Below are 144179 nucleotides of genomic sequence, written 5' to 3'. Positions count from 1 at the left end.
GATAAAATTGTTCAAAACCAATAATAAAGAGAAAATCATAAAAACAGTTAGAGATAAAAGACATGTTACAGAGAGAGGAACCAAAGAAGAAAACAGAATATTTTTTGGCAGAAATTCCAAACAAGAAGACAGTAAAGCAACATCTTTTAAATACTGAAACCTAGATTTTATATTTCTTGAAAACATATTTCGAAATAAAGACTTTTTCAGCCACAGAAAAGTTGAAAGAATTAATTTCCACAAGATACATATTATAAGAGACATTAAAGGAAGTAATTCAGGCAGAAGGAAAATGATGCCATATGGAAATATGGACCAGCACAAAGCAATTAAGGGCACCAGAAATGGTAACTACATGGGTTAGAAAAGTAAAACTAGAATCATAAAAAATGAAAATTAAACCTTGATATCTGACTATATTCTCTTAGGAGTCGTACCCAGAATGGAAAATGTCTTTTCCATTTTTATAATTCTCCTTACATATACAGTATGGCCCTCACAGGGACATTTATCCTGATTTTCTTAATTTGGGAAGATTCTTGACTTCAAAAATCTATGTACTTCTTGTTTAGCTCTCATTGATTTAGCTCTGATAGCCACTTCTGTTTCTAAAATGGGTATTGACTTTTTCTCTGGAAGGAGAAACATATCACATAGTGGGTGCGAAGTCCACATCTTTTCTTTTTGGCCCTTGGGATGTTCAAGTATGTCTTTCTCACTCCCATGGCTTATAATGACATAATGTGGCTATTGGCTTTAGGGCACCCACCCTTTGTGAGTCATCAGGTCTTCCAACAACTGGCAGTAGGGTCTTCAATTGGAGGATAACTATCTTCCTTGGCCCATACTATCTACACTTTGCATTTCCCCATCTGTAAAGCTAAGGTAATTAACCTCTTACTCTGTGAGGTCCAAGTTCTTCTAAAGTTCTCCTATGAGAACCCTAATATATATGAGATGGTTTCATTGGTCCCAGGTATTATTATTACTGTTCATCCTGCCTATTGTCATTCTGACCTCCCCCTGTGTGCTTATCTTTCTTACTGTCCTACACATGAAGTCTCAGAAAAAGAGATGCAAGACTTTGGCCACATATTCCTCTTACCTGAATGTGGTGGTATTCTAGTGTGGCTGGGACACTTCATCTTTATGACTCCCAGTTCTTCTGAACCCCAGAACAAGGACAGATCATCTCCGTGTTTGACATCCTATTTTATACCCATGCTGAGGTTCCTGATAAACATTATGAAGAATGTAGTAGTGGCAGTACTTTTTTTTTTTTTAAGATTTTTTTATTTGAGAGAGAGAATGAGAGAGAGAGAGAGCAGGAGAGGGGGAAGGTCAGAGGGAGAAGCAGACTCCCCGCTGAGCAGGGAGCCCAATGCAGGACTGGATCCCAGGACACCAGGATCATGACCTGAGCCGAAGGCAGTCGCTTAACCAACTGAGCCACCCAGGCGCCCTGTAGTGGCAGTTCTGAGCAAGGTTTTGTATAAGTAAACTCTGGAAGTTAAATACCAGATTGCTGTAACTTTGAAAACAAACGTGTACCAGAACCGAGTGCTTTTCCAAGCATTACAAAACCCTAATTATAATTTTCACACAGCACTGGCAAACTGAGAATTGGGCAAAATAATTAAATATTTGTACATATTGTAATCCTTAATTATGAATACTTGGCCTGAACAATTCCCTCTCTATGAGAGAAAAAAAAATCAAACACATTTTAAATGTTACACAGAAATTTTTAAAAATATAATTTCCAAAATGATATTCCATGAAGACGGTATTTGAGAAATATTAGCAATACTTCAACAACTTTTTAGTCACTGGGTTTGCTTTGGGACAAAAGAACCATGTCTAATATTCAGGGACTGAATTGTTTCACAGTTATTGAAACTATTTTGAGTCTATAAGCTATAGCTTACCTTGTTAATATAATGATTAATATTTAAGGCTATAGTTTATCTTGTTAGTGTAATGATTAATATTTACCATATTGTGGTAACTAAAAGGTGGATGCAGATTCTTTGATATCCCTTCCATGGAGAGATAGGGTCTATTTTTCTCCCTTTGAATTACACTGGCCTGCAACTGCTTTGACCAATAGAGTATGGCACATGTGCCAGGCTTAGAGAACAATCAACTTCCATCTTGGTCTCTGGGAGACCTGAGCTGCCATATAACTAATTCCACCCTCACACACCCTGCTAGAGAGTGCACATGAAAAGGACACATGGCGAGAGAAAGGAAGATCCAGCTAATCCAGGCAGGCATAATTCTTAATACAATTATCTTGAATCCTCCACAGAGTAGCACAGCTACCAGCTGAGTACCATCAAATAACCCCAGTTAATGCCACATGAAACAGACAAAATTACCCAGCTAAGCTCTTCCCAGATTCCTAACACAAAATTGAAGTATATAATAAAATATTTGCTCTTTTAAGGCAAAAAATTTAAAAATAGAAAGGAAGAAAGGATAAGAGAAAAAGGGGGGAGGGACTATCATCAGCTCAAGATTATCTCATCATTTCTATACCATTGAGTAAAATTATCTAGAAAGACTATTTCCTGTGATACCATTGTCTAACAAACCTGTCTTAGAAACGTATGATGCTCCAGAGAGAGGTAGCTTTTACATACCATATTCTAATGGCCAGGACCCAGGCTCTATAATATTAAATTATAAAAGATTAATAGATTAGAGATTACTTCTGTGTGACAGAGATGCAGGTAAATTCTGTCCAGCAGAAAAGATAATCCTGAAGATTATTGTTTTATTGGACTGTAGACAGTTTTATGTTTAACTGAGCAATCTTATTTCAGCATTCTTTTTCTTATTGATTCAATGTGTTAGTTTCTTTTTCCTTGGAAGTAGCATTATCATTGTCTTTAAGTTAAATTCATCTTTGAGAAGTAAACATATTGAAACTTTAAGTATAAATTATCCTCTCAGTCTCCTAAAACTGGCCCCTCCAACCTCTCCCTCCTTGACTACCATACAAAGCATGGATGCTATTATTGTGTTTTATTATTTTCCAAAACAAAAACAGATTTTGTATTCATTCATGTATAAATTCAAAGTATAAGAGGTTTCAAAATTTCTCCAACTCTACCACTCAGTGTAAAATGTAAAACATATTTTAAAGAACTTTCTAGGTATCGTTCTATAAAACACTATTATAAATGTTGCCATGAGATGTTTTATTCACTCACATTTTGACTTTTATTCTATGTAAATGAACATATATATACATCATTCATTTTTTTTTAAATGTCTTCATAGGATGTTGTTAATATATGTTATATTAGACTCTTCTTTTGTGGCTGAACCTTTAGTTTGTGTCCAAGTTTTGTTTTATAAATACTAGACATACTTGTGATGCATTCTTATAGATTAATGATCTTCTAGGGATAATTGTTTAGAATTAAAATATTCTGGATCCAAATTTTGATACATATTAGGAAACTGTTATCCAGCTATATTTTACTAATTGATACATTCTCACAAATAAGATATAAAAATGCTTATTTCTCCAACATTGTAGTTACTAAAATTAATGTAGTCATTTCCAGTAAATAGATTTAATTATTTTTGAGTGACTCTGAATAACAGTGATTTTGATTCTTCTTTTAAAATGTTTTATTGGGTGGTTGCTTGGGTAGGTCAGTCAGTTAAGCCTCTGACTCTTGATTTCAGCTCAGGTTATGATCTCAGGGTTCTGAGATTGAGCCCTGCATTGGGATTTGCGCTTAGCATGGAGTTGGCTTGGGATTCTTTCTCACCCTTTCCCTCTGCCTTTCTCCCCTGATTGCTCTCCCTCTCTCTCTCTAGATAAATAAATGTATAAAAAATTTTATTGGGCATTCATATTTCTTCTGCAGAGAGATGTTTAGTATATGTGCTACCGAAGTGAGCACTGCAGAGAGATGTTTAAAACATGTGTTTCTCTTTGGATATGTGGGTATTACGGGCTCTAATTAACTATGTGTCTTATATATATCTACATCTATATATATCTGTAGTTGTATATCATCTATCTCTATATTTCATCTTTTTCTGCCCTCACCCCCAACAATTTGTTATGTGACTTTTAACCCTGATTCTGATATTTTTTGGCTAAATAAAGTCATTTTGTTTAGTTTGGCTTTTAATATTCATGGTCTCAAATCTGTTACCTTTTCCTTTGTGATTTTGGGAACTGATATCAGGTTTAGAAAGGTCTCCACAGCTTGAAATTTTTTTTAAATATCATTTTACTAATTATATATTTAATTTTTTTAATATGAAAAGAGAAAAAATGATGCAAGAATACAACTTCATGTTTTCCAGATATTCATCTTTAGGAATTAGTTTTGTAATCATTTATTTATAATGCCATTTTTATCATATTTTCAATTCCCATCTATACTTCATTGTACTGTGATTTTAAAATGAGTATTACTAATTAAAACTACCAATTTTTGCATGATTCATATATATTGTAGCAAACTATTTTACTGAATCTTTAATTTTTTCCAATAGGGAATTAGCTAAAATTTTTAATAAGAATTTACTTCATTTCCAATATTTACACCTTACATTACTTATCTTTGAGCATTTAAAGATAATATTCAATGATACTAGTGTTAGTGGGTAAACTGTCTTGTTCCTGCAAATATAAATATGAAATTTAAAAAAATTAATTCCAGTATAGTTAACATATAATGTTATATTAGTTTCAGGTGTACAATATAATGAGTCACCAATTCTCTACATCACTCAGTGGTCATCATAAGTGTACTCTTTTTTTTAAATTTTTTTATTGTTATGTTAATCACCATATATTACATAATTTGTTTTGGTGTACTGTTCCATGATTCATTGTTTGTTCATAACACCCAGTGCTCCATGCAGAACGTGCCCTCCTCAATACCCACCACCAGGCTAACCCATCCCCCCACCCTCCTCCCCTCCAGAAACCTCAGTTTGTTTTTCAGAGTCCATCATCTCTCCTGGTTCGTCTCCCCCTCTGACTTACTCCCCTTCATTCTTCCTCTCCTGCTATCTTCTTCTTTTTCTTTTTTCTTAACATATGTTGCGTTGTTTCAGAAGTACAGATCTGTGATTCAACAGTCTTACACAATTCACAGCGCTCACCGTAGCACATATCTTCCCCAATGTCCATCACCCAGCCACCCCATCCCTCCCACCCCCGACCACTCCAGCAACTCTCAGTTTGTTCCTGAGATTAAGAATTCCTCATATCAGTGAGATCATATGATACATGTCTTTCTCTGCTTGACTTATTTCACTTAGCATAATCTCCTCCAGTCTCATCCATGTTGCTGTAAAAGTTGGGTATTCATCCTTTCTGATGGCTGAGTAATATTCCATTGTATATATGGACCACATCTTCTTTAGCCATTCCTCTGTTGAAGGGCATCTCGGCTCTTTCCACAGTTTGGCTATTGTGGACATTGCTGCTATGAACATTGGGGTGCATATGGCCCTCCTTTTCACTACATCTGTGTCTTTGGGGTAAATACCCAGGAGTGCAATTGCTGGGTCATAGGGTAGCTCTATTTTTAAATTTTTGAGGAACCTCCACACTGTTTTCCAAAGTGGCTGTACCAACTTGCATTCCCACCAACAGTGTAAGAGGGTTCGCCTTTCTCCACAACCTCTCCAACATTTGTTGTTTCTTTCCCTGTCCATTTTTGCCATTCTAACTGGTGTAAGGTGGTATCTCAATGTGGTTTTGATTTGAATTTCCCTGATGGCTAATGATGATGAACATTTTTTCATGTGTCTGTTAGCCATTTGTATGTCTTCTTCAGAGAAGTGTCTTTTCATATCTTCTGCCCATTTTTTGGTGCAGATTTGATTATTTGTTTTTTCGGTGTTGAGTTTGAGAAGTTCTTTATAGATCTTGGATACCAGCCCTTTATCTGTAGTGTCATTTGCAAATATCTTCTCTCATTCTGTGGGTTGCCTCTTTGTTTTGTTGACTGTTTCCTTTGCTGTGCAGAAGATTTTATCTTGATGAAGTCCTAAAAGTTCATTTTTGCTTTTGTTTCACTTGCCTTTGGAGACGTATCTTGAAAGAAGTTGCTGTGGCCAATGTCAAAGAATTTACTACCTATGTTCTCCTCTAGGATTTTGATGGATTCCTGTCTCACATTGAGGCCTTTTGGTCTTGTTTTTTATCCATTCTGTTACCTCATGTCTTTTGATTGGAACATTTGGTCCGTTTATATTCAAAGTAATTATCGATAGGTATTCTTATTGCCATTTTCTTGTTTTATGGTTGTTTTTATACTTCTTCTCTGTTCTTCTCTTGTTCTCTACTCTCACAGTTTACAGGCCTTCTTTAGTTATATCCATGGATTTATTTTCTTTATTCTTTAGTGATATCCATGGATTTCTTTTCTTTTTTTTTTTTTTGCATATCTATTACCAGTTTTTTGTTTTTTGGTTACCATTAGACTTATATATAACATCTGGTTCATATCAGTCTATATTAAGTTGATAGTCACTTAAGTTTGAACCCATTCTAAAGGCACTAAATTTTTATTCCTCTTCCTCTTACATATTAGGTATATGGTGTCATATTTTGTATCTTTTTATTTTGTGAATCACTGCACTGAATTTTATAGATATATTTAATTTTACTACTTTTTTTGCTTCTTACTTTTCTTACTCCTGCTTATGGTATTTCCTTTCCTCTCAAGTCTCCTTTTTTTCTTGTAGGGCTGGTTTAGTGTATCATAAATTCCTTTTACTTCTGGTTTTCTGGAAAACTTTCTATCTCTCCTTGTATTCTGAGTGATGGCCCTGATGAATAGAGTATTCTTCGTCGTGGGTCGTTTTTTTCTTTAACATTTTGAATATATCATGCCACTCTCTTCTGGCCTGCAAAGTTTGTGCTGAAAAATTAGCTAATAGCTTTATGGGGTTTCCCTTATATTTAACTTAAAATTCTTTCTTATCACTAAATTTTTCCATTTTAATTACAACATATCTCAGTGTAGACCTCCTTGGGTTGATTTTGTTTCGGGTTCTCTGTACCTCCTCGATCTGGTTTTCTGTTTTCTTCCCCAGATTTGGGAAGTTTTCAGCTTTTTTTTTTCCAGATAAATTTTCTGCCCCCTCTTCTCTCTCCTTTTGAGAGCCCTGTAATGAGAATGTTATTATGCTTGTTGGTGTTACTGAGTCCATTAGTCTGTTTTCAATTTTTTATTTTTTTCTCTCCTGTTCAACTTGATTACTCTGTCCTCTAGGTGGCTGATCCTTTCTTCTGCTTCCACTAATCCAGTATTTTTTCTCTCTAGTGCATTTTTAGTTTTAGTTATTGAGTTCTCCATCTCTGAGTGGTTCTTTTTTATATTTTCTATCTCTTTGTTTAAGGGTCTCACTGAGATCCTCCACTTTTTTTTCTCAAATGCAGTGAGTATCTTTATGACCATTACTTTAAATTTGTTATTAGTCATATTACTTATCTCCATTTTGTTTAGCTCCTTCACTGTGATTTTTGTCCTGTTCTTTCATTTAGGACATATTCCTCTGTGTTCTGACTTGATCTGTCTGTTTCTGTGTGTTGAGAGTCATGTACATTTCCAGCTCTTGGGAGTAGTGGCCTTATGCAGAGAAGGCTCTGTAGTGCCCTGCAATACAATGTCTCTTATTTACCAGAAACTGGTGCTTCAGGAGTGTCTCCTATGTGTGTTGCATGTACCCTATGGTTGTGGCTGATCCACTTTTTGCCTTCAGTCCAGTCATCTGCAAGGGCTGTCTTTGCCCTTATGGATGGGGTTTGATCCTTATGTTGTTAGTGGGCTAGTTCAGGGCCATGTTTGCCAGAGATCAGTAACACCAAATGCGGGGTGATTTCCCTGTGTTGTCCCCTGAGAAGCTTTTGTTTACGGGTAGGGCCTATAGTCAGAACAGATGTGTGCCCCCAGTCCACTGCTGAGGCTGCAGTTGGACTGGTGTGTGTTACTATCTTTTTCTCTCCACAGGGTGGGAGTGATTTTGGAGTGGTGCTGCCCCTGCTGGGCCTGCTTGCATACTGCCAGGCTTGTGACACCACTTTGGATGGGCTCTGGTCAGAGGTGAATCAAGGCAGCAGGTCTGCAGGAGAATTTGTGGTGGGGCATGGGGTTTTAGCAAGATTTGTGCAGATCTGCTGAGGGAGGGGACCTATAGGGGTCTGGGAAAATTCCTGCCAGGTTGCAGGTTGGAGGGAATGGATCCATAGAAGCACACAGGCTAGGGTGTGTTGTTAGCAAGCGAGGTGGAGAGTGTTACACTTTGCTGATTCCTGCAAGTGAGGGATATCTATGCTGAGGGGCAGAGAAGGGATGGTACCTGCCAGCTCTTTTGTTCTTGGAGAAGTCTGTCAAAGATCCCTGCTCCTCCAGCACATCCTCCAAGATTAGTAAATAAATCTCACTGTATATCTCAGGCATTTTTCAAACTGCTGCATCTCTGCTGTATCTTAGTGGGGCTGTTTGTTTTGTGCTATCTTCTGGCTCTCCCAGAGCTAAGCCTGTTGACTTTTAAATTTCCAGGTGTTAAGCTCCATTGATTATTAGTCCCCTCTGGTTTTCAAAGCTAAATGATATGGGGATGCGCCTTCTCCATCCTGGTCCCCTGTGTCTGGGGTGCCTGGCATGCACATCTGCTCCTCTCCCCTCTCTGCACCCACACATTCCTCCTCCCTGTTGCAGACAGTTGCATGGTTCCTTTAGGTTCAGATTTGTTTTCTGCCCTTCCTACCCTCTTCAATATGGCCTCTTCTCCACATTTATCTGTGGAGAGTCTGTTCTGTCAGTCTTTGGGTGGTTTTTTGGGTTACTTACACTGATGTGGGTATTAACTAGTTGTATCTATGGGCCAACATGAGTTTAAGATCAGATATTATTTTTTTTGAAGTCTTGCTGAGTTCAACTGTGTTTGACATTTTATGTTTTATTTGTAGGTGATTAAATCAAATCAATATTACCAAACATCTTAGTTAATGAAATTAATATTATTACTCTATGAATAATATTAATTCAGTAGCCAGATATAATGCTACATATATCATATGCTCATGAATTAATGTTTTAATAAATGAGGAGTTGCATTGTAAACTGTATTCAAATTTTTAGATAAGAACATGTAGATGGGTAGATTTCTCATGTCAACTATTTTAAGGACTTGTGTGTCATACTCAGAAATTTTCCTAAAATTCACAAATTAGGGGTTATTAATAATCTTTATTATAAACTGAGTCCAGGTTTGGTATAAGTAAAAATATATAATATTTCATTCATTCATTTATTTATTCATCCCAATGTGTACTTTATACTGTAGCCAAGAATATATTTTATTCTGGGCAGTGTTTAATACTTCTGGAATCCTGCATTGGTGCCCTGCTCAAATGCAGTTGTCCAATTCCAACAGGATCAGTTTCACAGCATGGGTCAAATAAGCTCCCAGCTGCATAATATAATGGTATATTTGAAAGTCATTTTATTAAAAACAAAACAAAATGTGTTCAAATAAAGCAGAAGCAATTCCTTGTATACCTCTAGGATTTATAAAGAATCAACTGCAGGCTGTGTTATTGCTTTATATATGTATTTTGATAACTTTATAGATATAATTGTACTGTAAAAAGCTGTATAGTCAAATGATCAATCAGATTAAGTCAGAATTAAATTCTTAATGCACAAGAGTGGTGACATTTGGGGAATAGTGAAGGAAGCAGATGTGAACAACAACAACAACAAAAACTTAGGACACATAGTTCTAATAAAGCTGTTTGGAGAGAAAGCTGTATACACCTGCACACACTTGACACATATTCAGAAAAAAATATATTTGTGATCCAGAACATCTAGTTTTTATAAGATGAACTGAGAGATATATAGATTTGTAAGTATAGTGCTTTTATTTTTTTAATTGAAAAAGAAGCCTAAATATTTTTCTTATAGTTCTACCATTTGAAATCACAAGACTGGCTTTCCACCATTATAATTACCCCATTTTCATGTTATTCCTCTTTACTTTTTATCTCTAAGACTTGCTCCACATCTGAATGTAACAGCTCAGACCAAGGCTTTGGAAACTTCCCACAGAAAAAGTATCATCTATTCCCATCCTCCCTGGGTAATATGACAGGTTTATCCCTCACTACATCCACTATTATTTTTCAGTTCTCATTATTATACATTTAATTCTATCTTACCCATTTATTTCTAGTTCTTTACAATTTCTCTTCCCAGTTACAAACTATCATCTTCCTTTTATTATGATTTTTCCCCTCATCATCTTCTATTATCTTTTATTTTAGTACTTGGCGCTCCCTCTTTGATGTCTTTTAGTTTGAACTTCAGGTAATTTGACCCCTTTTGTTATTTCTTTGATTTATCATAGATCTATTATCTATTCTTTTTTTCCATCTTTCATCTCTTTTCTATATATTGAAATTCATACAATTGTATGGTTTAGCTGCAGTGGGCAGGGTGATGAGCTGTGGAGAGCTGTCAGAAGGTGAACAAACAGGCTTTTATGATAAAAGGTAGAAGTAGAGCACACATGAGGGGAAAAAAAATCTATTATAGGATTTAGAGAATTGAATGTGCCTGACATGATTCCAAAAAAAGGAGGAAAAAAATACATTGAGTAGGTAATGACATCATGACATTGTGTTTCCCAAGAGGAAAGCACTATTTATCTCATCAAAGCTTAGTGAACTTGAATGCTAAATCACATAAAGCATGTGTTTCAAAATAGTTTATAGAAGGTTAAATCAGAAAATCAACACTTGAAGTCTGTATGCATAGGCCAGAATAACTAGTTATTGGAAATAGCACTGACCTGGGAGGCAGATTTTACCACTTGTTTAAACTTTTTCTCTTAACTTTTATATTTTTCCTCTATAAAATGGAATTAATAGACTTTATTGTAATAATTATAGATCCCAGATTCATGGATTCTTGTCATATGTGGCAAAGTCTGAAAGAAAGGTTAAAAACTTACTATTCATATGTTCTTGAATTTAGGGAGATTCAGATGCAAATCTGGTACTCCTCACAGCTATCCTCAACTGCCTCAATTTTTTATGTTTAAAAAAAAAGACTTGACTATACACACTTATGCATTTAACCAAAACTCATGGGATATAAAATGAAAAATTATTTTGGAAAAAATAACTCCTATTAAGAATCTAAATGTATACTTTCCTTGGCTCAGGATTTCTGCTTATAGAGATATATACAGAGAAAAACCCAAAATATGAGGGAACATTTTTAACACAAAGATGTTCAATGCAGTGTTTCCTTAAAATAAGGACATTTTTTGAAGTAACTATCCAGTAGAAGATGGTTAAATAAATTGATATAAACACATATGATTGCCATGAAGCATGTTTAAGAAGAGTTTTACCATAAAAAATAGTTTACTGTATTTTTAAGTAGAAATCAAGTTTCAACATTATGTAAATAATGGATCTTTTTTTTTAAAGATTTTATTTATTTGACAGAGACACAGCAAGAGAGGGAACACAAATAGGGGGAGTGGGAGAGGGAGAGGGAGAAGCAGGCTTCTGGCCGAGCAGAGATCCCGATGGGGCGCTCTATCCCAGAACCCTGGGATCATGACCTGAGCCAAAGGCAGTCACTTAACCAACCGAGCCCTGCAAATAATGGATCTTAACTGTTAAAATGCTTAGGGGAAAAAAAAAATGGAAAAATATGAATAGAAATATTTGTTTTGAAGATCTGGATTGTTTCTATTTGTGTTCCATAAATTTTCTATCATAAAATTATTAATTTTTAATGGAGTAAAGAGTAGCATATTCTTTTGATAAATCTAGTACTAACTTGTTAGCAAATTCCCTGTATTCTTTCTTTGTGACAGAATTTTATTTCTGAGAACTAAATGATATGCCATAAGGGATGTTGGGAGCTATAAATATGAAATCCAAACTAAACCAAACCAAATCTCAAAAAAGTTGTACTTCACCTATTTAAGGAATTATACTTATTGTCCTGACTATTTTGTAGCATCTTATTGCTTATTGCATGTTATAAGGAACAGTGAAGTAGTTGGCTTTTAGTTATCTGGAATTTTATTTCCTCATTATGTGCCTGCTCTGGAGCCTGAAATTTAGCAGCCAGCTCTTGGATTTTTCCCTTTTATTTTTCATGATATTTTGCTATCCGCACTTCTCAGCTAAGCAAATTGTTTATTTACTGAAGCACTTTTGTAGGTAGAAGGTTGTCTTTCTTGGACCTGTTCCCTACCTGTTGTCTACCCAGGTTGAATGATTCTGGATGTTTCTTGTTTGTAACAAATCATTAAATTCAGTGATTGGAGAAAAACCAGTTGGAGGATGAGAGAGGAAGGAGAAAGACTGCATTACTATTATTCCGAATGACATGGTAACACAGAAAATGAAATTTCAGGGGTTTTTGTTTTTGTTGTTGTTCTTAATTACTTGATACTAATGAAAGTTATTGTTACCTTTACAACCTTCTAAGGTACTGAGCATCTATGTAGGTAGGGAACAAAGGAATTACTTCCCCCTCTTGCACTCTGCCATAGGGTCAGGGAAAATTAAGTCATGTTAAGTATAGCTCACATTCTCCATGCTTTTTGTAACTGGTTCTAGAATGATATAATTTTTTTGTCACATCATCTTCTCAGGTCATTATTTTTTTTTCTTAAATGGTATAACAAGTAGAAAGAAGCAACCACATTAGAAGAAGGAGAGGTTTTCATAAGAGCAAAGTAGAAAGCACAAATTAATTGACATGATATTAGAAGCATTCCTATCTCTTCATTGTATTAAAAAATCCCTTGGAGGAGTTTCCTCATCCCGTTTTTGTTTTTAACTCCCTGAATTCTGGGAATGGGGGAATTCACAGGATAGTAGAAACAGCTAGGATTTTCTTATCACCCTACTATGAATTTGAATATTCTACAGAGTTGTGAGATGTTAGTCGAGACACTACACCTTCTCAGCTGACATCTACTCATGTGAAGTGAAGGTGCTATCACAGATTGTGGAGAACCTTGCTGCTGAGTGTAGTCTGAGGATCACAAGCACTACATAGGAGCTTATTAAGAAAAGCGGTGAGTGCACAGGCCACCTTCACCCCAACTCATGTTATCTCATATTCCTCAGGACTTCTGAATCCTAATCCGCATTGTATCCAGGTTCTCTGGGTGGTTTGAGATGCACAGTATAATTTAAGATGCATTGGTGGAGTCCTAACACCATGTCTTGGCTCATGGCAGATACTCAAAAACTAACCACTCCTGTTCTCCTTGAATTTAACACTCCTTTACTCTTACTTCAAAACAGACAGGCCCTATTTTTAAGACTACATTCAAAATCTAGATGACCATCCTTTAACAACCTTGGTCATTGTGGATTTTTCACAGGGTTTATGTTCCATTTTTTCTGTGCAGTTGGACACTTTAACCTAGTATCAAACCTAAAATATGCTCTGTTGGTAAAGTTTTATGAATCATTATCTAATCCAAATGCTTAGCTTTTGGAGGTATTTATAACACATTATATTCCAATCTAAACACTGGAAGCTAAAGATAACATATTTATGCTAAAATCACAATTAAATATTTGAAAAGTAAGTTGAAAAATGATGTTTTTGGGTAAATTCCAAATTTTTGCAAAGTCTGGAATGTTCAAGGGCTTTGGAATCACATTTCAATCCTGTCTTTTACCCTCTCTAGCCAGTAACTTGTTACCATTTAAAGAAAAAAAGTGACAGAAATAATATTAATTAGCTAATCCATAGTCAGTGAGAATAGTTGTATTTGTCTCTCTGTTATGTTTACATGGACTGGTGTCTGCATGGACCCACAAACAAATATACAAAAAGTCCTTCAATACATAAAAAATTCAATAATCGATCATTCTTCACCTCTCATTATAAAATTTAGGAAAATGTTTGAATTGTTGAATAAATAAATGGGGAAGATTATTATTTCCAAGTGTATGCAGTAATTCAAATAAATCATTAACAAAGTGTTCCCAAGTAGAGATCCTCAGAGAGTAGCTTTAATGAAAACTGAAAAATGCCTCTGTAATTAGCAAATCATGCATTAAAAATTTATTTTCTTAAACAGTTTAAATATGCTTTCTGCCAAGCTTGTTTCATCTTTGTGATAGGAGGATGCTTTCTCACCTGGTTACTACTGGTGACATTCTATCATCTCCCTCTTCTACCAGCTCACTGTGCAGCAGTATCATCCACACTGAAAGATATTGGTAGATACTGAAATCCCCACACAAAAAAGATAAGCCTATATCCAAGTTGTACGGACCTCAGCCATCTTTTTTTCCCCTTCTCCTTTAAGGTGCCCCACTAAATTAGAAAAGTTTCAAGTGCAAACTTTAAGACAAGAAAGATTTTCTCACATTCCAAATTAATACATCACAAATTGACAAACTTGTAAGTTAGAAAACTTGGCAGTCACTTTCTTCACCAAGGAATTACAAATATAATTATATAGTATAGACCCTTGAGCATTTCTTTCCTTGGCAAAAAATGTGAGTTGAGTCAGGTGGTACAGATTCTAGCTCTGGTCCCCCGAGTCTTATCGACTTGAGTGGGGCACTTAGGCACTTTCAACCTGTATTCCAGGGAGCAGGGACTCTGTCCTGTTCATTGCATCTCAGTGGCTAGGAGGGTAACTATCCTAAGTATTTGTTGACTAAACAAATCTATAAAACCTGCTCTGTCCGTTTCTCTACAAGGAGAGCTGAGAGCAAAGCTTCCCAGCTGGAGTGGCCTGTCCCACTGCTAGCCCCAATTGATTATAGGTCTCCTGAAAGTTTCCCCTTAGCTCTGGGGACCAGTAGGGCAGAGCCTGGGGCAGCTGCAAGCCTGGGGGTAATCTCTTAGTGACGTCTTCCATTAGTTTAGTGGTTACACTGATTAAGTTACTATCCTTTTTCATGTGTGCCATGGCATGAAAAACACTGGAAAACCCTTCTTTAGAGCAAGAATGATAAGCATTATCATAAGATATGCTTATCTATAAGATAAAATGTCTACAGGGACCAGACTGGCAATTTGAGTGAATTGAGCCTCCTATCAGCCTGCATCAGAAATGACTGTAGAGTGTAGAAAAATGAATAGCTTCATGGAATTAGTGTGTATTTGTGATTTGAGTTGCACAAATATTCACCTTAAAAACTTAAAGAATTAGAATGCCATACTTTTCTGCCTATTGATTTTTTTATCTCTTGATCTTTACCCTTTTGAGCCTTTTTGCCATGCTCACTTCACCTTTTCTGTTACCATTTAGTTCATTTCTCTCACTTGATTTTCAAGCTTGCAGATGTAAATGCCCACTCAGATTTGTGTCATAATTTTGCAGATGTAAATGCCCACTCAGATTTGTGTCGTAATTTTTTTTTAAAGATTTTATGTATTTATTTGAGAGAGAGAATGAGATAGAGAGAGAGAGAGAGAGAGCATGAGGGGGGGAGGGTCCAAGGGAGAAGCAGACTCCCTGCTGAGCAGGGAGTGGGATGCGGGACTCGATCCAGGGACTTTGGGATCATGACCTGAGCCGAAGGCAGTCGCTTAACCAACTGAGCCACCCAGCGCCCTTGTGTCATAATTTTTATTTTGTAGCTTCATATGTGTTTTTAGTTCATGGTAACATCTTTTCTCTCATCTTCTATGAAAGTATCTGTAAAGCACCAAACATTATACTAAAGTCTAGGGGAAAAGATTAATATGATATAATCTCTGTCTTAAAAAGCCCACATTCTAATAGAAGGAGACCTTATAGTACACCTATAATTAAAAGAATAATTAACTTTTATTTAGCACTAACTGTGTACTAGGAATTATTCCAAGCAATTTTGCATTTATTATCTCATTTGATCCTCAGGAAATATATGTTTAGTCCCTATATGCTCATCTAAATTTTCTGAAATATACCATAGGGATGCTAAACTTTTAAGACAGTAAATTCCAAGATGCTGAATAGTCTTGATACATTTTCATGATAGTTTCTTACTATATGCACTCAGCCACCTTTCCCCTCCCAGTCTCTTTTACATTTCAAACCCACAGGTACTTAAATACCCATGACCTGTGCATATCTAAGGGTTTATTGTGGTTTGGGTATGGCATGATTCCATATTTCCAATATGTCAGAGAATCTCAGGATATACATATGTGTGTGCATGTATATGTATACACATAAACTCTAATTTATTAAGAGCTACCTATGAACAAGGAATTCTTTGTAGGCTGTTTCCACTACTAACAATAGTCCTGCAAGATAAGAATAATAATTTCCATTTCAAAAGAAGGCTAAGAAGGAAAAAAGCAATTTGTCCAAGGTCACATAGAGTGCCAAAAGTTAGATTCATACTCACTCGTGACTATAAAATTTAGGTTTTTGGGGGCACCTGGGTGGCTCATTCAGTTAAGCGTCTCCCTTCGGCTCAGGTCATGATCTCAGGGTCCTGGGATTGAACCCTGCCTTGGGCTCCTTGCTCAGCAGGGAGTCTGCTTCTCCCTCTGCCTCTGCCTCTCCCCCTGCTTGTGCTCTCTCTCTCTCAAATGAATGAATAAAAAAATTCTTAAAAAAATAATAAAATCTAGGCTTTTGGCCATCGTTCCTCTCTCACTTAAAATAATTTAGTCCAGCGGTTCATCTGATACTCAAAACCCATCTGTAACTTCCCCAGCAAATGGTATATCAAACCTTTTATGCCTTCAAAATGGAAGTGACAAGATTCCTATTTCATCCAGAGACATGTTGTACTGCTTTGAGTTTTGAAAATTAAAATATTATAAAGTTGAAACCTTTTTAAAAGGTATATCTTTTTTCTCAGTTAAGATGGTTCAAATTCTATCCCTTGAATCATGGACTTACTCGTTTTTCTCTTTCCTAGCAATCCTCTTGTCTTCTCTGAGCTTTGCTTTTTCAGAATATCTGTCTCTGGTTCTTCATCTGGTCTTCATAGTGCAGGCTTTCAGTTCTCAGCCTTTTCCCTATTACTCTCTGAACATGTTTAAAGTTAACGTATTGAGTATGATGTGTTCAGACAGTTCTTCCATTCTCTGTTTTCTAGTAATGAATTCTATATTCCACACTCTGCAGCCACTGGTGATAGGAATGATCATATGACAAAATCATGGCCAACCATATTTCCCCATCTCCATGACAACAGTGAATGGAACAAGGGTTTTCATATGACTACAGCAGGGCAAGTTAGAATTCTCCTCAGGGATTGATATATGGGTGTTGGGCCAAAAGAACTTACTCTTTCAGATGAACAGCTAACCTAAGCCTCTTGGTCATTGCCTCCTTGTCAGTGGTGAAGGCCTTTATGAAATAGGAGAGCATGAGACCAATGGGCAAAATGAAGCAGTGATAAGCAGAGATGAGAGACTGAAAGCCCAGAGATCTGATGGCTCTGGGAACCTATTTTCCATTCCTGAAGTCTAGGTTTTAGCAGTTCTTTCTTCAGGACTGTAGGTTACCTGAGAATTCTGCTCAGCTATATAAGCCAAAAGATCCCTTTTTTGCATAAAGAGTTACTGTCATTAACAAAGGGAAAGAATCCTGATAGATGGGTCCCATAATAAGATACAGAGTTTGGAACTGAAAATACTGAAAAAGCAAGCAGGCCACCTCCCTTTCTTCAGATAGTTTTATCCTGCAATATGACCCGAAAATCTGTTGATTTTCTTCGCTGCCATGCCAACACTACTGACTCCCTGGGCATTTAACGAATAAAATATCTGTGAATTTTATATTTAATCTGACATACTAATAAATTTATTGATTCTATAATCTAACATATTTATTCTTTTTCTAGCTTCATGTAATTTGCAAATTTGAGATTAAACTTCCTTTCTATATATACATAAGACTTGGTGACCTTGGGCAAATCTTTCAATTTCGGTGATGTAAAGTTTGAAGAGTATCTATCCAGTTGGTCATTGTGAAGATAAAATTCATGTCAAGGGATTAGCACAATGCTTACACACAGTAGGTGCTCAAATGTGGCAGCTATTTTTAAAAAGAAGAGACAACTCAAAAAAACAATAGAAAACTGCGCCCTAAGATTTAATCCATTAATTAAGATCTTTGATATGGTTGTTTAGGCATTTATGGATCTATTTCTCCTGTACATTTATTCAGGTTATGTTTCTGTCATGACTGTGACAAATGCCTTGCTAAATCTGTATAAATATAATCTACCTCTTTAGAATTCTTTTCCAAAGGAGAACGAAGCTAGTCTGACCTGACTCATTCTTTGTTAACTCATCCTTTTCTGGCTGAAATCTACTTCCATTTTTAATTGTTCACAAACTATTTACTTTTATTTTTCTTTTCTTCCCTTCCTTCCTTTACTGGCTTCCCCTTCCCCCCTTCCTGCCTCTTATATTTCAATTTGAATGTAGTGTACTTTATTGATGGTGTATGACAAGATAGGGCTCCCTAAGACCCTCCCCTTCTTCAGGGAGTGTGGGGTGGAAACTGTTGAGGATGGAAAATTCTCAGTGTGTTGGGGGATGGAGTTGAGGCAAGGAGTCCCTAGCTGGTGAGGGCCCCTTTCTTCCTTTTCATGCTTTCACTGAGGCTGCTGGTCCAGGGGGCTCTTACTCCTTGGAGGCCATGTGGACCATTAGGTCCATGACCCTGTTGTTTTAATCAAATTTGTTGTCATACCAGGAAATGAACCTGACAAAGTGGTTGTTAAGAGGGCAGTGTCAGTCCCAGCATCTAAGGTGGAAGAGTGACACTATTAAAGTTGCAGGAGACAGTCTGGACATCGCAGTATAGACCTCCTTTGGGGGTCCTCCAATGTATGCTTCACCACATTTTTGATGTTGTCATATTTCCCATCTTTCTCTAGATGGCAGATCAGATCTATAGTGTGACACATTGGGGCTGGGACCCAGGAGATCATGCTAGTGGAGCTTCCTATTCTGCTCAGTGGTGACCTTGCCCACAGCTTTGGTAGCACCAGGAGAAGCAGGGATGATGTTCTAGGAAGCCCTCCTATCATGATATCAAACTTCCCAGAAGGCCATTTGGCATCACCCCATTTGATGTTGGCAGGGTCTCATTCTTGGAGGATGTTGATAGGCCTTCCATTGATGACAAGCTTCACATTCTCAGCCTTGACTGTGCCATTGAACTTGCCATGGGTGGAATGATACTGAAACATGTAAAAGATAAGGTCAATGAAGGGGTCATGGATGGTGACAATATCTACCTTAACAGAATTAAAAGCAACTCTGCTGACCAGGTGCCCAAATCCATTCATGCTGACCTTTATCATAGTGTCTTAGGGATTTGGGGGAATGCTATACAAGATGTGGCTGGCTGTCAAACAGGGAGAAACAGAGTACCATTTCTTTAATAATTATCAAAATATGCTTAAGATTCACTTTGAGCCTAGCAGTCTAAAGTCTTTGTGTAGCTAATCACTGTCCTTTTAAAAATGTAATAGTTACCGCTATTTACAGCCTTGTAGCAACAAACTCATTTCTCTATGGTGATTCAAGACCACTGAAAACATTGCAGTAATTTCACATACAAGTTTTTAGTAGCCTGAAATGTAGTCTTGTTTAACTCAGAAGGTGCTTTCTTATAATTAATCCAACTACCCATAATGGGAAATCCTTACTGATAAGGTTCATATCTTTAAGTCTGAAGATATTTCTCAACACCTAAAAATCATGAGTATGTACACATATATAAATTTTAAATATAAATATGTATATATAATTTTATTAGTTGATAAAAGATATCATTTCATGTCAAAATCTCATTTACTTTATTACCCATGCTCTGAAAATTGGTGTATATGCATCTGTTATTATAAATGTTTTTCCCTGTTTGTACCCAATTAGTTTCATAAGTGAATCACTGGGCACCACCTACACTTGCTCTCATATCAGACGTGCAGTCTTCCATAATAACAATCAGTACCACAGGTTTATCTGTGTATTTTTTTATTTTCTTTCCACATCCAATTTGATCATTTGTTTTGCCAGATAGCATTTAGACAAATATATCCATTCCTGCACTTATGAAAGTCACTTTAACTTAGCCTGTTGATGCTCTACCTTAAAGACACCTATACTCATACGAAGGAATATATGGTACTAAATCTCTATCCATTAACATTTCCAAATTTATTTAGTGCTCTTTACTTTTTTTTTTTTCAAATTTTGTCAGGTTTTTTTTTTTTTTTTTTTTTAAGCTGAATCACAAATTTTCCTTTCAGGTAACTTTAATTCAACAAGCCTTATTAAATTGGGGTGGGGGGACATTGTCAGTCTCTCTCTGTCCAAGCTAGGTGCCACAGACATTTCAGTAGTAGGAGCATTTAATTGTACAGAATATTTTGTTTATTAAGCTAAATACACATTAGATAATTGGGAAAAATAGAATTATAACCCAAGGAAGGCATTTAATAAAGTTTTCATAAGGAAGTATTTTGATGACTTTCTCATGCACATGAGACTGTTTCTCTCTTTTTTTTTTCCTTTGTGTTTTCAGATGTTATGGAGTTAAGGGTCATTGCTATTATATCTCATTATTATGTTCTTTGTGTTTTGTAATCTCTTTCACCTTTCTGCTTTCTTCACCCTCCCCATAGATTCCAGGTGGGTACAGGTATAATGCCTCTCATTGCCATTGCTTATGGGTTTGGAATATGACTGTCCTCTTCAAAGTTTTGATACCATTCAACTTGAAGTATCAAATACAAAACACAAAGTATCACCATGTAGTACTTATCTACAAGCTGGTTTGAAAGAAAAGGAAAAAAAGAAATGTTATGGAGGCATATTTCTCCCTATCTAAAAATCTGGATCTAGTTTTTTGAGTGAAAGTGAATGAAGAGTCAATACTAGGAAAGAAATTACTTAATTTTCTTTCCAAATATCCTTTCTGAATTCAGATTGAATTCTTTTATTCTTACCTTTGCTTTTTACTTATTTTTGTGTGTGTGCCTGGCTTTATTTCACTTAGCACAAATATTCTTTTAGTCACATTTTCTGGTTATACCACCCTGACTTCCCTTTGAGAAAGTGTTGTCACTTTCCCAATTTCTCAGTCTATGGGATTTGGATGAACATTGAACACAGAAATGGCTTCCTTCTGGCTATAGAGATTGTTATGTAGCACTTGACCCAAATTGGTCCATTTAGAGCTAATACTGAGAGCTTCTGGGAAAAAGCAAAACAAAACAAAAACAGAAAAGAGATATTCTTTCTCATACAGTCACTGAAAGAATATAGGCAGGTTTGGAGCCTTACTTAACATCTATTAACATCTATTTTGCCAGCAAGCAGCCATCTAAGGAAGGTTCTCACTGGGCGAAGCTTAGCCAAGAGAAAAAAGAACAAGTCTTAGTCTTGATAAAGACTTTTGAGCACCTGGATTCAGCTACTCCTGAAGCCATTGATCCCTAAGAATTTTTAGCTACGTAATACACTAAAGTCCTGCTTTGGTTTAAACCTGTGAATATGGGAAGTTTCTTCTCTAGTACAAATGAAGAGTCCTACCTGATACACCATTTTTCTCCAAAATCATCTCTTCATTTTACTGGGCTCCACAAAGCATATAATTTATCTGCTATTATTTGTTCCTCTTTAAAGAAAGTATACTTTCAACCTATTTGTCTCTATTGCCTCTTCTCATTAGCATCATTCTCATATCACATGCATTTTGTTTTGAAAATTTACCACTATATTCCCTGTGCCCTGAAAAGTGATTGGCGCAATGGTAAGTTCTCTTCCACATTTCTGTATTTCCTATATTGGAACTTTCTACTCATAGAGCCTTTAGCTAGCTCTGTACCTTCTGCAAGTTTGTTTTTTGAACTGAGTTACATAACCTTTCATAGGTGTTTGTGAAATCTTGTCATTTTACTTTTATGTTTATATGTAATGTAAAGATAAAGGGCCCTGTAGGTTAAGAAGGAAAATAAAATCAATGTCTATTATGAGTGAGAGGGACTTGAGAAGCTGTGTCGTAAATATCAAGAATTGGCTTCCACACCTGCTAAGTCTTTAGCATCAGTGTGTAATTTGTAGTTTATTCAAAGTAAAATTTTAGCATACTAGAAGTACCACAGTTTGTTTTTGTATTTTTAAATTTATACCGTATTTATTCAGTTATTTATTATTTATCCAGTTATTTATTATTATTAAAAGTATAAAAGGGTCTTTATTTAAAAAAGATAAACTCTTTTATGAGGCAGAAATTCCAGATACTTCTAGTCACACTTCCTTTGGGATATGTTCTTTCCCTCCACTTCCTCTTCTATCTAATAAGAGGTCTTTCCTCCAAAGAGCTATCCTTCAATTTGTGCTGTAACACATTTCTTTTACAAACTGATGGTAAGACAGCAGTATTTTTCTTATTCATTTCTTTTAGTTGTCCATAATTTGCGTCTCAGTGAGCTGTTATCATATATAAACAGCTTGGACCCCTGTTATGTTCTGGAACAAAGATAATTTATACACATTGTGATTATTAATAGAGAATTCGGTGTACAACCCTGGTTCTTTACAACACAGTGAAGGTAATTACAGTTGGAGACACAAAATAAAACCTGCTTCAGCTAGGAAATTGTTCATAGACGCATGTTACTTTTATGGGTCTCAGTGGGAAGGGGCAGACCATGTCAATAGTTTACATTTGATACTAAAATATCAAATAACCAAATGACATCAACCTTCAGGGAAACATGTTTATCTACCTATTCAAATTACATTTTAAACATTTCCCTCTTAAGTGAGAATGTATCATTTTTAATATCTTGAGGCAGTTTATAAAGTTGGTTAAAGGGTGAGGAGATACTAAGAATTAATACTTTAAAGGGATAATCTCTGCATTGTATGTAATTCATAATAGCAAACAAAGTCTGAAGAAAATATACTTAGGAAGAATAAGAGAAAAAAAAATAGTTGAGATGAACAGGGAGGAGAATTCAGTGAAAGAGTGGCAAAGGTTGTCCTTTTTTTTAATTGTGGGAAATGTAGTCCCTTGTGGGAAGAACCAACTGGGATAGGAATCCAGAGAGAAGAAAACATGGAAACATATTGTCTTTTTATCAATCTGTGTAAGAGATACTGTGGTGAGCCACCCGGATCTGATCCCTTTTCAAGACTGAAGGAATTAATGCCTCCAGCTCCTGGGAGTATTAATCCTGACCACTCTTTCTGTGAACCCTCTCCAGAAATTGGGCTGGAGAGAGCTGCCTCCTGGTAAGAATAGCCTGTATTTAGTGACTGGTTGATCTCCGAGGCTGGATCCAGGCCCAGATTATTTGATGCAACTATGGAGGGTTATTCTAGCTTCCCTGTGGGGACAGCTGCAGTGTCTGCTGAGTGGATCAACTTTTCTCTCTGCCCAATTGTGCTTCCCTCCTGTCACTTTCTTCCATGGGTTCTGTTCCCGACAGTGCCTCCAAATAAACTTGCTGCATGTTAACCTTCACCTCAGAGACTACTTCCCAGGAAACCCAACCTGGTATAACCTATAAAATTATTTGTCTTGTTGCTAATGTTTATTGAGCAAATTTATGTGTTAGGTACCATGTATGCATTTTACAAAGATTATTTAGTTTTATCCTCACAGTTTGTAAGGGAGATACCATTATCATCCACAATTTTCAGCTAAGAAAACAGAGATGAAGTGAGGTTCAGTAATTGTTTTGGTTTCACTTGTGAAACAGGGTTGAATTCCAGAGCTAGAATCTAGCATACTCTCTCTGGAGAGAGAGAAATTTCCCAGCAAGGAACTGATGAGAAAGCTTCAGGAATATTGGGTCTAGAGTAGAATTAAAAGTCAACATTCAGGAGGAGATTTAGAGTCCAACTTAAGTAGGTAATTGTAACTCTCTTAGAATTAGAATAATAAAGGATTTTTTTCTTGTTTCTTTTCAGTTTTATTGAGATACCACTGATAAAACACTGTATAAGTTTAAGGTGTACAGCATAATGACCTGATTTTCACATATATTGTGAAATGATTACCACAGTAAGTTTAGTTAACGTCCATCATCTCATACACGTACCAAAAAAAGAAGAAAAACTCCTTTTGATGAAAATTTTTCAGATATATTAGCAACTTTCAAATATACCATACAGCAGTGTTAACATAGCCATCATGTTGCACATTACATTGCCAGTATTTATATATCCTATACCTGGAAATTTGTACCTTTTGACTACATTTATTCACCCACCTCCACCTCTTGCCACTGGTAACCACAAATCTGATTTCTCTTTTTATAATGAGGCTTGTTTGTTTTGCTTTGTTTTTGTTTTTAGATTACACATATAATTGAGATCATACAGTATTTGTCTTTGTCTCTCTGACTTATTCCACTTGTCATAATACTCTCTAGGTCAATCCATATAGTTGCAAATGGAAAGATTCATTCTTTTTTATGGCTGAATAATATTTCTGTGTGTGTGTGTGTGTGTGTGTGTGTGTGTGTGTGTGTGTACCACTTATTGTTACTCATCTATCAGTAGACACTTGGATTGCTTCCATATCTTGACTTGTAAATAATGCTGCAGTAAGTGTGCATACGTCTTTTTGAATTAGTGTTTTCATTTTCTTTGGTTAAATACCCAGTAGTGGAATTACCGGATCATATTTCTATTTCTATTTTTAATTTTTTGAGAAACCTTCATACTGTTTTCCAGAGTGATGTGTTAGGTAGAAGCTAGACCTGAGAAGTGGAAGGAATGTACCTAGAGAGAGTCCCAAGTCCTTGAAGGGGAATGATATAGACATGAGCTGGAGGCAAGGACATTGATAAATGAACTACATCGTTTTTTTTTAATATATTATGTTAGTTACCATACAGTTCATCATTAGTTTTTGATGTAGTGTTCCATGATTCATTGTTTTTGTATGACACCCAGTGCTCATCACAACATGTGCCCTCCTTAATACCTATTACCCTCTTACTCTAACACCCAACCCCCCTCCCCTCTACAGTACCATACTGTTTCTCAGAGTCCATAGTCTCTTATGGTTTGTCTCCCCCTCCAAATTCCCCCCTTCATTTTTCCCTTCCTTCTCCTAATGTCCTCCATGCTATTCTTTGTGTTCCATAAATAAGTGAAACAATATGATAATTGACTTTCTCTGCTTGACTTATTTCACTTAATCTCCTCCAGTCCCATCCATGTTGATGCAAACATTGGATGTTTATTGTTTCTGATGGCTGGGTAGTATTCCATTGTGTATATGGACCACATCTTCTTTATCCATTCATCTGTTGAAGGACATCTCAGCTCTTTCCACGGTTTGGCTATTGCAGACATTGCTGCTATGAACATTGGGGTGAATATGGCTCTTCTTTTCACTACACCTGTGTCTTTGGGGTAAATACCCAGTAGTGCAATTGCTGGGTCAGAGGTAGCTCTATGTTTAATTTTTTGAGGAACCTCCACACTTTCCAAAGTGGCTGTACCAACTTTCATTCCCACCAACAGTGTAAGAGGGTTCCCCTTTCACCACAACCTCTTCAACATCTGTTTTTTCTTGCCTTGTCAACTTTTGTCATTCTAACTGGTGTAAGGTGGTACCTCAATGTGGTTTTGATTTGAATTTCCCTGATGGCTAATGATGATGAACATTTTTTCATGTGTCTGTCAGCCATCTGTATGTCTTCTTTGGAGAAGTGTCTTTTCATATCTTCTGCCCATTTTTTGACTTGATTATTTGTTTTTTGAGTGTTGACTCTGAGAAGTTCTGTATAGATCTTGGAAATCAGCCCTTTGTCTGTAATGTCACTTGCAAAAATCTCTCCCATTCTGTGGGTTGCCACTTTGTTTTGTTGACTGTTTGCTGTACAGAAGCTTTTTATCTTGATGAAGTTCCAAATTTAATTTTTGCTTTCGTTTCACTTGCCTTTGGAGACGTGCCTTGAAAGAAGTTGCTGTGGCCAATGTCGAAGAGGTTACTGCCTATGTTTTCCTCTAGGATTTTGATGAAATCCTGTCTCACATTGAGGTCTTTCATCCATTTTGAGTTTATCTTTGTGTATGGTTTTAGAGAATGGTCGAGTTTCATTCTTCGGTATATAGCTGTCCAATTTTCCCAGCACCAAATGAACTACATCTTAAAAGCCTAGGGGCACAACATCCTCATGTTGTGGCTTCAAGACCTTGGGGCTGACAGGTCAAGAGCCACAGGTAGAGCATGCACTCTCCTCTTCTACCTCTACACCAGGGTAACCCCTGGACTCTTTATGATGCATTTGCACCGTAGATACAACACCCCCCCCCCCATGGAGAAATGGAGAAAGGCTGCCATGATGGTTCTGGTACAAACCTTGTAGGGTAAAAAACTACCCCTCCCAACCTGTAGGAGGGGTTCCCCAAATGGCTGGAGGCAGCCTCCATTAGTGACAATGGCACTGTGCATCACAGCTCCTCCCTGCCCAGAGAGATGCCACAAATATCCAGTCCAAAAACAAACCTAGGGCTGTCTCAACTCACAGAACCTGTCCACTCTCCCACCTTGAGTGTATTTTCACTTTAATAAACTACTTTGTCCTTGCTACTTTCCTTCTGGCTGTCTTTATTCAATTGCAGATCCCCACCTAAATCTTCTTGTGGGGAATTCAAGGACCAAGACCCTCTTTTCACATAAGGAAGACTCTCCCACCAGTAACGGTTGAGCCATTTTACATTTCCACCAACAGTGCATGAGGGTTTCCTTTTCTCCACATCATCACCAACACTTGTTATTTCTTTTTTTTTTTGATACTAGCTATTCTGACTAGTGTCAAGTTATATCTCATTGTGGTTTTGATTTGCATTTCCTTGATAATTAGTGATGTTGAGCATCTTTTCACATGTGTCTGTTGGCCATCTGTATGTCTTATTCAGAAAAGGTTCTCTGTCCATTTTTAATCAGATTTTTTTTCTGTGTTGACTTGTGTGAGCTCTTTATATATTTTGGATAGTAACTTTATATGAGACATATTATTTGCAAATATCTTCTCCTGTTCAGTCAGTTGCCTTTTTTGTTTTATTGATAGTTTCCTTTGCTATGCTTTTTATTTTGGTGTAGTCCTCATAGTTTCTTTTTACTTTTGTTTCCCTTGCCTGAGGAGACATATCCATAAATATGTTGCTAAGACTGATGTCCAAAAGGTCAAGCCTATGGTTTCTTTTGGGAGTTTTATAGTTCCAGGTATTACATTTAGGTCTCAAACCATTTTTAGGTTATTTTTGTGCATGGTGTAAGAAAGTGATCCAGTTTCATTCCTTTCATGAAGCTGTCCAGTTTTCCAAAGCATCATTTATTAAAAAATCTTTTCCCCATTGTATGTTGTTGCCTTCTTTGTTATAGATTGACACATAAAGATGGGTTTAATTCTAGGTTCTCTACCCTATTCCAGGAATCTTTGTGTCCATTTTTCTTTTTTCTGTCAGTACCATACTGTTTCATTACTATAGTTTTATTACTATAAGTTTGAAATCTGGAATTGTGATACCTCCAGCTTTGTTCTTCTTTCTCAAGATTGCTTTGCTATTTGAGGTATTTTGTAGTTCCATGCAAACACATACAGCCTTCCAAAACTGAATCAGAGAAACAGTAGAAACTAGAAAAAACAGAAAATTTGAACATACCAATTACTAATAAAAATAACTGAATCAGTAATCAAAAAAACTTCTGACAAACAAAAGTTCAGGACCAGATAGCTTCATAGGTGAATTCTACCAAATACTTAAAGAAGAGTTAATACCTACTCTTCTTAAACTAGTCCAAAAAGTAGAAGAGCAAGGAAGGCTTCCAAATTCATTCTACAAGGCCAGCATTACCCCAATATCCAAACCACACTCCAATAAAGGAAAACTATAGGCTAACATCCCTAATGAATGGGATGTTTTATATCCCTCAGATATAAAAATCCTCAACAAAATATTAGCAAAACACATTCAACGGTACATTAAAAAGATCATTTACCACAATCAAGTGGGATTAGTTCCAGGAATGCATAAATGGTTCAATATTCATAAATCAGTGTGATACACCACATTAACAAGAGGAAGGTTAAAAGACCATATGATCATCTCAATAGATGCAAGAAAAAAATTTTGACAAAATACAACATTTATGACAAAAATTTTCAACAAAGTGGGTTCAGAGGGAACATACTTCAACATAATAAGGCCATATATGAAAAACCCACAGGTAATATTATAATGGTGAAAAACTGAAAACTTTTCCTCTAAGATCAGGAACAAGACCAGGATGTCTACTTTTACCATTTGTAGTCAATGTAGTACTGGAAATCCTAAGTTGTAGTGGTCAGACAAGAAAAAGAAATAAAAGGCATCTAAATTGATAAGGAAGAAGTAAAACTTTCACTACTTGCAGATGACATAGTATACATAGAACACCCTAAAGACTCCGCCAAAAAAACTATTAGAACTAATAAATGAATTCACTAAAGTTGCAGGATATAAAATTAACATGCAGAAATCTGTTGCGTTTCTATATACTAATAACAAAGTAGCAGAAAGAGGAATTTAAGAAAACAATATCAATTTTACAATTGCATTGAAAAGAATAAAATAGGAATAAATTTAAGGAGGTAAGAAAACAATAAAACATTAATTGAAAGAACTTGAAGATGACACAGAAAAATGGAAAGATATACCATAATCATGGATTGAAAGAATTAATTTTGTTAAAAAGTCCATACTTCTCAAAATAATCTGCAGATTCAATGCAATCCCTGAATGCATTTTGATGATAGCCATTCTAACAGGTGTGAAGTGCTATTTCCTTGTGATCTTGACTCACATTTCTTTAATGATTGGTGGTGTTGAACATATGTTGGCTATTTGAAATTTTCAGGGATAAAGTTGAAAAATAATAAATACAAATATCTGATTATACCCCTAAATTTGGAGCTTTAAAGTACAATCATCATTCAGTCTTGAAATGTAGTTCTTTTCTGAGAGTGCTGCAGATAACTTTTTATGGAAATATTAACTTCTTAGATGAAAGTGTAGAATTTTTATTATAAAGTATTAAGTAACTTTTGAAATAATACTTCATCAAAGAAAATTTAGAAATTGTACCATTCTGATTAAATCAGTGTTAGTGTGTATGAGAGGAGAAAGGAATCCCTTTAAAAAAATAAATTTGTTTACCCTTCTAAATATAGTACGTAATCATGATTAATAAGAGATGGAAATATAGAATCATAGAAAATAGTTTTGGTATGTTTCTTAATATTTGTTTTTTAAGCATGTGACTATGCTAGCAGCTTTATATTTTTAAACTTAATATGATAGTTATTTTTCATTTTTATGGGGACTTCATATATATTTTAATGTTTGCATAATGTCCTACTGGGCAGATACATAATTTTAGCTTGAATGATAAATGGGACTCTGAAGCTAACAGTCACTTAGGGAATGTCAGCTGGCCCTGCAGACCCAGTCTACCCAAGACAGTATTTGATTTGATCACTGTGTCAAAATGACAAGAATTAAATAGAAATTGGAGAACACATTAATTACTTTACAATGAAAAATGTACATGGGAGGGCAAAGTGTGACTAGTGAGTGTGGATTCTGAGCCATGGGGATTAGCTATGTGATGGTAGTGGTGGTTTCATGGCCCTTACCTTTAAGAATATGGCTGCTAGAGGGGAGGGGTGTGGGGGTTGGGTTAGCCAGGTGATGGGTATTAAAGAGGGCACCTACTGAATGGAGCACTGGGTGTTATACGCAAACAATGAATCATGGAACACTACATCAAAAACTAATGATGTAATGTATGATGATTAACATAACATAATAAAAAAAAGAATATGCCTGTACAACAACAGACCAGATTTGTGTCTATGTCAACCAAGGACACTGTTGGTATCATTCCCTTTCTTAAAACACTTTAGTGGCTTTCCATTACTGTTAGATTAAAATGTGTCTGTTTTGATAATGTTGTTCCTAACCATCTCTTGTGTCTCATTTCCTACCATTCCCACCTTGCTGCATACAATCTATATACAATGTATTTTTTTTTCAGTTTCCTGAACTCACCAAACCCCTTGCAACATCATGCCCTTTGAAGATGCCACTCTCTTGACCAAGAATGACCTTTTCCCTAATTTCTCCCCTCATCTATCAATTCAACTTCCATTTATCATTCATGATTTCTATGGAATGCCCTTTCCTCAGAAAATCTCTGAAATACAGATTAAATTTGACACACACACACTCACACACACACACACAAACACACACACACACTTTTTCTTAGCACCCAGGCCTCCTTTGGGACACTTGTCTCATTGTAATTGAACAATTACGTGCACAGTCTTCTATGGAGCAAGTATATATGTAAAGCAAAAGTTAATGTGATAAAATCATATGCAGTGAGTTACTTGAGGTCAAGGACCATATCTCTCTTTTTTACCACTGTGACTTCAGTACTGAGCTCTGGAGTTGGCATATATTAAATATGTATTGAAATGACAAATTCCTTTCTCTGTCTTTTCCTTTCTCTGCTTGCATTTTTAACCAAAACATTTTCTTCCCTTCCCTTGTTAAGATAAACACACGTACACACAGGCGCATGCGTGCACACACACACGTGTGCGCACGTACACACACGTCTGTGTGTAACTGTGTCTGTATGGGTGTTTCTATAAAAACTCCAAATTCAGGTTAAAATTGACTTTTTGTCTGAGAGTAAACAGTCTGTTTAAATTGACTTTATATATTTCTGCTTCAATTTGAAAATAGAGACTCTATTTCTAAGTTTTCAGGATGTCTTACAGTTTCTTCTAGTTACATAAGTACTTGGCCATTTCTAAAATCTTTGGAAAATTAGGCTTAATTATTTTTTTCTTCTATACATAATGCTGTAATGAGCTTACACCTATGGAGCAAACACTTTTTTTTTTTTTTTTTGTATTCTGTAGCTGATTTGTTTCCTAAGATAGATCAAAGAAATGCTTGTAAGATGAGTAAGCCCCTCCTGGGATAAAATTTAAAAATAAATTAAAGTTGTGTGATAATGGATTTCTAGTTTTTTCTTAAATTTTGACTTTTCTGAGTTCTCAATTTATTACAAAGACACTTGTACAAGTAAAAACATTACCAAACTAGCAAATGAACGTGGCTAGCTGGGTTTGGTTTCTTTCAGTCTTTCAGGAAATGACAAAATGTTCAACCTTTTGAGAGAACTTACCTTTATGTTCCTGTATTCAATGCTGACACTGCTAAGGATGAATCATTAAATGTGAGAGGAAGGCTAAAAGGAAAAATGTTTAACCAACTGTCCTTTCCCAGTGCTACATTTAGAAAAACTATTTTTTGAATATACAGAATATATTTCAATGGCTAGGATACAATAGGACCAAAAAAAGATATTTGTTAGTTGTTGGAATTTATTTATGAAGGCATTTTGCGTACTTACAGAATCAAATTCTGGAGTCTGGAATAAAATGTACAGGGGGTAGGAAGGAGAGTTTCTTTATTAGCTAATAAGATGAGAAATTTCTTGTAAAGTGAAATAATAGAGCTCATTACATACCTCAACAAGAGGAATTGAATTCAACATGAAAGGAAGAAATTACTTCATCCCTCTTGTAAATTCATGAGCTTCAATTGCATGAAGTAATAACCTTAATCACAGAGAATTAAAAGGGGCATTCAACTAGTCGGATTTGTTCCTAGAGTTCCACTTTGGAAAAAAATAAAGGACTCAAAGACCAGCTGATTAATACATATATGGTTCATATTGTTAACTAATAGCTTAATACTGAGGTAATGGTCTACACTACTAAATGCATATTTATCTATTTTATACTCGACTATGAGGAATTATAATGGGATGATTTATTTTTTTGAAGAAATACTTTTGAGTGCCTAAAATGTGTCAAGTGTTGGGATAAACACTTTGGATTAAATGGTAAACCAAAATAGATATTATCTCTGTCCTCTTAGAGTAAGAATCTAGTGAAGGACATAGATATAGAAAACAAATTTTCGTTTTTTTTAAAAATAGGTAAATTAAAGCTCAGATAAGCGCTGCATGAAAAGTGCCATAATGCTTTAAGAGTGTGTAATAGAACCATTTGACCTAATTAGGAAGGTAAGAGAAAGTTTTCCTAACAAAGGAGTGATTGGATAGTGAGATAAAGAATGATTCAATTACTAGTTTAAGAAAGGAGGGAAGAATTTCTGAGAGCTAGACTTTAAAGATCGTTTTTCGTATTGCCCTCTATATGAAAAATACATTTGATTGGAAGAATGAGAACTTTTTTTTTAACTGAGGTACAATTGACATATTAATTTCAGGTGTACAACACAATGATTCTTTATTGGCGTATATTGCAAAATGATTACCACAGTAAGTCTAGTCAGCATCTGTTACCACACATAGTTACAAGTTTTTGTCTTCTACTGATGAAAACTTTTAAGATTTACTCTTAGAAACTTTCAAATGTGCAATAAAGTATTATTAACTATAGTCACCATGCTGTACATTACATCCCCTCAATTTCCTCTATAGCTGAAAATTTGTACCTTTGACCCTCTTTTACGCATTTTGCTTATTCCCTACCCCTCATCTCTGGCAACTACTAATCTACTTCTCTATCTATAAACTTGTTTTCTTTTTTCTTTCTCTGTCTGACTTATCTCACTTAGCATAAGCCCTCAGGGTCCATCATATTGTCACAAATGGCAAGGTATTCTTTTTTATGACTGAAAAATTTTCTTGTCTCTGTGTATATGTATGTGTATGTACCTCAATTTCTTTATCCATTCATCCATTAGTAGACACTTAGGTTGTTTCCATGTCTTGTCTTTTGTAAATAATACATGATTTCATCATTAGTTTAAGAAAGAAGAATTTCAGAAAACATGAGCTTAAAAATTTATTCTTTGATATTGCCCTCTATATGAAAAATACATATGACTGGAAGCATGATAACTTTTAAAGTAGTAAAAAATACTCCCATTTAAAGAGTTTCAGTTCATTATTCTTTCAACAAATTATTAATTGTCTAGTTGTAAGAAATCATCTTGATTGTGGAAATGTGGTAATAAACAAGAAAAAGTCTCTTACCTTGTGGAGCTTAACTCTGGTAACCCAAGGTAACCAATTATATAACTTTATTAATAAGTGCTGTATAGAAAATAAACCTAGATAAGCTATCAGATCCAGAGAGTGTGACAGAAGGGTTTTTTTTTCTAAGTATGTGTATGTGTTTGGGGTGTGTGTACAGTAATACACTGGCCAGGATATGTAGAACTTAAAGGAGAGACCTGAAAATTGAGAAAGATTTGTGAAAAAATATTACCATAGGGAGGTTCATATGGAGGATTAACAAGAGTTGAATGATAATTGTAATGACCTTGCACCAGACATTTCATTCTTAAAGGCCAGGGTACTTGGAACATAGTGAATATAAGAGAGAATGCTAGATGGTGAGGATCTTGGTGTCATGGGAAGAAGTAGATTGCCCAAGGCCTTGTTGGCTATGCTACAAAGTTTGGGTTGTATTACAGTGTTTGGAAGGTTTTAAGCAAGAAAAAAAAAATAACTGGCTCTAGCAGTAATTTGGCTGTGAACTGCTGGTGGCATCAACAACAGTGGTAGTGAGAGAAATATAAAGTGGTGAGATTTGGGATATATTATGAATAGAAACTTACTGATGGATTGGACTTTAGAGGGGAGGAAAAAAGAATAATTCAGTAGAACTCCTAGATTTTTAGCTTGGCCAGCAGAGTTGATCATGGTGCCATTACCAAGGTGACACTATCCCTAGTGACATCCTCACATGCCTTCTGCTTAACACTTGCTCAACCCATCTATCCATTCTTTTATTCCAATATTGAGTGCTTACTTTGGCCTTGCTAGAAGAACTGTCCTGCAGGTGCTTTCATCAAAGATGAAAAAGACTGGATCCCTTCCTTACTGAAACTTCCATTTTAAATAGGGGCAGATAGGCTGGTAAGCAAAAAAAAAATAAAATAAAATCTTACAGATTGTGATAAGTGGGATGAAGGAAAGAAATAAAACAGCTCCTGTGATAGTAAATTGTGGCACCTAAGTTAACCAGAATGGTCAATGAAGGATTCTTTGAGATGGTATCAAAACCAGTATCTGTAGAACTTTATGACTACTTATGGAGTCAGGAATATAAAGAACCTGGGGAAGGCCTTTAAATCAGCCTTAAGTTTGTTGTTGTTGTTTTTTAATTATATTTCATTTTTTATTTACCAAATGAAATGTCCTAACTCTGGTAAGACTAGGAGTTTTTCCTCAACATTTCTGAGAAGAAAATCACCACCACCATCTTCCCCCACCCCTCCACTGCAGAGGATTATTCATTTTGATATCTCTTTCAACATAATTTTTTCAAAATAATTTTTATACTCTTATTCATTATAAAAATAACACAAATCTAGAGTTAATTACATTGTAGAAATAAAAAATACAGAATATGTATTCATTATTCATTATTCATTATTTCCTCTGAAAAATATACGATCAACAGTTTTTACATACTTTTCTTCCTTTATATATATATTTATATATATTTGCTCTGTTAACAAAATTGCACAGTACTCAGTATATTCCTATGGAGCTTGTAGGTTTTTGTTTTGATTTGTTTTTTACCTTATAATAATACCTTGCCTAGCTTTCCCTACTAACACAGTTTTTATTTTTTTATTGTTTTTATTATTCACATAATAGTTCATATATTTATCATTTTTTTAAGTTTCTCTAAGAATATTTAGTTTTGGGGCACCTGGGTGGCTCAGTCATTAAGTGTCTGCCTTCAGCTCGGGTCATGATCTCAGGGTCCTGAGATGGAGTCCTGCATCAGGCTTCTTGCTTGGCAGGAAGTGTGTTTCTCCCTCTCCCACTCCCCCTGCTTGTGTTCCCTCTCTTGCTGTGTATCTCTCTGTCAAATAAATACATAAAATCTTCAAAAAAAATATTTAGTTTTATTCCAGTTTTCACCATTTTCAGCCATTATGGATGGTGAATGAAAAGTTCTTGACAATTATAGTGTGTTTTAAAGAAGAAAGCAGAGATGTTAGGTCAAAAGTATGTACATATTTTAAATTTACTAGATATTTCTATGTTGCCATTCCAAAAGTTTGTACCATTCTTGTTCACTTAAAGGAACAAAGCAGAAGAGAACCCATTTAGCTTTCTCTGATAAGACTACACATCAATATATCATTTTTATGTTCAGTTCTTTGATAACCAGTGAAGTTTATATTGATGCTCTCTCCCTTCCAAAAAATTGAGTCCTCATTTCTAACTTATAAATAGTAATGTTGTCATGGACATTTGTCTTACCATTCTAAATTTCTTTCTGAATTTTGTGTATTTTATTGTCCAAACATGCTTCATCTATGTAAAACCCCAAACCAAAATAGCTTCAAAATTTAAAGGTGATATTAGCATTGTCAACAGTGAATACGATTTGGAACATGAGAAAAACTCTATATGTTGTAGGTTGATGCTGGGAAAAGACAGCAATAAAAGTGAACATTGTAGTGCTCTGCTAGTGACAGTGAATTCCAACTGTTTTCATTTGAAGCCATAGCACAGAGATATTAAAAAAAAGCAGAGCATTAAACTGTATACAAGGGTCAGCAAGAAATACATTTCACTATTTTTGGGTAGTGGTACTTCTATCTGTGTGGAATTTATGGAGGTTTTCCTTTGAACATATGATGAATTTTTCTGAGTGTTACATGAATACTTAGAATACATCTGTATGCTTTTGGTTTCATCTATTCTATTAATTGCATTGTTCTTATCCTTTATGCCTTCTATTTTAAACTGGGGCAGTGTGTCTAATGAATAAACAAATGCACAAGCAACATATGACATTTTTCTGACATGCTGATATTAGTATAAAACACTGAGAACTTCTGTTAAAATTTGATTTTGGGAAACTCCACTGTTACGTATACTTAATATACTTGAGTAATTTTCCTTTCACATGCAGATACAGATAATAGCTTCGTGAATGTCCACTGTTGTGTTTCTATCAAACTTTTTATCTTTGGATCTCTCTCCCTTTTTTTTTCTTTATGTCTTTATGTGTTTTTTTAAATTTGGCATTTAGATGTTTATTACTCTTAGGCCTTTACTTTGGATGTAGCTTGTATCAACTTAAAATGATCCTCACCTTCCCTTTTACTTATATTCTAATTTATTCATTGAATTTTTGTTTTACATTATTCTCCAATGCACACTTAGCAGTCCTTTTATTTTTTGCTAGCTTTATTTTCCTTTAGAACTCCTGTATAAGTAGAAAAGCAGGTATAGTGTATTTTATTCAATTTCAAGAGATTATACTTTATAATGGTTGAAATCACTGTATTTACTCTTAGAAATCTGCTTATTTCATTTTTTTTCTATTTTGTTTTGTACCTTTTGTTTTACATTGTTTCTATTTTCTTTAATTTTTTGAATTTATTAATATTGTTCAGAGATTCCAGTTTAAAACCTGTTTTTAATTGTGCTAGTGGCAACCCCCACATTTTACTTCCTATACTTATACTTAATATACTTATATTCATCCAATTTCAAATTAAAAACAAAATGGTAACTTTTGATTTTTCCATATGTAAAGATGGGACATTTCTCACTTTTTCATTATTGGTTCCTAATCTATCCTGTCTATAAGTTTAGAATTATGCAATAGACTGTTGTCTTCCAAATACAAGTTATCACTATTTTTAAATGATTATTGAAATTATTTATGCCTTTTACCATATGTAAATTTAGTGACTGCTCACTGACATTCCTGACACCCTTGACAAAATCATGCCCTAGTTCATGATTTCAGTTCTTTTCAGAATACTTGAGTAATATATTTAGAAAAAGAGCTTAGGTGACATATACTTGAGAACTTTATATCAATTTTTTTCTTGTACATTCAGTTATTAATAATTATAGAATGACATAAAATTTTAGGTGTGATAAGATTTTTCTCCAAAGCTATTTCCATACATTTTAGTTACTGCTGTTGTAGAGCAAATTGGAAAGGTCTTTCAGTAGCCAGGAATCTCTCATTCTTCCCAATGGCCATAGCTGAATCAATTGGAGAAATAAATTAACAACAGTAATATTGGATTATAACCCATAGAATAAAATAAGTATCCATGTTCTTGTGGATATAAATAAATAAACTATAAATAAATAATTGAATAGATAATTGGGGATGAGGGACAGCTTTCTTATCCAAAATTCAATAAAAAATGAAGAAGGAATGAGGGAAATAAAAACTCTTATTAGAACTTTACAGTAATAATTATCAGGAAAGATCTACCAAAGGATGTTGCAATTAGGGGGGCACAGAGTGAGGAGAGACAGGATTTTTATGCAGACTCAAAGGGTCTGTCTCATGATATTTATTAATTACAACAGAAAGAAGAATAGTTTTATAGTAGAGAAACCTCACTGACAGCACTTTAATGAAGTGATTGAGGCTGCTATCACTAGTAAAATGGCATGTTGACATTATGTGGCCCTTGATATGTACTGAGGAGGATGTATCACTTTTGTGTCATCTTTCCAAAAATGCGTTAAGTTCAATCTAATGAGAAATTGTCAAACAGACCCTCAGGTTGAGAGACATTCCCCCAAATAACTGAGCAGTAACCTCAAAGTTTTCAAATATATAAAAGACAAGGAATGATTGGTGAAGTGTCACAGATTAGAGACTAAAAAGATAACTATACTTAAGACAGGATCCCCAAAATAGATCCTAAAATGGTGTTAATGGAAATACTGATGAAATCACTGTAAAGTATATGGTTGAGTTTTTAAAAATAGCAAAACATAAAAAGAAAACCACCTTATAGATATGTTATAAATAAGCCAACAAAGAGAAGAAACTGGAATTAAAAGATACTTAGAAATGAGTAACAAGGAGGGTAGAATATTTTAAATATCTAGGGTAAGAACAAAATAATTAGAAGAAAATTTGTAGCCACAAATGCCTTTATTAGGAATAAATATTTGATTGAAAGTAAATGAACTAAGCATTGAAACAAGAAACTAGGGAGGGGGGAAACAACAAAATAAATCCAGAATACTTACAAAGATAGCCATTGTGAAGGTTAAATAGAAATAATTAAAACAGTACAGCATAAAGTGATAACACAATTGTTTTGATCAATACAACTAAGTTTTTTTTTCAGCACTGACAAATTAGATGAAATATTGGCAAGTCTGTAAAGAGAGGAGAGAAATTATTGATAAGCAGCTATAAGAAAAAGTGCCCATAATATAGTACAATGTCCAACTTTAATAAGTTTAATAATCCAGACAAAATGGATGATTTTCTAGGAAGTCTAATTCAAGAATAAATAGAATCAGTTTTCATTTGATAAAACCTAATCAGACCAATGAACTGAGAAGACACTTTAAAAGTAGTAAAAGCCCTACCCAAAATTTTAAAAAACACAAACTCATCTCTTTTTCTCCACCATCACGGTGTATGTGGTTGACTGTTCTTTGCCATGTTTTCTCACAAGACTATCAGGATCAAGTGATTCCTGGCCAAGAAACAAAAGCAGAATTGTCCCATTCCCCAGTGGATTTGTATGAAAATTGGTAATAAAATCAGGTACAACTCTAAGAAGAAGATTGGAGAAAAACTAAACTGGGTCTATAAGGGATCACACATGAGTTCACGCACATATTTATGCTGTATGAAGGTCACATGCTCATATCCTGTCATTCTGTAAACATCACTACTACCTGAACAATAGACATGTTTCATTGGGGAAATTATTTTTCTCTGTTAACTGCTTCTGCACCAGTAGTTTGGTACAGTAATAAATATGTGAGGCCTTTTATTTGGAAAAAAAAAATAAAAAGCACAAACTCATTTATGAGTAAATTCAAGACTGTTTAATGGATAAAAATCACATACTATATAAGGAAGAAATTTTCTTCTCTAAGAAAGATAACACCAAAGTATTTTCTTAAAAATAAAGGAATAATGTGCTATGCTTTATCATGGAAATATCCTGTATCACAAAGATGCCAGTTTTCCCAATCAAAATTTACATTGCACTTATAATCTATAAGGAATTTTTATGAAATTACTAAGAATATTTAGAAACCAGTCTGGAAAATCAAATGCACAAAAGTGCCAAAGAGAAAACTAAAGGAAGGAGAAAAGCCCAATCTCATTCAACAGATGAGGATTGAGAACAGCATCAGATTTCTCAACAATACTGGAAAATAGAATACAATAATGCAATCTTTAAAAATACTGGGATAAATTAATTACAACTTCTAATTGTATATAGAATTTTATCTTTTGTGTGTCAGGAAATCTGACATCTGAAGAAATAGTAAATAAGAAAATATGAGATCGAGGAAATGGAATTTCTAACTTCAGGGAACTAAAAAAAAAAACTCAAAGGTGATGATGAAGTCAGAACACAGGCCACAAATACATATCTAGCCTGGAGGACAGAAAACTGAGGAGGGATAAATAATGTATTTCAACAACTATATAAGAGATTACACTTAAGACAGAGAAATAAGGATAATTGTGTAATTGTGCCAGTTTTCTAACATTTGTTCCTCCAGATCCTTCTCTGCCCTAGTCTCTGCCTCAGGATACTGACCTAAAATCATTTCTGGGATTCCTTGGCCTTTCTCTTCAAGATGTGTGTGGTCAATGCTAAGCCACGCTGAGGAATTTCAAGGAAGAACAAGGAAGCCATGGAGAGCTTTGTTCCTCAACTGACGAGCACTCTGCCTAAAAGCTGCATTCTTTACACTTAATAATTTTAATAACCACTCCATCTTTGTCCCCTTGGGCCTAAAAGCAGTAATAGCTCTACTATTAGTAGCATAGGGTGCTGCACTACTCATTGTAAACAGTTTCTTTACTAACATCTTGAAATATCCTAATTTGGTACCTATTACCTTCTGGGACCATGACTGGGACAGTTTTAGATAATTACAAATAAGTGATGACATAATAAAAGGAGACAATTAATTCAGGGGATAAAATACTTAATTGAGAATAATTCTAAAATGAGGGAAGTGAAAATAAGGGAGTATGTTAACTAATAATTAATTCAAGAAAACTTCCCATAAGTGATTAATTGGTGAGACTTTTAGAACTCACATCTAGTAGCCTTCTACCTGTTTGTACAATGGATGAAAATGAAGAAATTCTTGATAGATTGATAGAAATATAGGCATAAATTTGTTATATAGCCCACTATAAAAAATTACTAATTAGATATGGCAGTGCTGACTCAAGAATTGGTATACATGTCTATGTAATGAATAAATACAATAGTTCAGAAATAGGCTCTGTGGATTTATTTTATTGCCAAAGTGGCAATTCAGTACAATGAGGAAATATATTATAAAATAGCTATCCCTTTTGGGGAGGGGAACAAAGGGAAATAAAATTCTATAAACTACAAAAAATTTGAATAAAAATTACTTACATCTAAAAAAGGCAAATTAGAGAAAAATATAGTACAAATAAATAATAAGATGGTAGTTTTAGGTATGTGTGAATGTGTATCAATGATTAATTACATGTAGGTGAATTAAATACTCCAATAGAAGATAAAGTTATATTGAATTTTTAAAAACCTATATACAGCTTTTAAAAAATTCTTAAATATGAGTAGATAGAAATTGAAATAAAAGGAATTGACAAAGAGATATGATGAAAATGTCAATATAATACAGGTACAAATATACAAATACTAGAAGTAGATTTAATATTTCTAATGTATGCACCTGAAAACAGCTGCAATATACATATGGCAAAAGTTTACAGAACTAAAATCTGTAATGATAGAGTGAAATTTCTGCAGACTTTCATGGCAAGGTGGATGGATTTTCACAAATAGAAAACATTAGAAATAATCTAAATCTAAATGTAGTGATGTGAATAGATTCTAAGTCAAATTGAAAAGTAAAAATAGCAAGTTACAGAGCAATGAGTCTGGTTTCTATTTCTTTATTAAGGAAAGTAAGCTGTAAGTATAAGATTGTGCATCTATATGTTTTGTTTTTGTAAAAGAAAAGGTGTAGAGAAATATACAATAAAAATTTACAGTGGCAATTCTGTGGAAGGAATTAAGAGGAAAGAATTTAAAAGTTCTGCTTTTTTCCTATTGCTGGAATTTGTTACATAAAGAGTATATTCCTGCACAACTTGAATAATTAAAAGAGAGGACGAAAACAATAAAGAGCCTGGTACAAACATGGCTAATGGTTTTTATTATAATATCCATATTTTTCAAATATCACTCTTTAATGGTATATTGAAGGGGTTTGTATTTGCACAAATACTAGCCATCCAGTAATCCAAGAAATTCAGAGATGATATATGAGATTCCCACTTGTCACAACTACAAGGAAAAATCTTAGTGAAATTACGCAAGAAATGCCAGGAAAGAGTGTTAGACAAAATACTAGAAGAGAATACAGACAAAAATCAACATTTCCATGGCCCTTATTTACTGTATGTTTTTCAGTTGCCCCTAATTATTTTTTCTTTCTCAGGAAGACATTAAAAATGGAAGTAGTTTCTTGCCACAAAGAAACTACTTTAAAAAGCTATGCTAAAATGCTAAATATGGATTTTGATGAGTATCTAAAGAATTCTCAAAGCCAAGGCACATTTATCTGAGCATACAGTGTATGTATTTTAATTACATTCAGTGAAATTTCTAAACATCTGACATCTGTTTACTAGTAAACATTTAATTAAGTATTTGAACATAACAATACAAAATGAAATGTTTTAAAGAAGCCATTACAACTCTGTAGTTCTAACTGCCATCCTAACAAACTCAGAAGAGAGCAGAAGAATCTGCTCCTACAGTCAGGGACAATGGAGCCCATTTGCTCTGTGTTGTTTTATTCCCTTGTTTCTTTGACTGTTGTCTGTTTTTTCTTACCATCTCTCCTTCAGTGATGATGCATTATTCATCAAGCCTTATGTATGAGAAGGTTAGCATCTTGCAATCAAAGCAGTGGGTCCAAAGTTTTTCACTCAGAGACCGTTGTGCCTATATGTATTTGAAAATCATTTGTTTTCCCAGTAAAAGTAAAGTGTGAGTCTCATTAAATTTTGTCTAGCTCTTGGAAGTTACAAGACTGACTTTTATCTGGTGATGAAATATGAATTAAGCATTGGAACTTTAGCAGATTCCATGTAAACACTGCAGACATAGAAAACCTTTTATCCTGTGCCATGCTGTTTTTAGGACAGGATGTGTGAGAGTAGGCACATGGGGAAGAGGCCTCTTAAAGTGCTGGGAATTTACACCCAGCTGTGGTGACCTGTCAGGACAAAGCTGTAGAGGGGTTGTGTGTCACCTCTCCTCTAGACACTGTATTCCATTCTAGCACCCTGTTCGCCTAGAGCCCTACTGTTTCCCAGTTCAAACAGGGCCACTTGAGACTTTCCACTGTGGTACTCCTGAGAGCCCAGGCCTCCAAAGCAGCCAACTTTATGCAGACTTTTCCAGATTCCACTCTCCTCATTGAATATCAGAATTGACTGTTGCTTATTCTTGTTCCCCTTAGATAAACCTACATGACTGCAATTTATCTGTGGATGGGGGAAATCAAATTATGATTTTAGTAGCTGATAAATGACTTGACTAGGTCTCCCTTTCAAATAACACCAGTATTTGGAAAGTAATTTTTAATGTCCTTGGACAGCATGAAATATTGCTTGCAAACACTAGCATGCTGTGCCTGGCAAATCCTAAAGTGACTATCATTACTGATGTTCTGTTATGAAGAGCACGGGAACAGCAGGCAGAGGGTCTCATTTTGAGATCCAGCTTCTTTATCTGTGATGCTTACTAGCTCTCTGGTTTGTATTTGTTCTCTAAATGTCAGCTCAATGTCTAGTTATATTCTGACCTGATATCCTCAACACCAGCAAAGTGTAATCTTCTCAGCATGTTTATCCTGATGCTACAAGGACTTAAACACTGCTCTAATAATGATGACAGTGATGGTTAATATTCATTGATACACTCTATGTCAAACACTGTACTAAGCCCTTTATATGGATTATCCTGTTGGATCAATACAACTCCATGAGGAAGTTGTTATTCCAATTTTATAGATAAGAAATCGACAGGTCAGAGAAGTTAAGTAATTTTTCAAAGGTTATGTAGCTCGTAAATAACAGAATTAGAATCCGACCCAAGCTCTTAACTATTAACATATTCTGCTTCTATTACTCCTGGAGTGGTCTCCTCCTCCCATACATTGCATGCCCTAGGCTGTTGCTAATCTTTCTCTGGCAGAGATTCTCTCTTCCACCCCTGAAATGGGAAATCAGTACCTTTGCAAGTTATCTCCCTTTACAACAAGGCTGCTTCCTCATTTTCCTTTTGAAAAAGCTTTAATCACCATCAGAGTGCTTTATAGAAGCACAACAAAAGCATTCATTCAACAAATGAGCTTCTACTAAGTGTCAGGCACTATTCTAGGTAATGCAGATATTGCAAAATAAAGTATCTGGCTTAATGGTGCTTATAGACTAGAATGGGAAGACAAGATAAAAGCAAATAAATGATCAAGATAATTTTTTTTTTAGTGATACATGCTTTGAAGGAAATAAAACAGAATGATAAAAGCAATGGCTTACGAAAGGCTATTCTACTTTTTTTTAATTTTTAATTTTATTATGTTATGTTAATCACCATACATTATATCATTAGATTTTGATGTATTCTACTTTAAATTATAGCAGAAGACTGGTGCAACGCCAGTGACCAGCAGTAGGGGCCTTATTGAATGGACTGTGCTCTATCCACATAATAGAGTACAAATCAGCTGCAAAAAGTAACAAGGGGGAATCTCTAAGTACTGATATGGAATGATTGCCAGAATAGTTTCTTACTTAATATGCTACTTTTTTTTGGTAAGAAAGGGGAGATATGAATATATATGTATATATATAACTATTATACATGTATACACACAAATATATATATTAAAAATGTATATTTTGCTTATATTTTTACAAATAAGAGTGGTTGAATAAAGAGAAAACTGATGGGGCACCCTAGGTGGCTCAGTTGGTTAAGATCTGCCTTTAGCTCAGGTCATGTTCTCAGGGTCCTGGGATCAAGCCCCATGGTTGGCTCCTTGCTCAGTGGGGGATCTGCTTTTCCCTCTGCCCTTCCTCCCTGCTTGTGTTCTCTCTCTCTCTCTCTTCCTCCTCCCCTCCTTCCCCCCAAATAAATAAAATCTTAAAAAGAGAAAGAGAGAGAAAACTGATGAAAAACATTACCTATAGGAGAGAAGGGAAAAGACCAGAATGAAAAGGAGTGGCAGTGAGATTTCTGTGAATGTGCTTGCCTTGGTACATAATTGTGACAAACTATGATTTTCATAATTTGAAGAAAGTTATTGATTCTAGAAATAGTGGGAAAGATGGGAAACAAGATTCAGTGAGATGTTTTTTAAAAATATTAAGTGGATGCCATCAGTACCGTTTTCTTACTGGTTCTTGAATACATCATATATATTCCTGCCTCAGGGCTTTGCATTTAACATGCTCCTTTTGGACTGATCTCTCTCTCCCATAGCTTGGTCTCTCTATCAGACATCTGATGGTGTATTCTAAGTCATCTGCCCAAAGTAGCACTTTCACAGTTTTATGGCATTGATTACCATTTGTCAAGCCATGAGATACAGGAAAAGTGTGGTTAGAACATTGTGGAAGACTGTTAACCTTCAGTAATATCTGTTCTTTCCAGGTTAAAAGCTACATTATATTTTCCAGGCTCTCTTGCAACTAGTTGTATGTAGCCAGTCATGTGGGTAGACTGTCTAGCCAGTTAAATATGGGTAGAAGTGATGCGGATTTGGCCCATACAATTACTCTTTCCAGTCCTCCATCCTTTCTCTGGCTCCCCCTATACCATTGAGTAGGGAAGACTCCAAAGACTTAGATAAGAGCAGAACTTAAAGAGCAAAAGATTTTGAACCCGAATGCCTGCTGGAGAAGGTCTCATTTCACTGATGGGAGAATGGTATAAAACTTTATTTTGTTAAGTCCCTATACTGTCAAAGTCTAAACAGATAAATGGAACACACTTAGAGTACTTAGAGAAGAAAAAAAAAAGGGAATTAGTTGACATACATGATGGAAGAGATGAGAGTTAAATAAGAGACTGAGGGATAAACTAGAGGTTAGTATCAGCAAGAAATTATTACCATCCTAGCCAAGAGAGACAAAGGGAGGTGTGGTGGTCATAGAGTTTAGGGCCTGGTGGAAGCCAGGAACACGAAAAGCCTACTCTGTGGGAGGTAGAGCCACAGAGAAGATATAGCCACTGTCCTTGGATAGGTTACCTAAGGGACAGAAATATCCTGGACTCTCCTTTTCTAGCCATCCAAACTCCTGGCAATGCCCTCCATTCTGGATTGATCTGGAAGTGAGTTGACAAAGGACTTGTAAAGAGCAACCTGCAGGGATCAGCTCCCTTGCCATCAGAGTAAGAAGAGGGTAAGGCCTGGCTTTGGGTTTCTTTAGGTCATGGTATCTATGCTGGCTCTTATTTCCAGTGTACTAAAAAAGCTCTTGAGGATTGTGAGCAGAATAATGTACTGATCTGACATACAAGATGATGAACATTACTCTGGCAGCATTAGGGAGAATATACTACAAACTGGTTAGGAAAAGAAGCAGGGAATAATAGGCTATTGTAGAAATCTAGGCAAAAGATGAAGAGTGCTTGAATAGAATGGAATAGGGGAGGGAATGAGAAGCAATTGAATGTTTGGAAGCTTGAGCCAACAAGGTTTTAGAAAGGTTAGATGTGAGGTATGAGGGAAAGAGAGAAGCCAAAGAAAACTTCCAGATTTTGGGTCTGAATAATTAGGTGAATGAAAGTGCAAGTTACCACACTGGAAAACACTTAGGTTTAGAGTTTGGAGGAAGGAATGGGGAATTAATAGATTTTTGAGATGCCTATAGCAATGACAGTTTTCAATAGATGCCTTACACACTCACTACATTTCTAATAGCAGTGGCTACTTGGAAGTACTAGGTCTCATTTCACTGGCAGTATCTACTTGGATCACTGCCATCCTTTTAGGTAAAGCAAGCAACAACAACAAAACCCTGTATATAGTGGCTAGAGATGGAGTTTTCATAATGTCCCATTGCACAGTGTCACCACGTGACACCAACACCAAACTAAATATGAATTCCTTTTCTGAATAGATTAGCATTTCCACTTTTCTCCATGAAAAAAATCTGAAACCAGATTTGAGCCTTGGAATGGGAGGGAAGGATCTTGGGAAAGAAGAAAGAAAATCAGGTTTCAGACCAAAATGGAACTGAGTTATAAAATTTGAATACTGAAAGTAATGACTTGAATTTGTTCCTTGAATTTATTCCTAAACTAATCAATGTATGTTATATAATTATAATCTCATTTAAATACTAAAATTAAGATAGACATATAATTATAAGACTCACCAGTAAAATATTAAATTGTTTTTATATTGATGGTGATGAATTATATCATTTTTAAAAAGTATTCTCACATCTTTTACTTTGGGTTGCCCTTAAAATAGCTTCTTATGTTAATATGGCTATAATTAGTAATAAGAAATTGCTTTCAGTCGTTTACCACTATAGTGTCCTTTCTGAGGATGTTCAATATTAATCAGTGTTGAAAAATACTCCTGATGAGATCTAAGTAAGTTGCAGCATGGAGGTACTATGGTTTCCATGATCTGGACACATATCTAGATAATGACAGTATGACTTGGTGATTACAACTGGTCTGCTTGGGTTTAAACAACTTCTTGGGTTTGAACCACTCACTGGTGATGTGATCTTGAGTATATTATTTGTTTTTCAAGTCTTCTTGTCTGAAAAATAAAAAAGGCATGTTCTAGTAGGCATTGCATTTCAGCAATTGGATCATAACCCTCTTACACTTCTTTGTGTACTTTCCCAAAGCAAAACAGAAATTTGATAACTCAAAATAAAAGTCTATAAAAAACAAATCTCCAAATAAATGCAATGCTCTGTAATGGAAATGATCATTATTTACCCCTGGGACAAAAAATTAAATAGGTGATGAGTCATTTTTTGCTGCAATTTTGAGTTGAGGAGGTCCTATAATTACATTCCCATATTTTACCCTGGTGTGAATTATTGATACCTTTTTGGTGGATTCTTCTTAGATTGATTGAAGTTTACAGATGAATCAAATATTCACAAACCTGATAGCTATTGTGGGGGTGGGACATGTATAGATTGAGTTAGAATGGGGAAGCACCTGTTTCTTTAGTAACGAAAGACATACGAGATATTGGCTTCATTAACTTTACTGCCTTTGTAAACTTAATTAACAAACATCTGCATCCTGCTATCTATTCCCCAAGGTTTTGACATTTTCCACATCTTCAAATACCTTCATTTTTATTTATTGAGCATTTCCCAACCAGCTAGTCTGACAAAGTTACCAACAGGTGATGTGTCAGGAGTAAAACTACACTTCTTGAGGCTTTAACTGGTCAGAATACCAGTGCAATTTTTGATCACTAATCATGGAATATGGAAGAAAAACTGGGTACATCATGTTGTTTTTTTTTTCTTTCTGTCCAGTTCCACAGATGTCAGCAAAAAATTCAAGATCACTTTTGTGTCTGTAGTGCATATATAACTAAGTTTCAGATCAATTCAGTTTCAGTTTTAAAAATAACCAGTGATTCACTATGCAGATCTTAGATGTATTTTTATATTTCCAGGCATATTCTTTTGTCCCTTTGGTGCCCCTTCAACATCCACCTGGGGTTTGATCTTCCTCAGTAATGGCAGATTTATGGTTGTGATTACAAGGAATGGGGAAATCTGTCTGCTTCTCTTTCATATGAATGTAAGGGCCTAGATGTGGATTTTGATGGAGCTGGGCAAAATTATTTTACCTCATAAAGGCCTCAGGTGAGTGAGTTTTTGGGCAAAAGATACTGTGTCTAAGAGCCCTCTGAACTAGCCCATTTCTCTTAAAGTTATTTCAAAGGACATCCCTGGCAACCAGCTGATTACTCAGCCTGCATTATCAATGGCCTGCATAGGTGCCACAATTTAAATTGGCTCCCTGGCTTCTCAGGTTGATCGTTAATATTTTTGAGGGATACATCTCAGTGCCAATGGAATACTGTTTGGAAATGGAAAATTACAGACATATAGGTAAAAAATTATTCATTTTTATAGAAGGAAATGTGTTCTTTTAATATGCTGCGATTATTTTTAGATGTTGAGATGAGAGCATGACTCACCACCTTCCATTTCATCCACCACTTGTGCCGGCCCCCACTCATCTTTCCTGACACATTGTGCTGATGAAGGGAATGACAGCCTGTTCTCCACAATGTGGTCATCACCACATGTTGCAGCCGCTTTGGGAAAATATAGGGTGCTCTATTTCTTGGATACATATCCCCAGACTTAACACCAGTATTCTGTGGGTCAGTCCACCCTGTGACCTTTATATACCATCACATAAGGCATCAATGGGTTTTCTTCTTCCTAGTGGTTAACAATAAGGTTTCAGAATATTAGACATCAAGGTTCAAATCTAGTTTCTTTAAAAAAGTTGTTGCCACTAAATGAAGTTTGTAACTGCTTTGAACATCTTTTCTATGAGGGAATTAATAATATCAACTCAAAGGAGTTATTTGAAACATTAAATGAGATCATGATTATTAAGAATTTAACACTGTGCTTTACACTGAATATACAAGACATTGCTGTTCTAGTAGTAAAGATCAATATTATAATTGTAGTGATTCTAACTGTGGCCCTTCCCATTTTCTCAACTGCAAGATTAAAATATGCCTATAGCATCCACTAGAGTAATAGGAAGCTAAATTTCTGCATATTCATATGAGCGTGATGCACTTTTAGGGGAGTATCCTAAGAAAATCCAATTTGTTATTATTATTGATATTTAAATTGGGGGGGCTTTTTGATTTGTAGTGTCAAAAAAGTATATTTTCTTTGTCGTTTGATTTTTCTTATGCCCAAGAGACAATTATTTATTTGTAGTTAGTTTTATCAAGCCTTAGGCATGATTCATGTTCTATCCCATTCCTGGCCAAGATTCCTGCCCACCAGCTCCCCCACACTCCCCCTTCTGTCTCATTGCTAGTCCATTGCTCATATTTTCAGAATTACCCTTTGCCAGTTTTTCTATTATTCCTCTGCTTACCTTGCTCCTTCCAAAAGTAGTCTGTCCTTAACCCTCCTAATTTTCAGAATTACCCTTTGTCAGTTTTTCTATTATTCCTCTGCTTACCTTGCTCCTTCCAAAAGCAGTCTGTCCTTAGGCTAATTTTACTGATTGACTAGAAGAACTACAATCAATGTAAAACATTCTTAATTAAGAAAAAAAGGAAATAATAGAAGTGTTCAAACTACTGTGTATATCATTATTCTTTTCATGTAAAGTCCCTCTCCAAAGTCTCTGATTTTCATTGCTCATATGATTGGTGTGTAGACACGTGTTAGAATTTTTTTGTCAAGCCAGCTAGGGGACAAATGATTGTAGTAGGATTATATCAAATTATTATTATTTTAGAAGAATTTAAGCCATTGTGCAGAAATCATGCTTCTTCCTTAGGCATCATGTTTCTTGATATAAACTTAAAGGTCAGAGGAAAAGAGAACAATTTAGGATAAAAACATGTCCATAGTGATTTTTCTGGTGATCCCTTCTTTTCTCACCTCCTTTTCTCTCTTGGCAAAGAGAAAGAGAGTGAAAAGAAGGTTCTTAAAACTAGCAACATATTGAAAATAAAATTGGCAAACTGCCCTCCTTCTATGGGGAGGGTGACAATATCAGTTGACTGTTATTCAGAAATGAAATGAATTTTTTGTATATTCAAGCCCATTTTAGAAGGAGGGATGGAAAAGATAAAGCTAAGAAGAAACAATGTAAAGAAAATGACTACTCTCATTCTTATATTGGTGTGGATATCCATGTGGTGAATTGAGGAAGACAGTGACCTGAATACAGATTTCCCACTGATGCTGCTAGTGCCTGGGATCTAAGAATCCCTAAACAATATCTTTAAAAGTGAGTCTATTTTACTTCTAGATCAGGGCCAGATTAAGACACTCTAAACTTCTAGGGCGCCTGGGTGGCTCAGATGGTCCTGACACATTGTGCTAATGAAGGGAATGACAGCCTGTTCTCCACAATGTGGCCATCACCACATGTTGCAGCCGTGTCTGTCTTCGGCTCAGGTCATGATCCCAGGGTCCTGGGATCGAGTCCCTTATCGGGCTCCCTGCTCCTTGGGAGCCTGCTTCTCCCTCTGCTGCTCTCTCTCTCTCTCTCCCTTTGTCTCTCATGAATAAATAAATAAAATCTTTTTAAAAAATGATACTCTAAACTTCTAGAAATCTTAAATGATAAAAAAAAGTCTCCACTGTCCCAGACTTGTCACATAGAACCCAAATTAAGCATAATACACCTCCTCAACCATCCTCCCTTAATAACCATTAGTTTGTTCTCTATAGTTAAGAATCTGTGTATCTTAAAGGGTACCCAACATATAAGCTTAGTGTGAAAAATGTGTATTGCCTTAAACCTTAACAGATATGGAATGACAGGTTGTAAATAGTTATAAAAGTATGCAGCTTTAGGATAGACCTCTGCTCTTTATTGAGAAACCTGGGGCAATTTCTCTGAGTTTCAATTTTTTTTAATAAGTGACAGGTGAATAATAATATCTGCCAAAAAATAACATACACAGCACAGAGTTATTATGAGGATTGACTGAGATAATGTTCAATACATTTTATTGTTATTATCAAACTTAGATGAGTCCTGAACTCTTAGGAACCCATGGACAATGGGGCAAGATACCCGAGCCACCTATATCTCTCCTGTAAAAAAGAAAATTGATATCAGCAAGATGGGAGTCATAAAGAGTAGTATTGTAGAGGGGTAGAAAGAAATCAAGTTATTAAAAAAACAAAAACAAAACACAAGTCTGGCACATAGTAGACATGCAATAAATCTTAGTTCTCTCTTTTTTAAAGATTTTATTTATTTGACACAGAAAGAACACAAGCATGAAGAGCAGCAGGCAGAGGGAGAAGCAGATCATGACCTGAGCCAAAGGCAGACACCTATCCAACTGAGCCACCCAGGCACCCCGGCACTAATCATGGTTCTCTTTTACCTGTATACATTACCAGCACCAAAGCTAATCAATGTATTATTTATTTAATTTCTGGGAATGTTGTACAAATTATATGAGTGTTGCTGAGGAGGAGAGGACGGGGGGAGATTATAGGAATTGGGAAATTATTTTTCTCCTTTTGTTTCAAGTCACCCTAATGACTTAGAGTTGCTTTACCAATGAGAATTTGGAATGGACCATCATGGGCTCTTTCTCACTTTGAGATTTTATAGGATTTTCAGTACAGAAATTGTTTCATAATATAGAACATCGGATCTGGAATTGGCTAACAAAATATGAAGATCTGAAAAGGACAATTTTTTTAAGTTGAAATTAAACAGCAATCCCATCAGTTAGTGGCACCATTGCAAAGACTGTAGGAAATCTGAAAATTTAGTCAAAATAAGGGTTTGTTGGCACAAAAGAATTTTCCTAATTCTTATTTTCTTGATGGCTGTTTTGTTTTACATTGATTGCTACTGACTTCACTGGGTTATTTATGGAAAGTGATTAAAATCAGCAAAACCTGGTATCCTGGTGATGGGTATTAAAGAGGACACGTAATGAATGGAGCATTGGGTATTATATGCAAACAATGAATCATGGAACACTACATCAAAAACTAATGATGTAATGTATGGTGATTAACATAATAAAATTTTTTTAAAAATCAACTAAATATTTAATACTCATAAGAGGACACTTGCAATAAAATCTAGCCAGGTTTTGACTGAAGGCCCACATGCTTATCATGATTGTACTAAATCAGTTATAAAGCCAAATCTCAAATATTTTCATTTACAAATGCTTTGTGTAATTAATTTCTATAGCAAACTTACCACCTGTCAGGTCCTATTATAAACACTATATGTTTATGAACATATTCACAAATCCCGAGCCTATTTTTAATTGTTTTTTTCTATTTCCTACCTATAGAATAGACATGAACAAAAGTGTTCATTTCTCCAAACCCATTTGAACTTTTTTCTTTTTTTAAGATTTTATTTATTTATTTGTCAGAGCGAGAGAGAGAACACAAGCACAGGGAGTGGCAGGCAGAGGGAGAAGCAGGCTCCCTGCTGAGCAAGGAGTCCAATGTGGAGCTTGATCCCAGGACTCTGGGATCATGACCTAAGCTGAAGGCAGACGCTTAACTGACTGAGCCACCCAGGTGTCCCCCATTTGAACTTTTCAACCAAAAATATTTGTTAATTGGTGGAAGAAAAGGCATTGGGATCTCCCAATTCAAATTATAATTGTCTAAGGAATTAAAAAAATAGACAAAATAATGAAATAATCATTTTTAAATGCTGGATAAAAGAACGAAGGATGGCTAAACCCGAGAGATGGAAAACAAAAAACATGAGCGACACAAATTTCCTGATTACTAATTTGAGATCATATCTAGGCAATAGTACATGGAGGAGAAAATTATGTAGGGCCCAGAGGAATCCTGAGTTAAGCGACAGAGCTGAAAGTCTAGACAGACAAAGGCAGTTAGAGTACAGGATAGATTATCAAAAGGAGTGCATGGAAAGAACACTCCTCAGATCTGAAAGTGCCTCTTTTAAGTATTCAGCTGCACATGTATGTGAGAAAACTCCTCAGGACTATGGAAACAATTATCCAGAATTTTAGGGATAACAACGTCTAACATTCACATAAGACTAGGAATAAGGCCTCTTTGCATAAGGCAGATTGAAAAATCTCATGATTTACACGGAATTGGGGAGTATTTAAGAAGATCTTGCCTCAGCAGTGGGAAATAATTATTTCTAGATTGCCCATTGGTCCAAAAACAACTAACAATCATTAAAGCAAGACTACTTCCAAGTAACTTAATTGAAGCACAGGACAAAATTGAATATTTATAGGAATACAACAATACCCAGAACCCACTAAAGTAAAATTTGTAATGTCTGGCATTCAATAAAAGATTACTAGATAGGAAAAAAAACATTATTCCTATTGAGGAGAAAAATCAGTCAGTTGAAACCATTCCAGGTCTGAGACAGATGTAAGAATTTGTAGACCAGGGCTTTAAAAACAATTATTATAGATATATTAAAAATGTTTAAAAAGTTAAGTCAAGCTGTAGAAGATATAAAAAAGACTCAAGTCAAAGTTGGTGACATGAGAACTACAATGTGTGTGATGGAATATATATGATGTATGAGTAGGTGTGATTAACAGCACATTAGCCAGGGTAGAAGAAAAGGTGAATTTGAGACATATTAGGAACTGTGACAATGAAAACAGAAAAAATTTTAAAAAATGAAAAGAGTATATTGTATGGAAGTGTTGAATCACTATATTGTACACCTGAAATTCTTATTACACTGTATGTTAACTATCTGGAATTTAAATAAAAACTTAAAAAAATAAAGAGTATATTACTGAGCTTGTGAGACTTCAAATGACCTAATGTATACTTGGAGTCTTAAAGGAGTGGGAACTGGGGAAAGGAAAATATTTGGAAAAATTGGTCTGGAAAAGTTTCCTAAATTTGGTGAAAATTATAAACCTATAGTTTAAAGAAGCTCAATAATTCCCAGGCACAAGAAACATGGAGAAAACTATAACAAGGTAAATTATACCAAATTGTTCAAAACGTGACCAAAAGAAAAACCTTAAAACAAAAAATAAATACAAAAGATAAAAAATAAGTATGATGGAAAATTTCTTATCAAAAACAATACAATCAAGGTAGTGGAACAAAATCTTGAAAATACTGAAGGACAAAAGCTGTTAAACATGAAGGTTGTATACAATAAAAATATTTTTCATATGTGAAAATGAAATAAAAACTTTTTTAGGCAAAGGTGAAAGAATTCATTGACAGAAGACCTACACTATAGGAAATGTTAAAGGAAGTTCTTCAGAAGGATAATTAAGCCAGATAGAAATATGAATGTGTGTGAAGTAATGAGGAGCACTAAAAGTGGTAACCACATGAATTTCATTCCTAGGATACTCTTCAGTAATCCTCTTGCATACAAACCTCAGCATATCAAATTACACAACCTACAGTAATAACAGAAAATATGATAATGATTAAACCCCAGTGCTTGAGCTAATATTGGCAAAGAATATTAAAACTAGTGGTAAATTAATTAATTGAGTAATGTTTACTATCTATTCTCAGTTATGCTATTTGTTTATTTGAAATTCCTCCTAGAAAGAGAATGTATGGACTTTAATTTCACAAATATGTGATAATTACAGAAATGTGATATTTTCTTAACAAGGACCAAGCTCAGATTACTTTTAGATACTGATTTTTCTCAAGGCAGAGTCTGTCAAAAAGTTTATCCTGTACATTACAAAAATAAGTTTAAGACTAAAGATTTACTAACAAATCTTTTCTATTTATAGACTTCCCAATTTTGACCTAAATCATCACATATGTACATGTGAGTGTGTATACTTCTGTATATAATTATACATATAAATCTCTCTCTCTCTCTATATATATATACACATATATATTTATTTATACTAGATATAAAATCATGGGGGCAAAGTAAGATTTTCATTAATAAAATTCTATTTCCAAAGAATTAAAAAATGAGCTTGGGGAGATATGTAAAACATGTATAATACATGGAAAGGTCCTGGAAGGAGGTGCTCTAAATTGATAACAGGAATCATTTCAGAAGAGGGTACTGGTTGGGGTTGGGGATTGGGGACTAAAGATGAGGGGCAAGGAGAGAAATTATCACTTATCTATATCCTCTGTGTTAGTACTTATTTAAATCACCATGTGTTGTTTCATAACTTTTTTTTAAGATTTTTATTTATTTATTTGAGAGAGAGAGAATGAGAGAGAGAGAGCATATGAGAGGGGGGAGGGTCAGAGGGAGAAGCAGACTCCCTGCTGAGCAGGGAGCCTGATGCGGGACTCGATCCAGGGACTCCAGGATCATGACCTGAGCTGAAGGCAGTCGCTTAACCAACTGAGCCACCCAGGCGCCCTCATAACGTTTTTTTTTTTAAAGACAAGTGGACAATATTAAATCAATACACATACCCTTTAAGTAATTCCATTTCCAGTATATCTATAGGTAGATATACTTTTATGCAGACCCAAAGATTTTTGATAAGGACGTTCGCCACAGTTTAACTTACCATATTGAGAAAAGGAGGCAAAAGCATATAGGTCCAATTGAATTAGTCACCAGCATATATTATCAGGTGAACAAAAGGAAGATCAGTGGTATAATATAACATGTTCAGGGGCACCTGGGTGGCTCAGTTGGTTAAGCATCTGCCTTTGGCTCAAGTTATGATCCTGGAGTCCTGGGATGGAGCCACGCATCAAGCACCCTTCTCAGCAGGGAGTCTGCTTCTCCCTCTCCCTCTGACCCTCCCCATTGCTTGTGTTCACACTCACTCTCTCTCAAATAAATAAATAATCTTTAAAAAATATAACATGGTCACTTATGCTTAAGTTTAAAAATATATATATAAATAAATAACATGGCAGTTAGAGATGCCAACCCACTGCACAGTCAAAACTATGCATATAACTTTGACTTCCCCAAAACTTTAACTACTAATAACCTATACTGTTTAGAAACCTTACTGATAATATAAACAGCCAATTAACACATACTTTGTATGTTACATGTATTATAGGCTGTATTTTTACAATAAAGTAAGCTAGAAAAAAAAGTTATTAAGAAAATCATAAGGAAAATATATTTACAGTGTTGTATATTTATAAAAAAAAATCCATGTATAAGTGGACCCATGTAGGTCAAACCTGTGTTGTTCAAGTGTAAACTGTGTATGTGTGTATTATGTGTATGCATATATGTGTACTTTGAAGTGTAATATATAAATATTCCATAGTTACATTTGCTTATGTTATATATACATATGCACATATATGTATAATTTATGGGTATATAAATATAATATATAAATACATATCCTATAAGCTATACTTGCTTAAGTTATATATACATATATCTTATATATACACATAGTTTTTTATGTGTGTATATGGTTGTAGTCATATAAAACTTATGATTCCATAGGCACAAACCTTTGGGAGATAAAACACAAGACATTCTTAGCAATGGTTGCATCTGGGGAGGGGTATTGTGGATCTAGGTAGAAGGCTTTCTATTCTAAGTTCAATACCTTATGTATCATTTGAGTTGTGTTTCTTTCATTACGTGTTTGTTTTCTGGTATATACTACACTGCTTGGCTTATTGCAGAATCCTACTGTCCAAAACAATAGCAATATTTGGTTGTTGAGCGCTTGAAAGTGGTTGGTCCAAGTTGAAATATGCTGTAAAATAAAATACACACTGGATTTTGAATATTTAATATCAAATACTAATAATATTACAATGATTATATGTTGAAACAATAATATTTTGGATATATTGACTAAGTAAAACACTTACTAAAATAAATCATAACTGTTAACTTGTGTCAGGTATATATTCAGAATGAATTCTTTGCAAAAGGACTAGTATTTTCAGTATTTATGCATACCAGTATTTCTTAAAGCATGCCTTGAAAGTGTCTTGATGCGTGTTACCTTCCTCATTTTACAGATGACAAGATAGAGGCAGAAAAGTTTGAGGAGAATTTTGAAAATTTCAGAGTGAATGAAATTTAACTTTATGAGTTAATTTTTTTCAGTTGGCAATTTAAATATAGGAGGAATTACATTTTCTGGGAAATATAGCTGAAATAGGAACATTAAACATTTAATCCAGTCCATTACTCTATTGTTAAAGGAAGCTTGTTAATGTCACTTCTACACAGAGTCATAGAGGTAAAGACCTCTATCTCAAACTAGGTTTTATCCCAAACTAGGTTAGGTGATGGGTGTGTGCTTAAATCAGGCTGTAGATCTCTTAATTCTTATCATAATTTTAATTATTTTTCTCCTATTAAACTATGTACCAAGAGAAAAATGTCTCTCAATTTTGTCCATCATTTTAAATCCTGCCTTTAGAGAACCAGGAAACTAGGTTGATACTCAGCACCCATTTAATGAATGAATGAATCGATCAACTAATCCTGAAAGTTAGGAAATCTTTGATTTTACAAATATGATATATCCCTTTGCTGTGCTCCACTGTGTTAATTATTCATTTATTTTACAAAAGAATTGTGTGAGAAAACATACTCAGAGCTCATGGATTTGTATACTTGAGTACAACTTAAATCATCATTATTTCTTTTTTCATTGTTTGCAGGGGTAGAAAGTAATTGTACCTCCTTCTCATTACTTGGGATTAATGATACCTTATTATTAAACACTTAACATTTACATTTCAGAAGCTTTCAGATTCTCTTTTTGTCATAGTGTTATGCTGCCACTACCAGGAGTATTGGATATTGTTGCATATTTCACCATCGTTTGTGGGTGATATGACATTAAATATGACATAAAACTTACGCAGATTAAGAAATAAATATTTGGTAACTTCAAAGAAGGAAGACGGATAGATGGATAATTCCTCAGTGTGCCCACAAGGACATTCTACAGTCCGTATGAATCTTGAGGTCATTAAATTTATAAGGAAATAAATTAGAAATAAATTAATGCCTTAAAGATAGCTGGTAAGGATTTATTATGGAATTGACAATAGCATGGTATTTTATAATTTTATAAGAGCAAGCTAAGCTCTGTGTCTCATTGGCTATATGTGAGCAGCTTTGTTCTTCCTTCTTAGGTAGATATCTAGATCTCATTTGAGATGAGGCAAACCAAGTTCTCTTTCTCCATCATGTTGAAGAGAATGCACAAGCATATACATTTTAGTAATTTTAATGATTTAAATGAAAAATGAAAAAATGAAATGAATTAAATGGATAATGTAGCAAGGTATTATGGATTTTTTTAATCAAACATAAATTATCCCCTTGGACAGAGTCTTAAGGCTTTAGGATTCCAAGGACTTATTTATTAAGTTTACTGAAAACCTCTTGGAAAAACTGACTCTTGGAGAACAATTTCTATAAAATGAAGAGCTTTGCTTTATTTCTTTATCTTTTCTTAGAATTGCACACCTCATGATAATGATGTCCAGACTTTGATCTTGTCTCCTTGATTTGTGAACACACACACACACAAACATATAGGGATAGTGGCCATTTAAAATCTGATAAAGAGAATTTAGAGAGTTATATGGAATAAATTACAGGAGTGTGAGAATCTTTTTTTTTCTTAAAATTTTTTTATTGTTTTGTTAATCACCATACATTACATCATTAGTTTTTGATGTAAGGAGTGTGAGAATCTTAATCCTTAATCCTGTTTATTTATTTATTTTTCATTACTCTCTGTTTTAAATAGAATCTATACAACACAGAAAAAAATCAATGAAAGATATTCAGTTAATAAGTATATCTTTTTCACATATAATACACCAAATGGTTTTGCTCAATTTTATTTTCTGAACAGAGTTGATATTTTAATACCCTCTGCATAGTGGATGAAAGAATTACAGGATTTGCTATATTTGCCTCTGGAAACTACTTATTACTTCTGAATTCATGAATTTCTTCAAATGATAGGACTATGGCTGAATGGAAAGAACAAGCGACTTGTATTAGAAAACATGAGTTTAGTTATTATCATTTTTACTTATTAGCTCTGTGAACTTTTTAAGGCCAAATTTGCTTTAGATGCTAATTTTTAATGAAATAAAATGTAGTGATATAGTCAAGATCTCCTTATATACTATGCTGAACTTTCTCCAGAGAAAAAATAATCACTGTCTTGAAGTGGTGTGGATTCTCATGCCAATATTCATAAATTTGCAAGAAGTATACGTACCCATAAAAAATATTTAGTATTCTCTTCTGAATTTCCTTCCATAAATTATCTTAAGTTGTATGGATCATATTACACTTTGCTTTTGTTTCTTATGATTTAACATTTTTCCTACTTAAATTTTTATAATCCAACTACTATTTTTTTACTATAAGTGATGTTTATTATCTTCTCTTACATTTATTGGCCATTCAGGCTTCCACTTCCCAGAATTAGCTCATCCTACATTTTGTTTGTTTTGGGTTTTTACTTTTGGATTGTTTGTATTATTCTAATATTAATTTGAAGGCATATTTTTTATGTTTAGTATAATATGGATACCAGTCCTTTCTTGATCACATGTTATTAAAAATCCTTCTCATGTAAAGATATTTGTCTTTTATTTTTGTTTATGATATCTTCTGTAATGCAAAGTTTTTTTTTAAGATTTTATTTATTTAACAGAGAGACAGCAAGAGAGGGAACACAAGCAGGGGGAGTAGGAAAGGGAGAAGCAGGCTTCCTGCAGAACAGGGAGTGATGCGGGGCTCAATCCCAGGACCCTGGGATCAAGACCTGAGCCGAAGGCAGACACCCAACAACTGAGCCACCCAGGCACCCTGTAATGCAAAGTTTTTAATTTTATTCTGGTCTTTAAGAATTTTTTCCCATTCAAGTTTATACTTTTTGAATTTTTTTTTCCAAAAATGGTTGCCTGCTTCTCATTTATAAAGATACTCTCTTTTAAAAGTCATAATGTTCCATCTTTAATTCAAATTTGAGGTAATATGAAATATAATGCAAAGTAGGGAATCTGGTTTTATTTATTATCATATGGTTAGCCACTTTTTCCTAGAACCATTTTGTAAATAATTTTTTTCTTTCCCCACAATGATTTATCATGCTAAATTTGTCATACACAAATTTCCTATCTATAAATAGGTCTATATCTAGGCTCACAGCTCTGTTCCAACGGTTTACTTTTCTATCTCTACAATAAATAAACACTATCCAATTATTTAGCTTTATGGATTCTTCCTATCTTAGAGGAGAATTCTACTTCCCCTTTTTCTCAAAATTATCTTTTACTACATTAAGATTTCCAAAACCAGATTATCAATTTCTATGAAAAATCACATTTATATCTTGACTGGAATTATATCTAATTTATTGTTTAACCTGAAGGGAATTGACATCTTTGTATATAGTTTTCTCATCCATTGCCATAATGTGGAGCCATTTTCATAAGATCTCTGTTGGATATTCTTTCTTTCTTTCTTTCTTTCTTTCTTTCTTTCTTTCTTTCTTTCTTTCTTTCTTTCTTTCTTCCTTTCTTCCTTCCTTCCTTCCTTCCTTCCTTCCTTCCTTCCTTCCTTTCTTCCTTTCTCCCTTTCTCCCTTTCTCCCTTTCTTTCTCCCTTTCTCTCTTTCTCTCTTTCTCTCTTTCTTTCTTTCTTTCTTTCTTTCTTTCTTTCTTTCTTTCTTTCTTTCTTTCTTTTATAAAAATCCTTTTAAGGCCTTATATAAAACCTGGGAAAGAGAAAAAAATATGGAATACAAAAAGCAGAAGGATGGATAATCAAATTAACCCAACAGACCAAAATTACAACCTAACTATAGAGAAAGCTTGGGATGAGCCTTTTGCCAGAGAAAACACAAAAATCATAGGAACTGGAACAACCAAGTATCAATAAAACCAAGAGGAAAAAGAAGCCAAAAATAAGGAAGATTGAGTTAAAGCTCTTTGATAAGCAGTTAGATTTCTAGATCCTTATCCTTCTTGTGCTTTGTGAGGTAACTTTTCCTCTGCCCCAGTAAAAACCTAGGAATTTAGTTTCTCAAAAGAGTAATTCAGAGCCTCTTTCAACTGAAGATGGCAAGCACAGTTGAGATCAGGGGTGCCCTCCTGAGAAAAAGCAAGATTAGGTAACAATAGGTATGTTAAAGGGTAAAAATAGAGACCCTTAGATCTATACCCCCCCATTTTACCTCCAGAATACTAGGAACCAGATCCTTTCTCCAAAATTGAAGACATTAAAGGACTCTTCTAAAGATGTCTGAATAGCTCAAGAAAAAGAATACCAAATGACACAGCCATCTCATGTGGTAAAGCATTACTAGTTCAAGTTGCCAATCCAAGAGTCAAAAATGTTCATATAAAAGATAAAAGTTAATAACAAGGAAGAAATAGACAAAAATAAACCATAGAAACCAACTTGAAAAAGATACTAAGAGCAAAATTTCTAAAATTCTATCATTGATATTCTCAGAAAAATTGGAGAATATATTGCATCTGTGAAACATGCTATAAAAAATAATGTTAAGTGAACAGAAAAGGATTCTTTAAAATTAAAAACAAATACGAGGGTGAAACAAAAATAATACAAGTGTTAGAAAATGAAGTTGAGAAAGTTTTCTCACAATTAAGCAAAAAGTTTTAAAAAGATACCTAAGGGAAGAGAAAGGGAAATCCAAGATATCAATAATAGGTGTCCCAGGAAAAGAAAACAGAAAGAAAGAAATTATCAAAGAAGCAACATGAAGAATTTTCCCAGAATTTCAGACTGGAAATTGTTAAAATGACAAGGCCAATTGGATTAGGCTCATTATTAAATATGCAGAGGTGATGTTCTTAAATAGTCTTGTTTCTGGAATAACTGATATCAGACATAAGTCTTCAAACTGATCTACAGCTTCAAAGCAATCACATTCTAACCAGAGTTTTTCCATGGAACAAAATGGTTTATAACATTTATTATTGCTGAGGGTAAGTTTTTTGTTTAATCATGTTTGCTAATCATTTATTACTATTAAATGGGAAAGCTTTTTCTTTTGTATATTGTTGTGTGCAACAATCTTGCTTACTTTTTTCTGTTTTTAATGATGTTTGCATAGACTTTTCCAAATCTATGTTGAGATTTATATTTTTTAATTTTTAAAAAAGATTTTATTTATTTGAGAGAGACAGAGACAGAGCATGAGCAGAGGGAAGAGGCAGAGGGAGAGGAAGAAGCAGATTCCCCACTGAGCAGGGAGCCCTGCATGGGGTTCAAGCCCAGGACCCTGAGATCATGACCTGAGCCAAAGGCGGTTGCTTAACCAACTGAGCCACCCAGGCAGCCCTGCTCTGTTGGAATTTAAACTACCCTTGAATAAAGACAATTATATTTTTTCCTTTGCTAATTTCAGAGCTATTCATTGTGTTTCTTGTATGACGCATGGCTGGAATTCCTACTGCAATGTTAACTCTGAAATGTTTAGTGAGTTTTAAGGATTGAATTCAACAGATTAAGGAAAACTTGTCTATTTCTAGTTGACTAAGAATTTTTCTTTTTCATGACTGAGTATTAAATTTTACCTCCCTTTTAATCTCCTAATATGGCTAATTATATTAATAAGTTTTGGGTAATAGCGTGAAAATTTTAAAATGTATATTCCTGAATTTAACTTTTAGCATTTTAATTAGGATTTTATATATATGTGTTTATAAGTAAAATCTATATAGTTTTACTTCTATAGTCATTTGGGCTTTAGCACTAAGGACATACATTCTAAACTCATTAAAGAAGTTTGGAAATTTTCACTTTTTTTTTCCTATTCTCTTGAACATTTTGTGTAAAATAGAGATTATGTATCTGTTCCTTGAATACTTGGGAAACTCTACTGTCATCAAGATTATTTACTCAGGTTTATCTTATTCACTACAACATTAAATTGGAACTTTGGTTTTAAGTTTTATTTTCATCTTTTTCACATGGGAATATGAGTATTTTCTTTTTAAAAATTTTCACCCTGCTGGATGTTCAAATTTTTTTAATTTAATTTAATTTTATTATGTTAGTTACCACACACTACATCATTAGTTTTTGATGTAGTGTTCCATGATTCATTGTTTTCATATAACACCCAGTGCTCATCACAACATGTGCCCTCCTTAATACCCTCTTACCCAACCCCCAAACCCCCTCCTCTCTAAAACACTCAGTTTGTTTCTCAGAGTCCATAGTCTCTCATGGTTCATCTCCCCCTCCAATTCCCCCCCTCATTTTTCCCTTCCTTCTCCTAATATCCTCCATGTTATTCCTTATGTTCCACAAACAAGTGAATCCATATGATAATTGACTTTCTCTGCTTGACTTATTTCACTTAGCATAATCTCCTCCAGTCCCATCCATGTTGATACAAAATTTGGGTATTCATCCTTTCTGATGGCTGAGCAATTTTCCATTGTATATTGGGACCACATCTTCTTTATCCATTCATCTACTGAAGGGCATCTCGGCTCTTTCCACAGTTTGGCTATTGTGGACATTGCTGCTATGAACATTGGGGTGCATATGGCTCTTCTTTTCACTACATCTGTGTCTTTGGGGTAAATACCCAGGAGTGCAATTGCTGGGTCAGAGGTAGCTCTATGTTTAATTTTTTGAGGAACCTCCACACTGTTTTCCAAAGTGACTCTACCAACTTGGATTTCCACCAACAGTGTAAGAGGGTTCCCCTTTCTCTACAACCTTTTCAACATTTGTTGTTTCTTGCCTTGTCAATTTTTGTCATTCTAACTGGTGTAAGTTGTATCTCAATGTGGTTTTGATTTGAATTTCCCTGACGGCTAGTGATGATGAACATTTTTTCATGTGTCTGTTAGCCATTTGTATGTCTCCTTTTGAGAAATGTCCATGTCTTCTGCCCATTTTTTGACTTGATTATTTGCCTTTTGGGTGTTGAGTTGGAGAAGTTCTTTATAGATCTTGGATACCAACCCTTTATCTGTAGTGTCATATGCAAATATCTTCTCCCATTCTGTGGGTTGCCTCCTTGTTTTGTTGACTGTTTTCTTTGCTGTGCAGAAGCTTTTTATCTTGATGAAGTCCCAAAAGTTCTTTTGTTTTTGTTTTTGTTTTTGTTTCATTTGCCTTTGGAGATGTATCTTGAAAGAAGTTGCTGTGGCCTATGTCAAAGAGGTTACTGCCTATGTTCTCCTCTAGGATTTGATGGATTCCTGTCTCACATTGAGGTCTTTCATCCATTTTGAGTTTATCTTTGTGTATGGTGTTAGAGAATGGTGGAGTTTCATTCTTCTGTATATAGCTGTCCAATTTTCCCAAAACCATTTATTGAAGAGACTGTCTTTTTTCCATTGCATATCTTTTCCTGCTTTGTCGAAGATTATTTGACCATAGAGTTGAGGGTCCATATCTGGCCTCTCTATTCTGTTCCATTGGTATATGTCTGTTTTTGTGCCAGTACCATGCTGTCTTGGTGATCATTGTTTTGTAATATAGCTTGTAATTGGGCATATTGATGACCTCAGCTTTGTTTTTCAACATTTCCTTGGCAGTTTGGGGTCTTTTCTGATTCCATACAAATTTTAGGATTGTTTGTTCTAGCACTTTGAAAAGTGTCATTGGAATTTTGATCAGGATGCCATTGAAGGTATAGATTTCTCTGGGCAGCATAGACATTTTGACAATGTTTATTTTTCTGATCCATGAGCATGGAATGTTTTTCCAATCTTTTTGCGTCTTCTTCATTTTCTTTCATGAGTGTTATACTGTATATACTGTAGTTCCTAGATTATAGATCCTTTACCTCTTTGATTAGGTTTATTCCAAGGTATCTTATGGTTTTTGGTGCTATTGTAAATGGAATCGATTCTCTAATTTCTCTTTCTACAGTTGCATTGCTAATATATAAGAGAGCGACTGATTTCTGTGCTTTGATTTTGTATTCTGCCACATTGCTGAATTGCTGTATGAGTTCTAGTAATTTGGGGGTGGAGTCTTTTGGGTTTTCCACATAAAGTATCATGTCATCTGCGAAGAGAGAGTTTGACTTCTTCTTTGCCAATTTGAATACCTTTTATTTCTTTTTGTTGTCTGATTGCTGTTGCTAGGACTTCTAGTACTATGTTGAACAATAATGGCAAGAGTGGGAATCCTTGATGTGTTCCTGATCTTAAGGAAAAGGCTCTCATCTTTTCCCCATTGAGGGCGATATTCACTGTGGGTTTTTCATAGATGGATTTTATGAACTTGTGGAATGTTCCCTCTATCTCTATACTCTGAAGAGTTTTAATCAGGAAAGGATGCTGTATTTTGTCAAATGCTTTTTCTGCATCAATTAAGAGGACCATATCGTTCTTCTCTCTCCTCTTATTAATGTGTTCTATCACATTGATTGATTTGCAAATGTTGAACCACCCTTGCTATTATAAATCCCAGGGATAAATCCCACTTGGTCGTGGTGGATGATCCTTTTAATGTATTGTTGGATCCTATTAGGTAGGATTTTGTTGAGAATTTTGGCATCCATATTTATCAGGGATATCAGTCTGAAATTCTCTTTTTTGATGGGCTCTTTGTGTGGTTTGGGGATTAAGGTAATGCAGGCCTCATAGAATGAGTCTGGAAGCTTTTCTTCTGTTTCTGTTTTTTAAAACAGCTTCAGGAGAATAGGTATTATTTCTTCTTTGAATGTTTGGTAGAATTCCCCAGGGAGTCCATCAGGCCCTGGACTCTTGTTTTTTGGGAGGTTTTTGATCACTGCTTCAGTCCCATTACTGGTTTTCAATATCTTCCTATTTCAGTCTTGATAGTTTATAGATTTCTCAGAAGGCATCCATTTCTTCCAGGTTGCTTAATTTATTGGCATATAGTTGTTGATAATAATTTCTAATAATTGTTTCTATTTCCTTGGTGTTAGTCGTGATCTCTTCCGTTACATTCATAATTTTATTAATTTGGGTCCTTTCTCTTTTCTTTTGGATAAGACTGGCCAGTGGTTTATTGATCTTATTCATTCTTTCAGAGAACCAGCTTCTAGTTTCATTGATCTGATCTACTGTGTTTCTGGTTTCTGACTAATTGATCTCTGCTCTAATCTTAATTATTTCTCTTCTCGTGCATGGTTTAGGCATCATCTGTTGCTTTTTCTCTAGTTCTTGAAGGTGTAAAGTTAGTTGGGGAATTTGGGATTTTTCTATTTTTGAATGAGGCTTGGATGGTTATATATTTCCCCCTTAGGACTGCCTTCACAGTATCCCATAGGTTTTGGACCAGTGTGTTTTCATTCTCATTGGTTTCCATGAATTTTTTCAGTTCTTTGATTTCCTGGTTGACCCAAACATTCATGAGCAGAGTGGTCTATAGCTTCCAAGTGTTTGAGTTTCTTACAAAATTTTCTTGTGATTGAGTTCCAGTTTTAAAGCATTATTTTGAGAATATGCAGGGAATAATCTCAATATTTTGGTGTTGGTTGAGACCTGATTTGTGACCCAGTATGTGGTCTGTTCTGGAGAAAGTTTCATGTGAGCTCAAGAAGAATGAGTATTCTATTGTTTTAGGGTAGAATGTTCTGTATGTATCTATGAGGTCCATCTGGTCCAGTGTGTTATTCAAAGCTCTTGTTTCTTTGTTGATTTTCCGCTTACATGATTTGTCTATTGCCGAGAGTGGAGTATTGAGGTCTCCTACAATTAACTTACTATCAGTATGTCTTTTTATTTTGGTTAACACTTGGCTTATGTTGTTGGCTGCTCCCATGTTGGGGGCATAGATATTTACAATCATTAAATCTTGTTGGATAGACACTTTAAGAGTGATATAGTGTCCTTCTGTGTCTCTAACTATAGCCTTTAGCTTAAAATCTAATTTGTCTTATATGAGCATTGCTACCCTAGCTTTCTTTTGAGGCCCACTGAAATGGAAAATGGATCTCCATCCCTTCACTTTCAGTCTGGATGTATCTTTAGGTTAAAAATAAGTCTCTTGTAGACAGCATGTGGATGGGTCCTCTCTTTTTATCCAATCTGCAAACCTTTGCCATTTTATAGGAGCATTTAGGACGTTCACGTTGAGAGTGATTATTGAAAGATATGAAATTATTGTCATCATGTTGCCTGTGAAGTCCTTGTTTCTATAGATTGTCTCTGTAAATTTCTGTTCTGTATCACTCTTGGGGTCTTTCTCCTTTTATTGAACCCCCCTTAATATTTCTTGCAGGGCCGGCTTAGTGGTCACATATTCTTTCAGTTTCTATCGGTCTTGGAAGCTCTGAATCTCTCCATCCATTCTAAATGATAGCCTTGCCAGATAAAGTATTCTTGGCTGCATGTTATTCTCATTTAGTACCCTGAATATGTCTTGTCAGCCCTTTCTGGCTTGCCAGGTCTCTGGGGAAAGGTCTGACGTTATTCTGATGTTCCTCCCTCTGTATGTAAGGAATCTCTTCCCCCTAACTGCCCTTAAGATGGTTTCCTTGGTTCTAAGATTTGTGAGTTTTACTATTACATGCTGGGGTGTTGACCTGTTTTCCTTGATCTTGGGAGGGGTCCTCTCTGCCTCTAGGACATGAATGTTTGATTCATTCCCCAGATTAGGGAAGTTCTCAGCTATGAATTGCTCAAATATATCTTCTAGTCCTCTCTCTCTCTCCACCCCCTCAGGGATTCCAATAATTCTGACATTGGAACGTTTCATTGTGTCACTTATTTCCCTGATTCTCTTTTCATGGATTCTGAGTTGTTTTTCCCTGGCCTCCTCTTTTCCCTTTTTATCTATTAATTGGTCTTCTAGGTCACTGATTCGTTCTTCTGCCTCACTTACCCTAGCTGTTAGATTATTTAGATTAGATTGGATCTTATTGATAGCATTTTTAAGTTCTGCCAATTCAGCTTTCATTTCTGCCCTTAGAGACTATATATTGCCATTAATCGATTTCTCCATTCTAGCTATTGTCTTCATAATTGCTAGCCTGAATTCCATCTCCAACATCTTGGTTATATCTGAATCCATTTGTAAATCTGTGGCATAAATCATAGTCTCTGAGTCTTCCCTATTTTGGGGGTTCATCCTCCTAGTCATTATGTTGAGGGGTGGTGGAGGGAATGTATAGAGTCCAAATTATTGACCACAACCCAAGCAAGATGCACCTGTTTTCTAGGGACCTTAGGGTTGCTGGCCTCTTGTTTTCCCAGCCTGTCTTCTGGGGGAGGGGCCTGCCACGCTGTTACTCAGACAACCCTGTTTGGACAGAGTTACCCTGCCTCCTGTGGGGAGGATGGGCTCAGTGAAAACCAGTTTTTGGGGTCTTTTGTCCTCTGACAGCTTTTCTTGGTGGCTTTCCATGTCTCTTCTGAGAGAGCAGAAGAGATCATTTCCAACCCTCTGCCTCAGAGCAGAGAGATTGCAGTCTGTTCTTCAGTGAGCTCTCCAGGCCACACTTTCTCCATTTCTGTCTGTGCTGCTATAAACTGCAGTGGCAGTTTATACAACCCAGTTGTGGGCCCCTCAGCAGGGCTCCCAGTCCTTGCCTCCAGGTCAGGGCATGGGGGTATGTCTCTTCCTTTTGTGTTTCTAAAACTGCCAGCCACCCCCAGTTCATACACGTGGCCCCTCCACTCCAGGTTTCAGTCCAGGGAGCTGCCCTAAAGTCCTTTCCCTGCCTACTCATCTGCGAGTCTGTGCCCTGTCCCCACAAGAGGAGGCTATTGCTCACCAGTGGTGCAGGATCCCCATGGCTCCCTCCCCCTTTTGTTTATCTTCCAAAAGCTGCCCACGGAATCATGGCTCCCCGCTTCATACCGCAAAATCAACCCTCTTTGATATTCTGTTTGTAAAGATCCAGATATATCTTCTTACATCTCAGGCTGATTTCATGGGTGTTCAGAGCTGTCTGGTAGATATCCAGCTCAGTTCAGGGGACCAGTTGGAACAGGGTCCCCTACTCTGCCATCTTTTTCCCAAATTTTTTAATACAATTAATTTTCAAGTTAAGTGAATTCAGTGGGTGTGCCTCATTATCATAAAAAAAAATCTTTGAGGAGATTGCAACAGTTATTTGTTTTCCCAGTACTTGATAGTTAAGTATTTTAAGCTGAACTCTTTTAAATGTCAAATAATAGAGAAATCTAGTTGATTTTTGGGTTTCATTAGAAAGAATAAGATAAAGTTTTGTACTCAGGGAACCAAAGGATGGAGTTAAGACAAACAAATACAGATGTAAAACATAACAAAATAGGAAATGTCAAAGGGGAAGGTGAAGCACGTTGCTGTACCCTTATATGATCTGACTCTTGCTATGTGATTTGTTTAACTTAAGCTCCTACCTTTGCTTACTATGCTTTATCCATCCTGAACTTTCTTCTGAATCTCAAAACTCTAAGATGATTGATATTTCAAGTTCTTCATACTTCCTACTCTCTCTGTGTGAAGTGCATCTTTACAGATTCCACATGTCACCTCCTTTCTCATTAGCTGAGATCCAACTAAAGTGTGATGTCCATGAGATGATTTTTACCACCATTATAGTTAAAGAATCCCCCCACATAGTTATTCTTGATTATCTTGTTTTATTTTCTTCAAAACTTTAATCTGAAATTCTCCGTTCACTTATTTGCTTGTATATTTATTGTCTGCATACTCTCACTAGAATGTAAGCTGTATGAAAGAAGAAATGTTTCTATCATCATTGCATCTGTGGAACCTTAAAAAGCACCTTGCAAAAATTATACTGTTCTACAAGTATTTGTTTAAGTGAAAATTAACTTGGCATTTTCTATACTTTTGAGATTTTGTTGGATGCTGTATTCTTTAAATTGACATTGGAAGGGGCACCTGGGTGGCTCAGTCTGTTAAACGTCTACCTTTGACTCATGTCATGATCTCAGTGTTCTGGGAATGGAACCCTGCTTAGGTCTCCCTGCTCAGTAGGGAGTCTGGTTGTCCCTCTCCCTTTGCCCTTCCTCCCACTCATGTTCTCTCTCAAATAAATAAAATCTAAATAAAAATAATAAAAAAAGTAAATTGACATTGGAAGATGCACATTTCAAAGACAAAAGCGTAATAGGGACAGGTATTCAACAATGATACCCCAGATAGCTCCAGAAAGCTCATAGTTACAGCACAGCATACAGCAAAATCATTTCACACAAAAGAAATAAGAAATATTTTGAATTTTTAAATAGAATAAAGATGAAATTTCTTAACCCTCAAGTTTCATTTAGTTCTTTAAATCTGGTAAATTTTCTGAAGAGCAAATTGCCTAAAAAATAACTGTCAATTTTGAATATACACTGCATTTAGAAGCTATACTCTAGGGATAATAGAGAATGTTGTTTTAAATTATATTTACAGGGCGCCTGGGTGGCTCAGTTGGTTAAGCGACTGCCTTCAGCTCAGGTCATGATCCTGGAGTCCTGGGATCGAGTCCCGCATCGGGCTCCCTGCTCCGCAGGGAGTCTGCTTCTCCCTCTGACCCTCTTCCCTCTCGTGCTCTCTATCTCTCATTCTCTCTCTCTCAAATAAATAAATAAAATCTTAAAAAAATTATATTTACAGTGAAGCAACCTCTAGAATGAAATATTTCTAATATCAGATACACAACAGCATGTTTTATCACTTCAAGTCCTTCACAAATACTGAATTATCTTGTAGTTACAGTTGATTCCAAATTATTTCCTCTGTAAAGGATATTAAGTTGGACCTCACTATATTTTCCTGTTCTATGTGTAACAAAATTAATTGGCTAAGTAGCATCAAGATGGCATTTATTAAATGTTATAGACCTGTTTCTCACCTATAGCCCCAATAGTGCTGCACTATATTGAGAGCAATATGATCTCTCCGTGGTTATGGTTCAAACAATACTTTAAGCTCCTGCAGATTTTTGATAAGATAATGTCTAGCTAGACAAATGAAATCTATGTGCTGTAACATCATCATCATCATTGTCTGTTTTTAAAGATGTATGAAGAATTGCTCAGTCATAAAGAACACAGATGGTAAATATCAAGGTCTAAAAAATTTTATAAAGAACTCAGTTTCTCCAATGCAAAAAAAAAAAAAATGTAAAGCATGACACCTTTTAATTGTACTTATATTCAGATCCAGATATTTCCCAGCTTGTGTGAGTGAAGAAATCTATTTTAATATAATTGAGAACTGTCTTCCCACAATGGGGAAGCACTCAGTAGAGAGTAAGCAGTTTTTAGGACTAATTCTGACTGCTCTCCCCCAGCGTTGCCATCTTGTCATCTAGCCACATGTGCGCCTTATCCAAATCACCATGCATATGCATAGCCATATGTTTCCTCCTTGTAGGCCTCCTTAGTCTCATCATTTGGTTCAATATCAACACTCCCGTCCCCTCCCTTGCAATTCCACACATTGTGTTTCACTCATTGCACCTCTAACCACACCTCAGGAAAACTGTTGCTATCCAGAGGGAAATGATATTGCCTGAGATGTGTGAGGGTTGTCAGTCTGACCATCTATACCATCTATACCAAGGCTGTTTCTGACTGCCTTCTCCTCTGATCTGTCATCACAGAAAAGTCAGTGTTTTTCTCTGCTTTGTAAATTGGAGTGTAGGCTGAGTTCTTTGCCATCCTCCACTTCTCAAATGAATTAAGGTTCTCAGAATAACTCTGAGGGGAACTGAGTTTTGCATGTGTTTCTAGCAGCTTTGTCTGCAGTGGAGGTGATCTAAACTGCTAGGATACCCAGGGAACTTGGGTGAGAAATGCCATCTGACTCGTCATCATCCATGAAATATAAGTGTGAAGTACTGGGGGGCGGGGAGTTGTCCAGGGGGAAGGAAAGAAAACAAAGTAGAAATGTGGAGAGATACAGTGGTGTTTCTTTCTCTGCATGTCAACAGGGAAAGTAAACAAACATTTAAGTAATAGCTGTTTTCTAAGTAGGATCTCCTGAAAAACACAATTACCCAGAGAAACAAAATGCCCTGTGGATTTAGGGGGAAAAGGAACTTTAGAAAAGGAAACTAAATGCCAAGAAATGGCTTACATTTACTACATAAAATTTCTCTGTTAATTGATTCTACTCCTAAATCTAGGAACATCATTTGTGAGACCCACTGCAAAATGAAGATGTGTTTCCTTGTACGAAAAGTGGGGAAAAACAGTTATGTTAAATGTATTAAAATGTTTTTCTTCCTTCTGTGGTCTCACTCTCAATCTGTGGTCATGTTTATTATTTGCTGTTTGATGCCATTCTAAGTAAACAGAAATTAAAATTAAGCAATGAGCATGAATTTTACCATTCAGCTTAATATTGTGCAATATCAATTTTAAATACAATAATTAGAAAATAATTCTTATGTGGAATCCCTGAAGTTATATAACTTACATTTTGTGACTCATACCTTCATATGTATTTTGTGCTTATCAGAACTGTGGAAATATTTCACAAAACTAACTCACTTCTTCTACTTCTTGACATGTATGCATCTACCAGCACCATCTATCTTTGGCTTGCTGATGAATAAGGAAAGAGAGAAATGTAAAGGGACTATGGGTTGCTCTGTACTTTATTTTTCTATCTTCTGTGTTATCATTTTCAGCCTAAGTGGTTGACTAATACAGGGAAGCAACATCAGTAAGGAGAATATGATAGGGTTCCCCTGTCACTCTTGTTTCCCATAATGTCTTTATATTCTTTCTACATTTCAAGAAAGTTCTGGTTCAAACAAAATGTGGTCTCTTAGGGCTAATAGTACTACTCTTGCTTACTCTTTTTGTAAACTTAACAGGTTTACCTTTTACTTTTATGCAAGTCTCACTGAACTACGCATTTTAAGTCCATTGGAATTCTGTTCTCATGGGACATTGTGAATGCTGTATGGAAATGGAGTGACAAGGAACAGGGGATAAACATATTGCATACATCTTCTCTGCTTTATTGTCCCATTGTACTTCACTTTCAAAATTCATGTTTAAAGATAAAATCATTAAGAATTGCAAGATAATGACAGCAGAGCATTAAACCAAGTAAAAGCCCTTCTGATTTCAAGGCTCTGTGTGACTGCACAACTGCATTCCCGAAAAGGTGTCACTGTCTACTCTTGATTGTTGTCTTGGTAAGTGGGAATCTATCTGAGGATGTAAAAGTTGTATTACATTCACCCTCATTCAGTCATGCCCTGATATATCCCAAAACTATGAGGATAAATTCTCCAATCCATTTATTTGAAAACAAAGGAACCCCAGGTTGGGGAATCAAGAATAAATTCAATTAAGTAAATTTTGCTCAAACAAGTATTATACATGTTAGAGATATCTGAATCTAAGGGTATCCATATCAATGGGCTTATCCTGAAGGCCTAAGGAAAGGATGGTGTATTAAAGAGTGAGCACAAATCAATATAGTGATATCTTAAAATCTCTGTGACATTTTAAAAGCAAAAGTCCTTCTTGTTTGTCACCTGTGTAAGGAATAATAACACTATGTCTCAGAGAAGAATACTTACATTTCTTAGAGGATTAATATTGGAGTATGAAATTCATACAATGAGCAGCCTCCAACCCAGAGAAGAAACTCATTAGTATTTCAGGCTCTAGATGCCATTAATGCTTTTAGTACAAAATTTTTGACTTCTTGGTGTCAGCATAAAAGCTTCAATATTAACAGCAACAGAAAGAGCCCCATGAGAACAGTAAAAATTTAGCAAATACAATTTGTTAATAAAAGTAATAGTAATGATGACAAATAGTAATTATGGCTAATATTATAAAAGCAAAAATTTTGAACTCTGTGCCATAGTGTGCTTAGAGTATGTATTATCTTATTTATTCTCCACAATAAATCTGTAGGAGAGACAGAAAAGAAACAAACTTTATTAGGATCCTATTTTAAATGTGATAAATATGAGGTCTAGAGAATTAATTATGTTGCCTAAAGTCTATCAGAGGATAGGTTGTGGAGGCAAGGTTTGAGAGCAGGTGCCAAGGATGACCTACAATTTCTGGACCATCCGCATGTAATACTCCTTGTCTTTAAGAACTGCACCAGAGGCACCTGGATGGCTCAGTCAGTTGGGCATCTAACTCTTGATTTTGGTTCGAGTCATGATCTCAGTGATGAGGGATCAAGCCCCACATTGGGCTCCACTCTCAGTGGGGAGTCTGTTTGGGATTCTGTCTCTCTCTCTCTCTCTCTGTCCCTACCCCTGCACATAAGTTCTCTTGTTCTCTTTCACTTTCTCTCTCTCTCTTCCTCTCTCAAATAAAGAAATCTTAAAAAAAAAAAAAAGAAAGAACTTCACCACATCCCTCTTCCAGGGGTAGAATCCCATAGACAGGTATATAAAGTATTGTAGCTCCTTCTTTGAAGAAATTCTATAGTTTGATTAGGTAGGCATAAATATCTCCTCCAAACTGGTCAATAAAAGCGTTTATCAAACTTTTTGAAACCTACTGTCCATTTTACATCAGTACCAAGCATTCATAGTCATCTAGTTATAACATCTATATGCCTTACAGTCTGATATTTTCTGTTCTATTTTTCATTTCTAAAAATGCAAACTATGAAACTCATTCAATAGATTAAAAAACACATTTTAATTTGAAAAAAACATACTGGTTGATAAGAATCTGTCTCCCAGGATTTTGGAATTGGAACTAAAAGACAACTAATTAAGTTTCGGTGATTCTAATAGTTATGTGTGAATTTTATTTATTGTTGTTGGGGGGGGCAGGCAGCCATATTCTACTACCTCTAAACTACAATATTGTTTTTGCAAAAGGTAAAGAGGAAGAAGATGAGTTATAGTCTTTAATTTTGACTTTTTAAAAAAGATTTTAGTTATTTATTTGACACAGAGAGAGGGAGAGCAAGAACAAGCAGGGGGAGCTGCAGACAGAGGGAGAGGGAGAAGCAGACTTCCCACTGAGCTGAGCTGTCTGTCTTCAGCTCAGGTCATGATTCCAGAGTCCTGGGATCCAGCTGCACATCGGACTCCCAGCTCACTGGGGAGCCTGCTTCTCCCTCTCCCTCTACTGTTCTCCCTGCTTGTGCTGTCTCATTACCTCTGTCAAATAAATAAATAAAATATTAAAAAAATATATATATATATCTGGGAATAAGCATGCCTTCATGATTTGGCCTCTTCTTAGTTTCATTCAGTAATTCCTCTAGTCAATATTTTTTAATGGGCAATTACTACATACAAAGTGCTAGGTAATAAGATTATAATAATGTGAATGGACAATTGTATTTTTCAAGATAAATGTGCATATATGCATATTTCATTTTACATGCTCTTCCTGCAATGTGACTGACACTCTTCCCACTGAGATGTGTGTTTCAGGTGTCTATGCACCCTGACTTTGAACCCGTGAAAACTTTTGCAACTACCTCAAGCAATAAAATGAGGCAGTGACACTATATGATAGCTAGCTCATATAAGGTAAAGCAGCTCCTACTGGCTATCTCTCAGAAAATTCATTATTGAAATCCATGTAGGCATGAAGACTGCATATGGAGGTCCAGGAATACCAGAACTGAGATTCTCAGCCAACAATCCAAATCAATGATCCAATGTGAGAAAAAGAGACTTAAAAGACTCAGTCTTTCATCCCCCACTGAGCTCTTTCCTGTCCAAATTCCTGATTCACAAAAACCAGGAAAGAAAAAAGATATGATAATTATTGCTTTTTAAAAATTTATTTATCTATCTATCTATTATCTATCATCTATCTATTTATCATCATCTATCTATCTACCTGTCAGAGAGAGAGAAAGCACAAGCAGGGGGAGTGGCAGGCAGAGGGAGAAGCAGACTCCCCACTGATCAGGGAGCCCAATGCCGGACTCAATCCCAGGACCCTGGGATCATGACCTGAGTGAAGGGCAGATGCTTAACCAACTGAGCCACTCAGGAGTCCCAACAATTATTGTTTTAAGCCACCAAGTTTAGAATAATTTGTTATGTGGCCAAAATAACTGTGATGAGGGAAAAGAAGAAAAGGCCTCCATCCTCATGGAGATAATAGTTTGTTGAGAGTCAGATATATATTAATCCAATATGACTACAAACAACTATAAACTCTAATTACAAGTAATAAAAGCTAGAATGTAAACTCCGGGCAAAAATAGTGTCTCAAATTGTGTCTTATCTGCAAGGTTTAATGCAAAAACATAGTAACCCCAGAATTGTTGAGTGGGTAAATGAATGAATCAAATGTTATGAAGGAAATACATACAGAGTTATGTATACCAAGGAACTTGAATGAGCCTGAGGGATTAGGGCAACTTTTCTCAAAGAACGTTTCATGAGCCTGCAGCAACAACATGTGTTAAAGTCTGACTGGAAATAAGGAACATGATCTATGCAAAGGTCAGTGCAACTGAAATGCAGAGGGTAAGGGTGAAAGTAAGTCATGATAGGGAATTAAGCTTTATTCTAAAACTAATGGGAAACTGGGGCACTTGGGTGGCTCAGTTGGTTAAACATCTGCTTTTGGCTCAAGTCATGATCCTGGGGTCCTGGGATCAGCAAGGAGCCTGCTTCTCCCTCTCCTTCTGCCACTCCCCCTGCTTTCGTGCTCTCTCTTTCTCAAATAATAAATTAAATCTTAAAAAAAAAAAACTAATGGGAAACCATTCATGTACTTAACCAGGGGCATGATACAACAAGATTTTTTTTTTCAATTGATTCTGGCTCAAGTGTAAAGATGTGGGTGGAGGAATTTAGTGTGTTTTTTTCAGTAGTCCAGATGAGAAGTTTAGATTAAAATATTTGTAGTAGGATAAAACAAATAAGTGGGTTCAAAAGATACTTAGAAAATAAAATCTATAGGACTTGGATGAATTTTGGAGGGAGGCAGCATCAAGGACATCTTCAATTCTCGAGAAATGGATATATTTTCTTTCCATACATTGAGAAAGGAACCATTAAAGAAAATGAAGTTTAGGGGTTAAGATCACAAATTGTACCTTTTAGACATCTGAGTGGAGATGTCATGTAGGAGGTTAGAAATATGGATTTGAAGTTCAGAGGAGATGACTGAACTAGAAATAAAACTTGGGGCTTATGGCGTATTAATGATTAGTGAAGTTTTGAGCAGAGATGAAGTCATTTAGTTCAGAGGAAGAAAAAACATAGCCTAAAGTAATATTTTGGAATGTATAAAGGATGAGTCTAGAGAAGAAACTGAAACGGTATGATTAAAGAAAATAGAAAATATGAAGTCACAGAAACCAAAGGAGAGATCATTGCAATGAGGAACATATATAGTATTGGATAGTGGGGAAAAGCCAAATAAGAAGTAGACTGAAAACTAGTTTATAGTGACCTGAAGTATATTGTTGACCTTACACTTGTTCACTTGTGTCAGGCATTATGTTAGGCTCTATATAGATCCGACTCCTTGCTCAGCGGGGAGTCTGATTCTCCCTCTCCCTCTGCCTACTACTCCCCCTCCCTCTGCCTGCCACTCCCCCTGCTCTCTCTCTCTGTCAAATAAAATCTTAAAAAAAAAAAAAAATACCCAAAGGGGATAGAGAGAAGACTTGCAAGTAGAGAAGAAGTATGGTCAGAGAATATATGGGAAGGCTGTTCATCAAGATTTTGGCTGGAAAAAACTAGAATATTCAAACTGAGTAATTTGAGGAGAATTTCATACAGGGACTGTTTATATAAAGGTGTAACCAATCAAGAATAATACAATGTCCTGGTTATGTGTATCCTTATAACTGTAAGCAGCCATTAGTATTCAGAATTGAAGGAGCCAGGAGAGGAAGCATTTATTGGAACTCAATAATGATCTGCTAAGGAGAGATCCAGAGGGATAAACATGCTTCTGCCACAGCCTCTCATTGGCCAAACTCAACCAGAAACTGAAGGGCGAAGGAGCTTGTTGATGCAGTCCATTGAGTTCTGCCTCTTTACACACAGAGCAAAGTGGAAAGTACATCTGGAAGGTCAAATTCAAGACTCTTCCTAAGTATCGTATCTAATGAAAGATTGGGCTGGAAGTTCACTGGTTTTATGTTTAATTAAATTGAACAAACATTTATTCAGAGCGGAATAGACACAACTGGCACACACTTGGAGATGTAAAAAAAAAAAAAAAGAATACATCTCAGATTCTATCCTTAGTGGACAAGCCAAGTAGCCAAGAGACTATACTACAACTTACAAAAAGAAAAAGTAATTTAAAAGAGGGATATATTTACCTTAACATATTAGGAGATGACTCCAGTATGCAAACTCTTTTTAGCTGGGGAAAACTGAAAATTTTGTTGTTGGTTGTTCAAATTAAGTCTTAGTCAGAAGTCCTTTATGTTAATCAGATAAAAGAGGCACACTGATAAAGTAAGCATGAGTCAAGGGGTGTGTCTATAAAGGACAAAAATCTGATATTATGTGTAAATAAGAAATGATATAATAATTTTGGAAGGAACAAATGTTTTTTCAAGTGCCTGCTATGTAATAGATACTATGCTAGGTACTGGAGTTATAATAGTGAATAATCAACATTCTTAGTCTTCACAGAATTAAAAATCTAGGGGGGGAAGGACAGAGAAGTGGCCAGGCAATTGCAGTTCAAGTTGGTAAGAATTATAATGAAGAAAGTTGAGGTGCTTTGGGAGCATGGATGGGGGGAATAAGGATTAGAGATTTGTGGCTCAGGACACATAGGTCATGAGAGATTTTCCAGGTGAAGTAATATCTAAATTGTTACCTGATAATATTTACTCAAGCCAAGAGGAGACAATTTTCCAGGCAGAGAGAATGGCGTATATAAAACTTGAGAGAATAGGATCAGTGTTAGCATGTTCAGGGAGAAGCAATAGAATGGATATTACTGGAATTGAAAAGGAAAGATGAAAGAGCTAAGGTCAAGCAGATCAGCAAAGGTACATTCATGATGAGAGTATAAGAGGAAAGAGCTGAGATTTTATACAGAAGGCCTTGGGAAGTCTTTGAGGGAATTTAACCAGGGGTGTGTCCTTAGTATATTTGCATTTTATTTATTTTTAAAGATTTTATTTATTTATTTATTTATTGGAGAGAAAGCTTGAGAGAGAGAGAGAGTATGAATGTGGGGGAGAAGCAGAAGGAGAGGGAGAAGCAGACTCCCCTCTGAGCAGGGAGCCCATTAAGGGTCTCCTTCTGGGACACTGAGATCATGATCTGAATTGAAGGCAGGTGCTTAATGGACTAAGTCACCCAGGTGCCCCAGTATATTTGCATTATAAAAAGACTGCTCCAATTAATAGGGTAGATTTGAAGAAATCTCGATGTTAAATTTATACATAGTAATCTAGATAAGAGATAATGATAACCTGAGCTAGGGTGGTAGAAATAGAGTTGTGAAAACTGATGAATTTCAGAAATATTAAAGAGGTATAATTGTCTGGATTAATGATGGATTTGATGGGGCCACAGAAAAGAGAGAAGTACACATAGATGCCTCCTGCTTCTGAGTTGACAATTCAACAATCAGTGGTTCCATTTATAGGGAAATTGCAAGGAAAGAAGCAGGTTTGGGGTGGGGAGAAATGAGTTTAATTTTTGGTATTTCAGACTGCAGTACTTGGAAAATATTCAAATATAAAAGGCTAGTAAACATTTGAAAATATGAATCTGAATGTCCTATGGATGTCATTGGGTGGACCTCTAAATTTAGGAGCTGTCAACACGAGTGGTAATTAAGCTACTTACCAGTAAAAGATTACTGTGAGAATGTATAAAGTGATAGAAGAAGAAAAAAAAGATAGCTTGAAACATAAAAATTTAAGAATGACCAGAGGAAGAGGAGCTTGCCAACGACTGAGAACAGGTGGTGTGAGAGGCAGGAAAGAAACTAGAAAAATGTAGTGTTCAAAAACCCTTACAGAAGAGAGTGTTTCCAGAAGAATTGGCTTTTGATGATAGCATGTCCATAATCACTTGTTGGTAGCATGAAGGACAGACTAGAACTCTTGCTGATACCTGTCTTAGGAGGAGAGACAAGTTTTTACCCTATCTTCCAATTTCAAATTTTTGTTTTCAGTGTCTGTGACAATTTCTTTCACTTCTCTGTATTTCAGCAAGTCAGTGGAGACATAAACCACCATGTTAACATTTACTAAAAGTCTCTAAGATGGGTGAAATAGATTGAAGAAATTTTCTCCCATCCAAGTACTAACCAGGCCCGACCCTGCTTAGCTTCCAAGATCAGACGAGATCGGGTGCGTTCAGGGTGGTATGGCCGTAGACTTGAAGAAATTTTATATCACAGAGTTATTTCAGTAACTACATATGGAATTATTGCCATTTTATTTGAGGCTATGTTGACCACTCAAATCAGTAATTCTCAGCATCAGTGTCTCAGGACTTCTCTGACTAAAAAACAGTTATTTGTCAGTGTGTAAAAAGGAGAGAACTATGACAGACTATAGGGTACTTCACAAAATGTTAATATATTATTTAAGTCACATATGTATTACATGAGACATGCATATGTACATTATATTCTGTTCTATTACGTTGTAGTATAACAAAGCATAGTATATTAAATTTTATAATAATTATTTATAAATAATTTTTCTTGGTTGAGTCCTGCTTATATAAATATAATCCAGAATATATGATGAGAAACGTGGATGTTTTTGGATTTGATAAGTCAGAGGACTAGGGTAGAAATTTCTTATTAGACTGAAGCATTGATGGACTCCAGACTTGCATTATCAACCAGATGTTTTTCAAAAATTGTCAGCTTCCTCCTTTTATTAGTTTAGGAGTAAAACACAAAATTTCAGAGCTCTCATTTAGTTAGACACAAAGTAATAAGAGTGTAGGTGGACAAGGCACACAACTTGTCTTTGCTGTATACAAGCACATCGACTGCTTCCAATCTATCTAAATTAATTAGACCTCTTGATACCAAGAATCAAAAGATTTATTACCCGGATAATGTTAATGACTATGCCCTGAGTGACAAGGGCACAATTCTGTTGGATCTAAAAGGTTAAACTTGATTACAAAAATCTTCACACAAAGGAATTTCTTTTTAAAGCATTCACTAAAACCTCAGGAGAGGCAAAGGAAGGGATAAAGCAGTTTAAAGTATTTATCTTAAAAATTTCAAAAAGATATCAATCAGGAAAAGTATCGCTATATTATTAGAGACAAATCATTTTAGAAAATAAATTCTTTGGGGGCAAAAACCATGTCCGTTTTGTTCATCACTATATCCTTAGCTCTTAGCACTTAATATTGTCTGCACATATTAGGCATTCATATTTCTTGTAGAGATGTAGCATAATCTCAGTTTGGTTAAAAAAAAAGAAACTTGGCTAAAAAATTCTGAAGCCTAGTCTAAGTATGGTTTCTGTGATCAAATAGTTTCCTCTACCCATCGATTATGATTGATGTCTAGCCCACATTACATTGAGTTGGAAGACACATTCACAGCTTCTACACAACAGCTGTGGTAGAGAACCAAAGATCTCTAAAACTGCTATGTGGTTCCATATATAGGGCAGATTTCACCATAATAATGTTGATCTTTTAAAATTATATAACACTTTACATATTACAAAGCACTTTTGTAGACTTTTTGTTTTCATTTGAACTTCACAACAACCCAGGTGGAGAAGAAAGCAGAATACCATCTCCAATTCACACCTCTCTGTGTGATTAATTATTCCTTCAACAGGCAACTGATTGTGTTCCAAATGCTGACAGTACCCCTTGCCAGAGAGATACATAGATTATTAGGCTTGAATCCTGCTCTTAAGAACCTGGCATTCTTTTAGCAGAGATATGACAATGACATAAATAATTATAAGGAAGTAAGGAGAGCAATATCAAATAAAATGTATAACCACATTGTATAAGGAGGCTGGGGGAGAGGACAATGAAGTCTTTAAGAGGGAAAGTACATGTCTGTCAGATTTTGAGATATGCTTTTAATCAATGCTTGGAGTTCGTTCAATAATTAATAGATGCCTACTGTATCTTAGGCACTATACAAAGTGCTGGGGATACAAAAAAAAATGAATTAAACCTATTTCTAATTTTTTGGTGAGCTGTTTAGTGTTGAATGAATATAGACCTTAAAGCAAATCATTACATTAATGAGGAGAAAGTTGTAGCAAAAATCCACTACAATAGAGCCAGTACCTCTTTAGTCCTGGACAAATGGGGACTCTGCTTCAGACCCTAGTTTATTTAGAAAGGAGTTACATTAAAAAATTCATGGGAAATGGGACCTTATATACTTTAGAGGAGACCCTGGGTAAAAAGATGAACCAAGTACTCTTGGGGGACAGATATGGAGGAAAATACCTGATTGAAATGGTTAAGGAAGGCTTCCAGAGGAGATAACATTTTATTGTTATGTTAATCACCATACATTACATTAGTTTTGGATGTCGTGTTCCATGATTCATTGTTTGTGGACATTTTAAATGAGAGAATTTGATATTAAAAACATTATATTGCTAATTTTAGGTACTATAATTATTATTTCAAAAGATATAATTATTATTTTTACCCATTCCAAAAGAAATTTTGTGAACAGTGTTAATAAAGATATAAATTTTGTACTATTTGCTGCATAGCTAGAATAATATCAGGCTTGAACATAAGCCCTGAATGAGTTAGACCTACTATATAAAACCTTGCCAAATTCCCCAAATTAATTTGTTTTGGAGAAAAGGGTTTTATTTCATTCATACATTATTAAAAATAATTTTTGAGAATAAAACTAAAAATTATGTAAGGGAAATATGGTGCAATGGAAAAAGAACAGGATTTTGGTTGTAGCTATTAAAACTATGCAAAAAAAGTATTGAAACAATACAAAAAAGTTATCTCTCATTTTTTTCCCCAGCTTATTTCCTATAAGCACTCATGATATAAATTGTAGTATATTGTTCATTTATTATTTCTTTTTCTTTTTCCACCACAGTTAAATTATACTATTCTTCTGGGAAGAAATGTTTTTTATATTGTCTAAAATGACTGTCACTAAATGTGGCACATAAAAATACATTGAAAAATGGTTGTATAAAATTTAACAAGTAGGAATGAGAATTTCCTTTTTGATTTCCTCTTACTGTAAATAGTTCTTATAGGGACTTTTGAATTAATTTTGATGGAATGGATTATTTATGCAACAACAACAAAAAGGAAACCTATAAAAATACTTGATGTAAAATAGATCAAACACCAGTTTCACAGATGGATAGACTTATTTAAATTTTATACTTTCAACTGAAATTTATCAAATTCAAGTCACAAAAAAATGCTCTGAGAATGAGATGCTGATAAATGAAATTCACACTTAAGTAAACATTACAGTAAAAGTCATTTGGTTTTTTAAAAAATCTGTTGAAAAAAATCAAAAGCAGTTAAGTCAAATCTTCTCATTGGGAACTGTTGGTCGAGTTCTTAGAAGCTTTAGGGTCAGACCTGAATTTTACTTTCTCAAGAATTATAGGTGAAGGCTTAGGGTGTGTTTAATAAGTCCACACTCTCTGAAACTTTTTACTTAGCAATTCAGTTTTGTTTGTTTATAACAAATCTCCATTACTAACTCATAGGAAGGTAGAGACTTTTTTTAATTCAAGTTAGTTAACATATAGTATATTATTAGTTTCAGGGGTAGAATTTAGTGATTTATCAGTTGCATATGACACCCAGTGCTCATTACAGCAAGTGCCCTCCTTAATGCCCATCACCCAATTACCCCATCCCCCCACCTACTTCGCCTCCAGCAACCCTCAGTTTGTTCCCTATAGTTAAGATTCTCTTATGGTTTGTCTCTCTCTCTCTCTTTTTATCTTGTTTTATTTTTCCTTCCCTTCCCCTATAGTCATCAGTTTTGTTTCTTAAATTCCACATATGAGTGAAATCATGTAGGATTTGTCTTTTTCTGGCTGACTTATTTCGCTTAACATAATACATTCTAGTTCCAACCACGTTGTTACAAATGGCGAGATTTCATTCTTTTTGATGTCTGAGTAATATTCCATTATCTATTATCATTCAATGGAAATCTGGGCTCTTTCTGTATTTTGGCTATTGTGGGCATCGTTGCTATAAATATTGGGGTGCATGCACCCCTTCAAATCACTATTTTTGTATCCTTTGAATAAATACCTAGTAGTATAGTTGCTGGGTTGTAGGGTATTTCTATCTTTAACATTTTGAGGAAACTCCATACTGTTTTCCAGAGTGGCTGAGCCAATTTTCATTCCCACCAACAGTGTAAGAGGGTTCTCCTTAGGTAGAGACATTTTTTTAAAGATTTATTTATTTATTTGGGAGGAAGAGAGAGGGTGTGGGGGTGGGGAGGGGCAAAGGGAGTCAGAAGGTCAAGCAGACTCCCGTCTGAGTGGTGAGACTGACACGGGGCTTGATCCTATGAGATCACAACCTGAGCTGAAACCAAGAGTCAGTCACTTAACTGACTCTGCCACCCAGGCACTCCTAAACATTTATAAATAATAATAATTAACTAAATCAAATAAAATGAAATCACTGGTTTGAATCTCATCTTCACAACTCACTGTATGAATCATTTATAGGAATTGAATTTAAATATAAAGTAGTGTTTGGAATATTTATATTCCAGTTATGAGGTAATACTAAGCTGCCCTTTTTCCTAAGAACAGCTACCAAACTGGATACAATTGAAGGGGAAAAAAAGCATCTATTTGAATATGTTAGAAAACAGCAGCTAAGAATTAAGGAACCAAGATGCTAGAGATAATCAGAAATAATGGAAACACATCTAGATGAGGTATGTAATTATGCCTAAATTTTCTTCTCAGGAAATTCATTGATTTTTCATGGTAAAACATAGAAGCTGGACAGAAAGTAATGATCAAAATATTGCAGTTTCCCTAGACAAGTGCAACTAAAGGGGCTGGTCTCAGAGAAAGGAAAGCCACAGAACAGTAAACCATGAATTTTGTGTGTCATTTTCTCTCGAGGCATTTGTTGGTTCCTGAGTTGAATATCTGTGGGCCAAAATTCTGAAAATGTAAAATGCAAATAGTTACTGGATGACTAAAAGGCAAGCAGATATTTAAGCAGTGCCAATGTGCTAAAGACACAAATATTGGAGTTGAGAGCCCACCCAGAGAGTTACTAGTAAATATCACAGACTTTTTAGTTAAAAATTCAGAAAAGGATAGGACTTAAGACTAATGGTAAATTGGAAATAGACATGTTAAGGTGATATTGTCCATAACCAATAAGCTGCCAGAGAAAAATTAGTTTCTTACATCATTCAGACTCTGTACAGTTTTTCATACCAATTTCTAAGGTTTAATAAAAAAAATAATGGCAATACTAGAAAATAGATCCCAATAACTAAATCCAAACAAAGATTACATGAGGGTTACAGAAGGGAAGGGCTTAGGGGATGGGGTAACCAGGCGTTTGGTATTAAGGAGAGCACATATGGTGATGAGCACTGAGTGTTATACGCAATTAATGAATTATTGAACAATACATCAAAAACTAATGATGTATTATATGTTGTCTAATTGAACATAATTAAAACATAAAGAAAGACCTATAGGGTACAGAAATATTGGGTTTATCATCTAAGGACTGTAAAATAACAGTGATTAATATATTTAGGAAAATAGATGTATAAGATAAAGAATTTCATCAAAGAAATTTAATATATTACAAAGAATCTAGAAATAATGGAACTTAAAAAGAGAATGAGTGAAATTAAAAATTCAATAGATAAATTAGACAATGTATAACAGGTGATTAGTAAACTGGACATTGTTTTGGTAAAAATAATTCAGCTTGAAAAATGCAGAAGAGTAATGAACATAAATGAGAGAAAGAATCCTATAAGGCCCAGTGAAAAAGTTTTAACATAAGTGTAACGTGAATCTCAATGAGAAAGTACTAGAAAGTTAAGTGGGTCAGAAACAGTATTCAAAAAATAATGATAAAACATTTTCAAAATTAATGAGAGATATCAACCCAGAGATATAAGGAAGTTTTGTAACCCTAAGCAGAGTAAATAAAGAGATTAACTACACCAAGGCATATCATAGTAAAACAAGTAAAAAAACAAAGATATGAAAAAAGCAGTCAGAAATAAAAGATATGCTATTTTCAAACAATAAGATTAAGGAGTAACTGTTTACCATAAACTATGGATGTCCAAAGATAAAGGGATGACATTTTTACTGTGCCAAACAAGAATATTATCCTAATATTCAATATCCAACAAAAATAGCTTTAAAAATGAAGACAAAATTAATATCCATGACTACACCCCCCAAAAGCCCACAAAATCTGTGAAAGCTTGTGGCTAATGGATTTACAATAAGGAGGATATTAAAGCTAGTTCTTCAGACAAATGAAAACTGATCCCACATGAAAGCTATATAGGAATAAGTGAAGAGTGCTATAGGAATAAGTTAAGAGTGCTGATAAAAGTAAATATTTTAAATACATGACAACAACAGCACCAAGAGTCTAAGTTTGTATGCTCAGGAAATAGGAGAAATACTAATGTCTAGGCAAGTCACTAAGACTAAAGGATGACTTTATAACAAGCTAAAAAGAGTGTATTATGGACTATTTTATACCAAAATTTTAAAAAAATTGAGATTTAACTAAAATTCTTAGAAAAAGTAAAATTTGTCAAAAGTGACACAAAGGAAATAGACAATGTAAATAGCTTTATATCCATTAAAATATAATAATTTTCAACCTTTCTGCAAAGATAACTCCAGGATTAGAAGGCTTCATCTGCAAATTCTTTTAAATATTTAAGGGAGAAATAACAATATTATGCACAATTCCAGAAGATAGATAATGAATATGAAATACATACCACCAAAATTTTGAGAGTGAAAGAGCCTTAGATTGTAGAAACAAAGATAATACAATAAAGAAAATTACAGGCATTATCTCAAAAACCTAGAGATAGAAATCTTGAACACACTATTAGAAAACCGGATCCATCAGTATATAAAAAAAGATAATATATCACAACTAAGTTGGATTTTCCATAAAAGTAATATTGGCTTATCATATGAAAATTATTATGAATCAGTACAGTAAAGGAAACAAATCATATGTTCATTTCAATAGATACAGAAAACAATAATAATTTGATAGCCATTCATGGTGAAACTTTTTGGCAAACTAGAAGTAGAATGGAACTTTGTTAATCTGAAAAGTTTAACTTAAAATTTAGAGCAAACATATTTAATAGTGAGATATTGAAAGCTCTTCCTCAGGGATAAAAATTAGAATGCCTGCTATCATTGCCTTTATTCAGTATTTTAATGGAACTCTTCCTGATCTTCCTGGCTAGTGTAATAAAACAAGAAAAAAGAAATCCATTTCATGAGATTTTTGAAGGGAGGAATAAAATTGTCAGTTCATAGATCACATGATTGTGTACCTAGAATTAATACAAGTGTATGTGTGTACATACATCTGAATTTAGCAATGAGAATATATACAAGGTTAAGATTTCATTTCCAGCAGGGAACATTATGGATTATCTAGGAGTAGATCAAAAGAGAGACACTGCCACTTTGAGGCAATGTTTCAGTACTTTGGCTCCCAATGTCAGTAACTCATTAAGTATGGACTCTCTTCTACCCTTGACCTATGGTGGACATCAGGAAATATAACCCTCCTGTACAGTCATTTGCAAAGGCAGTTATCTGGAGAAGCGGGCAACTGTGAGCCATTAACAGCCAATACTCACAGTGTTCAGAGGCTGGTGTCTTGGTGCGCTTGCCTCGTAAATGTGATCTGGGGTGGGGGGATATCAATAGAGTCCTTCACATTTGAATTTCTGCTAGTTATCTCCTGCGATGGGCTATTTGTTTTCCCTGCAAATTCATAGGTTGAAAACCTAATGCCCAAGGTGATGGTATTAGGAGGTGGGACTTTTGGGAAGACTCTTAGGTCCTGAGGGTGGAACTCTCATGAATAGTGTTAGTGCCTTTATCTATCTATCTATCTACCTATCATCTATCTATATGTATCTATCATCTATCATCTCTCTATCATCTATCATCTCTCTATCATCTATAATTTAACTAGGCAAGGTATAGTACATCATTCATTTTTTTATATAATTTTCAATGATTTATTAGTTGAGTGCTCATCATATCATGTGCCCTCTTCAATGCCTTTATAAAAGAGATCCCAAAGAGAGGTAGCTTGCCCCGTACACTGTGTGAGGTTACAATAAGAACTCTGTGACTCTGAAGAGGGTTCTCACCCAGCTGTGCTGGCATGTTGATCTTGGACTTGCTCCTCCAGAACTGTGAGAAATAAATTTCTGCTGTTATAGGCACCCAACTACTCCATCTATTTTGTTACAGCAGCCTCAAAGGACTAAGACACTTCACTAAAAGAAGAGTACTCATATTCCTCTAATTGTAATTTATCATGTATCATTCAACACTTAGTTTTAGAAGATGACATGAAATCTTTTTTAATATACAAGAAAACATGAGTTTTATAAAAGAAGATGAGAGTATATGGTGAAATGGAGAAAAAACTATATGAAATATAAAAACAAAAGTTTCTGAAAATATGCCAAAATAAAAGATTACTATAATACAGGTATGTAAAATTGAGAATTGCAAAAACAGGAATAAAATTTTATATAGTCCTTTTAGTTAAGGTGGCATCCGATTAGCAGAATATATTCTATCGAGTGGAAACTAAAAACTGCTTTTTAAAACTAAGACATGCAACCATGAAAACAAAATCAAAGAGAATTTTTCACTAATTGTGGATTTGAAGATAAATGAAAATCATCACTAGTGACTGAACAGAAACAGAATTTTGTCCTAAAAATAAATAAAATTTGAGGTAGGAGATGAAAAGACATCCTTGCACTGCATGTCTTTGTATCAGAGATCAGGATCTGTACTAAGAAGAAAACTTAGTCCTGTTTCTACTCCCTTAATCCATAATGCATTCATGCATTTAGGCGCCCTATTTATTATGATAATTATATCAATGAGTAGATGCTAGCATTCACAATAATAGTTTATGACAGAAAAGTCATGGGAGTAGTATACCCTTGAAATCTGTTTTTTCAGGCTTTTTGGCAAGGGGAAGCTATTACTTTAAATTACTGAAGCCTAAATTTTAATTTTCTTAATCCCAGTCAGAGCTAGCAGTTGATTCCTCCCCTCAAATCTGTAGCCAGTTTTGAAAAAAATTATTGCCAAGTACACAAATTTTGCCTAGGGGGTGTGTACATCTGTGGCCCTCTAGCTTAAGTCCTGAGAGGAAATTCTGCTACTTGTAACCAGGAAACAGGGATAGAAACAAAAGAAAAAGACTTGTTTATGGCAAAATGCTAGGAATGACTGATCCCTTTTCATTCAAGGATGTGTAAACAGAAATACAAACCCAAAAACATGACCATGAAAGGTCTCTGTACTCAAGTCATAGGAAAAAAAAAGAATAGAATACTCAAGAAACAGAAGAACATACATTTTAAAAATTGTAAATTTAAGAAGCAAATAAATCTAAGGAAAGTATTTGCTTTGTCTTCATAATATAAAGCAAAGAATTAGGGACTTAATAAAATTAAAACTTTGATAAAAGAACAGTATAAGACAAATATATTGTTGAGAGGGGGGTAGAAATGAAAAGGCATCCAGTTTAGATATGGAATTATTGAAAAAAGTTTTAAGTATTCATGGACATATAAAGAAATATACAAAAGAAGATATTTTTTAAAGTATTAAAAACAATGTTTCAAAATAAATTTTAGAAATACAGACAATGATTTATAAGATAACTTGCGATAATGCTTAGAATACAGAAGTAGAATAATGCAGGGGCACCTAGATGGCACAGTTGATTAAGCGTCCAACTCTTGGTTTTAGCTCAGGTTGTGATCTCAAGGTCCTGAGGTAGAGCCGCCCACTGGGCTCTGGGCTTAGTGGGGAGTTGGCTTGAGATTCTCTTCCTACATTTCCCTCTGCCCCTTCTACTCATGCATTCTCTCTATATCTCAAATAAATAATTTTTTTTAAGGAGAATGCAACTGGGAAAATGGGGAGAAAGCATGATCTGTATGAAAGTCACAAAAGAAAACACTGTTTATGGGGGTTTTACATAATAGATTTATATTTAATTACTAGTAGTATAAATCAATATGTTCATTTATTCAATAAATATTTAGCACCTGCAATGAACCAGATGCTACTATAGATGAATTGGAAACATAGATGAACAAAAGAGTTAAAGATTCCCTACCATATAGACCTTTTAGAGTAAGAGGACAGACAAAAATAACACAAATAGTTATATAGCTAGCATTTTGAGGGTAGAAATTGCATAAGAAATGAGGCGGGGCGCCTGGGTGGCTCAGTTGGTTAAGCGACTGCCTTCGGCTCAGGTCATGATCCTGGAGTCCCGGGTTTGAGTCCCGCATCGGGCTCCCTGCTCAGCGGGGAGTCTGCTTCTCCCTCTGACTCTCCCCCCTCTCATGTGCTCTCTCTCTCTCTCTCTCATTCTCTCTGTCTCAAATAAATAAATAAAATCTTTAAAAAAAAAAGAAATGAGGCTATAAGAATGTTTTTAATTAAGGATGTAGGATTTTTTTTTAAAGATTTTATTTATTTATTTGAGAGAGCGAGAATGAGAGAGAGAGAGCACATGAGAGGGGGGAGGGTCAGAGGGAGAAGCAGACTCCCTGCTGAGCAGGGAGCCCGATGTGGGACTCGATCCCGGGACTCCAGGATCATGACCCGAGCTGAAGGCAGTCGCTTAACCAACTGAGCCACCCAGGCGCCCCAAGGATGTAGGATTTTTTTAAGATTTTATTTTAATTCCAGTTAACACACAGTGTTGTTAGTTTCAGGTGTACAGTATAGTGAGTCAACAATTCTATAACACACAGTGCACTCCTTAATCCCCATCACCTATTTCACCCATCCCACATCCCCCTCCCCTCTGGTAACCATCAGTTTGTTTTCTATGATTAAGAGACTTTCTTGATTTCTCTCTCTTTCTTTCCCTTTGCTTGTTTGTTTTATTTCTTAAATTCTATTCTTTATCATTATGTTCAGTTAGCCAACATATAGTACCTCATTAGTTTTTGATGTAGTGTTCAACAATGTATTAGTTGAGTATAACGCCCAGTACTCATCACAACACGTGCCCTCCTTAATACCCATCACTGGTTATCCCATCCCGCAGCCCTCCTACCCTTCTGTAACCCTCAGTTTGTTTTCCCAGAATACAGAGTCTCTCCTGGTTTGTCTCCATCTCTGATTTCTTCCCATCCAGTTTTCCCTCCCTTCCCTTATGGTCCTCCACGCTATTGCTTATGTTCCACATATGAGTGAAACCATATGATAATTGCCTTTCTCTGCTTGACTTATTTCACTTAGCATAATTTCCTCCAGGTCCATCCATGTCAATGCAAATGGTAGGTATTCATCCTTTCTGATGGCTGAGTAATATTCCATTGTATATATTAAATTCTACATATATGTGAAATCATATGGTATTTGTCATTCTCTGATTTATTTTGCTTAGCATTATACACACTAACTCTATCCATGTGATAGCAAATGACCAGATTTCATTCTTTTTTATGGCTGAGTAATATTCCATTGTATCTGTATACCATATCTTATTTATCCATTCATCAATTGATGTATACTTGGTCTGCTTCCCTATCCTTGCTATTGTAAATAATGCTGCTATAAATATGGGGCTTCATGTATCTTCATGTATTCCTTTGAATTAGTATTCTTTGTGTAAATACCCAGTAGTGTGATTGCTGGATCTTAGGGTAGTTCTATTTTTAAATTTGAGGAACTTCTGGGAGCCTGGGTGGCTCAGTTGATTAAGCGACTGCCTTCGGCTCAGGTCATGATCCTGGAGTCCCTGGATCGAGTCCCGCATCGGGCTCCCTGCTCAGCGGGGAGTCTACTTCTCCCTCTGACCCTCTTCCCTCTCGTGCTCTCTATCTCTCATTCTCTCTCTCTCAAATAAATAAATAAAATCTTTAAAAAAATAATAAATAAATAAATAAATTTGAGGGACTTCTATACTCTTTTCCACAGTGGCTCTATCAGGTTTCATTTCCACCAACAGTGTAAGAGGGTTCCCCTTTCTCCACATCCTCACCAATATCTGTTGTTTCTTGTGTTGTTGATTTTTGCCATTCTGACAGGTGTGAAGTGCTACCTCATTATGGTTTTGGTTTGCATTTCCCTGATGATGAATGACGTTGAGCATCTTTCCATGTGTCTGTTGACCATCTGTATGTCTTCTTTCAAGAAATGTGTATTCACGTCTTCTGCCCATTTCTTACCTGGATTATTTGTTTTTTGGGGTGTTGAGTTTGATAAGGTCTTTATAGATTTGGAAAACTAACCCTTTACCAGATATGTCATTTGCAAATATCTTCTCCCATTCCATAGGTTGCCTTTTAGTTTTGTCGATTGTTTCCTTCACTGTGCAAAAGCGTTTTATCTTGATGAAGCCCCTATAGTTTGTTTTTGCTTTTGTTTCCCTTGCCTCAGGAGGCATATCTAGTAAGAAGATAGAAGATCTAGCTACAGCCAATGTCAAAGAAGTTAATGCCTTTGTTCTCCTCCAGGATTTTGATCGTTTCCTGTCTCACATTTAGGTCTTTCATCCATATTGAATTTATTTTTGTGTATGGTGTAAGTGGTCCAGTTTCATTCTTTTGCATGTTGCTGTCCAGTTTTCCCAACACCATCTGTTGAAGAGACTTTTTCCTATTGGATATTCTTTCCTGCTTTGTTGAAGATCAGCTGACCACATAGTTGTGGGTTCATTTCTGGGTTTTCTCTTCTGGTCGATTGATCAGTGCATCTGTTTTTGTGCCAATACCATACTGTCTTGATCACTACAGCTTTGTAATATAACTTGAAGTCCAGAAATGTAATGCCTCCAGCTTCGCCTTTCTTTTTCAAGGTTTCTTTGACTATTTGGGGTCTTTTGTGGTTCCATACAAATTTTAAGATTCTTTGTTCTAGCTCTGTGAGAAATTTGGTATTTTGATGGGGATTACATTAAATGTGTAGATTGCTTTGGGTAGTGTAGACATTTTAGCAATATTTGTTCTTCCAATCCATGAGCATGGAATTTTTTCCATTCCTTTGTATCATCTTCAATTTCTTTCACAAGTGTTCTATGGTTTTCAGAATACAGATCTTTTACCTCTTTGGTTAGGTTTATTCCTAGGTATGTTATTATTTTTGGTGCAGTTGTAAACAGGATTTTTTTCTTAATTTCTCTCTCTGCTGCTTCAATATTGGTATATAGAAATGCAACAGATTTCTGTAAGTTGATTTTGTTATCCTGTAAGTTTACTGAGTTCTTTTTTCAGTTCTAGCAGGTTTTTAATTGAGTCTTTTAGGTTTTCTGTATATAGTATCATGTCACGTGCAAACAGTGTAAGTTTTACTTCTTCCTTACCAATTTAGATACCCTTCATTTCTTTTTGTTTTCTGACTGCTGTGGCTAGGATTTCCAGTACTAGGTTGAATAAAAGTGGTGAGAGTAGACATCCTTGTCTTATTCCTGACCTTACGGGCAAAGCTCTCAGTTTTTCCCCATTGAGGGTGATGTTAGCTGTGGGTTTTTATATATGTCCTTTATTATGTTGAGATATGTTCTGAGGAGGTAAAATTTGAGGGAAAAAAAATGCAGGTTATATGGCCAATCCCAAGAAAATGGCTGAGGGAAGAGTAATCCACAAGAAGAGTTTGAGAGGTTAGAACATGCCTGTTGTGTAGAAAGAGAAGTCAGGAGACCACATCTGCTTGCTGTAAGGTAAATGAGGAAGAAAGTAGTGAAGGGGAGGTCGAGATTTAAATAGTGTGCCAGATAAGCAGACCTTATTAGGATTTTGGCTTTTACTTTGACATGGAGAACCACTAGGGTTTTGAACAACATTTCTACATGTGAATTTAATAAGATGAAACATGAGATTTAAAAACATTCATATCCATTGCCTTAGTAATTATATATCATAGAATTTACCCTGAACATATACTCAGATATGAAGCAATAACTTAAGTCTAAGAATGCTATAATTTAGGTGAATTTATTGTAACAAACAATTGAAAACAGTTTACTGTTCCAGCAGTAGGATAATGATTAAAGTGTGAATACTCTTCAGGCTTTATAAAATGTGTTTTTTCTAAAAAATATTTAATAATATGAAAAATGCTTATGGCATAAAAGGTGGAAAGAATTGAGTTGAACCTGTGTAAATATGCATTTTTGTTAATAAAATTTTCAATTAATATAAGCACATGAATCTTTACACTAAGAGGGGAAATACTAGCATAGTAAGAAAGTATATCTCTGGGTGCTGGTATTATGGACCTAAAAAAAATTCTTCCATAGACATATTTACCAATTTATGTTTTTTTTATAAATTAGCATGCATATTTGAAAGCAATAATAATAATTCTTCAAAATCATTCATAAAAAAAATCCCAGGACCCTGGGATCAAGACCTGAGCCAAAGGCCGACACTTAACCAACTGAGCCACCCAGGTGCCCTTGAGGTTATGGGAAACACTGACACATTTCATAACTTTTAATCTTTACAATGATTATGTGAAATAAGCATTATTCATCATTTATATCTTGTAAAACCAAGTGTTTGGGTGGCTACATTACCCAAAACATCTTAGCTAGCAAATGCTGGAAGTAGGACATAACCTAAGACATATCTAACACTCAGTCTTATTTTCTTAATCACCACTGCGAACTCTTAGAGATATAACTTTAACTCTTAAATTACTAGATTTTCATTTAGCATGCATAAATAAATAAAATCTTTAAAATTAATTCTCAGTCTATCTAGGAATTTTTAATGACTATATTATATACTTAGAATAGAATGCTAGAATCCGAAAAGACTTTAGTTATCTTCTCTAACCTTATATCTCAATACCAAAATCCCATTTTATTTATTTTAAATTTTTTTAGTGAGGGAAAGAGGGGGGATGGCCAGAGGGAGAGAATCTTAAGTAGGCTCCACACCCTGCACAAGCCAGCCACAGGACTCAGTCTCACAACCTTGAGATCTCCACCTGAACAAAAATCAAGAGTCAGATGCTTAACCAACTGAGCCACCCAGGCTCAAAATCCCATTTAAAGATTTATTTATTTATTTGAGACAGAGAGAGCAAGAGAAAGAACACAAGTGGGAGGGGCAGAGAGAAAGGGAGAAAGAGTCTGAAGCAGACTCTGTGCTGAGCATGGAACCTGACTTGGGACTCGATCTTCATGACCCTGAGATCATAACCTGAGCCAAAACCAAGAGTTGGACACTTAACCAACTGTATCCCCCAGGTGCCCCCTAAAATCCCATTTTAATATGTATTTACTATGTCAGGTATTCCCCTTGCTCTAAGTTATGATATAGCTGGGTAACATCTCTTGTTAGCAGTATCCTGACTGTAATTCCTACTTGAATGAAACTGTTCCCGCAGCATTTTTCAAAGATTGTTCTATAGTTTCAAAGGATCCTTCTAGGTTTTAGTAAATTTAATATGAGCTTAGGCTCTAGTATCTTTGCCTTTAGAAGGAGCAATAATAGTATGCTTAGTAGCAGATTTAGTTTAGTAATTGAGTATAATGATTTCAGATATAAATACATATTCAATATTTGGTCACATACATATGCACGCTTTCTCCTCATTCATTTAGTAGCAATTATTTATTGAAAACTTATTACATGCGAGGCAATGCTTTAAATGCTAATGATACAGTAGTGAACAAAACAGAAAACGTCCCTTAACTTCAGACTTCAGGGAGGATGTGTACCAGAAGTAGTCATGAAAATTTCTGGAATGGAAAAAATGAAGACTACACAGCTGATACTAAGACTAGAGCCAAAGTAGTTGTTTTAAAGCTATTAATTTAAGTTCATTAATTTAAATGACACTAATTTTATTATGGAGCTGGCTGAGGCCTTAAAAATATGCATTATGTTACTTTGTAAAATTTTGGAGTAAACATTACTATTACTAAAATTTTGAATAGTAAACATGACCTATGCTCAACCTTCCTGATCATGGATAGGATTCCTTTCTTTAACTTCCCCCATCGATCCAAGTTCTGTCTACTAGAATACAGAATAAGAAAATATGACATAAGAAAGGAATTGTAATCATTACAGTGCTTTGCAATACACATGAACATTCCCATTTTATTAATAAAAAAGTTGATGCTTAAAGATATAAATTGCCAGTCCAAAACATACAGTTTTTAAGTCTAAGATCTGGGGTTAAATAGAACACCAGTCTGTTTGTCTTGAAACCTGGGCTTCTAAACACTGTACTCCCTGCCTCCCCAAGTCCTTCCAACTCGACAAGCTTATCATTTCATGCAAAGATTATGCTACGTCTTTTGGAAGATAAAGCTGTGTGTCTTCACTTCAGAGAAGTGCTATGGGAGTAGAGCTAAGGACATAATTAATGCCAAATATAGGGAATTAGTGATGATTTCACAAAGAATTTTTGAGATGGGCATTAAGGATAAATAGAATGCTGATAGATACAGTAAAGCCATATCGCCTCTGGCCTTACTATGAAATAAACAAGAGCTGACTTCCAAACACCCAAGAGCTTTCTATTACACGAAATTTACTCTTCTCAAGCTTACAGTAGACCAAAGATGACCAAAATGATTTTTTTTTCTTTTAGGAGCAGCTCTCAACCAATGACAGATGGGAGATGGTATAGAAATATCCCAGTTCCTTTATCCTCAGGCAGGTTAACAATGAGGCACAAGTTTCACACGAGACTCCTAGAGTTTTCAACAGAATTAAAGAGTTAAGCTGAAGTAACCCATAGAGATAACATGATTTAGCACACTCTTTATTCTTTTCCTTCCTTGTTTTCTCTATACTTTTATTGGTGTTTGCTGGTATTATTAACCTCCTAAACTACTTGCATTTGAATTGACTCAAGATCTGCTCCTGAAAAACCCAAACACTCCTCCTTCACCATTCTTAACTTGCACAGGAGAATGGGTAGTTCTCAAGAGCTTGTAGAGGTCACTGTGGGTCTCAAGGTTATCTAGTAAATTTACAAAGGCTAACTCAGAGAAGTTGTCAGGATTCGGCCTGAAACCAACTGTGAATTTCAACCTTGGCTTATGTGGGGTTGCTAATGCTCCCACGACTGAAGGGCTATCCTTGTCTCCTACCTTTCAAATATCATATTAATGCCTTTATTGACCCCTAACCCCAAATCTCTGAAAGCAGGGTAGGTGATGTTGAGTTGATAATGGGAAATTCAGCATAATTTTAACCTAAACATTATTTCATTATTTCTCTATACACATGCTCCCTATTTGCCACCATCTTCTGTTCATGTCAACACTAACCATGGTGAGATATCTCACCTTTTCTCTTTCTCTCTGCCAATAAAAATCCTACCCAATCTTCAAAGTTCAGCTTTTGTCATTCCCTTGCAATGATGTTGGGGGGCTGGAGGAGATTTGGATAAAGATCAGCTGCTTTTATTGAGAATTAACCCAGGGAAGTGGTAAACCTAAGAAAGAAACAATGACCTAAGGAATAAAAAAGCTCTAAAAAATTGGGATACTTATTCAAATCCATATGGCTAACTACTGGTTTTCCAAATTATTTTGTAAATCTTCCATTAAGGAATTAGATTTTCTGACAACATTCACAACACTAGTGTTCGCAGTCTTTCTGACCCCTAGGGAGAGTTACCATTTCCAAAGTGTTATCCTATAACCTTCATCAGTAAAATGGAAGCAGATAGTACAGCTAGAAAAGTTTTAACCTAATTTAAATTTGGAGCTGAATGTTGGTTTGATGATCTTTTTTAAATACTCGCAAAGAAAACCAAAACTACTTTGCAAACAATATTTTCTTCTTTCTATTTTCTTTCTAATCAAGGCATCTAACCAAAGATTTGCCCAAGTTTTATTTCTCTGGAATAAGCAAATTCAATTTTTAGATATGTGTATTTGTGTGTCTAGTGTTTGTATGTGCCCCCGTCTATTCCAAAGGAAGAAAATACTTGCAATTATTTTCTGGACATGTCTTTCTGATCACTTATGAGTTGTTACAGTAATTACACCTGAAATTTATTACAATATATAAGGCTCTGTCTCAAATTTGTATATGCACATTCTCATTTAATCCTGACAATAAATCTATGTGTGTACTTTATCACCACTTTTATAAAAAGGTAAATAAGTTAAATATCCTAAGAGCACAAACTATTAAGAACTAGTTAGAAGTTGAATCTAAGACTATTACCTTCCAGCTTGTAACCAATAAAATATTCTCCATCTAGAAAGTACTTAGTTTTGGTTAAGCGTTTGCAGTACAATTTAAGAGTACTTCCCTATCATAGGTACAGCTTCTATGGTCCCAGAAATGCAAGATGGACCAATCTGTTCGCAGTTTTTTCTCCATTGCCATATTTGACTCTGTATATCAGCCTCCTGATCATAGGTAGTAAACACCAGGGTTTGGTTAAATTCTCCAGACAGGATTTTCTCTATGGAATGTAGACCTCCATTAAAAAAATATATATATATTAAAATTGATGGATATAATTGGGATCAATATTTCATAATTTTTATTGGAAAAACTACTATATCACTACTTCTATCTCTTGTCTTTGAAGTGATTCTAGGACTGCTACAACATTAGTTGGAACACCGTCAAAATCATAACTTAAAAGTTTCCTATGTTAAAGAGACAAGTGACTGGAAATAAAGACCTGTTCCCTTGAATCCTTTGGTTTGCTTCCCTGACATACTATGACTTCTCCATAATCGACCTCTACTGAGCAAGAACAAAATAGCCCTTTAAGAACACAATTAAATAGGACCTATTTTGTGTTGCTGGATTTGGTAACTATATACATAAGAATGTCCTATTTGTGTTATAGAAACATATGATCTTTAAAGTCCCAGGGCAAGGCAGAGATAGGATTTGGAAACCAAAAGCTAAGGAAGATATTCCACTACAATGATCACATGATAAGTCAGAACTTAGCATGGACTCTGTCCCAACTGTCATCTGCCCTCTATAAGGTGATTTTTTTTTCAGAGTCCCAACTCATAAAGTGTCTTTCTGCTCCTTCTGTTTAGAACATATTCTGTTTAAGTAACACTTCTGCCCTATTCATGAGTCCAGGCAGTACAGATTACAAACAAAACAAAACAAAACAAAACAAAAACAAGAATACACGTAAACAGGTCATGTGGCAATTAAATCTTGGTTGCACTGACTACTGGTAATATATAAATTAATGAAGTGGGATTGTTCTAATTGCAGCAGAAGAGAAATGTCAGATGTGAGGTCAACCAAGAGTTGTTAGATCAGTGATTATTCTAAGTAAGATGTAATTTAGTTATTTGAATGGAGCAATAAATGAGACTTAGTTTCATTTAACACTCAGTGAAGATGTGATAAGGATGGGCTGTCATAATAAAATTTTCAGTGTTCATTTCTGAAGGATTTCTAAGTACTCCTAAGTTTAATGAAATCAGAAGGAAAATCCCTGTTGAGAAAACAAATCTTAGAATACAGTTAAGAATAATCACTTTATGCTCTTGATTAGAAATGGGTTCCAGAATAAATGTGCAATGACCATTTAAGAGGAGGAAGAAGCAAGAATAATAACAAAATTGAATTATTCTTCATCCACACTGGATTTTTAGAATTGAAAACACTTTGCTAAACCAAAAATATTGTTTTTTTTGGTAGCCTGGATTCTGGTTTTCAATTTCCTAGTCCTTTAGGAGGATGATATCTGATGTGACTAGTCTCATCTTTGCTTCAACAAGCTCTTTGAATTGCTTTAGCACATTTTTAAAATTCATATAATCCAGAACTTTAATAACTTGAAAGACAGATCTTCTATCATAAATTATTATCCTTTAAGGAGACAACATATTCTCCTTTTGCCAAAATATCTTCCCTCACATTGGATTGCTGGAAATTTCCCAAGCATCTTGGGGTGTTTCTTATATTCATACATGCCTGGAATACCTTACTTGTCAGAGCATAAAGAACCATGAGGAACACTCTGAAGTCAGACTCCCTTGTTTCAAATCCCGGTGCTACCATTTCCTCATTGTATGATATTTAGCAAATTGCCTAACTCCCTAAATTTTAATGTCCTCATCTATAAACTTAGAATATTACTAATAGCTACTCATAGAGCTGTTGAAAGATTAAATAAGATAACCCATTTGGAGGATTTAGCTAAATGCCTAGCTATAGCATAAAAAGAATTGTAGCAATTTTTATAATATTACCATTATCCATAAAAATTATGTCCAGGCTCTTTGAGCAAGACAAACCATTTTAAAATCTTGCTCACAGGTTCTCATGGTATGCTGAAGAACTAATGAATATTAAAACTAATGTTTGGAAACTAAAGTCAAAAGCAAAATGAAGTGCCAGATAATTCCTTAAGATCACCTAAAGATTCAATGTGGAAAGATTTAGAAATATAAAGGGCAAGGAATCATGGAACTCTACATCAAAAACTAATGATGTAATGATGTAAGGTATGGTGATTAACATAACATAATAAAATTAAATTTAAAAAATGAGAAAAGAAAAAGAAAGAAATATAAAGGTCCAGGGATGCTTCATTTTGGTGACTTGGCTAAGACTACCAATTCTTTTTTGTTGTTGTTAATTTTTCTTTTTAAGTTCTTTAAATTTTTATTTAAATTCCAGTTCACTCAGTTAGTGAACATACAGTGTAATATTAGTTTCAATTGTACAATATAGCGATTCAACACTTCCATACAATACCCAGTGTTCATCATACAATACCAGGTGTTCATCATACAATACCCAGTGTTCATCATACAATACCCAGTGCTCATCATACAATACCCAGTGTTCATCATACAATACCCAGTGCTCATCATACAATACCCAATGTTCATCATACAATACCCAGTGTTCATCATACAATACCCAGTATTCATCACAGCAAGTGCACTCTTTAATCCCCATCACCTGTTCTGCCCATGCCTCTACCAACCAGGCCTCTGGTAGCCCTCAGCTCTCTATAGTTAAGAGTGTTTCTTGGTTTGCTTCCCTCTCTTTTTTTCCCTTTGTTCATTTGTTTTGTTTCTTAAATTCCACACATGATTGAAATCATATCATATTTTTCTTTCTCTGACTAGCAAATTCTTATAGCCATCCATGGATATGTATCTAAAATGCAATGACAATAAATTTTGTTACAATTTTGTTTAAAAGGTTGATTTTAGTCTCAGAATCTCAAAAGCAAAAGATCACTTTATTTCTACTTAAGCCTCTTCAGAATTCTTTCCCATAGAGGTCTATTGCCATTAAAAGTTATTTTCTAACGCTATTTAATAACTATGGTGGTTTACTTTTTGAGATAACTACTTGTTAGCTACTGGTACTGCTTATTAGATGTGTGACTCCAGACAACTAACCTAGCTTCTCTGAATCTGTTTCCTTATCTACAAAATGTATAAAATGATCTTAACAATATTTTTCTAGCCTAGTATCTGTAATTTATAATATATATAGTGTGTCTTGTATACGCTTATGAATGCATACCATATGTAGTCAGTGTACAGCATGAGTAGTTAATGTTAGCTCCACCCCACAGACAAATATAAATATGAATATATCAACATATTTATATCATTATACCTGTATCAAAATATCTATATCAAGATATCTATTTCTATATTATCTTTCTAAAATCAGGACAGAAGCCTTATTCTGAATAAAATTAAAACTATTCCAGTTAAAATAAAAATGTATACTTAGGAAATACATACTCTGTGCAAGGCACTAAGCAAGATTTTATTGAGGATGCAAGAAAGCATATAATTCTTTTTTTAAAGATTTTATTTTATTTATTTGACAGAGAGATAGAGAGCATAAGTAGGCAGAGCAGCAGGCAGAGGGAGAGGGAGAAGCAGGCTCTCCAGTGAGCAGGGAGCCCAATGCAGGGCTCGATCCCAGGACCCTGGGATCATGACCTGAGCTGAAGGCAGACGCTTAACCGACTGAGCCACGCAGGCACCCCCATATAATTGTTCTTATTCTTAAAAATTTACCCTCGAGTTAAAAAGATGAGGCTTTTCCATTTCAAGAGTTATGTGATAATATGGCAATAATTGCAAGTGCTGTTCCTGTGCAGTGTGGCATTATTTGACTACTAGGTCAATGGATGACGGATTTTCACCTGGGAAGGTCTCTACCTCCCCCTGAGAAGCCACAAAGTTAATCATGGTTTAACCCTTTGGAGACTTTCCATAATTCTCAGGGTAAAGTCTGTATTTCATTCAACAAGGTCTGCAAACTTCTAGATCTGCCTCTTCTCTCCATTCCATCTTCCTTCCTTTTATTATATGATCCAGTCACATGTCACTTTTTTTTGTAGTTCTTTGATTATAACAAACTCTTTATCAAAACTCAGGTCTTCTGTCATATTGTTTCCTCTAGTTGGAAAGATTTCTCTCCTCCCTCACCTACCCAGTGCCTGTTTATCCTTCCAGACACAGCTTAGGCATCATCTTCTATCAGTGAGTTTAGTGTGTCTCCTTTACACACCAGTCACATTCTGTGTGTTCTTTGTTCACCACAGTGTTCTATTTTTTAAATATATATATATATATATAATATATAATATACATATATATAATTTTTTAAGTTTTTCTTTAAATTCCAGTTAAAATACAGTATAATATTAGTTTCAGGTGTAGAATTCAATGATTCATCACTTAAATACAACTCCCAGTGCTCATCATAACTACTGCCCTCCTTAATACCCATCATCCAATTACTCTAACCCCCCACCAACCTACCCTCCTGTCACCCTCAGTTTGTTCCCTGTAGTTGACAGTCTGTATTCTAGTTTGCCTCTCTTTTTTCCCCTTAGTTCATATGTTTTGTTTCTTAAATTCCACATGTGAGTGAAATCAAATGATCTTTTTCTTTCTCTGACTGGCTTATTTCACTTGGCGTAATACTCCCTAGCTCCATCCACATTGTTGCAAATGGCAAGATTTCATTCTTTTTGATGGCTGAGTAATAGTTCATTATGCACATGTGCACACACATACCACACCCCCCACACACACACACATACACACACACACACACCACATCTTCTTTATCCATTCACCAGTCCATAGACATTTGGGCTCTTTCCATTATTTGGCTATTGTTGATAATGCTGCTATACACATTGGAGTGCATGTATCCCTGAAAATTGGTATTTTTGTATCCTTTGAGTAAAGACCTGGTAGTACAATTGATGGATCATAGGGTAGTTCTATTTTTAACTTTTTGAGGAGCTTCCATACTCTTTTCCAGAATGGCTCTACCAGGCTGCATTCCCAGTAACAATGTAAGAAGGTTCCCCTTTCTCCACATTCTCACCAACACCTGTTGTTTCTTGTGTTGTTGATTTTTGCCATTCTGACAGGTGTGAAGTGCTACCTCATTATGGTTTTGGTTTGCATTTCCCTGATGATGAATGACGTTGAGCATCTTTCCATGTGTCTGTTGACCATCTGTATGTCTTCTTTCAAGAAATGTGTATTCATGTCTTCTGCCCATTTCTTACCTGGATTATTTGTTTTTTGGGGTGTTGAGTTTGATAAGGTCTTTATAGATTTGGAAAACTAACCCTTTACCAGATATGTCATTTGCAAATATCTTCTCCCTTCCCATAGGTTGCTTTTTAGTTTTGTCGATTGTTTCCTTCACTGTGCAAAAGCTTTTTATCTTGATGAAGCCCCTATAGTTTACTTTTGCTTTTGTTTCCCTTGCCTCAGGGGACATATCTAGTAAGAAGTTGCTACAACCGATGTCAAAGAAGTTAATGCCTGTGTTCTCCAAGATTTTGATGGTTTCCTGTCTCACGTTTAGGTCTTTCATCCATATTGAATTTATTTTTGTGTATGGTGTAAGAAAGTGGTCCAGTTTCATTCTTTTGCATGTTGCTGTCCAGTTTTCCCAACACCATTTGTTGAAGAGACTTTTTCCTATTGGGTATTCTTTCCTGCTTTGTTGAAGATCAGCTGACCACATAGTTGCGGGTTCATTTCTGGGTTTTCTCTTCTGGTCCATTGATCAGTCCGTCTGTTTTTGTGCCAAAACCATACTGTCTTGATCACTACAGCTTTGTAATATAACTTGAAGTCCAGAAATGTGATGCCTCCAGCTTCGCCTTTCTTTTTCAAGGTTTCTTTGACTATTTGGGGTCTTTTGTGGTTCCATACAAATTTTAAGATTCTTTGTTCTAGCTCTGTGAAAAATGCTTTTGGTATTTCTTTTAATTTTATTTATTTATTCATGAGAGACAGAGGGAGAGAGAGAGGGAGAGAGAGAGAGAAGCAGAGGGAGAAGCAGGCTCCCAAGGGGCAGGGAGCCCGATGAGGGACTCGATCCTAGGACACTGGGATCATGACCTGAGCCAAAAGCAGACGCTTAACCATCTGAGCCACCCAGGCGCCCTGCTTTTGGTATTTTGATGGGGATTACATTAAATGTGTAGATTGTTTTGGGTAGTATAGACATTTTAGCGATATTTGTTCTTCCAATCCATGAACATGGAATGTTTTTCCATTCCTTTGTCTCATCTTCAATTTCTTTCATAAGTGTTGTATGGTTTTCAGAGTACAGATCTTTTACCTCTTTGGTTAAGCTTATTCCTAGGTGTCTTAGGGTTTTTGGCACAACCACAGTGTTCTGTAGCCTGCTTTCATCCTCTCTTTGTCAGTAGGATATGAGCTTGAAAGTGGAGGTCCTGTTCTTTTCTGCATCGGTGTGCAGTATACTGTGCTATATACATAGTAAGAGTATAAGTGGGTGTTAATGTTTGATGGAGTTTTTTTTTTTTTTCAAAAAAGGTAGTATTTTGACTGGGCTTTGTATGCTATAAAGAAATGGCTTATGTCTATTAACTGATAGGATGAAGAAGGCTCTGATAACAAGGAGGACCCAATGGAAAATAATTATAATCATAAGACTAAAGAAAATATAATCACTGGCTATAAAATATAAATTACATATATTCTATTCCAATGAAGTCAGTAAGTATATGTATTTTAAGCTATACAGATAACATTTTGCAGTTAGTACTAAAATTCAATTATAAAAAGTTTTCAGAAGACTTTATGGTTATATTTTGGTAACAAAACTCTTTTGTATAAATAATGATAATGGGCCTAAATCTCTAATACTGAAACTAAGTACTAAAAATCCTCACATGATTGGAATACCCATGGAATACAATGGAATGTTCTGGGCTATTACATTTCTTGATTGAACAGTAATTTTGATAATAATCCCTTTTATTTTTTCATACTCTATTATAAACCAATTTCCTTTAATATTGACAAGAAGATTATGGAATAGATATAATTCTTATTTTTCACAGGTGTTTCCCATAATAAAGTTTACATCTGTTTCGTACCTAGAAGTTGTATGAATGGTCACATTAATCACATTTTGTTTTTGTTTCTACTATGTAGAATATCTTTGTAAAATGAGAAAATTATCACAATTGAGAGCTGGAAAATAACTTTAAAATCTTTTTCCATTCTTGTATTAAGCTTATTTCTTGCTTTATGAAGAAGAATAAATCTTGCCATTTGAAATAAATATGTCCTTCACAAATACCCACATTAATGAATACCATTATAACTCCTTTTGAAACAAAGTTTTAAAATGATTTTTTGAGACTCCCTAAATAGCAATGCATGTCTGAATGACAGAAATGGCTATTGAGGGGCACCTGGGTGTCTCAGTCATTAAGCATCTGCCTTTGGCTCAGGTCATGATCCCAGGGTCCTGGGATGGAGCCCCGCATCGGGCTCCCTGCTTGGCGGGAAGCCTGCTTCTCCCTCCCCCCCTCCCCCTGCTTGTGTTCCTGCTCTCGCTGTGTCTCTCTCTGTCAAATAAACAAATAAAATCTTTAAAAAAAAAAAGAAATGGCTATTGAGAAGCAGATGTAGACAGCAGTTTTAACCTGTAACATCCAATTAGTACTGATTCAAATTTGTAACATCAAAATTACAAACAGTTAAAAGTCATGGATCCTTGGGGTAGTTTTTGAGTGGCCCAAACTGTAAGGAGTAAATTTATAAAAGTCAATCCAGTGAAGATATATAACCCTTTATTTGACATTAGAGGCCTTTCAATGTTCTAGGGCCTTGACTCTGAGTCTGATTTCTAGTAATGTAAAGATATAATAGTTCAAACCAAAGGTATATGGAGTGAAAGTCATAAATTGTAAACAGATAGTTAGCGAACCAAGAGCAAGAGCAAGATCTTTCTCTCTCTTTTAACAAGCCCATTATACCAGTTTCTTTTCTTGATTATTATCTTTCTGTCCTAAAAACAAACTACAACAAATGAAGATTTCTCAATATTTCTACCTCATTTCCTCTAGCGTTCTAATAGGGTTCCCTAGAGTAAGATATTGAAGGCTGAGACCAGTCTGGCTAAGAAAATCTTATTTATCTAAATATGTAGTTCTCCACATATCAAGAAAGTATATAAAACTTTAAAAAAAAAAGAAATTGCATTTCTGAGCTGTTAAAATTTAAAAATTTTTAGATTTTATTTACTAGAAAGAGAAAGCATGAGCTTGAGCGGGGGCAGGGGCAGAGGAACAAGCCGACTCCCCACTGAGCAGAGAGCCCTACATGGGGCTCCATTCCAGGACCCTGAGATCATGACCTGAGCTGAAGGCAGACGCTTAACCAACTGAGCCACCCAGATGCCCCTAGACAATTTCTATAGCATCACCAGTGTTTTTACAGTTTTTACCATTGCTTTCCTCTAGTCTCTTGTTCATACTGCAAACATGGTACATTTTGGAGATGAGAACATAGTTATCTCACACCCTAACAGGATGCCTTTTCTTTGGGCTTTCTCAGGATAAAAACACAGATGTCTCCTAAGAGGAGCTGTTCTGTGTTCTGGCCCCTGCTCACCTCTCTGACTTAATCTCCCATGGAGCAATGAAGTCTCTAAGCAGTCACTTCCCTAGCCTTCTTCTCATTTCTCCAAATTACTGTGCCGCCTTTGCCCTGGGGCTTTCGTGCAGCCTCTCTTTTCCATTCCTCCTTCCTAATATTCTTTTTGTAGATATCATCTTTCCTTTTTCCCATCTGAAATAATTCTCAGTTTCTTCAGGAAAACGTTGCCTACTCTCCCTGAACAGGTCAAAGCCCCTATTAGAATTTTTTTCACAGCCATATATTTCTTTTTCACCTATTGTAAGCTTATTTTGTTTGTGTAATTATTGATTTGTTCATGTTCTGCACAGGACAGTAAGCTATGTATTGAGACTCTCTGTTTTACTGACATTATATCCCAGCATCTAGCATTGTGTCAATGACAAAGTAGGTGCTTAATAAATTTTGGTGGGCTGTTACAAGGATTTAGAGAAACTGAGAATGTATACGCTTCATAGTATATAATCCAGTGATGGCTAGAAAAGATAAATGAATGTGAAATCATATGGCTGAATTGGTAATTAATAAAGAAAACTGAAACATTGGAAGTCTTCACATGTGTAATTTGAGCTCTTCTTAACTGATAGGAAATAGGTAGGTAAGGAAATGTTTAAAAAATGGTTATGTGCTAGGAATCACAAAATGTAATTTAATTTTGCCACCTTATAATTAATAGATTTTTGTCTAAGATCCTGTTTGATATAAAACCTTAAAGATACTGTCTTAATCAGTTTGGACTGCTATAACAAGTTGGTGACATAAATATGAAACAGTTCTCACAGTTCGGGAGGCTGGAGTCAAAGATCGAGGCACCATCAGATCAGGTGTCTGGTAAGATTTTTTTTCTAGTTTGAAAATAGCCTGTCTTCTCATTGTATCCTCATGTGGTAGAGAGAGAGAGAGAGAGAGAGAGAGAGAGATCATATCTCTCAAGTACCTTCATATAAGGGCATTAATGCCATTTGTGAGGGCTCTACCCTTATGGTCTAATTACCTCCCAAAGGCCCTACCTTCAAAAGCAACACGCTGGGGACTTAGGCTTCAAGATATGAATTTTGGAGGGGTACAGGCATTCAGTACACAGCAGATACAGTATGTTTGTTGTGGAAAACAACATTTGTTATGTTTATTAGAAAAAATGCTAGTTGTTTATGTAGAGTTATAAGCCATATCAGTCATCAGAGGACGATTTTTCCATCTATATTAGTGATAATTAATTTAGTGAACATAACTGATCTAGCTCTAATTAACTCAACTGGTTAAAAAGGACTGTGAAGTTCCTAAATTTATTAAAATGGGGAAATAACTAGAGGAATATTTAATCCTTATATATTTGCAAATAGAGTCAATTTTAAAATAAACCACACATTCTAAATAGTGTCAAAATGGTGACATGCAATAAAAAGTCTGTTAAATAACTGTGGATTTCTGGTTTAATCAAAGTTAAATTAGATTCTTTATTTCAGTGTCTCAGAATCTTTAATATAATAATCTTCATTGTGAATCTTAAGGTAGGGATAGTACAAACTGTATTTAATAAATTCATCTGGAAACATAAATTTCTTTTTTTGCAAGCAGCTCCCAAAGAATATACAGGGGAAAACTGATAGTGAAATAGTTTCCATTTCTGTAATGCTACATTTTATGTCTTAGATGTATATTATAATGAATATGTTTAGACAAGGGGAAAGAAAAGACATAAACTGTTTTAAAAATAAAGTGGGGCTATCAGGCTTAAGTAATTGGGGGAAGTCTTTCAGATATAGAATCACAGTAGAAAATGGCACGCTCAGCACTTTGCAATCCCCCAACTCAACTCTGAATTTGAGATGTTATTCTTTCATGTAAAGTATACACATATGCACATAAAACTAACCCCAACACTTGGTTAAATATGCTAATGATGTTTTCATGACTATATGTATAATCCAAATATTTACTTCACTGCACAGTTGCACACTGACTGGCTAGTTTCAGTAGACAATTTAAAATTTAAATTCTAAAATAGTTAAGTAGAACTTTCTTTTTATGCCCCCCCAACTTAAGCATCAAATTATATTAATTATTTAAGATATTTTGTCAAGAAATGTGGCCAGCTTTAATTCATATTGCCAAATAAATTTGAAAGCACACATTCATTATATTCTTCCATTATGTTCTTGTCATTGCTATTGGTATGAATGTTCTGACCTTTGAAAATGATGAACAATTTAGAAATTAACATTAAAAAAGCCGTATTAAACTGTGATTGAGGATACTGAAGAGTTGTTTTGATATTACTGACTTTTGGAATTTGCTGCCAGTTGTTACCAATTTCATCTAGGCCCTCTCTCGATAAAAATAAATAAACTGTAAAGTAGCTGTAAGGCATACACATATAAGCACTTTTATTAGAAATTCAAATATGGAGTCTTAAGACTCTTTCTCAATCTAGCACCATGGTATATAATAGCAAACCAGGTTCAGAACTGTGAATTACAGAATCTAGTCAGATGTCAAAGGTCAGGATTTTTATCCACCACATTCTTTTGCCTCTAATTTCTATTTACCAAATGTCTACATGCAGGAGGTAAATGCTCAAATTACCTTCTGAGTAACTGGCATTTTTATTTAAGGATTTATAGTACTTTTGGTATGTAAACATATAAAGAACTAACAAATAATGCAGGTATTTAAATATAGAATATTCAATGTGATGACATCACAGAAGAAATGTTATATGTGAATTTCAAGGAAGAATGCAAAGCATATTATTTTAGTTGGGTCTTAATACATGAGTAGGCCTTCACAGGAGGAAAAAAGGGGGTGGTCATAGTGGTAGAGGGGGATTTGGGGAACCAGAGGGTTGCCAGATTGGACAAGGAAGAATATAGGATGACTTTGGGAGTCATTTATTTTATTTTGCATTCCAGATTGAATGGAAATAGTATACCTATATGATTGACTGATATTAACTTATATATATAAGGGATAATCTTGTGTCAATACAATATTGAACTTATAATGGTGTGGAATGCCAAGCTGCTACATAGAGTGAATGGGAGTCAATGAAGCTCCAAGTATGTGAATTTAAAAAATGTGGAACAACCATTATGGAGAATGGCGATGATTACTGACTAGTACCTACTAAAATAATTTCCTCATAGCATTAAATTTTCAGTGATTTAGAAACTGTCTTTATATATTTCAAATATCAGTATACTTGATACAATGTAAGCATATACAGATATAGTTTTAACTATATAAATGCTTCTTATACTTTCTTAAATACTACATATACTTAATTTTATTTTATTGTAAAATTAATGCATATGTAATATAGGGAATTTTAAAGTACATAATACATAAATATAAAAGAAAAAATAGGGGTGTCTGGGTGGCTCAGTCAAGCATCTGCTTTTGGCTCAGGTCATGATCCCAGAGTCCTGGGTTCTAGCTCCGTGTCCTGCTCCCTGCTCAGTGGGGAGTCTGCTTCTCCCTTTGCCCCTCACCCCACTCATGCTCTCGCTCTCTCTTAAAAAAATAAAATATTAAAAAAAAATAATCATATCAACACAAATAACATTTTGTTGCTACATATTATATAAGAATATATAGATCTATAAATATCATATGCAAATTTGCTATATATAATATTTAAAGATTTATGTACTATTTCTTGCACTTAATATTACAGGAAAGCATTTTATTTAATTAAAATAATATGAAAATTCCATTTTCAATGGCTACATAATATTGTTTGTATTGATAATTACTGAAGCAATTCCCAATTATTTAAGACTTAGAATGTTTTTCAACTGTACATTGTTAAAATAACATTGCAGTCAGGGCGCCTGGGTGGCTCAGCCATTAAGCGTCTGCGTTTAGCTCAGGTCATGATCCCAGGGTCATCGGATCGAACCCAGCATCCGGCTCCCTGCTCAGAGGGAAGCCTGCTTCTCCCTCTCCCACTCCCCCTGCTTGTGTTCTCTCTCTCGCTGTGTCTCTCTCTGTCAAATAAATAAATAAAATCCTTAAAATAGCATCACAGTAAAATAATCCTTTAACATAGAAATATTGGTTACATTTTTGATGTTTTTAGAATGAATTCCAAAAAAGCGTAATTAATTAGTTAAAGCATATGGATCTTTTAGATCTCTGGATTTGTTTTGACAAATTGCTTTCTAGAAAAGTTTTATAAATTAACTTCTGGGAGTATTTGCTTCAATGTAAATTCATGAATATTCAATGGTTTTAAAAATTACTAGCCATCTAGGAGCACCTGGGTGGCTTAGTTGGTTAAGCATCTGCCTTCAGCTCAGGTCATGATCCTGGGGTCCTAGGATGGAGCCCTCACTGGACTCCCTGCTAAGCCAGGGAGCCTGCTTCTCCCTCTCTTTCTGTCCCCCTCCCTCTCCACTCCCCCATGCGTGCTTGCTCACTCTCTCTCAAATAAATAAATAATCTTTAAAAATTTTATTAACTATTTTGAAATTTGCATTTCTTTGTTTACTAGGAAGTTTTACTAGGAAGAGGAAACATAGGTGTTCCTAATTCTATGAGTTATCTGCTTATGTCTTTCCCCAGTTTTCTATTAGGCTATTAGCTTTTATTTTCTTAATAACTTAGAACAACTATTAATATATTTTTTTACTTGTGGTCTTATCTATTAAAGTATATTTCTAATTTTGTTATTTGCTTTTTGCGATGAGTGTAATATACAGTAACTTGAAAGTTTCATGTAGTCAAATGTGTCACTATTTTGCTATTTCCTCTTTGCTTGTTTGCAGAATAAGAATAGATTTTTCTAGACAAAAAGTAGAAGGATATTAATTTAAAAATTTCTAGTGTTTTATTTCATCCTTTTCTTTCTTTTTAAAAACTCCAAATCTTTTAAAATTTGTTTTGGTGCAAAATCTGAGGTAAGGATATAATATTCTAATAATTTAGGATGGCCAAACTTCCCATCTCAATTTATTGATTGACAGGATTATCCCAAATACAAGTTTGTGTATTATTTTGTAATATATCAAGTTGATAGAGATATAAACAATGATATATAATCTGTTTTGACACCATCTGTTTTGTTACTTTCATCTTACTGTTCACTCTTGAACCAGTTCCTCACTTAATGAGGCTGTTTAATTTGTATAGTGTCAGGGCCACTACCCTCAACCTCTTTCCTTAATACCATTATGCTTAAATGTCCAAAATAATTTCACTGATGATTTTTTTTAAGACAAAGTTCAGAATAGTTTTGTCAACTCTTTTTGCCAAGGGAATTTTCTTAAGATGACATCAGGACTATAAATTAGTGTGGTAAGACCTAAGAATTTTGAAACGATGTCCTCTTCAAGGAACATAATTCTAACACTAACATTTATCGGATGTTATTATATACCATTATTCTAAGGCATATCCACTTACTAACTCATTTATTTTTTTACCTTTATTATGTTATGTCAATCACCATACATTACATCATTAGTTTTCTTTTTTCTAATTTTTTAAATTTTATTATGTTATGTTAATCACCATACATTACATCATTAGTTTTTGATGTAGTGTTCCATGATTCATTGTTTGCATAATGGGCTAACCCATTCCCTGACCACCCTCCCCTCTAGAACCCTCAGTTTGTTTTTCAGAGTCCATAGTCTCTCATGGTTTGTCTCCCCCTCCGATTTTCCCCCTTTCATTTTTCCCTTCCTACTTTTTTTTTTTTAACATATAATGTATTCTTTGTTTCAGAGGTACAGGTCTGTGATTCAACAGTCTTATACAATTCACAGTGCTCACCATAGCACATACTCTTCCCAATGTCTATCACCCAACCACCCCATCCCTCTCACCCCCCACCACTCCAGCAACCCTCAGTTTGTTTCCTGAGATCATATGATATATGTCTTCCTCTGATTGACTTATTTCGTTTAGCATAATACCCTCTAGTTCCATCCACGTTGTTGCAAATGGCAAGATTTCGTTTTTTTGATGGCTGCCTATAATATTCTATTGTATATATATATATATATATATATATATATATATATATACACTACATCTTCTTTATCCATTCATCTGTCGATGGACATCTTGGCTCTTTCCATAGTTTGGCTATTGTGGACATTGCTTCTATAAACATTGGGTGTGCGTACCCCTTCAGATCCCTACATTTGTATCTTTGGGGTAAATACCCAGTAGTGCAATTGCTGGGTCATACGAGAGCTCTATTTTCAACTTTTTGAGGAACCTCCATACTGTTTTCCAGAGTGGCTGCACCAGCTTGCATTCCCACCAACAGTGTGGGAGGGTTGCCCTTTCTCTGCATCCTCGCCAACATCTGTCATTTCCTGATTTGTTAATTTTAGCCATTCTGACTGGTGTGAGGTGGTATCTCACTGAGATTTTGATTTGGATTTCCCTGATGCTGAGTGATGTTGAGCACTTTTTCATGTGTCTGTTGGCCCTCTGGATGTCTCCTTTGGAAAAATGTCTGTTCATGTCTTCTGCCCATTTCTTGATTGGATTATTTGTTCATTGGGTGTTGAGTTTGATAAGTTCTTTATAGATTTTGGATACTAGCCCTTTATCTGATATGTCATTTGCAAATATCTTCTCCCATTCTGTGGGTTGTCTTTTGGTTTTGTTGACATTTCCCTCCCTGTGCAAAAGCTTTTTATCTTGATAAATTCCCAATAGTTCATTTTTGCCCTTGCTTCCCTTGCCTTTGATGATGTCTCTAGGAAGAAGTTGCTGTGGCTAAGGTCGAGGAGATTGCTGCCTGTGTTCTCCTCTAGGCTTTTAATGGACTCCTGTCTTACATTTAAGTCTTTCATCCATTTTGAGTCTATCTTTGTGGTGTAAGAAAATGGTCCAGTTTCATTCTTCTGCAGGTGGCTCTCCAATTTTCCCAACACCATTTGTTGAAGAGACTTTTTTCCATTGGACATTCTTTCCTGCTTTGTCAAAGATTTGTTGACCATAGACTTGAGGGTCCATTTCTGGGCTCTCTATTCTGTTCCATTGTTCTGTGTCTGTTTTGGTGCCAGTACCATACTGTCTTGATGATGACAGCTTTGTAATAGAGCTTGAAGTCTAGAATTGTGATGCCGTCAACTCTGCTTTTCTTTTTCAACATTCCTCTGGCTATTTGAAGTCTTTTCTGGTTCCATACAAATTTTAGGATTATTTGTTCCATTTCTTTGAAAAAAGTGGATGGTATTTTGATAGGGATTGCATTAAATGTGTAGATTGTTCTAGGTAGCATTGACATTACTAACTCATTTAAAACCAAGTGTACTCACTTCTTTGGTGATTTGATTGAATTCCAAAGTTTTGAATGTACTTTTCTATGAGAACATCCACATTTGCTTTTCTAGTTAGAAGCATCTCCTAAACTCTATAAAATATGTATCACCTTCCTACTCAACACCTCTTCTTGGAGTTTAATGGCATTTCAAACATGACATATCCAAAACTGGACTTCACTACTGCCTTCTCTTTTTTAGTTAATGGCTTCATTTAAAAATCTTGCAGTCCTAATTGAGTCTTCTCTTCATTTCATATTGTACATATAATTTATCATGTGCTCTTATTTTTATAATATATCCAAAATATATCCATCAATATCTCTACTTTCAAAATATATCCACAATCTAAATATTCTGGATGTTTTTGTACTGAATGTATTTCTCGGTACACCCACTGCTGCCACATTGGCCCAATCCATCTTTCACCTGAGTTGCTGTAGTAGCCTCCTTAGGGGTCTCATCACTCTGACCATTGCTCCATTAGGATATCTTTCCAACAGAGTAAGATCATTTTAATAGGTAGTTCAGGTAAGGTCATTTCTGAGGGAAAAACTTCGTATGCCCCCACCTGCTCACAGTAAAGCCACAGTCTGTACAGTGACCTAAAAACTCTAGCATTCCAATTTACTTACTTAGTTTTCCTATGGTTTATTTTCTGTTTGCCTCTTGAGAATGTATGATCCCCAAAGGTGGGGATCTTTGTCCATTTTGTTCATGGGATATCAAAGCACCCAGAATAGTATATTTTTGGCAGAAAATAGTTGCTCAGTATCTTTCATTAGTGTATAAAATGGTAATGCAATCCAAATAAGCTATATACTATTATTTTTTCTACTTTTCATATGAGAAAAACAAGTCATAGCAAAATAAATACTCCCAAGATACTTAAAGTCAATTGTCAGAGACACAGGTGCTGCTTCTGAAATCTGAATTCTTAATCTCTAAATTGCATATTGTAATCAGTCACTGTAATTTTTTTTTCACTTAGATTATGGTTAGTATTGGACTACCTCGCCCTTTGAAATTAGGAATAACATATGCCTTATTTTGGCCAATGAAATGTAAGCAGAAGTGGTGCAGAACTCTGTTGAACAATTTCCATCTTTCTTTCCCCTTGCCACAGTACAAAGCATATCAATACTTGGGTCCCTGAATGAGCACCATATTGAATGGAGCCTCCTTCCAACTGACCAAAGATATGAAACATAAGTGAAAAATAAATCAAGTTATTTAGGGAAATTATTTGTCCCTACAACATAATCTACCCTATCTAGAATAATAAAAGCATTTTATAATTTTTTTTCACATAGGCTCATATAATGATATTACTAAACAATGGTTGAATGTGTATATGTGTGAAGAGTATATTGTTTTGTGTTTTTTCATCATGGTAGACTTTTGGTTTTATGATATTTGATTGAATTATTTTTTAATATTCCCGGTACTGTGTTTCAAGTACATCAAATGTACTTAATTTTATATTAAACTGATTTTTATATTAATCTAGAATACAATCTCTGTTTTTAAGATGAGTTCAGTCTAAAGGGTTATCCCTCAATTCTCTACCATTTCCTTATATACAATCCTGCCACCTGCAAATAATGTTAATTTTGTCTCATTTCCAATCGTTATATCTCTTATCTCTGTCCCATGCTTTATTACTTTGGACAGAAAGACCTTCCAGACAACGTTAAAAAAATAACGATGTCTTTGTCTTGTTCCTGATTTTAATGGGAATGACTATAGTATTTCACCATTAACTATGACGTCGGCATTTGGTTTAAAAAAATTGTTTATCATATCAAGGAATTAACCTTCTGATGTTTCTCCGTATTACTTTTCTTTTTACCCAGAAGTAATTATTTAATGCCTTTAAATGCCTTTTTGGTGGTATTGTTATTTATTGAAGTGACCATTGTTCTCTATATTAATCAGTAGGATTAATATTAACATATTAATTGATCCCCAAGTGAGATGATATTTTTGATGTGTCATCTGCTAAATGGCCCCTTTTTAGTAATTTGTTTTCCTGAAGGCTTTCCACCATTAAGATAAGGCTTATAGTCACAGTGAAGAATATTAATACTGCCTCTGGAAGGAAAAGAAGATATTGAACAGTAGCTTCCAGACCAGAAGGGGAAATGGGAGTCCCTTCTGTTGCAAAGATGGATATCTGGGAAGAGAGGGAAAAAGATAGTACCTGGGGGATTGGAGTGCCCCTACCCCCAAATATGAAATTTCTACTGTCCTATATGCCCAGATGACCTGAGGCACAGGGGATAAAAATATTTTCTAATTTCCCAAAGCATAATATATTCTTTGAATAAATAAAACTATTTTTGTTCCTTGGTAAAAGCAGAAGTTTAAGTTTCTGATTGGTGACTGCTTAATACTTATAATAATGGAGCTAGGAATTTTTAGAGATTTTTGACATTTATCATTTGGCTGATATGTTTAGTGAAGTAATCACAACTCTTTGGTTGCAAGTAACAGAAATTCAACTTAAAGTAAATTAATGAAATAGTGAGATTGATGGTTACAGCGATGCCTGTACGGCAGAATCAATTAAGTGACCAACTCTTGTTTTTGGCTCAGGTAGGGATCTCAGGGTCATGAGATTGAGCTCCACCTTGAGCTTGAAAATTTAGAGTAAGGCAATGGGATAAAGGTGATATACGACTATGATTGGAAAAAATGAATTCAGGGAGGCTGAGGGCCAGAACAGATGAAGTTTGCATGCTAAAGGGAAACTAATAAAAATGCTGACTTTGTATATTATGATCTGGTCAGTGAAGTGATAGTTCTGTTGTTTGGTGAATATAGTATAATGTGAGGAGATTACAGTGGAAAGAAAAACTCCTTTAGTTTCAACTTCACTAAGACACATTATATACTATGGTGCTCAGAGGTATGTGACCAAAAGCAAGCTACTAACTTCTATTAGCCTCAGTGTTCTTATTCTATATAAAATATAAGTAATGATATCAACTACCTCATTTGGTTGTTTTAGAACCAAATTGGGTAATAAGAAGTAATGATAATATCTACCTCATTGGTTGTTATAGGACCAAATGAGGTAATGTCTATAAATCAGTAATATACTTTGAAAATACAAGGGCCAATTTCCCCTCTCTGGATGGAGGGAGAAACACCTTACATTGTATTCTGATGCATTGATATCTTTTCCAAAAAGAGGATGGGATTCTTCCTACAAAAGTACTCTCAGTAACTACATATTAATTTTCAGAGGGCCACCTATTGTCCAACAATTTTTTAGGATACCCGTATTCTCTTACTGCAACTGTTTTAACTTCTATCAATACTATTACAAATTGTATATCAATATGACTTTATTTATATCTGTACTTGTGGTATCTAGCTCATCCCTAATCTGAATACTTAGTAAATATTTTTTGAATGTGTAAATAAACAATTTGCTAAACTATGAAGAGTATAATAATTATCATAAAGAAATAATTGACAGCTATAATGGTATGGAAAATCTCCAGCAGATGTGGCCTCCCTGGTGGCACCAATTTTATAGTGAAGACAAAATATAGTTTGCCAGATCTGAAAAATAAATTGATATCAGGATGGATGTCTGTATCACAGGAGTAGACAATAGAATATCTTAAGTTTTACTAGAAGGAACAAGCTTTTCCAATTTCAAAACATTAGTATGTTAAAGAATGTTTATTAAAGAATAAACAAGTTATATATATATATATATACACACATATATATGTTATATAAAAATCATTATATATATTATATAAAGTTATATAAACATTAAGTTATATATATATATTTCAAAAAGTAAAGAATTTTAACTCTGATTCTAAGATCACAATTTGGAATTCCTTAATGCTCTGTAATAAAATAGAATGCAAAATCTCACAAAATGAGCTTATAGCCAAAAATATAACATATACAACTTTTTGCCAGCAATAGTAATCATATCACTCAGGAACAAAAGGCAATCTCCAGGGCAGGCCTAGGATGGTCAAGCCACTGAGGCAGAACTAAATATTCCAAAGAACACTGTTGGCTTTCAAAGCCTCTTAACAGTATAGTTTGTTCTTAATTTTAAGTCCCTCAGTATAACCCTATGTAAATATTAAGATTGTAATGTTGCCACTTAAGTTTAAAGTCTCAGATATTTTCCACTTGAGTGTGAAGAATAAACTTACCATTAAGATCTCACTATCACTAATGCTCAATTTTGGAGAATTTATTACCTGAAGAATTACCACACGACTGTGGACAGGCAGATGCCTCAACTGATCAATGGTGAAACTGGAGGAAATGGTGTAATATGTGATTTGTAAGCCCAATGTCAAACTTTAACAAAACTCTATAGTGGGTTATGCATAATAAGCATTAAGAACAGAAGGTTTCAACATGAATTCACTAGTAAGTTATTTCAAACTAATCAAACTTTTTAAACTACTGTGTGTTTTCATAAAGTGCTATAAATTTAAAATGCTTTAATTTCACCAAAATATTTGATGAAAGGAGGAGACTTTGGAGCTGGGGAGTATAGGGTAAGATGAAACTTAAATGATATGGGTGAACCGTGTGAAAATCTGATTTTTTTTTAAGTGTCTTTGGGTGAGAAAACAACAAAGGGAATGGTCTTAAGGTAAGAAAATACTGATCATGTTCAAGGAGCAAGGAGGCCACTGTGAATGGTATGGTGTGAGCAAGGAAGAGAATAATAATAGGAGATCAGAAATAAGAGGGGACAGATTGTATAGGGACATGATTATAGTAAAGCATCTGGTTTTTATTTGATTATGATCATAAGCTGTCATAGCAGGAGAATTATATGAACTATGAGAATTATGATTTTCATGATATGATCTATTTTTAATCATTCTGATGTCTATGTGGAGAATAGATTATTGGAGACCAAAAGTCTAATTGGAATGTGAGTTAGGAGGCTTTGTGAGGTTCCAGTGGAGACATGGTACTTTGAAAATCATGAAGGCAGAGGTAATTAGTGGTAAGATTCAGACCTATTTTGAATATAAGACCAATGGACTTGCTCATGATTCCATGTAAAGCCAAGAACAGTGCCTGGGACATAGTTGGTCCTTGACAGATATTTGTGTGTGTATATATATATATATATATATATATATATATATTTTAAATAATGATGTGTGTGTGTGTGTGTGTGTATTTTAAATAATGAAAAAAAAATTTGCGATGGGGTGAAAGGGAAAGAGAAGTGGCAAGCATAATTGTTAGGTTTAGGCCTAAGGTGAATTGGAGAAAATTAGGAAAGAAGCAGTTAGTCAGGAATTAGTTTTCTTTTAGATGTGGTGACTTTAGGATACCTGTTTTATATACATAACCAAATTTTATGTCAAATAACAGTTTAATAAATAAGATCATATGTTTAACATATATTTAGTGTCTACTAGAATAAGACACAGGAAAATAAACATTCTCCCTGTTTTTGTCTTTATTTGGTAGACAGTTGTTGTTGTTGTTGTTATTGTTATTGTTGTTTTTCCTGGTGGGTCTGGAGGAGAAAGCCAACCTGATGGTCTCATATCATAGTAGAACTGTTGATTGTCAAGCGTCAGAGCTACAGATCCTTGAATGTTCTGAAGGATATCTTGTGTTTATAAAGGAAACATTTATTCTCTCAAAATTCGGAATGCTTAGTTTATTTGAACATTTGATCTGAAAAGCATGTTGTATTAATTTCCTATTATTGTTAAAATTATCACAAATTTAGCATCTTTAAAAAAACTCAGATGTATTATCTTACAGTTCTGGAGGTCAGAAATCCAAAATGAGTCTCATTGGATTAAATCAGTGTCATCAGGGATGTTGTCCTTTTTGGAAGCTCCTAGAGAGACTCCATAGTCTTGTCTTTTCAATTTCTAGAGGCTGTTGGTACTCCTTAGGTCATGACCCTCTCTCATCTTCGAATTCAACAATAATGGCTGGGTCCTTCTCAGAAAGTAACACTGACTCTTCTCCCTCTCTTCCGTATTGAGCTTACTTAGATAATCCAGGATAATTTCTTGATCTCAAAATCAGCTAATTAGCTAACATAATTCCATATGCAACCTTAATCCTCCCTTTGCCATGTAACATAACATATTCACTGATTCTAGGGATGAGGATGTGAACATTTTTGGGGGACCATTATCCTACCTTTTACACATACATGTAGTTTCTCAGGTCAATATTCTACAAGAAAAGGAAGCTGATGAAGCCAACGTTAGGGGTAAGCATTTCTCTATCAATTATTTCTGTGTATTTTATCACAGTGTGAAAAAAATATGTCAAAAAAACCCACAACATCATTTGCAGCATTTTAAGCATTTCCTGAGTCTGTATCACAACATAGTCAGGTGTTAACTACTGGGTGAAATGTATGGCTCAAAATGATCCATAGAAATGGATATGTGTTCGTAAATGTCTATCAATGGAACCCTATATGTCAGATTTGTTAGAAATGGTCTCCTAGCCTCTTAGCAGGCAACATAATTTCCAGTGAATTTTCTAAATATATATATATATTTTTTTTCTTGGCAACTCCTCTTCTTCCCTTCCTCTAATTTGTATATAAATGACTTTGTAACATTTTTGATGAAGAGATGCATGATCCTTTCTTCTGTGCCCACATGCAGATAGAAAATTAAATGTATTCTATAGACATTTTTTTAAGATTTATTTATTTATTTATTTGACAGAGAGCAATACAGCAAGAGAGGGAACACAAGCAGGGGGAGTGGGAAAGGGAGAAGCAGGCTTCCCGCGGAGCAGGGAGCCCGATGCGGGGCTCGATCCCAGGACCCTGGGACCATGACCTGAGCCGAAAGCAGATGCTTAATGGCTGAGCCACCCAGGTGCCCCTATCCTATAGACTTCTGTCAGACACTTCCAGACCACACTTTTAGTGAATGTCTCTGAAATTCTAACTAGCCATCAAATCTCAGCTTAGATAGATATACCTTGCTCAGGGAAGACTTCCCTGTGACCTTCACCTTAGAATATAATTCCTTCAGTGATATTTCTTCATGGTACTTTGTAATTTTTCTTCATATTTATTATAGTTGTAAGGAATTAATTGAGTGATTATTTCCTTGATAAGTTTGTGTTCATTGAGTACAAAGACTGTACCTCTCACATTGGCTACCTTGCTTTATCACTAGCTCTTCACATATGACTTCACCACTTGATACTTAATAATTATTTGATGAGTAAATGAAGTCAGCAGACTTAACTAGATATATATTTAATAACTTATTTATCTCAAAGGATTAATAGTAAAGTTAAACTTTAGATATCCTGTGAGTACCTTATTCATTCTATTTTGAATGACTTCTTAGAAATTTGGTAAAATGTGCTTTAAAAAATATTCAAGCTAAAATTTTCAGGGCCTTGTGCATTTGTGGGCCTAGAATAGTGACTTGTCTATGTATTTAAAAGTAGATCAGAAATTATGGAGAAAGATCTTGACCCTGCTGGCATATATATGTTTGGCTCACCTCAGTGTGGACCTTTAATTTAGGACATTGTTCTTATTAAAACATCTTAACTGTCATAACTTAACCTCTAGACACAATAGTAATCAACATTTATTAAATGTTTACAACTGGCTATGTACTATTCTAAATGCTTTTCATATTCATTCAATCCTCACAACATCTTGTAATATAGGTATTATTTATTGCCTTCATTTTATATACAAGGCAACTGAGATACAGAGAAGGTAAATACTTGAGGTTGTACAACCTCAAATCTGTTAGCCAGGATTCAAGGTACCCAGGATTCAAGCCAAGGCTGATTTTGCTCCACAGCAACCAGTATAATTTATTGACTATGCAGTAACTGCTAAGGCAACAGAGAATATCTTTATTTCAGGTATTATTTAAAGGGTGTAATAAGATGCTCAAACACCAAATAGTTTTCCAAAGCTCATAAATGGGAAATAATATTTATGTGAGATGATCTGAAGAACAAATAGTTTGGACATTCCTCTAGAGCAGTGATTCTCAAAATGTAGCAGCATCAGCATCACATGGGAATGTGTTAGAAATGCAAATCCTCTACCACATCACAGACTTACTGAGTTAGAAACTATGGGGGTGGTGCCCCACAATCTGGGTTTTAACAAGCCTCCCACATAATCCTGATGCATGTTGAAGTCCATGAACCTCTGCTCTCTTGCATGAGTGGGAAAACTATGACCTTTGGGCCAAATCTGGTAGGCAAGCATTTTTTTTTTTTTAGTATCAACCCATTAACTAAGAATTATTTTTACATTTTTGAAGATGAAAAAAGCAAATGAAGATATTATTTTATGACATGTGAAAATTAGACTGTCCATGAATAAAGTTTTGTTAGAACACAGTCATGCCCATGCATTTATGTATCATCTATTGTGCTTTCACACTAAAATACCAAACTTAAAATGTTACAACAGAGACTCTATGGCATGCAAAGATTAAACCATTTGTTACCTGGCCCTTTGTTGATCCCTGATCTAATAGAACAGTGGTAGTGAACTAAAAAAATGGGGCTATGATGAACCTACAGATGCAGAGACCCAACCCAGAGCTACTGAGTAAGAATTACCAAGGATAGGACTTAGGTATATGTATTACAACAAGAAAACAAACTGAATCATGAGGTGCATTTCAGATGCAGCCAGGATTGAAAACCCCATTTCTAGATACACTATGTCAGGTTTTCCTCTCAGCAATTCTGAGAAATAAGTGATATTTATATTTTCTCCAAGTTACTGATGGGAAAACTGAAGTTCAGCGATGTTAAGAATCTTACTGAGTCACAGTTTGCAGGGTTTGAGGCCTGGATTTGCACTCTGGGCTGAAAACACAAAACCAGTGTCTTTAACCCCCTCCTCTCTACTGCTCTGTTTTTAGTTTTGTTTTGTCTTGTTTTGTTTTTTTCCTGCCTAAGGGTATCTCCTCTGGTCCTCCACCAGTGCATTCCTTTATATATTCTTTTATACTCTTTTGATGTCAGTACCTTTCAGATTCCTGGTTCTCACTTTTTAAAAGTTTTCTACTGTGTTTGTATATTTCCTCCAGGCTAAAAACTTGTGCTTAGCTTTCCAGTCTCTGATCACACTTTTTTAGCTTTCAGCTCATTTCCATTTGTCTGCTGTTTCCTGTAGGTCCATCTTGACCTTGTCTCTGTGACAAGGTAAAACCCATTGCTCTAATTTTCAGCCTCTGAAAGCATTTGAGCTGACTTTTAAGGGCTCTGGATTTCTACATCATGGGTCGTGCCCTCAGTAGATCTGTTAAACACCTAGAATACATCAAGAGAGCTATGTTTCCATTCAGAAGGAAGGTTATTTTCAACTTGAACCCCAATCAAAAGTAGAACCCATCTTGCTGCATAAATATAAAGCACCATTCACACAGAGCAGAATGCTGTCTGTGGAGAGACTGCGTAGATCGGAGAGCCGCGTGGCATCATGGCTTTTCCATTATTAGAGCAGCATTTTACAGAGTCTGCTGCTGGGTGACTAAGACCCCTTGAACTCAGGACTTGGAGCAGAGATTTCTGGAGCTCTCTAGTATATGAACTATCCTTTTCTTGGGCACATGGCTACACTCCATTCCCCAGAAATCTCTGAGTGAGGTGCAGCCATATGACTAAGTTCTGTACAATGGAATAAGAGCAAAAGCAGTGTGTTCAACTTCCAGTGTTGACCCTTAGAAATCCCCCTGCCTCATACCCATGCTTTTCTCATTTGCTAAAAGTAGAGAACTCTTAAGGATTTAGAAGAGGGTAGAGACACAACATGGTGGGATCTTTAGTCTCTAAATTTGTGCATGGAGTAAACTCCAACATACACATGCACACTACATGCATTGGATGCACTCTACATGAATAGGAAATTTAGTTGTGTTAAGCCGCTGAGATTTGGGGATTTATCTCTAATAGCAGCCAGAGTTATTTACTTTAATACAGTACTTAAAGTCAGTTCTGAGTAATCACATCAGTTGAGGTGAAAATAATATGAAAATAGGCATCAGAGCCTAAAAAAAAGAAGGAACCAAGTGCAGATGACTTGGGCAGTGAGACAGTACATTTCACGATACTAACTTATTTAATCTTTCAAAGCACTCATTTCATAGATGTGGAAACTGATGTATAGGGAGGCTAGGAAACTTGTTTCAAGTTACAGTTTCAGGTGGCAGAGCCGAGTTCCAAACCTGGTCACTTGGCTCTCAAGTCTGATCTTGGCTACTACACAATACAAAATGCTATTCATACTTTTATAATCTTCGACTACCCTGAGTTAAAAATTTCTTCCACAACTTTTAAGAGCCTTTTGTCATGGTAAGATAGTTATTGTGCTCAGCAATTATAGATCTGATTTGTTTGAATACTTTATACTGATGCTATTATCCCCCTTGTGCAGAGGATAACACTGCAGTTTGACAGTTTAAGGTTCAACGTTCTGGAATGGGTCTGGGCTATTACTCTTACCAGCATCTTCAGATTCCAGAGCCTGGGCTTTCATAAGCACACTCTGCTATCTCAAACCTGTGGAAACTCCTAGAGTACTCTCTTCTTCCTGGCTGAGTGTCTACAGAGTTGCTTTGTGAGCAGAATGACATAACATTTGGGAAAGTGCTCTGTAAACGAGGAAACACTGCACAAACATAAAGTCTGGTTATTACCATTATTACTTAAGACAGAGAACAAACCATGACAGCCAAATTGCATGTACTTCCTTGTTATTCAGAAAGGGAGCTCAGAGGAAAAGGCTTGCCTGGGGAATTCACTACCATCTGACTGTACGCTCTGCAGTTCATTCAGAAAATTGTGATTTGGCAATTCTCTTCCTAACTTCTGCTTCCCAGTAATTGGGTGATATTAACTTAGATGCAGTGCAGTAAGATCACCTCTGCCTCATGCACCCATGCCTCATTTCCTCACTCAATGTCTTCTTAGTTCCATTATTTATTTTCTTTAATATTACAGACATACAGCAGGATGAGTCACTGCCTGCCATTTCCAGTAGCACCTCCAAAGGCCTACGAGACAATAAGGTGATTTATGAGGCCCTTTCCACCCCAATGCTACACAATCATGGAAGCTCACTCTCACAGCATTGCTCTCCAGATCAAGAACAGGTTTCAGCAATCTGATCAAGGAAGGGGCTCTGGATCGTTTAACTGAGCTCCTGTAATGAAACCATTCTAATACAAGGAGACATGGATGGCTGGATGGCTGAAGAAAGACAGTAGAGACACGGGTATGAGGACAAGCAGATGCAGTCTACAAGAAGAGATTTCACAAACACACAGCTCAGTTTATGTACCATTTTTTTTTTTTTTAAGAGAAGGAAAGGGGATGAAGGAGAGGGACAGAGGGAGAGAGAAAGAATCCTAAGTTGGCTCCACACCCAGCACAGAGCCCAACATGGGGCTCCATCTCACAACACTGAGATCATGACCTGAGCCAAAATCAAGAGTCTGGTGCTTAACTGATAGAGCCACCCAGGTGCCCCAATATGTTATTTCTTAGAATAGGAATGCCATACATCTAAACCAATAGTTTTCAACCAGGGAGCATTTTGTCTCCCAAGGATCACCTGGCAAAATCTGGAAACATTTTTGCTTGTCACAACTGGGAGGGAGGGTGCTATGTGCATTTAGTAGGTAGAGGTCAGAGATGTTGTTGTTGCCTTTTTTTTTAAAGATTTTGTTTATTTATTTGACAGAGAGCAAGCACAAGGAGGGGGAGCTGCAGAGGGAGAGGGAGAAGCAGAGTCCCCACTGAGCAGGGAGCCTGATGCAGGGCTTGATCCCAGGACCCTGGGATCATGACCTGAGTTGATGGCAGACACTTAACCAACTGAGCTACCTGGGCACCCTACAGGTCAGGGATGCTTTTAAGCATTCTATGACGTACATGACAGCCCCCCCATCCCCGCCCCAACATAAAATTATCTGCCTCAATTTCAGTCATTCTGAGGTTGATAAACCCTTCTCCAGATGAAGAGAAGGCACCTAGTCCCATTCAGAATTAGAGTTTGAACTTTGGGACTATGATGGAGGAATGGAGCAGTATGATTGGAGTTTCTCAACCATTGGTGACACTGTTGTTTTCTTCTACACCATAGTGCTTGTTTTGAAAGTTAAATTCTATCACTTTCTTTTAAAAACTTTGTTCCAGTTTTATCAAGACATAATTGACATATAACATTGATTAAGTTTAAGATGTGCAGTGTAGTGATTTGATATATATATATATAATGTATCATGATATCATGATAAATTTAGTTAAAATCCATCACCTCACATACTTACTTTTCATACTTCTTTCTGATGAAAACTTTAAAGATCTATCTTAGCAATTTTCAAATATACAATACGTATTGTTAACAGGCATACCTCAGAGATATTGCAGGTTCAGTTCCAGACAACTGTGATAAAGCGAATATTTCAATAAAGCAAGTCAAATGAATTTTTTGGTTTCCCAATGCATATAAAAGTTATGTATACACTGTACTGTAGTCTATTAAGTGTGTGATAGCGTTATGTCCATAAACACAATGTACATAACTTATACTTTATTGTTAAAAAGTGCTAACCATTCAAAAACTAATGATGTAATATATGGTGATTAACATAACAATAAAAAATTTTTAAAAAGGTGCTAACCATTGTCTGAGCTCTTGGCAAGACATAATCTTTTTGCTGGTGGATGATCTTTCTTCAGTGTTGATAGCTGCTGACTGATCAGGATGGTGGTTGCTAAAGGTTGGAGTGGTTGTGACAATTTCTTAAAATAAGACCACAGTGATCTTTTACTCATCAATTGACTCTTCCTTTCACAAATGATTTCTCTATCATGCAATGTTTTTGATAGCATTTACCCACAGAACTTCTTTCAAAATGAGAGGCATTTCTCTTAAACCCTGCTGTTTTATCAACTAAGTTCATGAAATAGTGTATATCTTTTGTTGTCATTTCAAAAATCTTAATAACATCTTTACCAGGAGTAGATTTTACTTCAAGAAACCACTCTCTTTGCTCATCCATTAGAAAGCAACTCCTCCTCCATTAAAGTTTGGCCACGAGCTGCAGAAATTCAGCCACATCTTCAGGTTCCACTATGAATTCTGGTCCCCTTGTTATTTCTACCATACCTGCAATTACTTCCTCCACTGAAGTCTTGAATCCCTCAAAGTTGTTCATGAGGTTTGGAGTCACTTCTTCCAAATTTCTGTTCATGTTGATATTTTGATCTCTTTCCATGGATAATGAATGTTCTTAGTGGTGTCTAGAATGGTGAATTCTTTCCAGATGGCTTTCAATTTACTTCACCCAGCTCCATCAAAGGAATTACTATCTAGGACAACTGCAACCTTTTGAACGTATTTCTTAAATAATAAGACTTGAAAGTTGAAATTATTCCTTGATCCATGGGCTGCAGAATGGATGTTGTGTTAAGAGACACAAAAGCAACATTAATGTCTTTGTACATCTCTATCAGAGCTCTTGGGTGATGAGGTGCATTGTCAATGAGTAGCAATATTTTGAAAGGAATCTTTTCATCTGAGCGGTAGGTCTCAACAGTGGGCTTAAAATATTCAGTAAACCATGTTGTAAACAGAGGTGCTGTCATCCAGTCTTTGTTATCCCATTTAAAGAGCTCAGGCAGAATAGATTTAGCATAATTCTTCAGGGCTCAAGGATTTTTTTGAATAGTAAATGAGCATTGTCTTTGACTTAAAGTAACCAGGCACATTAGCCCCTAACAAGACAGTCGAGCCTGTCCTTTGGAGCTTTGAAGTCATGCATTGACTTCTCCCTAGCTATGAAAGTCCCTGGGGGGCAACTTCCAATACAAGGCTGTTTTGTCTATGTTGAAAATCTTTTATTTAGTGTAGTCACTTTCATGTAGTCACTAGCTAATTATCTTAGCTAGATCTTCTGGATAACTCACTGAAGCTTCTACATGCTGATTTATCTTGTACTTTTATGTCACAACGATGGCTTTTTTCCTTAAACCTAATGAACCAACTTTGGCTAGCTTCAGACTTCCTTCTGAAGCTTCCTCACCTCTCTGAGAGACTTGCCTAATCTAGCGTTGTCACAAGTCTTCAATTTGTAAATAATGCATTATCTGTGAAGCACAATAAAGTGGTATATGCCTGTAGATTACATACATCCCCAGAGCTTATGTGTTGTGTAATTGGAATTTTGTACCTTTTTGACCACTTCATCCAATTCCCCCACCCCATCCCAAACCCCTGTCTCTGGCAACTACCAATCAGTTCTCTGTTTCTATAGTTCAGGTTGTTTTACATTCTGTTTGTTGGTGAGCTCATATAGTGTATGTCTTTCTCTGGTGACTTATTTCACTTAATATAATGCCCTCAATGTCCAGCCATGTTGTTGAAAATGGTAGGATTTCCCACCTTATATGTGGTTGAATAGTATTCATATATATCATCTATATCTATATAACATTTACTTTAATTCATTGCTGGATACTCCATATCTTGGCTATTGTAAATAATGCTGCAATTAACACAGGGTTGCAGATATTTCTTCAGGATATATATCACTTTCTTAAAGAGGGAGTTCATGAACTGAGGAAGGGGCAGTAAATTTGGTGCTGGACAGAACTGAATTCAAAAGTGTGGTCAATCACTTACTAGCTCTGAGACCTTAGAAAATCTTGTAACTTCTCTATATCTAAATTTCAACACCTGTACAGTGGAAATAGTTAATAATTAACTTGTACAGTAGTGCTAATGTTTAAGAAATTTTTGGAGTTTCTTGCTAAAATTGAAGTTCCCTGCTGTCAGAGCTGCAGTCTAATATTTAGGGCAGTGGGAGGGGAAGAGTATAACATTTTTTAATGCCTTCAGTGTGTTGCTGTCTTCATACATATCATTTTACTTAATAAACAGGGCTTGAATTAGAATGGTTGCAGTGGCATAAAAGGAGAGGAGAGACACCACATCACCTCCTCTGGAACAAGATCAATTGACTGAGGTTTTCCCAGTAGGGATCCTAATTATGCCTGTGGGATGAGGCATTTTCTTAGTGCAAAATAGATCTGACTCTTTAGCGAGACGGCTCATAGTGTCCTCCTTTGTGTCTGTGACACTATCCTCCCTTTGCCTTCCTTCCTACTTTTTTGACTACTTTCTGATCAACCTCCTTGGAGAACCTATCTTAAGTATTAGTGGGTGCCTAGGCCTCTGCCCTAAATCCTCTGAATCTCTGGTTCTTTGTTATTCTTTCTTAATTAATGCTGTCCATAAATTATCTCAAGAGCCACTTATAGGAACAATATATCCAGATTTGTATTTATAGCTCAACTATGTATTTTAAGTCCTACTGAGCATCAGCTTTACAAAGTGAGAAAGTCTTGCATAGAGGTTAACAAGTATAGACTTGAAGATATCCAGAATTGTAACATTTTGGCTCTGGCACTTAAAGCATATTAAATGAAACAAAGTCATCTCTTTGAGCCTTCATCTATAAAATAAAAAAATCTATACCTTCATCACTGGACTTTTGTGATTACTGGTACATGAAGGGTCCAGTAGAGTTTCTGATATTAACCCACAATATACTTTATTCAACATAAGTATATTAAAGGTAATTCTGTCCAAATGTAAATTGCTTTTTCTGTATTCTGATTTTCCAAGGGAGAAATCCTCCCTTTGTCTTAACTTCTACATCCAAAACCTATAAATTCTACCTCTAATTCTATTTTGAGTCTGACTTTTCATTTCCATTCTTACTGTTCTTGCCTTAGTTGAGGTCTTTATCATTTTTTACCTGTGTTACTATAATAGACTCAAAATGTGTCTTTCTACCTCTACTTTCCCCCACTTCTCTAAAATTCAAGCTTTTAGTCCATAAGATTTGTGGTCTAGCTCTTGCTGTCCCCTCTAGCCCCATCAATTACTATTCCACCTAGTGAACTCCAACCTCAGTATTTCACTCACCTTATAAATGACCATTCTTAGGAGACCTACTCCATCATCTCCAAAGACAGTAAGTGCTTCTTCCACTGTGTTACTACACCACCTTGCTTTTATCAGATCATTGTAATTAGCATTTATCAGATTATTGTAATTATTTTCTATTTGTCTGGCTGGATTAATTGAGTTTATGCCAAGAATTTAATATCCATTTGTTTGTCAAATGAGTGATTAATGAATGAATTACTCTTCCATTGTGAAAGTTGGCAGCTATTGGTATCATGGCCCTTGGTATAAAACTTATCCTAGTTTATTATATTGCCTATTTTTTTCCGCTATATGAGGTATGCTAAGGTAGACTATCACTTATTCATGTCTGTATTTGGAGGGAAAAAAGTAGAAGAATAGATCATATATATATACATATTCACAAATACGCACACACACACATATACACACAGTATACATAGATACATACATACATGCATACTGATTTCCAGTATATAGTACACGTAGCCAGAACAGGCACTTTTTACTGGGTTAGGTGAAATTATATTATGTATATGCAGCCTGTATACTCCATGGAGTTGCCTTCCTGTTCTTATGAAATTAAATTCTTAAAAAAGGTACTGCTATACACAAAAGAAGTCAAATGCTTCCAGAGACTAGGCTTTCAGAGTTATGGTTTATCACCAAGACTTGTGCAGTACAGCATGATGCAGAAGGGTCCAGCTTTTGTGGCTAGACAAGTGTGAATTTAAATCCTGCCACTTACTAACTTTGTGAGCACACAAGTGGCCTCATCAGTAAACTGAGGATATTACACTCACCACAAAAGACTTTATGAGACTCAATGTCAGGATTTCTTGACATTGGCACTGTTAAGGGTTTAGTCTGAGTAATTCTTTGTTGTGGGGGGCCATCCTTTCATTGCAGGATGTTAAGCATCATAACTGACCTCTGCCCATTTGATGCCAGTAGCACCTACCCTGCCCAAGTATGACAGCTAACAATACATACAGATGTTGCCAAATTTCCCTGGGAAAAAGAGGAAATGGGATCACAGTGGTTGAGAAAAAAACTTATATATGATCATGTGTGTAATATGTCCAGAATATAGATGTTTCCTTAATGTCCTTTTCTTTCCCTTCTTTGATGGGACTAATGAAATTCCATACCAAGTATTTACATTTCCTCAGAAAAAATATATATGTCTACTAATGGCCACATTCTAGTGAAAGTTTAACCTGAGATGTGTGTAATTCTTATTAGCCCTGCATTGCACTACACAGCTTCACTTGGAAAACCTTAATTACAGTGCAAAGTGATAGTCTGAATTTTCCAATGACTAGGCTTGTGCTCTATTAAGTGTTGTCTGTGAAGAAACAAAAGATATACTTCTTTTAGTAGGAGAGGAAAGAGAAGGAAAGGAAAAAGAAACTACAAACCTGAAATAAATTGGAGGCTGTAGGTGTCATGGCAATGTGAGTTGAGGGATGATCGATTCCCATAGATTCTGAGTGGCACATTCTGTGCACGGAGCACCGGCTGACGTCAATTGGATTAAGTGGCCTCAATGGGAGCACTGCATGCAAGATGAGTGAAATGCAGGCCTCAGGATTTGTCATTGCCTCCAAACACAGCTTCCTACTGCATAGTGGGTGGGAGGGGAGTCTGGGAAGGAAGAATGAGAAAGGCATGTTCTTGCCTAAGGAAAAGCTTTCTGGGTTTGTAGAATTGCTGCAATGAAAGTGAAGTTTAAAAACACTTTACCTTTTTTTACACATGCATTCGTTGAGTAATATCTCTAGCCAAATGACATACTTTCCTTTTGGATCAGGGGTATAGAAGCTCCCATAGCTCTGTCTGAGAAAAGGTGACAAACTTTCAAGAAAATATTACCTTAGGACATGAAATTAGAGAGAGCAGAGGCTCAGAGTTGATGAATAAATTTGCTACTTCTCCTAAATTAATTTAAATGAACTAATTTATTCAAAGGTCTTAGAATAGTGTCTGACATAATAATTTTTTTTAAGATTTTATTTATTTATTTGACAGAGAGATAGAGAGCACAAGTAGGCAGAGTGGCAGGCAGAGGGAGAGGGAGAAGCAGGCTCTCCGCTGAGCAGGGAGCCCAAGGCGGGGCTCGATCCCAGGACCCCGGGATCACGACCTGAGCTGAAGGCAGACGCTTACCTGACTGAGCCACCGGGGTGCCCCTGACATAATAATTCTATGTAACTGTCTACTGCTTTTATCATCATTACTGCTGCTGCTACTGCTACTCTTACCATTTGCCAAATACTATTTTCCAAGGGTCTTTTGAGGAAAGATTTCCCTAAATCTCCAGGATGGATTAAGCACCCCTCTTGTGTGGTCCCATAGATGTAAGTCATCTCATTCACAACTTACTCCATTCTACTGAAATTGTCTGCTTCATTGTTTTTCTTTATTGAAATAACTTCTTGGGTTATTTCATTTCAACACTTCAGGGTGTTATTCATTTTTTGAATTTTAGCATTAGCAACTTGCTTGGTTCATACATGTTTGTATAATCCAGCTATTAAAAATTCTTAGTGAACAATCTTTATGATCTTTCTGGACTATTTCTGTCATGGAGAAAACATGCTTGAATAACCAATAAAAGTATAAAGAGTATAAGAAATTATTTTCCCCAAAGAATTATGGGCTTACTCTTCATCAGTGTCATTCATCTGAGTCCAGTAGAGACTCTTGTTCTCAGGACAGCTGACCAGAGACCCATACATGGCCCTGTGCAGTAAAGAATTCACCTTACTCAAAGGGAGGTTTAACTTTTTTTGAAGGTTTATTTATTTGGAGGGGGGATGAAGAGGGAGAGGGAGAGAGAGTCTTAAGCAGACTCCATGCTGAAGGCAGAGCCTGATGCAGGGCTTGATCTCAAGACCCTGAGATTGTGACCTGAACTGAAACCAAGAGTTGGACACTTAACCAACTGCACCACTCAGGTGCCCTCAGGAGGTTTAACTTTTATCCTTAACTACTAAGAGTTAATCTCTAGGTCACTGGTATGTTCTCTCTGATAGAGTCTTTATTTGCCTAAGGGCTTTCACCACCAGACTACCTAATGATATGATTTATGATAAGAGCTTTGAGACACATATTATCAGTTCCAAACTCTGGGAGAACTGGTGACTGTCACCCAGATGTCCAAGAGGGGTTGAAGACTAAAAGTCACCCATATAGATGATATGTCATCAAGCCATAGTAAAAACTCCGGACGTCAAAAGTTAGGGAGAACTTTCCTGGTTGGCCCTACTGTGCATGTGTTGTCACATGTAATGGCCAGGAGGAAGTAATGCTATCCATGACTCCACAAGAAGAGGTCAACCATAAGCTCATTGTTTGGACATCTCTGAAACTACCCTATGAATCTCTTTCTTTGGCTAATTTTAATCTGTATCCTCTCCCTCTAATAAACCATGGGTATAATAGCTTTCAGTCAGTTCTGTGAGTTCTTTTAGTGAATTATCAAAAATAAGGGTTGAATTTGGGAAACCCCTGAACTTGATGTCAGAAGTGAGGGTGGACTTGTGGAGAATGTTTCTTCTAACTGCACAGTTGGCTAAAACCACTGCATGATGACTTTAATGGACATGGTTTGGATCAGTTAATTGTATTCTCATTATAAATCATTACTCTGTAACCAGGATCTTTGAGTCTACCAGAGACTTCAGCAGTAAATTTCCTTCCCCTTGTTACCACCCAGAATTGAGTGATTATGGGGGAGAAGGTATACCGAATATATTATAAGAGTATTAGAAACAGATTTTACATGAGTTGTTTTCCTTTTTTTTTTTTTTTTTACTTGAAAGGCTATAATCCTTTCATCATTTCTTAATATACCCAAGAGCTATCTATGGCTTGTGCTGTCCAAAGATAGCCACTTTTACACATCACTTAGAACTATGCATATCTTAGATACATTACTAGAGAATAGACATAATTTTCAGAGCTGGGTCCAGGAACTGACGAGCAAACTACACAGAATAACTTCTCAAGAGGAATACTACTGCTCTTCTTTCTTTCTTTCTTTCTTTCTTTCTTTCTTTCTTTCTTTCTTTCTTTCTTTCTTTCTTTCTTTCTTTCTTTCTTTCTTTCTTCCTTTCTTCCTTCCTTCCTTCCTTCCTTCCTCCCTCCCTTCCTTCCTTCCTTCCTTCCTTCCTCCCTTCCGTCCTTCCTTCCTTCCTTCCTTCCTTTCTTCCTTTCCTTTCTTCCTTTCCTTTCCTTTCTTTTCCTTCTTTTCCTTCCCTTTCTTTTTTCTTGAGCACAGATTTTATTTTCTACCACCCTTCTTGTATCTTCTACATTTCATCCTGGGACTACTAGTCAGATATATCCTAGGGATATAACAACAAGTTTATAAGTCATGAATTAGAGAAGGTCCTCAAACCTCAAATGCAGGTGTGCGAAATGTAATTTTCTTATTTATAACTCAAACAGCTTCTATTTTAACCCCTCACACTGGTATGCTGGAAGGGATTTTAAATCACTTCCTCTTGGAACGTATCATGATATCCAGGGGTACATGTGTAGCTCCAGGGTTTCGTAGGAGTTGAGAAAGAATATAAGTTTTTAGAGATACCTAGATACACAGGTAATCACCGAAATGTCCATATCCCTGGTTAGTTCAGTGGCCCCTGTGTGGCCCTGCTTCCGTGTCACTTTGGGTGAGCCTCGAGACTTTTTTTTTTTTTAAGATTTTATGTATTTATTTGAGAGAGAGAGAGAGCACAAGCAGGGGGAGGGGTAGAGGGAGAGGGAGAAGTAGACTCCCCACTGAGTAGGGAGCCTGATGCAGGACTCAATCCCAGGACCACGGGATCATGACCTGAGCTGAAGGCAGACGCTTAACCAACTGAGCCACCCAGGCACCCCTGAACCTCAAGACTTTGTGTGATCTCTCATGATCCCATTTTCTTTAGCTGACCAATTTCCTCTCACAGATATTACTGCCTTCCAAGGAAGCTATTGAGAAGTTGATGCCGTTCTTCCCATTCTCTTCCTCCTCATATCTTAGGCTGGAAGAGAATTTCTTATCCCTGTTTCTGACTTAAGTTCTCATTTGTCGCTTTTTGCATCAGTCTTTTAAATTATATTGAGGAATTCGGCTTTTAGAACAGAAAACCAGAAAGACTATGAAATTATTCCTGAGTTCTGTTTTGTTATATCTATCCTGTTATATCTATCCTGTGAGACAGTGAACAAATAACTGACTGTTTCCTTAATATTGGAAGAGGAAAGAAGGAAGTTCAGGGAAGGAAAAAAGAGAACGTAATATATTCTAAAGTATCTCTTTAAAACCTTGAACTCATCCCACAGCATAACACACTTAGCATCATGACCAATTACCACATGGGCATACTACCATATTACCATACATTGGCATGACCAATTACCATGTTTATACACACACACACACACACATACAATGCCATGTACATATATACAGACATATAAATACATATTTATATATGCATGTGTGTATATGTAAATATGAGAGAAATACAAGTTTTTAAGAAAATGCTTGCCTCTAGTATATTGTATGTACTCTGTCAAAAGTACTTTCCTATAGTCTATTTTGTTGTGATGGCCATCCACCAGACTAACTTTATGATTACTGATATATCACAAACTAGTGTTTTGAAAAACACTAACTTGGTTATGTGACAATTCTTTTTTCACTGCTGAAATTGACTTTTGAGGGACGTGGCTGAATTCTTTTCAACTTTCAGGTTAGAGAGTCAGTGATCCATCAAACCATGCAATTGGAAGGATTTTTTTGCAGAGGATTATATTAAAGAAATTCCAATATCTATTAAGTCCTATGATTCTAAGAGCCCAGTTTAGAAAACTAAAATTAAGACCTTAATAATTTTTTTATGTGATCTGAAATCTCTCACATCATCACTCTGGAAAGAAAAAGAAAGAAAGGGAAGGAGGGAGAGTGAGAAGGAAGGAAGGAACGGGAAAAAGGAAATTCTGAGAGATTTAACATCCTTAGTGTTACAAAGCTGATAAGTGCAGATGTGGATCCAAATTCATATCCTCAAATTAACTTCATTCACATTTTACTATTACACTTTACATTAAGTACTTTCAAGGTCAAACTTATAAAGTACTTATTATAAGCCAGGTACCCTAAGACCATTGTATGTCGTGACTAGTTTAATCATCACTGTAACTCTGTAAGTATTATTTCTGACATTTTAAGAAAGAGAAAACTAAAGCAAAATAGTTTAAGTGACTTGGTCAATATTATACAACTTTTAAAACATGGAGGTAGGATTCAACTGAGATATCTCACTCAGGAGACTAGTGCAGGGGTCTGTAGGAAAGGCATGTTGCTCACTGGTCCAAAATAATCATAAAAAAATAGTGATAACTTGTTGCTATGAATATAAATTTTCTTACATTTTTACTTAAGTACTTATGTCATGCCTCATCAAAATATAGATAACAATAATTATAGTATATGAATATGACATGATCTCTATAAACAGAATTTATAAATCATAGCAATAATTTTAATGTAATGTGGCCGTAAATTTTAATAAAATATATGATTAAGGGGGAATATATTTAAGTGAATTAAATAAAAAGTTGAATTTTTAAATCAAAGAGGGAAAATAACAGTGGGAGAACAATGTGCAGTTATTACATAAAAGTCATGATGAAAGGCCTTGGACTTGTCCACTTGAGACACAGAGAAATGATTTAGTGCTGGTGTTCCTGGATGGCTATGCAAAGAGGTACAAACTGATTTTGATTATTTATAGAATTTCTTAAGTAAAATATATTTTTTAGTAATGTAGCATGGAAAAGAATTCCAGTTTATAACAATGTTTGGGTAATATCAAAAATCAATTACAAAATTGGCACAGGGAATTTATAATTCTATGACATTGTTAGGATTTAAAGGTTAGCATTTAAAGATAAAGATTTAAAGATTAAAAGCCAATAAATGCTTGGTAATACACATTAGAAAGTAAATAGAAGTGAAAGTGGCATGTGTCTATTAGCAAAGACCACTTTGGTTTAGCAGAACTGTGGTGAGAAATGGACCATATTATTTAGGTAACTTTGCATGGAGAGTTAAATCTCTAGCACATGGGTGCAATCTAGTACAACAGGTCTTGAAGTCTGCTACCGCCCCCGCCGCTTTTTTCTTTTTTGCAGTTACATTTGCCAGTGATCCAGTATTTGCGGAGTTTGATAAAATATCAGTTTTTTAAAGAAGTAAATTATAACAACAATTTATAATCTAAACTGGAGAAATTAAAAAGGGGATTATTAATAATTACACTGTGACAATAGGCATAAAATGGGACCATCCCAGACAATTTGAAAAATAAAGTCACATGGAGAACATTTAGCCAGTATAGTTGCCAAAATGTACAAGTTATTTTTTATGCCAGTTAGAAAATGCCCAACGCTCCAGTTTCTCTAAGTGTCTTTTAATGCTTCTGAACCACTTCAGCCTATACCCTAAGTTCCATGAGACCAACTGATGATCCAGCAAATGAAATGACAATGATTAGGACCCTTTATAGCATTACTTCACTGGAGTCCTCATACCCACAGCAGGGTAACCATTCCCTGGTTTGTACCTAACATCATTAGTAATAGCGTTCCTTTTCAATCACCAAAAAAAAAAAAAAAGTCCCAAATTGGATGATGAATTTTATGAATACCCTAGCCATAGGGTAATGGATTTTATGACTATACTATCCACGCTGAACAAATGTAGCAATTCTGATTGGAAGAGGAAAACAGAATATAAACTTTTTCTCAGTTCCCAAATCCTAAATAAGTATTAAGTACTCAAGTTCTGAAATATGGCACATAATAATAGCCTCTCAGTATGACTGCTGTCCTATGGAGTGGGTCTTGCAGCTTTACTCTAGTACACAAAGTGATTTTCCTTGAAGCTGTGGGACTCCTTTGAATGAGGGTGAGTCAGACAGTCCTTTGGGGCAGGAGAAGGGGATGTACATTACTGCACTGGAATTGATTCGATTTCCTGTGAATATTCTCTTCTCCAGAAATAGCCTTTGGTTCCCAGTAATTATTTTAAGATACATTCTGTGTTGATGCTGTATTGGCATTTAAAATTATGTTTATTTTAAAACATAAAGATATTCTAATCTACCTATATATACATATCTTATCAGTATCATAGTGACTGATGTTCTTCTGGAAGTTGGAAGTGATCAGAAAAGACTAAATTTACACATTCATAGACTCATTCAATAATTAAATATTTATGAGTACTTTTTTGTGTGTGCCAGGCACTGTCCTAAGTACTTAGAATACATCAGAGAACAAAACAAAATTACTGGGGAGATTTGGCACTTTTAAATAACGTGGTCAAGGTAGTCCTCATTAAGGTGAGATTTGAGCAAAGGCATTAAGGAAGTGTGAGATTTAGCTTTATGAATACTTTGGAGAAGAGAATTCCCAGAAGTGAGAAAAGCAGCACAAAATTTCTGAGGAGAATTTTGCTTAGCCATTCAAAAAGCAATGTGGAGGTGGGCATGGCTAAAGCTGGGTAAGAAAGAGATGAGGCTAGACAGCAAACAGGCCCCACATACTGCACAGTCATATAGGCTGTTGTAGTTATTTTTTATTTCAGTCTGAGAAAAATGGGAGGCCATTGGATAGTTCTGTGCATATCTATGACACTGCATGACTTATAAGTCATAAAAGAATACTTTGGCTGTTGTGGGTTGAAAATAGACTATAGGGATTCAGATCCGGAGCCTATTGCAGCAATCCAGGAGACAGGTGGTGGTGAGTCAGAACAGGGTAGTCAAAGTAGAAATGGTAAGATTCTATGTTTTACAAGTACAGAAACATTATTTTTGAGAGGTCTGAAGTAGGGTAGAAATTAAAAAGGGAAAATTCAGGGATGATCCCAATGCATGTATTTGTTTGTTTTACTGACTAGCTGGAAGGTGACTGTTGCCATCACGTGATATAAAGATGGTGCATAGATAAAGAGGATTGGACATGGAATATCAGTTTGTTAAATTTAAGGTGTCTTTTGGGCATTAAATGAATATGTCATGTTGACATGTATGTAAGTCAGGAATCCAGACGTTATTTATTTTTTAATGTGTATAAAACTGCATTGTATACCAGAGAATATAAAATTGTAGAGGGTACCATTTTTTGATCCTGTGACCTCTTCAGCTATTGATTTCTGTCCTTCACAGACACATTTTTCAAAATCACAGTTTATATTTATTTCCATCTCACTAAAGATCCCACTCCTCAGTCCACTACAGACTTCTTTCTTTACTAGTTCTCTTAAACTAATCATCCTAAGTTAACACATAGTATGTTTGTTGCTACTCTAAAAGTCATTAGTTGACCCCCTGTGATATATGACAGTGTTGAGCACGTTCTCCTGGAAATTGCCTTCCCTTGATTCATGAGGAAGCTCTCTCTCTCTCTGTTTCTCTTCCATCTCACTATTATTTTTCATTTTCTCTTAGTGGGTAATGTTCTTCTGTTCATACTTGAAATGTTACGTTGTCTCAAGTTGCACCATTACCCTTCAGATCATCTCAGTCAACATGCTCTCTCTCTGAAATCTGCTTAGCTTCCAGAGCTTCAACGATACGCTGATGACACTGAATTATGTATTTCTCGTTTGGACCTTTCTTTTTGTCTATAGACTCATTGAGACAGTTGTTTGCTGGGTATCTTCAATGGTGGATTCCATAGATATCTCAAAGTCAACATAATCTCAACTTTAATTCCTCTTGGTTATAAATACACATACACATGCAGGTTTACACACAGTTTCCCTCCTCATTCATGACATTTCCTTCCAAAGCAGTCCTCAAGACAGAAATCTTAAAGTTACCACAACCCCTCTTTTTTTACCCCACCTGATTAATCCTACCAATTTTAGGTTTTCAATATAATCCAAATCTTTCCCTTTGTTCCATTCCCATCTCCAGATCTCCTGAGTTTTCTCTTAGTCCAGCCTCACATACATACGTACCATATATTTCTGGAATTGTTACTTATAGGGAAGGCATTATGTTAGCTAAGTGAGGTGATAATGTGAATATTAAACTGTACTTACTTGCTTTGTCCATGAATTTCCTTTATTACTTATTTTTATTGAAGTATAGTTGACACATGATGTCCCATTAGTATCAAGTGTAGCATAGTGATCCTGTATAAGTGTATATGTTACCTGTTATGGTGATAGTGGCAACTGTATACATTATGCTGTGCTCATCACAAGTGTAGCTACCATCTGTCACCATACAACACTATTACAATACCACTGATTATATTCCCTATGAGATAACTTTAATCCCTGTGACTTATTCATTCCATAAGTAGAAACCTGCATGTCCCACTCATCTTTGCTCATTTTGCCCAAATCTCTCCCTTGGCAACCATCAGCTTGTTCTCTGTATTTATGAGTGTGTTTCTGCTTTATGTTTGTTGGATCATTTATTTTGTTTTTTATGTATAAGTGAAATATGTTTTGTGTTTTTACAAATAAGTGAAACTATATGGTATTTATGATATTTGTCTGATTTATTTCACTTAGAATAGTACCCTCTAACTCCATACATGTTGTTGTAAATGGCAAGATCTCATTCTTCTTTATGGCTGAACAATATTCCATTTTGTGTGTGTATGCACACTTCTTTATCCATTCATCTATTTATAGATGATATTGTGTTACTTCCATATCTTAGCTATTATAAATAATGCTGCAATAAATATATAAGTGTACATGTTTTTGAATTACTGCTTTCATTTCCTTTGGGTAAATATCCAGTAGTAAAATTACTGGATCATATTTCTATTTTTGATTTTTTGAGGAACCTCCATACTGTTTTCCTTGGTAGTCTCATCGATTTACATTCCCAATAGTATATGAAGGTTTCCTTTTCTCCACATCCTCTCCAACACTTGTTATTTGTTGTCTTTTTAATACTGGCCATTCTGACAGATGTAAGATGATATTATGGCTTTGATTTTCATTTCTCACTGGACCTATTTGCTAAGAAATATTCATACCTGTTGGCAGATTTCATTCTAGACTTGCTCACATTGTCACAAAACATGTTAGAGGGGATGGACAGGGAACAAGGACCTTCTCTATCTCTAATCATCAAAGTAATTCTATATTACCAAAAAAAGAACAATCTGAAATTGTGAATGGTCAAATTAGCTAATGGCAGTTTGCAATACAGATATTAGTGGGTGCTTGAGAAGTGCTAACCTGCCAATTTCTGTAACCAAGTGTTCTCCAGATAGATGGGGCCAATAAATATTCCAGATGAATGGAAATAGTAAAAGAGACCTGTTTTCTACTTCCTTTCTGGGGGTCCTGAGAGGTGAGAACGTCACAGCATTTCCTGGACTCATCACATAAGGTGGCAGGAAATCTGGGTGCCAAGGTAGAGAAAACCTGAAGAGTCACAAGAAGTTTCCTGACATTCCGGCATCAATGGGAGAGCAATTAAATTTCCAATCAACCTGAAAGTGTTAAAGTGGTTAGCTAAATGGGTTTTAAGGTCAGGTTAGGGGACTCCACATCATAATTTCTGGAGCATGACTTCAAATTTCAGCACTTCCTAGATGTGCATAAATAAGTTACTTAATGCTCTCTGAAGCATAGTTTACTGACCTATAAAATGAAGAAAAGGATATATACCTTTCAGCATTGCCATGGATATTCATTGGGTAAAGTTATTTAAAGAGTGTTTGCAAGTAGTTTATAACTATGCATGTGTGAAGTCTAATTTAGATTGATGACAGAGAAAGATACCACTTTCATCTCTTGTAAGAGATACACTGAAGATGCAGTTTTAAATTAAAGAGAAAATAGAATTAATCCCTATTGAATGTGTTTATACTACATAAAAGTAGGAACTTTGCAAATATATATGTTTAATCAGGTTAATATCCCCAATTAGTAGGTAGAATTGTTACACCCATTTTATAGCTGAGGAAAAAAGATACTAAACTATTTACCCAAAGTCATAGAGCACAGAAGTGGTTAGGCTTATATTGAAATGAAAGTTTGATTTTTCAGACAAAGACATATATTCCATGATCTCACTTACATGTGTAATCTGGGGAAAAAAAACAAAACAAAAAAACAAAAAACAGAGATCAGATTGGTGATATCCAGATGTGGGGTGTGGGTGAAGATAGCCAGAAGGTATAAACTTCCAGTTATAAGATAAATAAGTTCTGAAGTTGTAATGTACAGAATGGTGACTATAGTTAACAATACTGTATTGAATATTTAAAGTTGCTCAGAGTAGATCTTGAACATTATCATCACAAGAAAAAAAAAGGGTAATTATGTGAGGTGATGGCTGTTAACTTATTGTGATCATCATTTCACAATATATACATATATCAAATCATTATGTTGTACTCCTTAAACTTATACAATATTATATGCCAATTATATCTCAATAAAACTGAAAAAAGTATAAAAATAAAATCAGAAAAGTCTGTAAAAGCCACCTCCCATGCTCCTCCTGATGCTGCCACTTTAGACAAGGCTGGATACTATGTCAGTATGTGATGAGAAGGAACCAATAAACCTCCTGAATAAGGACAAGTCATCCACATTATTTTTAGTAACATTCTGAAGTGTACAAAAGAAATAATATCATTTCTACAAGTGAAGTTTAACAAAGATTTCAGAGATATTTTTAGGTAACGGGAAAAAATATTTTAAGTAAAATTATATAAATATCCTTACAGTATAAATAAGTATCTTTTCAATTTTTTCCCTTTTTTATTTGAAGTATAGTCAACACACAATGTTACCTTAGTTTCAGATATACAAAATAATGATAATGTATGTGTTATGTGTTATCGTGATAGTGACAACTGTATATTTCATAACTGGAAGATTGCATCTCCCACTAAGCTTCATTCATTTGGCCTATGCCTCTATTTACAACCATCAATCTGTTCTCCATATTTATGGGTCTGTTGCTGATTTTTGTTTGTTTGTTTTGTTTTGTTTTGTTTTTAGATTTCACGTATGAGCAGAATCATATGGTATTGGTCATTTTCTGTCTGACTTATTTCACTTAGCACAGTACCCTCTAGGTCCATACATGTTATCATAAATAGCAAGAGCTCATTCTTTTTTTATGGCTGAGTAATATTTCATTGCATATATGTACCATATCTTCTTTATCCATTCATCTGTCAATGGACTGTTAGATTGCTTCCATATCTTGGCTATTGTAAATAGTGCTACAATAAACATAGGAATACATATATTTTTTTGCATTATTTTTTTTCCTTTGGGTAAATAGCCAGTAGTGGAATTAATGGATTGTATGGTATTTGGGGGGTAATCAATAGGATAATAATTTTAGGATAATCATAGGATAATCAATTTTTAAAAATAACCTACCAGCAATACAGAACATCAAGATTATTTCAGTTAATGTTCAACCAATAGAAATCATTCTGCTTATGTTTATCTTAATAAATACTACAGAATACTAAATAAAATTAGAAATATGAAACTTGTTTTTTTCCTTGCTACATTGTTATGCAGAAGTGAAAGTAGATTAATCTCCTTAGGAAACTCACTAGTCTTTTATGGCTACCATAATGCATTGCAAAATTTATTTCTCCTTTTTGGTTTATATGTAATGATTTAATGGATAAAAATTTATGAGTGGCCTGATCTAATCTTGGATTATTTATGTTTCACCAGATGTGTCTATTAAATGATCATATCCCATCATCTATTGAAGCCAGACCCTAGTCAAAATTGCCCTTGAGTAAGATAGAACTGTAGGAAGTATGCATGGAAACACATATGCTACTTGGTATAGTGTCTGATGCTTAGTTAGCCCTCAGTGTTCTTAGTGCTGTCATTATAATAGTAGTAGTTGTTATTTCTATTGTTGTCATTAGTTTTTTATTGTAAGACACTAGAGAAAAATAACTCAGTTGTTCTATATCCACAAGAATTATATTTCAGAGCTGTGGGTATCA

This window comes from Eumetopias jubatus, unplaced genomic scaffold (genome assembly GCF_037043125.1).
Source record: "Eumetopias jubatus isolate StellerSeaLion01/CBP00866 unplaced genomic scaffold, mEumJub1_p1.0 scaffold_13, whole genome shotgun sequence".
Taxonomy (NCBI): domain Eukaryota; kingdom Metazoa; phylum Chordata; class Mammalia; order Carnivora; family Otariidae; genus Eumetopias; species Eumetopias jubatus.
This window is presented reverse-complemented; position numbering follows the sequence as displayed.